This window comes from Falco punctatus, assembly GCF_963210335.1.
Source record: "Falco punctatus genome assembly, chromosome: 7".
Lineage (NCBI taxonomy): Eukaryota > Metazoa > Chordata > Aves > Falconiformes > Falconidae > Falco > Falco punctatus.
Window position 1 is genome coordinate 38,387,763 of NC_137587.1, and position 144,179 is coordinate 38,531,941.

General features: G+C 44.5%; 1 protein-coding gene across 3 annotated transcripts; it reads right to left on the reverse strand.

Annotated features, from left to right (window-relative positions):
• Positions 1–9,393: 9,393 nt before the first annotated feature.
• Positions 9,394–79,294, reverse strand: DDHD1 (DDHD domain containing 1). Of its 3 annotated transcripts, XM_080394383.1 has the most exons (13): positions 76,110–79,294; positions 61,112–61,285; positions 52,797–52,898; positions 46,044–46,172; positions 44,099–44,246; positions 34,135–34,241; positions 33,848–33,954; positions 23,012–23,274; positions 20,792–20,867; positions 15,036–15,185; positions 13,461–13,713; positions 12,006–12,188; positions 9,394–9,943 (listed from the first exon to the last, which is right to left on the reverse strand). In XM_080394383.1, exons 1-13 carry the CDS (start codon positions 76,882–76,884, stop codon positions 9,795–9,797), a joined length of 2,616 nt encoding a protein of 871 aa, XP_080250509.1. In that variant the 5' UTR covers positions 76,885–79,294; the 3' UTR covers positions 9,394–9,794. The 3 variants fall into 3 exon arrangements, with proteins under 3 accessions (XP_080250509.1, XP_080250510.1, XP_080250511.1); XM_080394384.1 differs by lacking the exon at positions 52,797–52,898 and having other exon boundaries at positions 76,110–79,293; XM_080394385.1 differs by lacking the exons at positions 52,797–52,898; positions 61,112–61,285 and having other exon boundaries at positions 76,110–79,293.
• Between the last annotated feature and the right edge of the window lie 64,885 nt (positions 79,295–144,179).

A 144,179-nucleotide genomic window follows, 5' to 3' on the forward strand; every position in this document is an offset into this window, starting at 1 on the left:
AGAAAGATATGGGCTCATTTCCAAGCGCTCTGGCTTTGGGCCAGTCGCTTAACTCTCAGCATCTCAGTTCCTTTAGCTGAAAAAGAGGTGAGCTGTTCTTCTTGGCCTCTCTGGCATCTCCTGGACTGTTAAGACTTTGGGAGGTGAGGATGGGGTGTACTCCTACAGCCCTACCACAGCAAGGGTCACTAGGAGGGTGCAACCGACACTGGTTTTCAGGAACCCAGTCCCATGCTCGCAGGTGCAAGCCTGTTCAAGGTCAGGTTCAGGAAGCATCATGTGAATGATTCACATTCTGGTTTTTGGAGGAACTGTTCCCTTCTGCTGGCCAAGTGCTGGAAGCTACTCACTGCTAAAGACAGGATGCTGGGAGCACTGGTTTGACTTTGACAAAAGCCCTGTGCTCTCAACTCACCCTCTGCAAGGAAATCTGGCATCAGCAGTGAAGGTCACTGCACTGAGATGCTCTGGGAGTCAGCAAAAGGAGGCCTCAATGCAATGCCTTAAGAGAATTCAGGAAGGGAAATGTCTGTCTGTCCCTCTAAGCTATTTTGCGGCCAGCACCTCCCTTTCTTAACTTACAGAGATTCTGAAAGTCTCAAGTTGAGAACAGCTAAAATGCCACGTTCACCTAAACCAGAGGGAGATCTCTTTGAAACGCCCTCGGGCATTTCCTAAACTGCCCAGGCACAACAACCCACATTCAGGATGCAAAGGGCACCGGCAGGCATCTGAGCAGGACTGCCCGGCTTCTGGAAAACGATTCCTGGGGCAGAAGAGGTATCAAGCACACAAAGTCCCCAGGAACCAGGTCAGCATCTTGCTGCTCCATGTGTTCTTCAGGACACCCATCCGCTCCTCCCAGGAGCTGGGATGTTTTAGCGCTCGCAGAGGTGATTCACAAAGCCAACTGCAAACTAGAAAACCTTATGTCAGGAAGAAATCACAAGGCATCCTAACCAGAAACATATTTGGGGAATGAGTCAGTGAAGGGGGAAGCAAGAAGAAAGTTGCACCCTTTTACTTGATGAAAAAAGCATATGGCAACAGCCAATATTGTGAACAACATTCCCCACTCCAGCAACAGAGCCAAAAAGAAAATTCATGACTCAACCATTGCATTTCATCCAAATCTGAAGAAAAAACCTCGTTCAGGAGGAGTATCTTCAAGGAGAGTCAGCAAGAACTGATTTAGCTGGTTAATTAACTAAATTGTTTGGAGAGTGTAAAATTATTTTGCAGAAGCTTTTAGGCTCGTTTGAAAGCCCTGATTTAAACACAGCTTAGACTGGAGAAGCAAGTGCACTCTGCAGACATAGATAATGCACAAAATATATTCATCCGTGCTCGCAGACACACACAGTTCCTCCTGATACCACTGAACACACTCGGGAGGACCTTAATGCTTACCCAGAAACAGCTTGCATCCAGAGCTCCCGCTTCCCCCAGCGGGCTGTGAATATGTCACCATAAATCATAAATCCAAGGAGGCCAGGAATGCCATCGCGATTATGAAATAGAACTAAGAAATTGGCAAAACATTTACTGCAAAATCCATACAACTCTGATTTTCTTTGGTAGCTGGAATAAAAGAGTAGGATGCACTGCAGAATGCAGGACTGACACGGGCTGCAGATATTTCAGGCACTGTTACTTGCTAAGGCTACTCAGAATCCAAATTTGCTGCGGAGAGAGGCAGTCTGAAGCAGCGAGTCCTCGAGATTTTTTTCCCAAGACTTTGTGGTTGCAGATGTCAAAGCTGTAACCCTCGGTCAGCCCTGTGACTTGGGAAAGAAAATTAATAATCCCTAGAAAGCTGCTTGGCAATAATGGGTGGGAACCTATTGCCTGCAGGAGGTCGGGCAAGACGCATCAGTCCCTCCTCACTTAAGCCACCCATCAGATGCGAAGGCTCGTGCTGCCCTGGCATGGAACTGCAGCTCAGCTGCTCTGTAGAGGCTGCCCACGAAAAATGGGCTGGAGAGTATGCACCAGATGATCCCCAGGACCAGGACAGGCTCAGAAAATTGTTTCAGTTCCCTGGAGACACATGTGTACGCCATGGGCTCGGCTCCTGGGAGGTGCCACCCCAGCAGGCAGGACACAGGGTGCCTTGCAGGACTGTCCCCAGGCTGAGCGTGGTCACTGGGGCTGTTCAACACCACCAGGACAAGCCTTGCGATAGCAGCGCTTTGGGTGAGCAGCAGCACCTAAGCTCACGTGTGCTCATGGTGAGTATACGGCGATCATTCATCAGAATAAGAGGATGCTGAGGGCAGGCACAGGACAGAGCTCCTGGTGGGAGGAAGGATCCGTAGTTCTCGTCCCACTCACTGCCATCCGCCTTGCGCCCACGTCTCCTGGTGGGAGCATCAAGCTACAACATGTGTTGAACATGTGCTGGCTGATATGCATCAGGCTGTTCCACAGGCTGCCAAGCTTTGCCTTGATTTCATCACTGCTTCTCCTGCCTGGTTTTTTCTTCCCCCTCCTTCCCGCCCCCCCCAGATGCAGATGTGGTCTCTCCAACATGAAGGAGATCGCAGGTTTCTTTCGTGACAGCAGGGCATGCATCGCTGGAAGGAACGTTTCTATCCTCTTCCCTTTTCTGCAACCACCACAAAGCAGCCTCACCTCCCTCCCTTTCCCCTGCTGGTTTTTAATACTCTAGCTTTACAGGAAAATTGAAAAAAACCCTACACTCAATTGCATGCAAGGGGCAGTCTGGTAAGCATAAAGGAGAAACGCTGAGGAGTGTGCCAAGAGACACAACTGTCCCATCTAGCATCGTGCTTTGTAAACACAGATTATTCAGCTGTCATTTCAGTGGAAGCCTCTCCTGCAAAGCACACAAAGCTGAAGACCAGTGCCACGGCCCAGCTGTTTAAAGATTCCCTTTCCAAGTATCTTACCGTACACAAAGCGCGGAGATTAATAGAGGGCCCTTCACAGTCCAGTAGCTGTAAAACTGATGGGGGAAATATTGGTGAGATGTAGCGGTGGCATCGGGGGGTGCACGTGGGTAAGCCACCAGCTGGGAGATAAATGGTGTTTGTTTTGGAAGTGGTCTGTCCTCCTTTGCAAATAAGTCTAACCATTTCCTTACTGAAAGTGCACCTAGCAATGCTGAAAGTACATGAAGTTATTTTTAAAGTATTGGTGACTTCAAAGGAATCATGAATGTGAAAATTTCTGACAATTCCTGCGGTATTAAACATGATGGAAAGTTACCAGAGTGGGACATTGATGTTTTTAGACTGAAAAAATGCATGCTCCTCATTTGGCCCTTCAGCTCAACAGCATGGGAGCGGGGTGAACAGGTGGGAAGATAAAACATCTCTGCACATTCTGCAGGGCTCTTCTCATTTTGCAGAGCTTTTTGCCATTTTGCATTTTCACGCTGACTTACAAGGAGAAGCACCTACCCGGCAGCTGGCGGCGCAGCCTGCTCCTGCCCAGCGGGACTCGCAGTGCCAAACCCCGCGGAGGGGGAAGCCCGCTCCCCCCTCACCCGCTGCCTTGCCCAGCACCGGTCAGCCTGGCACCCAGGTTTCCCAAGCACCACCGCCCTGAGACCATAGCCACTTATATCAGCTCAGCTCATCTGCCTTTTGCTCTTTTCTTTTTCTTTTTTCTGCTCATCAACCATTCACCATTGCCTTTTCCACTGTTGAGGATCATGGAAATTCTCTTCATGCCCAGCCTGCTGGGTCCTTATCCTACAAAACCTGAATATTTGGAGCCCAAAACCCCCAGTGCATGTTAGTGACTCAGTTCTGAAAACACAAGCTGTGAAAATATGCCATGTGGTCCATCAACCTCTCTCTGGTAGCAGCACAAACTCATTTTCAGTTTTGGGTAGGTGTGAGAGACAGCAGTAGGTGGAAAGATACCACAATTTCAAAACCAGCAGAGCTGCTCTCCTTTCCCCCTTCCTGTGGCTTCAGCTTCCAACTGCTCTGGGCTTTGCAGGCAGAGGAATATGAACAGAAAACCAGAATTCAACCCTCTGCTTGCTGAGAGGCTGTTGGGCATCATCTGGAGCACAGGGCAGCACACGGAGGCCAACACGGATCACAGCGTGATCTCTCTGCTTGAGAGATCCAAGGGTTCAGTGCTGGCCATCTCAGTGCCAAATCCTTTTATTCCCCCACCTAACCCATGCTGTTCACTTAATCCATGTTATAGATATTCACCTAAGAAAAGGCAGGAAGAGCAACAAGCACTAAAGGCACTCAGAACATGATCCAGCACCATCAAAGTCAAGGGAAGACCTCTGTTTCACCCAGGGTGTGATGTGGCTGTCAGGGAAGTAGCATAGGCAGGACCACACAGGTAGCTGGAGGTGGTTCGCCACGTTACCAGGGGTATCATACCAGTGAGAAAAAAATCTGGATTCATAAGGCACTGGATAATGTTAATTTCTAATTGAAACAGCTGTGAGTTCAAAACCCCGGCTAAAGGAATCTTCTTATAAACTGAACAAAGTAGTGAAACCCAAAAGCCTGAAATACTTCAGCACAAACATGCTTGAAAATCCTGTTTTAAAAAGGAAATCAAGGATCTCCTGTATCGAGGGGTATGATGAAATGGTGAGACCCTTTAACTAGCTGCTCTTTAAGTACAAAGTATGGGACCACTCCGAGATAGGATGCTGGCATTCAAGAAGATATTGAAAGAGCCATAAAACCAGCAAGAACAACAAATTGGATGGGAGGTCCTTGGAGCTTGAGCATCTGGTCAGGGCTGAGGTCTGTAGAGGAGTTTGCGCTTCCCCTCTCCCATGTCCATGCTTACAGTCAACGAAGCACCAGGGAATGGGCAGAGTAGCTGGAAGAAATGGTATTTTATTTAAGAAACAAAGAGAGAATTTAATCCATGGCAGCTGCCCACAGAATCGTCAAATGAAAACCCTCTCTTTGGATAAAGCATTGAGGATTTCAAAACCACAAGAAATCGCTCCTGGGACATCTCATGTTTGCGGGGAACTCACTGACTTTTCACTCTCAAAGGGACAGGGTTGGCCAAGGTCTGTTAGTCCAGGGCTGCTGCAACTGCAGCTGGGGAGACTGGGCATCTTCAGGGAAAAGGCTGATGTTGGAATTTGCTTTCCAACGGGACCAGAGAGCACTGACCTCCAGGGTGTCCTGAAACTTTGATAGGCAGGCGTTTCCCTCCATGGATTAGGGCTTCTCCTCATTCCTTGGATGTCAACACACCGTGAGCTGTGCGTGCAGTTTTAAGTGCTTCTGCGACGACATGCAGAGAAACACAAAACATTGTGTTTCTATAGCAAAGCCTGGCTCAAACAGGCCTCCAGGGATGCAGGAGAAACCCAAAGAGCAAGGAGCCGGCCTTGGGAGATGCCAGCTCGCCAACATGCCAAAATTCATTGACAATGACAGAAAATGCTTTGTCAGTCCCAGAGTTAAGCTGACTGATGGCAGCAACCACAGAAGACACTAACGCAGTGAGACAGAACGTGCAAACCCATCCTGAAAGCTAAACACATCCAGTTGGGCTTTGCTAACACTAAGCTTTGCTGAGAAGTCTTGGGGATCACAATGGTAATAGGTGTCTCCTGGGTCTCAAAGTTTCCCTTAAAGTCTCGAGGATGCACAGGCACGAAGCAAGCTTCAGTTCCAGTGAACAGAAAACAAAGCAGGAATGAAAACCTAACACCTCAGAAGGGGCTTGAGTACAAGGGGCAAGAGACAAGCTGCACTAAGAAGTACCTACGGAAGAGGGAGGGAAAAACTAAACAAAGAAAAAGGTTTTTTTTGGTGGAAAATCATTACTATATGCAGATCAAACATGGAATGCAAGAAAAAGGTTAGGCTGAAGTCCATCCAATAAACCAGAAAATGGGATTGTCACATGGGTGACATTTAAAAAAAAAAGAAAAAAAAAAAGAAAAAGGATTTTAAAGCTTTTCACAAGATAGGCAAAGACAATAGGCACAGACTCTGGGGAAGCAATGAAAAGGGGTCACTACAATTGCAGATGGAGCGCAGCCAGGACGATAATGCTTGGAAAACTGAAAATAACAGTACATGTGGCAGTCTGTTACTGGGTCTTGGTGCATAAAAGCTTACTGATGGTCACTGAAGACGTACAGCAGAGACTGGGAAGATGACCCTGTAGAACACCATAGGTCAATCGCCTGCAGTCTGAATTCCATAGCAAAATGATGTGCGGAGGCAGAAACCTAATCTCCAAGCTAGTAACAGAAAAATGGGGAACAATGAATTTCAAATACACTTGCTGGGCAGAGGGCACACAAATATACATTAACTATCTAACTGCAAACAGTTGACACAGTGATTCATGAACTCACCTTGAAAAAAAATCAATCCCTACCAGTTTAGCTACAGGCAGAGGCAGCTCGACTGACAAGCGGCACGGGAAACAAGCACCAGGACTGCAGAAAACCATAAAGGAAGATGTGGCAACCAGGCGTAATGCATGTATGAGAACGTGAAACACGTTCCAGTTCAGCCTAACAATACTAATTAGGAAAGGAGATAAGATAATTGAAGTTGGCCAGCTAGACTACCACGGTGAAATAAAGCAAAGGGCCTCTGACTCCAGAAACACTGGCAATAAAAGCAGAGAGAGCACACGTACAGGAGAAAGGGAGGCTGCATTAGAACCGTGACATTATAATTAGGAGCAAAGGGATGGAATTTGGGGGGGAGGAGAAATAAAAAAAATAATGAAGCTGATTATCTGCAAAAATGGCCTCATAGCAAAAAACCTGTAAGTGTCAAATTTTGACTAAAGTACTCAAGGACAAGTTTCAGAAAACAGCTCACAGCTCAGTATCAGTCAGAAGACTGACAGCAGCGCAGTGCATTTCCCTTATCTTGGTTTCTGAAGAAAAAACACCAGCCAACACAGCTTATAAAACTAAACATCGTTCTTGAAGAAGAAAACAAGTCAGTAATTGGAAGCCAGGACATTCCAGCTCTATTTTATGCCACAGACCATCTGACCAGAAAGTTTTAAGCATGAAATTTCAACTCTAGCATGCAGAGACGTGACCCTACTTGAATCTGCGTTATCCTGCAGAATAAAAATGCGGCAACTCTTTTTCTAACTTGAAAAATTAACTTTCAAATAGTATTTCATCTTTTTGGGAGGATAAGAGCTCTTCTTTTGAGGATTAAAAAGATGAAAGTCTGCCCACAGCATGCTTACCATCTCTGCGTACACTTCAGAATAAATCTCCACTTATTCTTTTGAGGTGTTTTATGTTCGCAATTAAGCTTGGAGATTAGTAGATGCTCCATGAAGTGACAAATTAGAACATCATCATAAACAAACACGTCTGTTAACTCAGGGGAAAATGCAATGCAATGAACAGACATCAGTCCTTATTATCCCTTCTCCTACCAGCAATACGGTTGACGTCTCAGCTCTACCCTCTCCTCGATTTACCAAGGGGCACGTACAGAAAAGTAGGATCTCACCCCTTATATGGAGAGCAGTCAGCAAGTACCAGCATGTTCTGATGCAAGGGGAACAGCTATTCCATCAATCTGCAACATGTTCTGGACAACAGAAGTTTACACAGACCACAAGAATTACAGGAATTAACTCCATTTTGTTTACAGTAAAAAGAGATCTAGTGGAGATCCAGTAGTGTAAGGGGGTAACGCAGCAGGGACACGATCCAACTCAATGGACTGATATGCAAACCATGCACATTTGGAAATGTTTTGCACGTTCTAAATATAAAAGGAGATTCTCCTTTTATGTTTGAGTTCTTCTAATTAGGAAGAGCTGATTAAACAACTTATCTGAAAAGGCACTAATGTAAACAAAAGCCTGTTTTCTGGAGCAGAGGTGTCAAGCTTCCTTCTCTTAGAGGGTTATTTTAATTTTTTATGCTTGTTCATCAACTAAGGTAAACATGTCAGGCAGGCGAGTTCCAATTCACTGAAGCCAGATGGATTTTTTCAGATCCACACTAAAGCAATGTCCTTTACACATCTCAACATCTGTGCTGGGTACGGGCTCACTGCATTTACAGGAGGGCTGCTTCTGTCATCTTCTTCCCTTCCCATTCCCCTCCACTCCTCCATTACCTTTTTCTTTGCCTCCCCCCCCCCCCCCCCTTCACTATTATTCCTAAATCCATAACCCATAACCCCAACATACAAACATACAGGCCTAGCTCCCAATTCCTTCCGCACTGCACCACGGACCAGGGAAATGAGCAACAGCCCAACCAATATTATTCCAGGGAGGAGCCACTCTCTTCCCCCAGAATTTCAGAAAAGGACACCTGGGTGGTTTCCACATCTCCGAGCCACGGGCTGAGGCTCTCTGCTGGCGTGGGCTGATGTTGCCACATCTGTTTACACTGAGAACACCGCTATCCACCAACACCGCAGCCCAGTATCTTTTTTTTTTTTTAAACAAAAGTTTAGATTCTACAGCTTCTGCATACGTCACACAGATCATAAATACCTCAGCCAGAGGCAGCTCAGAGGCCATATATCTGACACTGTTACTCCAGAGCCTTCCACATTGTTTTATAATCTCAGCAATGACCTTTTAGTGTTTCATTTGGAGATTATTTCCTTTCATCACAACACTTCTCCCTTGACTTCTCCTGAAATACTTTCAGATACAAACCTATTCTAAGCTGTCAGGCCTCATCAAGTTTACTTTACACTGCTCTCTCTCCTCTTGATAAGATCCCTGTGCATAAATACACATATACACATGTTTTCATACAAACATGCACGCACACATCTACACATTTAATAATGGTATGCAAAAGACAGCTGGATTCTCTGCAAACCAAGTCTAACGTGAGGTCAAAACTTTCATGTGCCTGAGAAACACTTGGGACTTAGAAAGCAAAGGCAGTTACTTATCTTTGAGAAGAATGTGACTGATGTCATTTGTGTGAAACCACAAATATTTATTTTTAATGAAAAAATACTTAAAGTGTGCCACAGTGTCATATATTCATTTGAATAGTAGTACAAAGATATGTATTTCTGAGAAAAAGTCTTAACACTGTAGAAAATAAATGTGGTTCTTAAATTATGTCAAAAGAAACCAGTAAAAAAACTAATGTTTTAAACACTGGAATAAAACGAAACAATTAAGAGATAACAATAAATTATAATTACAGTATTTCAAATATTTGCTTCATGCTTTTTTCAGCATTAGTTTCTAAATGTGTCACATACAATACGCCCTCAGAAGCCAACAGTCAGAATGGTCTTTCAATGGTACTGCGGATAATAGGATGTGGAGCTGAATAAACTCCTAGAAAAATGACACCACCGTTTGTTATTTACTGATACATAAATCATCAGAACATGGCAGTTTTAGGTTTGTACCTAACATATATTTTTGTTAATGAAAATTTAGTTGTTTTTTTTTAATCAACTAACCTTTTATACTTCAATGAACTAAACAGCAATTATGGTCATTAACAAGTATGTCACCCAAGCACACCGCACAATCGTGCTTACGGGATGCTACACGTTGTATTGGCTTTTTATACAGTCAAAGTTAACAAGAATTTGGAATAATTTCAAGTCTAATTAAGCACTGCAAAATGTTTAAAACCGTAAATGTTTTTAAATACAAACCATTTTTGCTTTTTAGAAATAGGAAAAAATCCAAACATGCATTTAAACCTGAAACCTCCATGCCACATATACTGTAGATGAACAGTAAAACATCAGTTTTGTGCCATTTATTTTAAAATTTCTTTTCCTGTTCCCAGTCAAAATTCAAATAGCATCTAAATTTGATTTGTCTGTATTTTATTGGTCATCTTTGTACATGAAGGTTAGAAGGAAAAGAGCAATATCCAGAGATGACCAATAAGCAGTGTGCGATGTGACTGCAGACCAGTATCTGCTCTCCACGAGACCTTCCCTGAGCTCGAAATCGATCCTGTGCTCCAGTTCCACTAGAAATTGAACAAGAAACAAAAATGGTGTTAGAACTGTCTGTCAGCAGAAGGGAAACACTGGTAAGTTTTTCCATCAACTTTGGGTTCTAATTCCACTTGTATACAAAATGCACATAATATTTCCATCTTTAACAGTGCACTCATCTAAATCAACTGCCATTTTTAATAATAACATACAAACATTTTGATGCACATGCATTTAGCACAAACCTGACCTAAGAATGGTTCTTAGTTCAGGAAAAATCCCCAAACAACTAAACCTAAAGCTTGGGAAAAGCCATCATTTTTTAAAGCAGCTGTTTTCTTTAGAGTAACTAAATAAATACATTTATTTATACTCCTAATGATGACTATACAGAAGTATCCAGCAAATGTTGAGGCCTCATTAGGAAACACTGATGTTCAGAAGGTGGATACTCAGAACCTTCTGAAATAAATGGACTGCTCGCATTTTCAGTGGCTATACAAGGGGACTACACCCAGTATTACAAGGGTTTTCGTCCCTACACAGCACTAGCCCTTTTAATTTCCAGATTATTCCAAATATATTTCAGCAGTTATCCTTTCATTTCAATGGCTGCTTTGATTAATACCACATTCAAAGCAATTTTCACTGCATGTTTAACTGGGCCAATGGCTAACCTACTGTTAAGGCACTTTAGCGGTTAGAAAAATCTCTACAAGGAGCAATAGAATGAAAAGGACAAAACTAAAAGCCTGCTTAGCTCCAAAAGCCAAAACCCCGTATTGAGTAAAAAATGCAGTCATTTATCAAAGCCAATTGCAAGGAATTTTAATTCTTGGCCCAAAGAGCACATAAAGGGAGCATCGCACCAGCGCTGCTGCAGCAGTCGTGACACAGCGGCGCGCAGGGAGTGACATGCCCTTGTCTTTTCACTGCAGCATCACACCGCTTTGGGAATGCAGCGAGGAGAGGGAGTCAGAGACTTCAGATACCAGGAGACAACTGCAGCCATTTCCACTAAGACGCCTATATTAAAAAAAAACAGTCACTCCGCAGGAAGGACGCCCTGAATGACTCTGTCTCCCTCTGACAAGAGGCCGTTACAGGAGCCTGGGAGGCAGCCAAACCCCACCACAAGCCGAGCGGCCGCCCTCTCAGAAGCAAATACTTTGGCCATGGATTGCATCATTCAGTTTGCAGCCTCGCTGGCCTCTGCTCCACGTTCTCCTTCTACGGATCAGGGATGGGCTTTCAGGAAAGAGGGACACAGGAACTGTGCAGAAGGCCCTTGACATGCCAGCCCCTCTCAAAAGGACCTCATCGGCAGCTCCCAAACATTCACTGTCATGCCACTCTCATTCTCCTCCAGTTTAAAACAGAGTCTCTGTCCTCAAATACTGACTCAGACAGGTTATCTGTTGAAATTAGCAGTGATGAATGGACAGCAGTCTATCATGTGAACGCTATCACAAGATACTTGTGACTCCTTAGATTGCAAAAACCCTGCCTTGCAACAGTGCCGATGAGATGTTTAGAAAGAAAGTCAAGTATGAATTTCTGTAAAGGAAGTACCTACGCTTTCTCAAAAAAACAGCTGCTAAAATTGCACTTTCTGTTCTGGGCGGTTCAGATCAGGACAAGGCAGCTCCTGTTTCTAGTTATGTGTGCCTTTAAATCCAGGTTGCTTCAGAACTGCCAGTGTACGGGGAAATTTAAATAAAACCTTTTATGATAAATGGTGAGTGGGATTCTTTGCAGCAATTATATTGCTTTTCCTAGTGGGAGTCTAGAAACTACTGATATGCAAATTTCACTAGCCAAAACTCATACATGAATATATATATGGTGTACATGTATGTACAAACACATATACAGATAAAAAAAAGATTAAAGGGAGAACTAAGAGTTGGTCCTTGGACGGTCTTAAGAGATTCAAAAAGCAGGAACAGATTCAATATTTATCATTTTAGAGCAAAAGAACAGAACTAAATAGCGGCATATGTTGGTATGGTATTTCCAGCCTCCTACAACATACAGATGCAGCCCACTAAAGGTCCTGTTTCCACGGGTTTGTAAGGTGGACTCATCACTAACCTATGGGTTCGAGAAAGCCCGAGCTGCTGTGCGGGAAAGGTGGTGCCCCAACAGTTGTGGTCTTCTTGTCGTCCCCCTCAGTTCCTTCTTTTCCTGTCTCGAGTGTCTGTGTGGTGGCTGTACCAGATCGACCAAGTCTTGAGAAAAGCATCCCACCGAGGCCCTTCCCGATACTTGCTGCTCCTGCATTCAGTACAGAGGAAAAAAAACCACAAACCCAAGCACAAGGGCAGCTAAATTAAACTGCAAATTAAAGTCACTATAGCACCCATAAATTAGAGTTGAGTGACAGACAGAAGAAAAGACGATTCATGTTTTTCAAGGGTAGGAACAGCTTATCTGACTTAAGTGTATGCTGTTTATCTTCAGATTAATCTAGTGTACAAGCAAAAACTGTAATTTGGAAACTAGTTAGGAGAAAAAAAAATACAGAATGCTTCTGCAGCAAGAAAACTGGTACTTTTAAGGATATGTTGTAATTCTTCTTTCATAAAAGAATCTAAGACTAAGACAAAACCACTTTATAACAACATTAGTATCTCCTGAACATACGAATCCCATCAGAAGACGCAAGGCATTCCTCTCATTAAGGGTCCTTATATTGACATCACCCTTACAGACATTTAGAAATGCTGTATCGTCCTTTAAAAGGACTCTTTTGGTTGCTCAGGAGGAGGGCAAAAGTTAAGAACAGATATGTGATGTTTTCTCCTGACTTTGCTGCCACCTTATGGACGAGACATTAAAGTTACCATAGTAACAGCAAAAAGCAACCCTGCTTTGAAATACCACATGCTTCTACTTAAGGACTAAACTGGTTTTATATACTTTACTTGTTTGATTGGGAAGATTCCTGGCACTAGCCTTCTTCCAAATCCCACATAGAGAGCTAAAGAAAAGCCTTGAGTCAACAAAAACTGCAAGCGCATGCTCAAATATAAGCTCTAGTGAAAGTGAATTTAAGCTCACTTAAACCAGGGCTTATTTTGAATCAGAAAGCCAGAAGAGGACAGACTTCGTATTAAAACAGCCTGAATTTCCTATTGTAAAATCATGAGTTAAATGTAACTAATCACTTAAAAGTGATTTTTCTATTTGCCAATACCAGAAAATGTAGTCACAAAACAAGCTTTAATTTTTTTCCCCCATGAAGCAGAGTGGAAACTATTAAACCACCAGGATGTTACTTCAGTAAGGCAGACAACAACAAGGCAGCAACAGCATCCACTCCCTGACTGCATCCCCTCCCCACAAGCCTGGACTCCAGTGTCCGTAAACTGTCTTTTCTTCAAAGTAAAGGTCAGTTCGGATTAATACAAGCCACGCAACTATACAGCACAACCTGAAACAGCCAGGAATAGCTTGCTTATGGTTACACCTCCAACACCACACCATGGAGCAGTGAAGCTCTACAAGAAGGTCCTATATAAAAGAAAGGACATAAAGAACAATTACCTAATATACTTGCTTTGCCTAGGCTTGTTATAGACTCCCCGTAGTGGGGTCGAGCCATGACTGGTGAAGCACTTGGGCTTGGTACAGTTGAAACACTTTCGCCATCAGTAACTGAGGTAGGTTCTTTTGTTGGGTTGAGAAAACATGGCTTCATATGCTCATAAGGTAGAGGGTTTGCAGTGTTGTACCAGTGGATCTGGACAGGTGAAATGTTGCTGTAGTGTTTCAGAATCAAAGGTTCTAACCTATAGGCCTGCAAGAGAAAAAAAAATAATCCTGTGTTGAGACCAAAAAATGATATTGCCTTCGCATAGAGAGTCCTCTCCAACCTCAAATCCAAAATATCTGTAATGAGTGAACCCTAAAAAGTGACAGAATGGTGGTGTTATGATCTTGTTCACTTTTATTTTCACAGCCTGGAAGATCTATTAACTGCCCGGTTGCGTGTGCATTCACTTTTGCACAGTTCTCGGGAACACTTCTACTACATGTTGTTATGAACACACAAGTTACTGTTAACAGATGTTTATTATGCATTGACAGAGCAAGTTTTATATACAGTTAAGCCGATTCAACACAACAGAGGGAGGAACTGGCTACGTAAACATTGTTTAATTACTCTTCTTTGATCCCTGTGCAAATAGCAAACTGGTGTATTTATTTTAAAAAAATAATTTTCTATTAATTATTTATTTTTGTTTTCTTTGATGTGGAAAAGTATCTGCACTTCTTTATCTTAAAACTAAGTAAAGTTACTATTTGTGGGGTTGGACCACAGATGGTAGTCTGAGCAATCGTCCTAGACACTGCAGGAAAATTCTGGTTTTGGAGTAGCTGGACCTGAACAAGATCTCGAGATGAGTAGAACCAGTGTGTTTGGACTGAAGTCTGAATAATGCTTGGATTCAGGCAGAGTTTAAACACAAAAGTATCCCCAAATTACTGTTCTACATAAGCATGAAATTCCAAATCAAGCTTGCCATCAAAGAAGTTGCCAATGTGAGGCAGATCAAAGTCCCAACACCCTGCCTCTGATCACAGTGAACACTGGCTGCCTATGGAAGCGTGCAAGGACAGGGTGAAGCCGTACCAACATTGCCCTCCAAAGCATTACCCCCCACCCTCTAACAACCTGTGGCCCAGGACCCGTTAAGAAAAAAAACATTGCTTTTCTACAGTATCCTGTAAACTGCTTCTAAAGCCTTTTTTAACAGCAGTAGGATCTTTGGACAGATGACGTTTAATGGAATTCACTAAGTTAAACACAAGCTGGAGCTTGACTGAGAAGGACTTTTTCTTATGTCTTTGCAAAAAATGAAAAAGCAGAGTCATCTCAAATCTTATGCTTACTAATATGAAAAGAGAATCAAAGTATATGGTATTTAAGGCAATTATTTATGGGAACTATTATTCTACAGTTACAAACCCCAAGACATTTTATGATAATCATTAACAAATAGTCCTGTGCTGGAACATACTTGTGTTGATTCACACACTTTGAAGATCACACATTATCACACAGCTGACGCTTAAAAACAGTCAAGGTAAAAGCTTGCAACTGCAATTAAAACTCACCACTGGATCTGTTGGATGAAAAATATTCAGTAAGCGGTTACAAATTGTTCTGGGCAGAATATGGTCTTGACTACCACTGTTTCCTGGACGGATGCCACGCAATGCCAAAAACACTGCTAATGGAGATCCCATACAGAAGAAATTCTCAACCTAAGGAGAGATTTCATCCACATTAATAAGGATGGAAATAATGCTTTCTAACATGGCTGGATTTAACTTCTTTCAACTGATTTCCCACTTTCAACTGACAGCCTTGTACAGTATTAGTATGTCAAAAAGCGGAAGACCACTATAACAGACGTACTGTAATATGAAGGTTAAGTTTCCCCTTTCCCTTTGCTGTGACATGAGAGTTGCATGTTGCGGTGCTACATAGTTGTAGAACTGAAAACCAAGTAAGAAATTTGAAGTGAACGAGGTCTACCATCACTGGAAAGGCTGGAGCAAGAAGAATTTGGAAGATACTAATGAAATGTGATGAGTTTCGCAAGACTGAAGTCTGATTTCTCATGGAACTTCCCAAAGCTTACCACACCTCCTTAATCTTACCCTCAACAAGCAGTCCATGATTTGTTTTGCTATACACACCCATCGAGAAAGCAGAAATGCAAGCTATACTTGGTATTTAAAGTCTTATCTGATCTTAAAGGTCTTTTCCAGCCTCAGCGATTCTAGGATTCTGTTAGAGACATGATTTAGTGGTGGGCTCGGCAGTGCTGGGTTAATGGTTGGACTCGACGAGCCTAAAGGTCTTTTCCAACCTAAATGATCCTATGAGTCTATGACTAAAGACAACCTAGAGAATGCTTACAGCAGTCACACACACATACAAGCCGGTGTTACATACAAACTCTTGAAAACACCTAGTGTTAAATGAACAGAATGGTGCTTGTCAGAGGTGCCACCACTCACACGCTAGGAACCACTACCCAGGAACAGCACACTGAGAGGCTCTGCAGGCTGGTCTTACATTACCCAAAGCTACCACGACTTTGGTCTAAAAGGACTGCCTCTAACAGCGACAGGCGACTGAGTACACCTGAACTGCAACCGCTAACCCATCCGACAAAGGTTACAGAACATGTATCGGTGGTAACAACTTTTGGTCACTGTCAACCTGGGGACAGGATTCAACACTGACCTAGAGGTGAATGGCTTCATATCACAGAATCACAGTATGGTCAGGGCTGGAAGGGACCTCTGGAGCTCACCCAGCCCAACCCCCTGCTCAAGCAGGGTCTCCTAGAGCGGGCTGCACAGCCCAGGCGGGTTTGGATGTCTCCAGAGAAGGAGACCCCACCGCCTCTCTGGGCGGCCCGGCCCAGCGCTCCGGCACCCTCACGGTAAAGACGTTTTTCCTCACATTCAGGTGGAACTCCCCGTGTTGCAGCGTGTGCCCGTTGCCCCTTGTCCTGGCGCTGGGCAGGGCTGGAAAGAGCCTGGCTCGCCACATCCTCTTGGTGCTCGCCCCTAAGATATCTGTAGGCATCGATGAGATCCCCTCTCAGTCTTCTCTCCAGGCTCAACAGCCCCAGCTCTCGCCTGTCCTCACCAGGGAGATGCTCCCGTCCCCTCATCATCTTTGTAGCCTCCGCTGGCCCCTCTCCAGCAGTTCTCTGTCTCTCTAGAATTGGTTTTCCATTACCCATCCTCAGACATTATCTCCTAGAAACATCAAACGTAAAACTCTGTAGTCAAAAATATTTTCATGTCAGAATTAATTTTTAACCTATGAAAAATTAACTTTACCATTATCAGACCTTCACTGCAACTTTCCCCATAGCAGTGCCCACTTTGCAGGGCGCTACAACTGAGCAACTCCTAGGCTGCTGCTACTTAACCAGCAAGAGAAATTGCTGCATTCTTGCTAAGTGCGTGTGGAGGACACTTGGGATTCCCATGTGCCTTCCCTATAGGTCAGCGCATGGAGCGAGGGTGTAGAAATAATGGTCCGTTTCATCTATCAGATTCCAGCACTGCACAAAACATTCCTCCTCCTCTGACTTGGCACTGGTACCCCACCTCTTCCTTCCAAAAGAATGCATAAGTCCCAATTTAGTGGAAAAAAAAATAATCTAGGTCTTCAGCAAAAGCTATTCAATGTCTTATGCTGCAAAGCACTGCTCTGTCATGTAGACTGTCACTCTAGCGCAAAGCTGCTTTGTTATCATCAAGCTCTGCACAGAGCCTTACATTTTTGCAGGCTGGACAAAAAGCTTTCTCTTCTTCAAATACAATAGAAACAGATATGCACAATGCAATCCTTTACACTGAGTAAGTGACCTCTAACCCAGTCCACCTGATACTCCTGTACCGAGCATGTGAAATACAATTACAGTTTTTCTGCTTCAGAAAGAAACCAGAAAGCGACTGCCAGCTTACGCTTGCTACCAGATGCTTAAAGGATGTTTTCAAGAATTCATCTTAGGCAAGCACAGACTAAAAAGGCAGGCAAAAATCTCAAAAGGCAAACCGTTTCTGTGGTTACATGGTGCATGACTTTTGCTCCAGCATTTCTACTGAGGAACACTAGATTAAGTGTCCACAGACAGATGCTTTCTTTTTGGAGGACACTGTAAGCATTTGAAGAGCTGGAAGACCATGTTGAAAGACTTGAAAATACATAGTAAAGAACAAAGTACTGACTGGTGGGTACCTTAACGGGTGGCACCAGACCAATACCAAAGCAGTGAACACTAAGAACTCAAAATTAAGTCTTCCAAATTCAAGTCCTTCACATTGCAGCCATTATACTCTCTGCGCTGTTGCAAAGTGTCAGAAGACTGCTGTCTGACGAAACCTGCTGGGAATAGAGGACTAAAATCCTTCTAGAAAACATTTATTAATTTTGGTGGTTTTCCTTGAAGCAGGAGTGGGGCACTTCACATATACACCTGCAAACGTTTAACAACAAAGACGACATGTTTCAGAACATGACCTTTCAGGATAGCATTATTTTTCCTAGTTATGATTCAGAAATAGAAGACTTATGAATTTACTTGTATTTTAAGCAGAAAGAGTCAACCATTCAACTTAAGACTGCAGTATTTTCAGAATTAAAAATAAATAAATAAAGCTGAATGAGACAACAGAAGTGAGGCAGCACAGCTCTTCTGTGCATAGGTTAAGTGTGTGGGACAAACGAACAAGGTTTAGTGGTGATGTCGAAATAGAAAACACAGAAGGTGATTACAATTTATATTTCCGTGCTGCCTTTCAGCCTGGAAGATCCCAAATATTCTCTCAGAGCAAGGAAATACAGACCTCTGCAGCAGCTTCTACCTGCCCCAGCACTCGGGAATGCTCTGCAGCCTGAGCAGACAAAGGGAACAGAGACTTACACCAGTATTACACGGGGACTTTAACTGGACAGTTGTGTGTTGAACTACTACGGCACATTTCTGCATTCAGTTTAACGGCTTCCTCCTCTCAGGTAAGGCTGCATGTCAGCATCCCATTAAGCTCTCATAATTCTTGTACATGTGGTAAATCACTAGCGTCTTATAAATAATTTGTGATAGTTGTTATCAACATTGACATCACTGTCAGCTGATGCTACATAGAAACCACAAGGTTGTTTCTGTAACCCTGGGTGAATGAGAAGGGCTAAGAAATCCTGAAGCACTTTGGGCCAGCACCTTGCCAAGTCCAGATTTAAATGAATCTCCATCTCAGTACTAGGGAGCAACTGAAGTATGTCCTGCTCTCCTCCTCCCTACTGGGATTGAAAGGCATCCTACAACACTCTTATTTTCATGCACCACAGAGTCCTAAAGAGGCAGGTATCATGCCATTCCCCATGTTCTCATGTTGTTCAGCCCCTTTATCCTTTAACTCCGATCCCTCTTACACAACTGGTAGGAAGAAGGCTGTGCTTGTAAGCTTTACAATTACAATGGGGTGTAGGCTTTGCTTTTAACCCATGCAGCCCCTATTGATTCAGCAGTTTATTCAATCATGCTGTCTGAGGAGCAGTAGAGGACGAGAGACAAAAGGTACCTCAGTCCTCAAGTTCCCATTCTGGTGGCTTGTCCAATATATTATCAAACTACAAGACACACCGTATCTTCAGGTTTGGATATTTTTTTTCCTCCCAGAAGGGTCAGTCTATCACACAGATCACTTCCTCCAATATTAAATACCAGCCAAGTTCGCTGCTGTATTTATTCTTCCACTTGTCTTGCCAAAAGCTGCCTTTGTGCTCGCTCAACATCAAGCCAGCTTAACTCTGCTTAATGTAGGACTACTGACTCTGTCTCATCCTGGGAAGCTGAATTTGTTTCAGTCCATAAAAGAGGCAACACATCGACAGTGGGTAGCCTTTTTCATTACAGCTGTACATGCCCGGTTTGCTGTGTAATACAGCCTAAGGAGATCAGTGACCAAAAACTCCAGTCTCCTGCACGGCACAGACCAAAGAAATTTGTGGATCAAGCATTTATGGTAAATAAAAACTCAGGATCAAACCAGAGCTCTGGTCTGCCACGAAGAGCCAAGGTAACCCTAGTTGGTACCTATAAAAGCAGTTCTCCTTCAACAAGCTAGTCACAGTAAGCTGGACTGGCTTGCTGATGAGCAATTGTCCTTCAGCAATCCTCTTGAAATCCTCCCTTGGCAGAAGCACTTTGCCGTCATGTTCATGGAAAGACTCTCTCTTCCTGGAGCTCTGCCTCAGGCATGGTACTCAAGCAATGGGAGTCCCTAGTGTGAAGTTTCACAGAAACAAAACATCTTCCTTTCAGTAAGGGTAAGGAAAAGGATGTACTGCAATGGGAAATCACCTAGCAGTAATTTACATACAGTCCTCTCCTCTTCCCTTTCTTTCCCCCTTCTTTCCTGCTCCCTCTAAAAAGCAACTGTTAAAAAAAATCTTCAGTTTAAACACAAATGAGTGAAGAATAATCTTTCACAGAGCTGGAGGAGTATCAGTCTGACTCCAACTTCCTTGATGGCAGAGATAATAGCGTGATACAGGCTTTTAAGCTGTGATGAAAGGAGAAGGCAGTGACAAATTGAATTATAGTTAGTTTCCTCTTTTTTACGGCTCAAGATTGACCTTGGCTTCTGGGAGTCCTTCTGAACTTAGAAGGAAAGAAAAATGGCAACTTAAGAAACAATAATCTATTTTGTTCTCATCTATCATGTCACATTTATATGGTTTAATAATTCAGGATACAGTTGAGCAACTAGAAAGTGTTGCACATCCCATGAAGAAGCTAGAAAATGCCTTTTCCCAACGATAAGAAATTCTAGCAATTTATACAGAAATTCTAGCAATTTGTCCAGCTGATTAGCAAGTGATCTGTTTCATGAGACTAAAAGTAACTTGTGCTTGGAAGGAAAATCCCCTGCTGGAGAAAATTCAATCAGATTTTCTCAGAGATGAGACATATTAGAAGTAGTCCCCAAGGAAAATGGATTAATCAACAATGTAGAAGTGAAATTGTTTAAAGTAAGTGTAAATGTAATTTGCCAAACGGCTTTTATCTTCCCACAGTTGTACATGTTCGTGTATATTAACAACCTATACAGGTTTATATATTTACATATAAACATATGTTTGTAATAAATAGTAACATATGAATCCAGTAACACGTTTACACACATGTACACACACTTGAAGCAATACATTAACACTATTCTACCAATATCATGTCTAGGGACACGGAAAAAAGCCCTGAGCACAATAACTCATATTGTGGGTGGATTTTTAAAGCAAGTAGAACATTCAGTAAAAACCTCTCCGACATACATACCTTAAATTTTAAGACAGGTGGTTTTGATTTGGTGGATGCCTTTAACTCACGTAACCTCTCTTCTATCTCTCTCTTCCTAGAAAACAGAGATCTTTCTGAGATTCAATAAAAAACGTAGCCTTAACCTCTCCGACTCAAACGGCCATTCCTGTGGGGTCCAACAGTTTTGTCTGCTGGAAAGAGAAACTGATGGCATCAGTATTTCTTGGAGGCAGTCCACTGGATTTAGAAACAATGTGTGTGAAATCCCGTTTCTCTGACCACATAAGGAATCAGTCAAGACATGCCAGTTTCCTTGTTCACCCCCCCAAGCATCTGCCCACCCTCCTGACTCAGGAGTGACTCACCTCCTGTTTCCTTGGTGTTTCTGCAGCCAAATCACCTGTTTTGTGGGCTTTTTTTAAAAAAAACAAGCTACAAGAATCTCCACGGCCCAAGCATTATTAAGTTTTTCTATATTGTGTTGGACTGGAGGACAGTGTCCCACCCTTGCAACTATCATTAAAAAAGGTTGTTCACCTGTTCTTCTAGTCAGCCTGAATTAAAGAAGCATCTACAATATAAAGCACTCGTATGGATTGGTAAAACTGCCCTCATTCCCAGCAGCAGGACATTATGCCCTCTTCAGAGCAGGAAACCACCACCTCCTCAAGTTCCACAGAAGTATTATGTAAACAGATATGTTAAGCTTAACCTCTGCCATCCTGATTAGAAAGAAGCAAGCCTGAACCTGAAACTTCTCAAAGACTGTTTTTTCCAAAATGTTTGTTTGCTTTAATGAATGTGATTCAGTCTTAAAAAAGGAGGCGTGCAGAATTCTTGACCCTTGTGAACTGCTGTGGAAGGTTTCCAATATACAACCTCACATGCTGTGTGTATGTTATTTTACAATGTAGAGTATTTATACATGCCACAACACACCCCACTCAGGCATAAGCATTTCCAGAAATCCACTGTGTGTTTACCAACCTTACAACACTAGAAATCCAGAAGTTACAAGATGTCAGCAGTACATTTCATATCATCTCAGACTGAATTACACTAAGATGGCTCACAAAATGGAGAGCCACTCTTTCTATACAGAAGTGCCAGTGTCAAATGGTATTTGGATTACTATGGATACAACCCGAAGCAACTTCAGACGATGCCTAAAGAGCTGGAGCATGAGTGTGAAAACAGCAATTTTTCCCTGATCATATGCTAGTGATATGCCTGAAAGGTCATCTTACCACTGGACAACTTCATTACATTTCTTACTTGCCTTCTTTCAGGAAGACTGCACTTTATCCAGACATGCCACTGACAGAGATGTCCTGTACCAATCCCTAATCACACACATGCTGATTTCAAGCACAGCAGATCTGATACTACATTAATGCTTCCCAAATACCCCCCAATATTAAGATACATTTCAAGAAGGAACCAAAAAAACCTGGTATCATGATTTATCCTCACCTCCCACTTGAAAGATTAAGCTACTGTTATTAGATTATCTACAGGTGTCTCACAGCACCTCAAAACCCAGGTTAGGACAGGAAAATCACCTTAGCACTGTGGAGCCATCACGATGATCTGCAAGGTCCCCTAATAAGAATCCCTACCAAGACTTACAGGTTGCTGAAACCGAGATCCTGTTTGTCACAGCAGGCAGTGCTGCCTCGCACTCCAAACACCACAAGTGTTTCTAGACGGCAGGAGGAAGAAGCTAGTAAATGCTCCTCAGCACAGTAGCAATCCCATAAGCCCAATCACAGCAACTGCAACATCTGTGTCCAGCTGGCGGAACACAATTTCCAAGCTGAGCCTAGGAGAAAACCTCTTAGTCTCCTCTAGAAACTTCGGAATTTCACTGCTCAGGTTCTGCTCGGTATTACAGCTCACTGCCCACCTGCAAGCTCTGTTGTGTTTCCCCTCAAGTATCTGGAGGGCTAATGGTCTGCCCTTCTCCTTTCTTCCTGGCTATCACCTGCCTCCAGTGAGCAGGAGCTAGTTGCTTGGTTCTGGTACAGCCCTTAGGATGTGGATTCAGAGCTCCTATTAGCAGTACCAGCTCCCTGTGCCTGCTCAGTCCTGTATTTAGCATATATCACTGCTGTTCAGCACCAGCAGCAGAACATCAGCCACAGAAAGAGAACAGCTATGGTAGGTTCTGGAAACACTCAAAGGGCATCATCTAGGGATGCAGCTTTCTCCTTTTATAATCAGAAGTGGATGCATTACCGTTGTTTAGTTATGCGAAGTTCTTCAAGTAAATGTTGCTCCTCATAGCTCATCCAACGGTCTTCAAGCTCCTCCTCTTCTTTCGGCAGCAGCTGTTCATAAAGGCTGACCGGATTCCAGCCAGTCATGATGTCGTAGGTGATGACGCAGCCGAGCGAGTGGGATACAATTGAGACTTTCCCTCCTTTCTCCTCAAACTCTGGATTCCGGGAGCAGAAGAGCGTGTATAGCCGGTTCAGCTCCTGCTGCAGCCCTTTCACCAGCTATTTCAAGAGGGTAAGGAAAGAAAGTTTAATAGCAACATCTCATTACTCCTGTTCATGTATGTTCACATACTACACTGACCAGCTTCTCGAGCATGCATCTAAGGACGAGCATGATGATCATCCTTCAGTTAGGATGGTTCACTTAGGCTGGGAAGATAAGCGCTTGGTTGAGTGTCACTGACTCAGTGGTTCATCTCTCCCCTCCAGACCCAGCAGCAACCATCACACAGCACACATGGTGACCCTAGAACTGCCACACTACAGCCCAAGGCATTGCACTGAAATCAACCCTCAAAGAAATGACAGCTGTGCTGAAGGTACTTAATAGCATCCTCTGAGGGGAGCAATTGCAAGGTACTTGGTTTTCATCAGCATTCAGTTAGCACAACAGTGACTATTAATAGAGCTGTATTTCCCTTCTCACTTGTTTCTCCCCCAGTTCCTCTGCCCTTTCACAGCACTGAATGATTTTCCTGTGTCAGAGGTTCAGCTTGTTTTTTTAACCTAAGGAGGCTGGAGGCAGCCTGAGCCACACATGATCTGAAATCAACTCACACCTCTGCCAGGAGCTCGGCACATCACCCTAGACAAGTCATACTCTCTCTTCTCCATTTATCAAAATGGGCAACAGCATTCCTACCTCATTGCAGGGGACTGGGAAGATAAATCCACTAAAATGGATATGCTCAGATACTGCAGTGATGGCCTAAATGAGTTCTGGGAAAATATCATCAAATTGCTTTTGGATCTTTGCAAAGCATATTTGAACTCATCAAGTCTTTCATTATTCTGCCTGCTGCGTGGCTCCAAGGAGATGCAGCTTTCTGTCCTACTTCCCCTCCTACCGTACCACACCTATTGTAATTTCTTCCAATGGAATCAGAACAAAATGATGCTGTTAAAGAATAACAAAACCTCACCTCAGGCAAAAGGAAGATATGGTAGGAGAAAAAGCACGAATGAGACAGGCAGAGCCATTTGAACATTTGATATAAACAATGCTAAGAAAAACAGTTTTCTGGTTACAGGTTTCTAGGAGGCTTTTGGGGAAAAGCAGTAATGTAACGCGGATCTCAAATATCAATCCTATAGTACTACTGCAATAAATACATATTGGTCCTATGTTAACTGAGTCTTCGAGAAGCTTATCTCCTTCAACTCCTACACATGCATAATAATGTTCAGATTCACAGCATTTTTTAGAGGGAAACATTGAAAGATGTGAGATTTAGGAACTAGACAATACAAAAAAGGCAGCTTTGCTTGGGAAACTCAGCATGGTAACTGAGCAATGTTTCCAGACTACGGCGGCATAGAGGAGGACAAACAAGAAACTGTAAATCACTCCCTTGTTAGCAACAGGAAATTAAAGCTATAGAACATGTAATTTGAACATGATTTTTCAAGAGCCTGAGTCATTACTCAATATAAGTATGAATGGCACTACAACTGTCAGTGTTTGATACACATTTTACTGAGCGAGTATCCACACATCAAACCCCATGCCTGAAGTGCTATGAAATTATTAACAAAGCCTTGCAACAGCTTGAAGAAATAAGTATGATAATACCCATTTTCAAGTATTTTTGACTGTGACACTGCCTATTGTGTTTGGCTCTATACAGACTTTGGCACTACTTTCCCACACGAACAAACAAGCAGAGGTTTTAGCAAGACTTATTGCTGAAAACAGAAACCAGGACTAGCTTTGGCTGGCTGGCATTTTCTCCATTTAAAAAGGTTTTCATTTAAACCCTGAACAAAATAGCATAGATCTGTTGAAATCAAAAGTGTTTTGGGATTCCTGCCAGGAGCTCAGTGAAATGAGGGAACACTGGTATCCAGCAGTTTGCATGGCTGGCTGCCGTGGTACCCTCCAAAGGAGCCAATATACACCGTCCCGCCGTCGGGGACCTCAGCAGGGAGCCAGGGACCCCCACCCATACAGTAGACAGTCTGGATGGAGCACTGGTTTCAGAGTCAGTGGTGTTAAAAATACCAAGCAAACTAATGCTGGACTTATCACGGCTTCCAGCATCCCTGTCAGTACATCAGGGAGATGAGCAACGCCATCTTGTTTTAATAAAATCCTAAACAAGCTGTGTTAATACATCTCAGCATCCCCAGATTTCTTCTCTGGTGGGAAAAGCAAGATGCACAACAACTCATGTACTTCCCTTGGTTTCTTGCTGCATAAAAGCTATTGCTGGCAATGGCCTGCCCAACTTGCCCAACAGCCCTGTACCCTACTCTCTTTGTCGCCTATTCCTACACAGCTTATTTCCCTGGAAAAGCAGGTATTTTCCAGGAAGAATGATATTATGTCCATCTCCCCCCCAGCCTGTGGCATTTCATTACAAAGGTCTTGTTCTCTTGCTATCTGGGGACATAAGACAGAATATTCTTGGTGAGCCCTGGTTGGACACTGAGTCCAACCCTGTTTTTAACTGTCCTGCTCCTTAAAAACACACTGTTACTGAGACCTTAGGCAAAAACGTGGACAGCAACAAAGAAACTGGGCATGGATTTCCACACAGATGCAGATTTGGAAGTTTTCAGGCCAGAGTCTAAGCATTTAATTCAACTAAATCATCTGACTGAGATTGTTTCTAAACTCCAAATCACTGGTTACCTAACTTAATTGTAGAGTAGAAGGTCTGCTGTAGTAAAGCCTCCAGATTTTCAGGCACTATGAACAGTCTGGTTTGCTGCTATGACAAACCCAGAAGCCCTCCACCTGCCATAAGCGCTTATGGATATCTGTATCTTGCCAACAGCTCTGTATCAGTACTAAGATTAGAAACTCAACCTTTTGGTATATAGTAAGGAAAAAAAAAGAAAAAAGCATATTCATTTTAAGTCCTAGCTAAAAAATTAATTCGTTAAGCAGTATAGGAAGTTAAGGTAGTATTTAACCCTGATTTACTTTCTTAAGTCTTAAAAAACATACAATATTCTAACTTGTAAAAGTAGAGCTTGGTTTGGAAAGGGCTTTAGTCCAGCAAGTGTAACATGAAGTGCTTTCATATTGCTTTTGTAGTTACAGCTTGATATATATCCTAACACTCCATATAAAAATACCTTCTGTAAACATCAATTGGCTTTATATTTGTTAAAATCAGTGACTTTTTTCATTGAAACTAAACATGAAAAATACAACTACCTATCAAATTTTCTTGCCTAGATGGCATCACAGTAACGTTTTAAAAGCAGCTTTTTTTTTAATCCACAGCTTGTCTTTCTGCTCCCTCTAAAGGGTCCATGACAGTCTGTTTAATTAAAAAAGAAAATCCAACAAAATAACTCGCTCCTCGGCCTCCCAAAACCACAACACCCGAACGGCTGCTCCACATCTATATCTCTGTGTCAGGCTGCAAGTAAAGGGTGCCTCATCCTGAGCTTGCTGACAGCTCCTCCTGCTCTTCTCCATCTACATCAAATGATTTCCTGACTAAGGGAGCCCCTTTTCCACTGGTTTTCCCAGTGCTTCTGCCAGCCCCAAGCCTCACTGACTGCCAGTCCATGGGATCTATTACGTGCTTAGGAAGCACCTGCTGTTTCTGCCTGAAAACAGGAAAGCAGAAATCATCCAGGAAAAAAAAAAAAAAAAAAAAGAAGGGGGAAAAAAGGGGGGGGGGGGGGGGAAAGGGAAGGAAAAAAAAAAGTGGAATGCAACATGGCCTCCCCCCCTCTCTCTTTCCATCTCCCCTCTTGCCTCCTCCCTCCCAGTTTCCCAGTTCCCACCTTATTTTGGGGACCAGTGGCACTGAATGTTCAAAGATCTGTTCCTCCAGCCCCCACAGCAGTGATGCTCTCCAACAGCTCCCTCAGCAGGGCTTTCACTAGGCTTTCCCCACAAAAAGGCTAGAATTTGAGTTTCTGTCCAACCCATATTACTATCTCCTAAGGCTTCTCCCACAGACTAAATAAGCTCAAATATCTCACAGAAGAATAAATGCAGCAGCAGTGAAGTGAGTTCATTTTTTTCCCCCTGTGCAGCTGCTCCCACAAACGCCACTCAGTGCTCTGACTGCTAATCTGCTAGCTGCTCTGCTCTGCTTCCTTACCCTCAGCTCTTCCAGAAGGACCAGTGAAAGGCAGCATGCTTCTATGTCCGTTACCAACGGATCAAACCACCGTAACAAAGGGAACACTTCCTATTTCTTTAAAAAGTAGCCGTATCAAATCCCTTCCTCCCAGCTGACCTTTCCACCACAGTGTTAGTTTAGCGTCAGCCTGAGGACACTGCAATATTTCAGAGAAAGGTACAGAAAATCTTTCAGTGTCCCTATTTTCTTCCTTAGAAAAGTCCTCTCTCCCTGTTCTGATTTTTAGGGAAAAATTTCCTAAGCACCTTCTGCAGACCAGTTGTTTCAGTAGATAAGTTTAGTGCAGGGTTAAAATGCTACAAGCCTTGTAGCTGTACCACTGCAAATACTTATAGATACCCAGAGAAAATTAAATACAAATAAAGCAGGACTTTGCAATGCCAGAAGCCTTTAATGCAATCCAATTTCCAAGACTGATTCTATGGCGGGTCATAATCAGGCACATGAGGCACCCTGCAATTCTCAGGCTGGGGAGAAAGCCCTTACACACTATTCAATTTTTAGACCTGCTCAAAAGTGGCAGAAGCACAGACACAGCCTTTGATACAGTCTGCTAGAGCAGCATCCAAGAAACCGATGTGTTCCCTACATGTTCTAGTCTGGTCCCAAAGGGCAAAGGAGAGACTTGATTTCCAGCAGTCAAAGATCTCGGCAAAACAAGAGTGAATGGAGAAAAAATGCCACCAGACAACTCAACAGATGTGGTACGATGCTGTTCCTCTCTGAAGCTCTTCTGGGAATGTGTTTCATTTTTGCTTCATGAAAAGGAGATTGATTACTAGTTGCCTGAAGCTCCCTTTATCAGCTGAAGTTTTGCCAATAAATCTTCCATGCAGGAAACTCAAGCCTGCAGGATCAAATTACTCTGAATTCATCAGCTTATACTCTGACAAACTGAGGTTAAATACTCTATGCCCTCCACAAAACCAAATTAAAGGCAGAGCAAGGAATGGCCTTTCTGCACATCCACGGAGAGCTAGCGTGACAGCCATGCAATTCAAGGAGAAGCCAAAAACCTGACTGTTGCTGACTAAGGCACAGCTTGCCGGACTTGATCAGGCCAAAAATCCCCTCTGCTTTCCAGCTACATGCCTGCTTGGCAGATGGCTTCCAAGAAGTCAAAAAAATAACAGCCCGTTCCACCCATTCAGGAATGCTGGTGACAAGGGCATGTGTTTTATAAAGACAAGACGGGAGTCTAAGTCATATGAGACACGCCACTGTCATCTCAGGCAGAAGAAGGAGCTGTGGCAAGCCCGGTAAGGGCAGAAGGATCATGTCTCTAACCACCTCTTGGGTACTGGTAAGCCTGAACTGCTGGATCATGATGGGGAGCAAGTAACCATGTAAGCAGTGAAACATCCAGAGCTGCTGTCTGCCGAAGCCCTTTTACGCAGAAAATTAACAGCGTCCTGTGCTGAGCTGGAAAAAACCAAACCTCTAAATCCCCAGCACCAGCATCCAAAACAGCTGCTCATTCCTCCTCTGATGCAAAAGCAGCCTTGTGAGACACCAATGTAAATAAGCACGCCTGTTCTATGCAGAGCAGAAGGAAGACGGCTGCGTGCATGGTAGACAAACGCCTTCTGGACCCACACCAAGGACAGCCAGGCAGGAACAACTTCATCTCCTACCCATTCTAATGGGCAGATCACTGTGGTTGAAGCGGCTTTTCAGTGTATGCCAAAAGTACCAGGGTAGAAAATGACATTTCCTCCTCAATAACCAGGAAATGAGTTTTTTTTCCAAGAAAACCAGGAGTACAAAACCCCTGCTGGCACCCTGAGCACAGAAGCAACGAAGAACTTGTGCTGCCCTTGCTCAAATCCTCAATGATCTGCCTACTGCCAAAACTTGGATACAGCACACAGTCAGAGTCAGTCCCAATCTCTTTGGTCGGTCAAAGCCAAAAAAACCACTTACTCTCCCACTGGGCTATGCTAACTGTCCTCTTCTGAGATTGCTCTCAGCTCTGACCACCCCCTTGCTGTAACCTTCAGAGGTTCTTTCTCTCTGCAATCTCCACAGGACCCTCACCCACTGAACAATCTTCTCACATGAACAGCTTGAAACCCAAGGGGAAAAAAAAACCACCAACAGCTACATATGAAAAGGGAGTGCAGGAAACCTGACCTCTGCAACCCCTCCAGCTTGAATAGCATGACTGTTTTTGTAGGCTTCGTGGGAAAGGAATTTTAAGGAGATCTGAGGAACAGTGAGTTTTGCAAGCAGCTCCCTCCAAATGTCAAGAGAACTTCAGGAGAAAGTGCACACTTGTTTGAAATTCCGCAAGCAGGCAATAAGAAGATAAATGAGCCAACTGGAGGTAGAAGAAGGTCCTTAGAAGCCAATAAAAGAGCTGCAGCTCAAGGACGGATTGTGAAGGACCACAAAAGCAAAGATAAGGAGTGTTTGCTTCAGGTGAACCAGGAGAACATGCCAGTATGCAACGCAGAGATGGCGAGACTGTTGACCCTCCAGAATACAACAGCTGTCATGCTCCCTGATGGCATCACTGACGGATGCCAGAAGAGTGTCACAACAACAGATGAGAGACCAGAATGAGACTTAGCTGTGTGAACAGATAGCAACGGCTGCGTGTCTCAGTGATGTTACAGAAAAAGGATTGGCGGACCTGCCCAGACCTGAGTCTCTTCTCTCAGTACCTCTCTTGCTGTTGAAAAGTTGAATCTAACCCGGTTCTAACCAAGTTACTCTGTTCAAGACTAAGTTTAGGTTCAGGCAGACCCAGTAACCTATCACTTTATAAAATTGAGAATACATTTAAGGACAATCAAATGAATTAAGCAAGCCATGAAAGTGCCGCCAAGCAGCTCCTTGACTATTAGATTCAACAGAATAAGCAAAACCAGTGTTCAAATAGCCTCAGTTAAAAATTTCCTGCTACACATCTCTCTTGTTTTCAAACACACATAAAACAATTGCCTTTTATTGCTGAAAGCAGCGTGTGAGAGGACATTTCCATTGCAAAAGCTCGTATCAGAGGGGTGAAAGCTCCAGTAAAAGTTTATACTTAACCCCAATTTCAAGAGTATAGTTGTCAATTCTCCTTTTCAATACGTGTATAAATAGCAAACCATCAAGCCGTTTTAAGGTGGACAGTGAAGTCTGCCCAAGGGAGCAATGCTAGGCTGGCTGCATTACGCTGCATTCCCCCCGGCCTCCCAAAGCCTGTAAGGTACCTCCAGCACCAAGCTCACAGCGCTCATGTCCCCAGACCTCAGCTTCTTCATTTCCTCTCCTCAGCTGGTGAGAAACGTTCAATGCCCACCACGTTTCCCTGCTCTTCAGCTGTGGCAGAAGTAATCCATAAACATTTCCTACTAATCTTCTGAGGCTACTGCAATATTTGCACTAAATCTTTAGCAATCTTGGGATGACAGATGTAAATAATATTTATATCCTGTACTAAAGGCATTTTCTGCCAAGACATAGATCAATAATTTACAGAATTACAATTAGCCTGCAAGTAAGTACAGTGAGGATCATTAAAATAAGCACTTAACATTATAATGAAGGTGAGAACACTAAATTTACTATGCATCAATTAGTCTCTTTAATCTCTGTTACAGCCATTTATTATTTAAGAAATATGAAGCTACAGTGACACAGATGTGAAATGAAGTCACCCACTGAAGACACTAAACTCCAAGATTATGTCACCATAGATGGCACCAGCAAGGTCAGAATTAAGATGTGAAACGACTGTTCATTTAGGAATAGGCATGTGTGCATCAAAATATCAATTTACTGCTTTTCCTTATTATCTGTGCAGTGTTAAAAAGGGATTATCTTTTACTCATCATGGACCACTATATAGATAAGGACCTGTGTAGCACAATTCGCTTGCGGCCACCCACAAACGCCACAGCTGAATCTGTTGGCTGCAGACACCCTCCAGAGTGAACTCTGAGACCAGACTGAGATGTTCATACGGCTGTACTGAATTATTAATACCTGTCTGGAATCACATTACATGTCAGAAGTCAGAGACACCTTTTGGGTATTCTCTTACCACACCATAGAAGAAACAATACTTGAAATCAGAGAGGGGGTCACATCCACCACGCTCCTGTAACGCTTAGCAGCGCAATCCGGCTGCATCTGAAACAGCTCCCTGCTATCTAATGTAAAAGCTGATACCGCAAGGTTTCTTCCCCCTGAAAGAAGATAGTGGCTACCCACTTGCAAATCCCTCAATGAGTTGTTAAAGAGTGGTTAAAAGCTTTAAAGTAGCCGTTCCGTTACTTCTAGAAGTGGGGGGAAATCCTTGGAAGTAGAAAGAATTTCACATCAAAGCACTGCTGAGTGCTGTCAGGTGAACGGCGACTTTACCCTTCCCGAGGCTGAACTCACTGCACTGCTCAATTTATTTCACAGAGGCACAGCAAAGTTTAATGTGATCCTTTTCAGATACTTTCAGAATTTAATGGAAAGCATTAGAAGTGCCTACAGTATACAAAAGAATCATGTTGGTGTGACGAAGTGCAAGCAGGAACACTACATCTGAGCAACGCGTGACCATGTGGATACTTGAAGACAAGGCTCATTTCTGAGCTGGAATGAGCACTCAAAGTGCCCTAAAATGGCTCCACACTGAACCTGGTAAAACCCCCCGACCTCTTCCAGAAGAACGTTCAACTTGATACTATTGTGTTTGAACTCTGTAAAGTTAGGTCACAGAAAATAAAATGGGATGAGTAACAAAAAAAAAACCCAACCCCAAACCAAAACAAGTCTCCTTTCTGCACGTAAAGGCAAAATAAAAGGTAAAAAAATACACAAAAACTATTTAATGACCGTGAGCTTTACAGAACTCCTAACCAAACGAGTAAAGTCAAAGTAGTCACATCCCTGACAACTCAAAGGCAGAACACGAACTCTGTAGCTGAATGAACACAAGAAAACCTGCATCCCAAACCTTTTGACTGCAACACTGAAGATGCATTTCAGAAACCTGTTCTTCAAGGTTTTAATGTTTCATTTGTAACAGCACTTTCTTTTTTTTTGGACAAATACCTGCAATTCAAATTGTACACCTTTGCTTTGAGAAAGTTGTAAGATTATCAATGCAGTCTGAATATGGCAAGGCATGATCAACTTGTGCATATTGTTGCAAACATTCCAAGAAAATTCACTTGATTAGGTGAAAAAAACAACTTACGTCTTCTGTAATCAGATCTAAGCACAGCCACAGCACACTCATTTTATTTGTCAATTCTCAAACCTGAGAGATGGTGATATACCTGAAAAACTACAGTTCTCCTGAGCAATGAATTAAATTTCTCATGCATTGTTGGCCAGCATACCTGAACTTCACTAATCCACTTCCCATAAAATGCCCACAGACATGCCAAGCCCCTAATGCAGTTTTTTTTTTTTTAAATAATCTATTTTAAAGTTGCCAGAGAAGTTTTCATCACTTGACACAAAAGTTCATGCTGGTCTCAGCTCCACAACAGACAGAGAAATCTGACACACAGCAGCGCACCCAGGAACCTTGAACAATGAACTCTGCGTCACTGAGCAACAGGAGAGCTACTGCTTTTGGTACACCTATTGCCAGTGTTGGAAGCTTAAAAGGCTCATAGCAATCTCACCACCACTGCTGCTACCACGACAAGAGGTATTATTAGGTAGCTTAGGTTTAAAAATTATGTTGCCAGTTTAAAGGACTTAAACACACCTAATTTTAATGAAAAGGAGCATCAAATCCCCACGTAAGCTTTGGAAGTGTCTCTAGCTTTCCACCTCACCCCAGTGCACCAAGGCTGCAAAAAGATTACCATTACTTCATACATAAAGTAGTCAACACAGAAAAAACCCTACAATTCCTATAGAAACTAATTCTAAAACATCCCCACAGGGTTTTCCCATAAGCGTGATACACAAAGGATGCTGCTGGGGTGATGTATTACACATATATTGTGGGCTTTTTATCATTTATTCAAGGCTTTTCCTCTCGGGTTAATGGGGTCACCTATAGCTACAGAGCCTAAAGCAATACACGTGTGCCTACACAGAAATGGCAAGGTAAAATGGGAGCGTCCAGTACAGGAACAGTCCCCTAACAAACATGTCCACGGATTTTGCAAGAGGTAAGAAGAAACTCAGCTCTATGGACTCCCACTGCTCTGAATATGCAGACGCATGAAAATGCTGTAAAAAAACATTCCCATTTCTAAGCTGCTGATACAGATCCATTTTAGACATTTCTGCTCTGAACAAATTACATCGATTGTACTTTTCCTGTTTTGCTACTCCTCTCACTCCTACATCTCTGTGTTTTGATGGCTACGGATGTCCATTACATACTTGCAAAGTGTTAGTTTCTTTATAGCAGGGTCTCCCAGAAGGAAACTTTGCTTACATTCCTAAGCCCAGTTGTTTCAGCCTCTATGTCCCTTGCTCTAGTAACACTTACATAAAATCACACTTACTTCATCTCTGTAAAGAGGACTTGTATAATACATGATATCCATTGCGCTGCTGTTCAGCATATCCCTTAAACCTCGTACTTTATCTGGAGTAATGGAGTCCACCGTGTCTGAGGGGGTGGCGGGGGGAGGTGCGGGGGTGGGTGGAGAAAAAAGAAAAAAGGCTTGAGTTACACGTCTGAGAATGATAAAATCCCAACAAGGCACGTGCAGAGAACACGGCATGGAACTTCTGGGGACAATTTTGCAGACTGCAGCTACTGGAACAGCAAAAGAACTAAGTAATGTACCTCCATCAAGGGTAAGTTTTGATCTCCATTCAACCGGAAGAAATTCGACATGCGTTGCAAGATTGGAAAAATACTTTTCTTCTATTTTTCTTGCAGTATCTCGCATGCTATAACAAAGAAAAAAAAAAAAAGAACATGTTCCTGTAAAGACTACTGTTGGTGGTCTTATCAAATAAAGCTAATGCATCCAGCAACAACACATTTATTGCATTACTACTATTCAAGTATGCAATACCTGCTTACTAACATAGGTAATTACCTCAACCTCCTGTTTCTGTTACAAAGTACTTAAACTGTCATATAATGAAAAATTCTGTGTATTACATGCTCTAAACAGTTTAAAAACCTTTAAATATATTGCACTATGGGCTTAACATAAACCACTTAAATTCAGTTGAAAGGTATCTGTTAAGTCTGGGGGGTTTGGGGTAGGATGTCACTGAAAATTAAGAATTTTACCACTGCCTTGAAATCCTGAATCCACTGAAATCAACCATTTGGACTATGTAAGGAAGACAATCCAGTGCTTTTAAACAGAAATAAAATATCAAAGATGTTGCTTGAAAGGTCAGAATTTTATTTTAATTTCACATAGCAACTGAGAAGGCTTGAGAGCTCTGAAGTGAGAAACAGGATCACTTACTGGTGTTTCAACTTGGAGAGGCTAACAGTCCTTTTAAAAGACTTCATATTTTTAAAGCATATCTGAACATGAACATTGATGCACCTCTCTCAAGGGATGTGAAAAAAACCCAAAGTACATCTGACCTTCTCTGTTGCTGGAGGGCAAGGGGAATAACAGTATGTTAACACTCTTTTAAAAATGCTGTTTTACTTGTGTTGTATAAAAGACCCATCCGTAAAAAATGAAACCCAGCATGAAATGATACAAGATAGTATAATACCCATTCATTCTATCAAAATCAGCAACCACACTGAGAAAGCATTATATTTTCCTTTCGTTCCTTTACATTAATCTTGGCTCCCAATAGTATTAGCATTTTTAAAGATGAGCACGACAAACTAACTCCAGCCAAGGGTCAGCACTGCTGGGTTTCCAGCAGCTGGTTCCCAGTTGCAAGCATCAGAGGGTTTTTTATTTCTGAGGCAAACCCCAGAGTTCCAACTTTTTTTTTTTTCTTCTATTTTCAAAGCAAATCCCTTTTAATGATTGCTACAACCAAAGGCATGATGACATTAATCCCCCATCTGCACTTCTACCAGTCCATATATGGTTTTGTAAGTTTAACCCCCTAGCTGAGCCACTTTCCTTGAATATATTAATGCTCCTCTGTTCTCCTTCAATAGAAATGAGACAGTTTAGCCTAAATCACTGCTAGCACCTGAGACAGTAATCGCTTAAGCTGCTCCATTTGATGAGCAGTGTCTGCACCAACACAGCATTAGCACTACACATAGACAACTCTGCCAAACTCCTGTCTTAGTTTCAGCCCCCTTTAAAACGAAGCCAGCAGCACACAGCAGGCAGCTGCAAGATGAAGCCAAGAGCTGCCCAAAGCTCCTCCGTGATGTTTGCTCTCTTGTTCTCCTGCACAAAATTTGCTCTTAATCTCTCCGTGTAGCTGTTGCCCCATTCAGCCGCAGCTCGCTAGCGGGATTTAGGCTGTGCAGGAGAGCTGGAGGCCAATGTGTCTGGTGGAACAAACACAGAGATGAATTTCAGGCACCACCAGCAGCTCCTGAGGGCTGCAGAGATATGTCATGGTGGCTTTGGGCAAAATGCCTTCCATCTTTTTACTTCAGCCTTACCGGCTGCACAGCAAGAGAAAAACACACTTCTGTGAAGAAGGGGTACAAAAGCCAACACCTTGCAAAAACATTATGTTTTTTTCTCCAGGGAAATGAAAAGCCCATTTTGCTACTCAAAAAGCAGATCAAGGATGTACCAAATTTCAGAAGCAGGCGGTCAAAACACTTCTCTATAACTGACACCTGCTTTCTGGGGAAGAGGAAGCCTCCTTTACACCCTTTCTTCCAAAGCAGTTACCGATGGCCTGACCAAACAGCCAAGAAATGCAACAAATCAGCACCTCTGCTTTTAAAGCCTGGTTTGATTGCACTCCTGATCTCCTAGTCTCTAGTCCAACAAGATGTCAAAGGTTTAAGTAAAGCAGAAATCAGCAAGAGGATCTGTTGAAATCAGGGTTGATGTACGGCCTGATCTGACCCAGCTTTGCAAAGCACAGAACAACCCTCCCCATCACGACCCTGCACAAACATGCCTCTAGGGACACTTATCTGAGAGCCCAACTTCAGCCACATGGAATTTCTAGATTCTCAAGAAGATAAAAATTCAGTAAGGGACTTCAGGAATGTTGGTGTCTTAAGTAATCAAAACAAAAGAGGAACGCACCTGTCTGAACAAATCAGAGGGTTACTAGTACAAGGAAATGCAGGGACCTAAAATGTAAATGAATATTCTTTGGAAATGCTAACAATTCCTTGGTATTGCCAAATGAGCTTAACCTTCTCTGCATGAAGGATGGTGGCCAACTAAGATGATTCAGAAACAAGTTTAGCAGGAGACCAGCCAAGCAGCAATCTAAAGCTGCTAAGCTTAAAAGCATAGAAATGCTAGATGAATAAAGCACAAAATTCTACAAGGCAACAACTACTTTAAGTGAAGGAACCGGTAAATAACCTGGTCCTAACAGTTCAGGGAAAACTACCCAAACTATTTACACATCAGTAGCAGCTGTAAACATTATGAAGAGAGCTACTGACATCCTCATCTTCAAACATGACAGCTACAGGGCTTCTTCCTGTTCAGAAGGGTCCAGGTCTTACTTAAGCTACTTACAGGCAAACTGACACAGAGGACTTTTTTTTAACTGCAAGTCTCCTTTCTGAAGCTAGATATCTGAGTCGGGAAAAAACAGTGTAGTCTAGCAATTCTGCCAAAGCTTTTGGCAAAAGCTTCCAGTCTCCCCTCCTCAAAGCTGTGCCAGCTTTGTGTCCTTATCCAAATTTTGTGAAAGGCAAAACCTGATTTTACTCTGATCTGGAGGGTTCCCCCTGACGTCAGCTGAGGTTGTCCAGACATGGCCCTGCCTCTGGCAGAACAGTCCCAAGCTTCTGCTAGAATGATTATGGATAAACATTCAAAAGCACTCAGTTACATTAGAAAACCAAAACCCAACTCTGCATGCACCTTCCTTACGCCTTGCAAAATACATTCTGGTAGAAGCGCACAAAAGCTCTGTTTCAATGAATTTTAATTACAACCTCACTGATATAAAATCAAATACGCTGCAGTTGCATTTCTTGGTGTTTCGGGTGTGCCCCTCCACTACGACTCACTGCACTGCGCACTGACCTTATGAAGCTGGTTAATAACTGCTGACTGAAGTTTTGCAGATTACAAGCCATGTAGTTACCAAAACATTTAATTTTTATGCCTTCCACTAAACTTTTGGAGGCAATCCAGTTCAGTGTTACTAGCCAAATACTGTCAGAGGTGCTATTTTTTCCTCTTTCATTATTTTACAGCAGCAATGTCACACCACTTTCCTGATCACAAGAATCATGGAGGCACTGAAAACACACCAGCAGAACAACTCCCAGTGCAACACATCTCATTTACAGCGAATGGCACCATACAACATCTCCTACTGATTCTGAGCAACAGTTTGACACTATAAATTCTAAATACAATTGTGGTATAATTGCCAAGCAATGTGGCTACGCTCACACGCAAAACCTCAGCATATATACCTGCTATACACACACTTACCTGTTCTGCTATAAAGGTGCTTTCTTCTTTTCCTTCTTCTGGCTTTTTAAAAATAAGTATTTTGAGCTATTTTATTAGATAGCAAGTCTCTCTACTCACTTGCTAAAATAAGACCAACTGAAGTAATAAATTCCCATCTAAACAGGCAGAGAATTCTTCTCCTTTCCAATACAAATGGATGGTAAAATACTGACCCCAGAGCAACAATTACTTCAATCTATATATTTAAAGACATGGTAACAACTACAATTCATGATTTTCCTAAGGGGAAAAAAAAAATCATCTAGGTGCAGATGCAGCACATCTCTTAGAAAGCATTTTGACATATTGCTATTTTCCATGCAAGTAGTAATGGCCTGAAAATAGGTACTTTGAGACTCACCATAAATAAAATGTGCTTGGCTGCCTTTCTCTGATTAAACCAATAAATAATAAACTTGTATTTTCACAGGTATACATCCTTGCTTAAGCACGTATATTCCAGAAATACGTTAACATATTTAGGATTATTGCTGTAGTTTTTTTAATCTTAGGCTACTAATTTTACTCTTGTGTAGTAGTCACAAACACTACCTTAAAAACTGGTGAGCTGCAAACCAAGTTAGCTTCAGCTAGTTCACAAATTTTATAAAATGTCCTTGAGAGCTAGTAACAGAGCAAAATGCCTGAAGGCTTGAAGATGTTACTCATTTTATTCCCAAGTCATCTTTGCAGACTCTCTTCTGCTAGATGATCCATAGCCAAGAAAAAGGGAATGGTCTTTAATTTGAAAACCATTACACTAGCCAACTTCTTACTCTGAACTCTTGATTTAAGAGCCAGGGCAATGGGATGTCCCCACAAAAACCCCCTACACTCTTGTTTACTGCCTGCAAAGCTGTGTGGATCCATTCCTGGATTTTGGTCACACAACTGGTCAATTATGCTCTAAAGCATTCCTCAACTGCTTTCACCACCCTGAGTGCCCTCAAACGGAGGGCAGCACTCACTGACTCTTTGAGGAAATAATACCATGAGATACTGAGGAAACTCAGGGCTGGCTAGAGCTAAATTTGGTAAGTTGAAGCGAGAGTAGCAGGCACGAGTGATAAAAACTGAGATCTGTTCAAGCCAGAGGAAATGAAAAGGAGGCTGTTTTCAATAGCTTAGCTGCACCGCAGAAACAGCAACTCAAGTCTTGCTCAAGGAGGATTTCAAAGAGCAACTGCAAGACACAAGTATCTTCTGCCACTGTTCTTCAGGGATTTATCTGCTCTCAGACCAGACACATTAAGACTGCTGCTCTGTAACATATGCAGACTCAATTTTACTTCAGAAGAAAGATGGACATTCTAGGATGCAAAGTAAGCATGATCATGATTCACACTCCATCCTTCTGGAGAATAATGGGATGCTGCATGATCAAAGGAACTCAAGCTTCTGGTTAGTTGGTTACAGGATCCCCGAGACAAGCCTGTGGAGATCCAAGTGCTTCAAGTGTGAGTGCCTCCCTCTCCAATACTGCTTCCCAAATGGCAGGCAAGCTTGCCCTTCACAGTAAGATGTTGCCTTTGGCATAAAGCAGATCAGGCATTCCCCATTCCCGTTGACATCCCCCTGCCTCCTTGCCACTCACTCCTATCTTCCAGACAGGGTTCCAGTTTTTCAGATCAGCTGTAGTGATCCAGTTTACAATGGGACCATACAGATAGTCCTGCTGGTGCGGGCAAGGAAAGGGCAGAAATGAGGGCTGGGGGGAGGATGGGAGTGAGAACAGATCCAGAGATACATCTAAGTGCTAAACAAGTTGTTACAGCTCCTGTCCAATATGCAGTCATGTGTTAGATAATTATAAACGTACGCAAAACAAGCTCTTATGAAAGTATTTAATGTCCTAACTATCACCTTTTACCTCTTGGGCTGAACTTCTCATTAAGCTTGCAAGACAAACTCAAGTTGAAACCTGTAAGACAATTTTTACCATTTGGATACTTAATTTCAGAATTATTACCAGCACTGAAGAATGAAAAACAAGCATGTAGTATGTACTTAATGCAATGCAAGCGTTTACATGGAAAATAAGCAAAACTACCACATATCTGAAACCCTAAAAACTATAGGAAAAATTTTACAGGAAATCTTGATTTAGGATTGCAGCAGCACATATTTAATACACTGAAAGGTCTCTGAGAGGCTCTGCACTCTGTAAGGGCTTGCATACATACCACTGGAAATTTACCAAAACGGCTATTCTGAAGTAGTTGTTATAATGATAATCCGCAATTAAAATGCTTTCTAATGGGACTTGCAATAAAAATGTAATTGGTGATTATGGAACACCAAGATGCTGCTGCTTGTGCAGACAGCAATTTTTTGACTATGAGCAGCAGCACAGACAAATACAATTTTCGAATCAAAACAGAAGATTCAGACAGAGGCAGGCAGATACCACCTTTAGGGCAACAGCAGCCAAGAAGCGTCACAACATTACAGCTATTATGGAAATACAGAGAACAGTTACTTCATTCAATTTTCAAGCACAGGAGCTGATGAAATTTAGGTGGTCAGCCTAAAGGTCTGACCCTTTACCCAAGTTAGGTAAAACAATAGGATTTTTTTGTAGAGTATGTTGGAAACATGGACAGTAACATTCCTAAATTCTATTTCATATGTATAAGGACACCCCTCCCCACCCCCAATCTAGATGCACAAATTCAACAAAATCAGAGGTTAGGCTCCAGTGAAAAAATGTTCCAAATAATGATAGAAAAGTGTGCACAGTAAAATAAAAGGATATCCCCAAATGATATTTTTTTAGGTTAACATTGTGCCTTATCAGAAACCTAGTAATGCCAGAATACTGCACCTGATGGCAAATAAAAACCCCCTCCAATGAAGTACAGTATACCACAATATCTTAAGTTTCTATTACACCAAAATACTGAATATACCATCTTCTTCCTTAAATATTCATCCCTGTGCTACCAAAGTGGCTCACAGTACATTATTCTATTCACGTTAGGTCAGCTGAATCACTGTTCCAGCCTGGAGGAGGTACTGTCTCTTCCCAGATGAGTTCTGCAGTTAATATCAGCACTGACAGGAGCAGCTTGTTGTACCAGCTGCCGTGCTACATTTAGCTAATAAATGTGTTTAACTACACCGTGAAGAAATAAAATTATGTCACATCTACCAAAGACCTGTTCATTCAAGCATCGATAAAAGCACCTTTTCCATCCACCTACTTACAGGACATCCTGTGACCATAGCATCCAACGACATTAATGATTAGATTGAACTCCATTCCTTAATGAAATTAGCTCATATAATTTTAAATTACCCTGGAAGAAGAGTTCTGTTTTCACCTCTGTAACCAACAGGATCTACCTAATGATGCTGATACATCACATGAGCTGCACCAATTTCCTCTCAAGGCAGTAACGTGAGGACAGAGCATGTCGGATGAGCTCTGGTAGGGTCTCTCACTGGCCTGGGTTACAGACAGAGTATTCCATATCTGGGTTATAAGCTGTATTTCTGCACTTTTTCTTTCTTTCAGGACCACTTGTTCAAATGAGGCTACATTTTTGTGCTATGAACTGAAGCGTTGCACTCACACAGGATGAAATAAATACAAGCATTATCCCAGGGCAGAATGAACCCCAAAAGAAGCAACAATAAATATATGTGGCAAAGAAAAAAAATGCACAAGAGGGTTTTTTTTTGTGGATGGCAGAAAAGGAAGGCACTTGAACAACTGTTCTCTTCTGCAGATTCCGGAGTCCCCTCCAAGTACCATACAAAAAATGCAAGGAGTTTGGCTTACCCAACCTGCCTCATCTCTGTTCTCTCCCCATCGGTGTCCCACAGTCCACAGAGAGGACTGGTGGCACTGGAGGAACATACCCTGAACACACAGATGTCCCGTGGCCTAAACCAAAGGCAACTTTCTATTTCTAAGGAACGCCTACCCCAAGGTTCCCACTCCAGCATATGTATATCACAAGTGACATCCAAGTCCTTCAAAGCTACATGCACCCCAAGACAACTCTGAGGGCCAATGGTGACTTCTACATCTGCTGGTGGTACTAGATATGAGGAGGAAAGAAAAGAGTGGTGACACAGATGGGGCAGACCTATGGCTTAAGTTACAGATTGAGCATGACTGCAACTACACGTTTCCTATGAGGAATGTGCATTTAAAAGCAAGAAAACACTGAAGTCTTTCTCCTTAGCGTCTACTTTAGAATGGGAATGGTCAGAAAACATTTATCCTAATCCATCTTACCATCTTTAAAAAGGCAACATTTCAACATTTGACTCTCTGTGTTCCTAATGCAAAAGAATGTAAAAAAACCCAACACCCCCACCCCCCCAATATCATGGATGAAGGTGCTAACAGAAAGTGCTAGGATGACTTATGAGAGCTGCCATTATGCTGGTCTGGCAGACATTTCTTCTAAAATCTCCTCCTAGAACATATGGGATGTTCCTCACTGATAAGTTTTTTAAGCTATTTAAAAAGAAAAAAAAGAAAAAGAAGAGACACACACTTCAATCTAAAATGATGCTTTCATTTGCAGATCCTGTACAGAATACATCATGATGCCAATAGTTAGCATCTTAAAAGGCTAGCAATATTGCCTGCTATTCCTTGAGGATATGAGCAAGACTTACTGAAGCACAAAAAGCCTTGCTTCCCATTTAGATAAAAGTTTTCACGTAACAGGTTGCCAATTAAAGCAGGACTTTTTACAGAACGAACACCTATGCACTGTGTCCTCAGTCAAAGTTAATCCACCCATACCCCTGTATGCATGTTCAAGGGAAAATGGGGCAGGGAAAAAGAAAAAGCAGAAAATTCCAAGGTCGAAGTTTGTATTTCTTGCTGCTGTTTAAACAGAAACTATATTTAGAGTATTTGCATTCCCAATGTAATTGCATCCTACACAAATTTAAGTTTTTACATTTATTTTGGTGACTACAGCTTTTTTTATCAAGGGCTGTGACTCCTTTCCTCCGGTTTTGAATGCCTGCTCTTAAACAATACCAATAACAGAGCAGTGTAGTGCCAGAACAAGGGGAGGAGTAGCAGGTTGCTGCTTGGAGATGCAAATGCCACAACAATGAAATCAAGAGGTCTAACTCTACCATGCCTGAGGACACTGAAGTGGAACAATGAGCTGAACACAAGAGCCTGCTGACATGATGGTACACACCAGAGCACCAGCATGTCAGCACCGACCTGCACTGCTATTCGGGATTTATAGGGACGTTCACAAAGCTCTTACCACAAAATCCGCAATCCCAGCTCCCCGCATACTTTCACAGGAGCCACTGGGTATGCCACTATTTCTGTCAACTTTGATGGAACGTGGAACTATTTGGGACACATATACTAAACCATCTGTGCAATACAGACCTGCAATTCACACTTTTTTAGGCTCTTCTTTTAGCTAATGAAGCATTCCTCTACACCACCTCGTCCCTCACAATACTGTCACCACAACTTTACAATTTCTTTTAATATTAAAAAAAAATCTTTTCAGGTACAGCATTCTCAATAGCTCAGGAGTTTCTCTTCCTGTTCACCAGCACCCTAACTGGCCTTCTGAGTTAGCTCAGGTGTCAAATCAAAAGCCATTTGCAAACCAGTCTTCACAAAAGACTCAAGGAAAAGATCCAGTAAGCTTTCACTCATGTTTTACTTTTCAACTGGCATCTATGCAGAGAACTCTATGAGCAGTCTCACAGCAATAGCTTCCAACTGCATGAAGTAACCTTGTCCTGTTAGGAAAGCCAACATTCCCACTAGCTCCCCATTTCCCCTCTCTTACCAGTATGCACTTCACTTGCCCACTATTCTCACAACCACCAGGAACAATGGAGATTCCCCTCAATTTTGACCAAATGAAAAATCTCTTCCCGCTCAGCAAAGTCATCGACCACAGGTACTAGAAATTCAGAGGCCAGTCCCCTGAAAGTCGCAAGTGCTGGTCACGACAACAGAACATATCTTGACTCTTCTGCTTGCAGCAGCTCTCACTAAGTCCATACGTCCAATTTAACATAGAAAGCAGTGTACCCACAATATAAAGACTAATGACTTGGGAAGAGGAGGAGAAGGGAACAGGAAAAGACACAGCTTAAAGCAAAGGGTCTGCTGTCATTTATAACGTCAGCCTTATATTCAGGCCAGACTTTGTACTGCAAACATTACAAAGCACTCACATAGCTGTATTTTTGATGATCCTTCCTTGGTCCATTTTCTGCCCAATACCATGCACAACAAACACAATGTGACTAGTTTGTGGTGGCTTGTCTTCTAATGTAGCTTCTTCTACATAGCCTCTGTGTAGCCTTGTCCCACTACTTGAAGCTGTAGAAAAAACATTATCCTAGATCAGTTACATTCTGTAAAGTGCAACAGCCTTACGTGTTGACAGAAGTTTGACATTTCTCAGACCAATACATTAAAGTATTTCAAAAATAAGGTTATACATAAAGGAATAGCACTTATTTTTTAATACCTGCAATTTTAAACTCCTGAGAGATTTGAGCAACTAGGTGACAGTAATTTTATCAGTCAACATATTACTAGGCTATTTCCACTGTAAAGATAACTAATTTCAGAAATGTCTTGAAAAATAACTTTTTAGAAAACAGTTGTATAATTGCCCATCCACTTTTACAACACAATACCCTTCTTCCGTGTGTCTCAATCATTAAGCTTCCTTATATCTCCATCTTATTCCCACAGCATGAAAGCATCACGGAGATGATCTTGCCACAAAACTGGTAAGCACTGTCACTCTCTGACCCAATTAAGAGAGCTGGTTGAAAAGCTTTACAGTTTTTCATTTTGACAAGCAAAGCTTGTGTTTTGTTTCAAGCTGATCCAATCTCAAATATTGCCACTCATTCTCCAGTTCAGTGGCCAAACCAAAATCAATTACCCAGGGCAAATATGGGTATTCTCCCGCTGCAGTGCCGATGGCTTGAGAAACCCACTGGCACAGTGTGTCTCCATCCCCCTCTAGTGACAGACCCACAGAGAGGACCACAGCCTTGCATGAGCACTAGCTCTTTGTCAGCCCAGCAACCCCTTCAGATGGGCAAGCAGGCGAAGGCAGCAATATTCCCCACCACAAAACCCGGAACAAACTGCTCGTTTTAAAGGAGGGGGAAAACACTCCAAAACCACTAAGGGCTGTAAAACACAGGGCAGGCTTTATTTTCCAAGTGTGTTTCTATTTGATATTTCTTCCACCAAATTGTTTGGGACAGTTCTTACTATTTATTACATACTATCCAAAACATGTTCTGGATACAGAATAATTCATTTCTTCTGGAACTGAAGCACTGAATTATACTAGATTTTGGCAAACATTAAATAAGTATCCACCCAAGAGCCCTGTGGGGCAAGAGGGCATTAATTACAGGACAGAGGCATGGAGATTAAAGCCAAACCTATTAGCTGATCTTGTCTCTTTAGAGACTAAGGAACAAAATAGATGCGTATGTTCTTGTGTTTGTAGTTGTCCAGCAGAGCATAGGAGCACCATGACAGGGAGGACAAGTTCCAGTTTTCTAGGTTGGCAATAACCTGCCTTTTGCTTGAGAGAGACCAACCTCTCTTCCAACTATCTCAGCCTTGCTGGCTTTATGACTGGTTGTTTTAAGATTAAATAAGCCTGGATTCCTACTGCAAACAATTTCTGTCTAAACGCTTCATCCCTCCTCTCAGTTCATACGTCTGTTTAATGCATGGAAAAACAGGCAAGAGGTGGGGAGAGGGGAAGGTACGATCATGTACTTCAGGAATGCATCACGGTCTGCAGGTATGCAGTGGTAAAGGTTGCAAAGGGAACTGTAATTCTTATATTGTAGCTGCTGGACTCAGCCACTATAGTATTTTCATACACTTATTACATAATGGTAACTGCTACATCAAAAAAAAAAAAAGTCATAGAAGTCAGTCATAGCCTATGTACATCTAGTTACAATTATGTGCAACGATCTAAGGACCCTCATATACTGTTCCATAAAAACTGCAATGGCCGAAGTGGCCTAGTTACATTAAAACTTCAAACTTGAAATATCCCTCTAGCATTAAAGTAACAAACTTAAAATACCAGTATTTACAATATTCTTTACAAACTCTGAGAAATATTACCTTTGGAAAACCCCAACTTTTGTGTAACAGTTCTTGCAATTTTAGATGTTGTTGCATCACTGTAAAGATACACTTCATCCACACTGTGCCAGTCCACATGCTTGCGACTCAACTTTAGACTATGAAAAGCTGCAGCAAAAAGGAACAACATTTAATTTAGATGGGTAAGAGGGGAAAAAAAAAAAGCCTCTTCAAACAGAGAGAGAGAGAGAAAGGGAGAGAGAAAGAAGGGTAATTTACATACAGGTTAAAATCTAGAGCTCCATTATACCTCAATCTGTATTACTTCTTACCTTAAAGAAGTTTTTACATTTAGGATTAATCTGACCAGGACAAGCAGCAGTTGGCAGACCGCCTCTAAGGACATTTCACATCATTCTCCTCCCACTCTCATTTTGGGATGGTAGGTTTCTAAAACATTGCCTTAGCTGAAAACAAAAAAACAGGGGAGCAGGGCAATGCATCCTAAAATATTGCAGGTTGGTGTGATGACCAGGTAGCTGCCCCACGCAGTGTCATCACTAGAAAAAGAGCAATTTCACTGCTATCTTCTCTCTCCTGTGTCTGTACAGCCAGATCCCTGGCTTTGACTGTCCTCTGCAGCGGCACAGAGGCTTTCAAGGCTCCATTACTACAAGGCTCCATTGCATTTCTTTCAGAAATATTTAAGAGCTGGAAATGCAGTTTAATGAGAAAGCCTCTGAATGGGTAATTTCTGGAACAGAACAGAATCTAGCTCTTTCAAAAACCACTAAGAGCTCTAGTGATTTTTGCGCAGTTATTGTGTTTTCCAGATTTGGAACTGATTGAACTCTGGGACCAACCTCATGACACACTGCCTGATTGTCGGGACCAAGGACAGCAGGCATGTTATAATGCAAATCAGAATCTCTCATCTAATGTTTGGAGCTTGCATGAGCAAAGCAGTACCACAGCTGTATTACTAGGAATTCGGATTTCACCTAAGTTTGGAAATCTGCTGCTTAGGTCTGGTCTAAGGTGGGATATGCAACATTTGGAGAGCTGACAACAGCAAATGCCCTGTAACAAAAAAAGTGTTACTTAACTGTCACTGGTCTTGCTAAAAAAGTTCAAATTCATGGAAAACACCCAGAGGGGTTGTTCTGGGTTTGGGGTTTTTCCCCTTAAAAGTGGAGTTCTAACCTGTACTCTATTTCAAGCCACTCAACTGAATTTTTTATACTCTTCTAAAAACGTTCTGAGAAAGCCTGAGCCATCATGATTTCATCTTTTAACTCTGCAACAGTATGAACCAGCCATGTTAAACTAGATGTTGTGACCTGTACTATTTTTTGCTTCTTTGCTAACGCAGAGAGACCTGATGTAGTCCGATGAAAAACTAAATGAAGTCTGTAAGAAACAAGGGGATTAGAAAAGGATTACCTCATAATAAACAACTGATTCCCAAAAAATAACTAGAACTGTATGACTGTTTTATACTGACAGACCAAGAACAGGAAAGGAAGTAAGCCTGACTTTGAAGAGCAGACATGTCAGCTTAGAGTAATGACTGGCCAGAGCAAGAAGCAACCTAGTAAGAACTCAATGAACATGTTTTCATGAGCAGCCCTGCAGGTGCAGAGATGAGTCCACATCCAGTAACCTCAATTTAGAACTGGAAAAGGAAATTTCCAGCAAAACTTCCTCTTTCATGCTTGGAGACAACGCAAGAGAGACTGTGGTGTCCTGAGACTGGCATTGTAGTCTAGTGGCAAAGGCAAGGGACCTCCTTGCAGATGTCTCTCCAATCTCCTCCATCCTCAATTCCATGACTGATGTAGACTTTCTATGCCTTCCATTGTCTAGCAGGTCTTTAAGAGCTGTTCCACCTGCATTCTGTAAAATCCCTCTCAGAGTATGTTCCTGGGGAAGCTGACAGAGGAGGGCTGGAAGTTTGATGCCTTTGGAAAGCACTGTGCTAAAGGTCCAGAGCATGCAGAGGAAGAGATGGAGAGGCCTGTGGCCGAGTCACTTATTACCACTGGGATAATAGGCAGCTGATGGAGAAGCAATCCTCAAACTTTTTCTGGAATCAAGTCCAGCCTCTCTGTTGGAAAGAATATACAGAAAGAAGCAGGTTTTCCCCACCCTGCATGAATTATTCTCACTCGGGAAGAACAAATTCCTAACTTTTACTCTTATGGTGTTCTTCAAAAACACCTAAGCTGAAGGACACATTGAAATCAATTACAAGGCATGCAAGCATTGAGGAACTGCAAATGAAACATCCAACACTACTTCTCTGCATATTTAGTAATGCCTTCAAAAGGTAACCTGAAAAATTTGGTCTACTGTTAACACAGGCACCACATGAAACTACCAGTAGCCTTCAGTAGGACCAAACTTCCTTGTCTCTTGACAACAGAGTAACTTGCCTCTCTGACATGTGTTGTCAACGTAACACACCGCATTCAAGGCCAGATATATTTTTTACAGCACTTAGACTATACACCCTTCCTTTCTACACAGCACCCATTAAACAAAAAAACCCCAACCAACAAACAAAATACAAAGCGTTTTTTTGTCCTTGCTTCTCAGTGTTCCTTCAACCACAAAGTATCAGGAATTTTAGGGAAGTGGCACAATCCAGAACATGCGTATAGACAATTCTTTTTAGAAAATCTACCCATTTGCCAGTAAGATGATAAATTTTGCCATTTTAATTGACATGTTTACATTTTATTTTGCATGTCTTAGTAAGTTTTGTTTACCATCACCTTCACTGCTTTGCTTTTGAGTGCTTGTCTATGTGCACACTCCAGAACAAAGTCCAAACCAGCGGTAGACTCAATCACTGACAAACAGTGGCTGCAGGACATTTCAAAGGCACCAGCAGTCCAGTTCAGTATTTTGCACAAGTCTGGATAGCACTTCCAGGGTGTCTATCTCACCAACCAGGAGCCGACACATTCCTTTAAAAGTTAACAAGAATCACCTGGGTCAAGACAAACTAAGCTGGGTGCTCCACCTTGGCACTCTTTTTTAAATCCCATGGGATGCTGTACTTAAAAAGTCTGCCTGAGGATCAATGCACCCATTCCACAGACCAGAGCACCCGCTTACTGAGGTGGGTTGAGATTTTGTTTCCATTTTTTTAATTTATATAAAGATTGGGATGTCTGTTCATCCTCAGACCCTAGATGGGATGTCCACCAGCACAACAGAAATCCCCTAATAAGGGAAAATCTACTACCCTGAGCTCCAGGCGTGCAAGAATATCCCTTCAAAAACAGGAGTGACACCCCAGCTTGTGGCTACTGTTGTGCTTCCTCTATCCTTACATAAGGATCTGTCCCAGTGACGACAGTGTCTGAGGAGAGAAAAATGGCACACCCTTGCAGATTTGCACAGCAGAAACCCAGCTGAGAGAAGAGCTGCCTAGCTGAGATCAGTCACAGGGCTAAATGATCCACAAGCCATGTCTGCATGCATAGCTAGGCACAGACAGACAGTGCTTCTCTGTCATTATGCACAGGGGATACTCTTTAGGTAAAAAAAACTGCCCTACAATAAGGTACATCTTAATGAGGGTCAACACTGTGCCGATGACTGTGAAGAGATTCTTGGCTCTCAAAGAGCCCAAGGAGCTGCTGTGGTTCACAGTCCCAGGGTGTGTTAATAGTGAGGCAGGGAACAAAAAAGTGTCTTTGGAGAGGATTTGACAGCAGTCTGAAAATTAGCATCCAAAAAAAAAAATAATAATCAAAATATGCAAACTGTGCTTTCCAGGTATGGGATAACAAGGGCTGCCACTGCTGTTTTGAAACTGAGCATGAGGAAGAGAAAGTTATGTTTTCCTGAAGATGATGAGATGATAACACGATTTACATTTTCTCTGCAGAACAAATGGTAACTGTCCATATACTCTTGCATGCTGTAGAGGTGGTCAAACTGACAACTCAGGAGCTCTGCATACCAAGCGATGTCACAGTGTGTCAGGAAGTCACCAAGGCATGTCTGAGGCGTGACTGAGGAAGCCAAGTTGCAGAATTCAGATTAGGCAGTGAGTATGGCACAGGGGATTGCTCTTCGTGTTCATTCCTCTGCCTTCTGGGTCCTTCAGAAGCACACTTTCTGCATTTGCAGATTCTTTCCAGGGCACCAGGCTAGAATGTTGCTGAGCTTCACCAAGATAACTGTGCCTATGGCATCACTGAACATCAGGCACAGATGATGAAAGGTCTCCTGTAAAACCACGGGACAGGCATCTCCCTCTGGACTAGACTTCTTGCAGCTTTGTTTTCACATGAACTACTTCTCTGACACTGGTAACACGCCCAGCTTTCTTAGCAGGTGTCTCCATAGGTGCATCTTCCCCAGTTGCAGAAAACCCTAGGTGTTCTGCACACCGCTTAGCTTTCTAGTTTGGGACTGAAGGCCAAGCCCATGAAAATGAGACCAATTTTGGTTTCCTTTGCAGCTGGGAACTAGAAATACAACATTTTTCAGGAATACCAACCAAGACAGACACTCAGAGTACAAGTATGTGGAAGGCACAACCCCACTGAAGATGGAAGACAGCCTGATGCTAGACAGCAGTGAGCAAGCCATGCAAGAACAAGGAGAGAAGCGAGAGGGATCAAGAAAGGCGTTCTTTCACCTGAAGAAAGCAATGGTTACTATCACACAAACCTCCAGTTTCACTGAGATAGAGGAACACAGAGGGAAAATTCCCTCTAAAAAGCTTAAATATGAAAAATGAAGAAGTAAACAAAAATACAGAATACATATTCCCAAAACCTTGAGACCAGGTTCTTCAATTAGACTGCAGAAACTCACCTTGAGTCAAAATAACTGGAGAGTAACTGAGGAGCAGAAATTCTGCACTACTTTTTATGCTTGTAGCACAAAATGCATGGAGAAGCTGGGGATGTGCAGACTGCACATGCACTGCCAGTGCACACATCCTCCCAGCTCAAGTGCTTGAGGAGCTGAACACCAACCTGCAGCATCAAGTGCAGACAGACAGGCACTTGAACATGGCATTTCACAGGGCCAACAGTTTAAAATTAAATACCTTTTAAGGTAAACACTGGTGGTTTTTCACTTGATACTTTCATCCACCTGCCCAAACCAAAGCATAGGGTGACTCTCTTCTACCAGAGTCTGACGATGCTCAAGTCAAAATCAGACTAGAGGAAAGCGTCTCTCAAGTGCTACGGGCTGATATTGCCTCCATCTCTGCCACAAAGGCACTGTCATTCCAGTCAGGCTAAAGACCAGAGAAAGGATACATACTGTCCAAAAAACTTTTCTGCCCTCTTTTCTTTCAAGGATTTTTAAATTAGTCTCTCCTGCAATCATTAAGCAGTAGTTTCTGCACAAAAGCCTGCTACATCATACAGGTAGCTGAGAACATAATTTGGCTGCTGTTGTCCTTTCTTAAACAACTCCGAAGTTATGCTATATAAACCGGATGTACAGCTGTGGATTTTAAAACCCTTTCTTATTTACTTAAAAGACAAATGCAAAACCATTAAAAAGGCTATTGCTCTTAATTAAAAAGAGCTGTTTCACATTGCTGTCATTTTTATATTGCACTTCACCACCTCTTAATTCATTGATGTCACTATTTTGTTGCATAAGCATCTCTTTTTAATTTTTTAATGCAAGCACATTCATCACCACAACTGAACATGATTTGGAGAAAAAGAGAAAAAAAACAAAATAATTTCAAAGTTGCAACCACAAAATAGAATGCAGAAGTCCTTTCTTACTGCTCAAGGCAGTAGTTGCACTTATTTACCTTTAACAGAATTCAGTTCCATGTGCAAGAAGAGGCAGAAAAAGGTTTACTATTAAACATTTTGATTTCAGGCATTTTTGTTTGGACATCATTATAGAAAAATATAATTAAAGGAAGTCAAAAGGCAAACATTTGTAATATTCCCAGGAGCTACAAGAATGTACGGTATGGCAAGAATAACTCTAAAACTACTATGTGCATTTAAATTTTAAATTGAGGCTGCAGTTTTCAGAAGTCTGGTTCCCCAGTCACTGAAGTCAGTAAAAGTTTAATCACTACTGGCTTTAGCAGTGGCAGAGAAAGATCAGTGACAAATACTTTTGAGCCTTCTGCAATCATTCATGGCTCCTGGAAGATCTACTTCCACTTTCTGAAACAAAAGTGCACATCAGCTGCTGCAAAGTTCAAAGTTGTTTCTTGCAACACAGCAGCCTTTATCATGTGCTCTATAGAGCTTCCCCTTTTCTATATCGTATGTCCAAAGTCTCATTTCATTCCAGTACTCATACAAAAATTGCAGTAAAAATAATTTATAACATAAAATTAACGATGCATGTGTTAACCAAAAAAAGTGACAAGCAAAATATTATCTAGTATAAACCCTCCACTCCTTCTCTGACATAATTTATCTTGTACTAGGTCTGCTGTGATACTAAAAAAGTAGGTTTTAGTTTATCAAAAAAGCCAAACTACATATAAAGAGTGTAAGAAACAAATGTGTACTGTTTTCATCACAGTCACAAATAATTATAATAAGGATTACTGCATGATACTGTTAGCATCTACTTTTCTCTAAGATTCGCAATGCTTCTACTTTTCTTCTAAGATTATGATGCTTTTTCCTTCCCTTTTGAAGGAAATGGCATGAATACAGCTCAAGAATTTGAAGCATGTAAATCTAACACATTTAACTGATATAAGCAAACTAGAATCTAAAGTTTCCTAAGTCAGGAGTACTACAAAAAAGAAATCTACAATTACTGTACCTTGGGAATGCTTTCGCTTAAGACATGCAGCATCTGAATTCTCCTTATGTCCTCTCCACTTGAACAAAGAAGGGAGGGAGAAGGGAAGGAGGTACTGGAGAACTAAAAGTAAAAACACTGAGCTTCAAAGTAAAATTTTTAAAAGGGATGTAATTTTTAAATTAGTATTACCATTTTTAGAAAAAAAGTCACATTTCCTGAAAAAGTATATATCTCTGTATCTATGTACACTTAAAAACCTGGCTTTGTAGCCAAAGTGTTAGGTCACATTAGCCAAATTCAGTTTCTTTACTCTTCATACACAGTTATGACACCACAACACAGCTATAGGTGTTAGTAAAAGACAGCTGGGGCACAGCGTCATCAGATTCACCGAGTGCCTTTGCATTTACGTGTACAAAAGCACAATCACTCTACTTGGTATCGTGTAGAACACAGTAACCCTTCTTACATATATAATAAACATTTGAAAAAACAACTCAATTTTAAGCACAGCTCCGTTATTTTCCCCAAAGAGTCTAAGAACATTATTATGTTAGACTAGACAAAATGTCCTACTGTTACCCTGTTAAGTCCTCAAGAAGCTGCCTTCACAGCGATGCAACAGCACACACACTTTGCTGCTGAGCTTCCCCTTGATGGTAAGGCAAGCCTGTAACTTCCATTACTTTCAATTGTCTTATTTCACTCCTCGTGAGAATACTGAAATATTGCACAGCAATCCAAAAGATTATTTTTCAGGGTTTTAAATACTGGCGCTGTGTGATTACAGAAGAAATACTTTAAGGTAAGTGAAAGCTGCTGCTAAGTAGCAGGTAAAGTTACGTGAGCAGGAAGAAGCTGCTTTTGCCACTTATATGTAAGAGGGGACTTGTACTGACTCTTGATGACGATGATGAACACCTTTTATGCTTCTTTGGGGGTTCCTGAGCAACACTGAAAGCGAGGTCCTACAAATCTACATCTTCTGTGTTACTGCTCTGTGGGCCCTCACTCATACGAATAGTCTTTTAATTTCAAAACGTTGTAGCCTCAAAAACCTGATAGAGCCAAGAGAGTGTGTTTAAATCCAGTGGGAAATCAAGAGGCTCCAGCCTGGCTTCTAAATCCACAAAATAATTTAGCTGAAATTACCTGAAATCATTTAGCTTGCTGGAGAGTGGGGAGAAATGCAACTGAATGACATCTTCCCTTATGAACACCAGGAGTAGTTAATACTCCATGATCCAGTAACTTAGGCCAGTACAAATGAATGATACTCCATGCTTGTGTCAACGGCTTTGACTGCCCAGTAACACTGGTCCAGGATCATGCCACTTCACACCCTCAGCTAACAGCTCTGTCAGCAGGTGCCTTAATACAGATGCAAGTGAGGTATATTACTATTGCACATGAGTTTTCTAAGGGAGAGGAAATTTAGGCTCGTAGCTACTGTACTTGGGACTTGATGGAATAATTTAGTCTGTAAAGTATCTTACTAGCTGTGGCAATACAACACTCAGGAAGAATATACACAGGAAATTCAAGAGAAGTATAAGAAAAAATGTTTTGCACTGTGAGGATGGTAAAACACTGGAACAGACTGCCCAGAGAGGTTGTGGAGTCTCCACTGTAGGAAATATTCAAAATCCCACTGGAAATACCCTGAGCAACCCACTCTCACCAACACCGCAGCTTTGAGCGGGGAGACTGGACCAGACCGTCTCCAGAGATCCCTCCTGATCTGCATGACTCTCTGATGCTATGACTATGACTCTCCCATCCACAGGTTAATTCAGCCAGCTGGGACAAAAATCTATATAAACTTTTCATGAGAGAGAAAACATTATGTGAAATCTAAACCAAAACAACATAATGCAACTTTTCTAGTTTCTCTGGCATCTAAGATGACCATGCTGAAATTCTGAAAAGAAAAACTAATAAACTTCTGTCATTTCAAAATCAATGCATTCAAAAAAAATAATTCTGACTCAACGAGATTTTTTCTACATTTCCTATCATCTATCACAGAATCATAGACTTGATCACATGTAGAGGAGTGAAGGCAGTGGGTTGATTTGCAGTGATGATATGCAGCTGTGGCCGTGCCTCAGCGGCAGTGGGCTGATTGACATGGATGATGTGCAGCTGTAGCTCGTTCCTGCTAAGTGGTTAAATAGCCCTGAGGAGTGTGGGAGAGGGGACTGGATGGAGGAGGAGTAGTGTGCTCTGACCTCTGGAGGAAGGAGATACAGCACGTTGGTAGAATCTGACCAACGGTAAAGCCTTGTTGCAGCCTACTAGCTTGTTTGTGCTGCAACAATCACAGAGTAATTTGTGTCAAAGGGACTGCTGGGATTCATCTGCTCCAACTCTCTACACTGGGCAGGGTCAACTTTTAAGTTGGATCCAATTTCAAGTTTGAATCAGGTTGCTCAGGCAATTTCCAGCTGAATTTTGAGCATCTATCTCTCTGTGCAAATACAATGAACTATGTCTCTTCCTATCTTACTATCACATACACTGAGCTTTCAGCTTCACTTCACCCCAGTTAAATGAATATACCTGAAAAAGATGATGGAGCAACAGATGATAGGTACTCAACTGTATTTATGATAGCAACAGTTAACTAAGTGTTCCTAAGGTAGAGATAGCAAACATTAAAGCTGTTAGAGGATATTATTTATACCAGGGACCACTTAATGATGTACCCTTTGAACCACTGCTCAGTGGTCTTGAATGGAAGAATTGGAACTAGCTCTCAGGCTAGCCTAGAGCAGTGGGAAGTATCACCTCCTGCTACCTCCCAGGAGCATGCCCAGCACTTGCTGTTCCTGCTCTGCTGTTTGGTACCATCACCACTAGACAGAAGGCAATTTTACCATGTCCCAGGCAGCTGTGGGTCTCACAAATTAAACCTCTAGCTGAAAGTTGGAGTGTGACAAAAGCTGCTCCTCCATCCTTGACCGTCTCCCTGCACTTGAAGCGGTGGGCATCTGCCCACTAACAGCTCTTCTGTGCTTGAGGAACTCACTGCAAGGCATATAAGGGCTCTGGCCACAAAGCAAGAGAGAAAAGTCAACACTGAAGCAGAGACTTTGACCCTCCATCAAGAAGCTCTTGGTCGGAACATCACTGCCGTTATTATGGTTAAATACTGTTAGCAGAATATCTAGATTGAGAACCCTTAAGCATCTTCTGTGATCTGAGTTCACAGTCTTGTTTTATCTTACAATGGCACTTGATATTAATGAAATCTCTTGAGAATGCTGCTCCTTTAACGGACTACTTTTGGTAGATCCTGAACTCACTGCCTGCCTCAGTACACATAAAAAGCAGTTTCTAAATCTTACGTTATTCTGTAAGTTTTAAGCTTATCAACTGCTAAAAAGGTATTACGGTATTCCCTTCAAATTGGTTTCAGCTGAAATACTGTTTTACAGAACACATGCTGTAACCTAGGTTCTTCTCAGAAATATTTATAGAATTATTTTACAGCAGTAAAATGGTAGAGTGTAATCACTGGGTGAATACAATACAAGAAAGGCCAGTATTTCTGCCAAAGACACAAGGGTATAACCCATTCGCAGTGTGATCAAATAAACACCCCTGATATTTCCACATTTAAAGGGCTGAAGTTTGATTCAAGTATTCAAAATTTTGAACCTAGGAATTTACATGAAAATGTCACCTGGCATCTTGTGTTGATACTAATTTATGTATGATAAGTTTGAAGAACAAATTGTTCTTACGAAGGACAAGCAAAGCCAATATATTAAAAAGCCTAGTGTTACCTGGATGAAAAAAACCAAGTACCAGAAAAATTAATTTGAGGGCCTCAAACCCTCCAACTACCAACACCGCGGCAGAACAACAAATCAGACCTGGAAGCCCAAATATACTGTTACAGCAGTGCAGCATCTCATTTAGGGGTTTTAAGGTATCGTCAGTCAACTGTTTTTAGCGTAGACTCGAGCAGCAGACGCCAAGCTCTACTCCTCAATACACCTATAAAATGACAATGTGCTGACTCTACCTGCTCAGAAAAATTAATAAAATTACTTTATGTAATGACAAGCCAGAAGATGCCTTCCTGAAATCTGCCCATATGCAGATTTGCATTTGTGAAAATTTGTGATTTGCATTAATTCAAACACAGGCTGCTGACATTCAGTTTCACAACAGTGCAGTCCAAACGCAGCCAAACCAATAATTCCTCACCCTTAACGTGGTTTCATCCTGTAGCTGTATCAGTTACTCTGACTTAGAAGACAGAATAGTAACGCCCTTTCCTGTATTTATCAACAATAAAGTGAACTATTTAAACTGAAAAAAACATACATGGAATTTCGCCAGGATCAAAGTAGACTCTGGTGTGATGAGGTGTGAAATAGAGCGTGGTCAAGCTATGGAGGAGATGGGTGATGCCCTTGCAATATTTGTTTGCACCAGGACTTCAGCAGCATTCCTCTGGCCTGGTTTTGGGCACCTCGGGAGGCAGACCTTCAGGCAGAGTCAGTGAAAGGAGAGGCTCATGCCCGCAGCATCCCTTCCTGACACATCCTGGTCCATGGTGGTCTGGGGTGTCAGCTGTCGCATGCCAACACCTCCTGTCCATGCTGCACTTCAGAGTTCACTGGTCAGCGTAGATGGAGGTGTTCAGAGATGGCAACACATTCAGAACAAAGTATCTCTCCAGAAATCTCAGAAATTTTGACTTTCTGTAAGCAGCAGATAGAGCTATGGTACCTGGGAACCATGTCTCTGAATTCCTATGGGACATAACCTTCTTGGAGACAAATCCAGGTCAACTAGATATGGAAAATCTAAAGGTTGCATTAACCTGCTTGGACAGCCCTAAGAAATAAAGCGCCCCATCCCTGTGTTGTGCCATAACAAATAATATCCCTGAGAAAGTCATGCCACTGCTGAGACCAACAGCTCAGCAGACCACTGAAAATGATCAGGCATCAACAGGAGTCAGCAACATCAGGAACCATAAATGCAGCCCATTTTGCAAGGCATGAAATTAAATACTTTTTAAGGATGAAAACTAAAATACCATCCCTCTGCTCTAAAATGAGCAGAGGGATCTCCTGCTGAAGCAGTGGTGTCCAGGCTGCCCCATGGAAAACAGGACTTGAGAACATCATTCGCCTAAAGACTGTCATGTGCTTTCTGTTATCGTCAGCATCTACAGCTTCACATGCTCCCAAATGACACTGGAAGTAGCGTGGGCATTGTATTACTTACAGGCCACAGGTTGGAGACCCCTATTCTGAAATATTTTGCGCTTTCAGAGGCAGGTTTGCTTGGATTAAGAGTTTAATAATGGGGCATTTATTCACAGACGTCTTATCATCAACAAAAGCTCTGGATGAAGCTTAGTTATTTCCCTGTTAACATGCTGCAACCCAAAAGCAGAATTAATAAATCAAATCACTGGAGTGGGAAATCCTTTTTCTAGATGCAAGTGTACTCTCCTAACGTGGACCTCAAAACTAGAGACATGAGGAAAGAAGACAGGCACTGCTTGCTGAGCAGTTACCCTTCACAGGTAATGCACACAGTGCTCACTATCGGTTTTTGCAAAGACGGACTCATCTGTACAGATGACTCCACACACAGACGGGAAGCAGCATCACCTGCCCTGTGGTTGAAGAGGGTGATTCCATCGCCAGCAATGCACTGGGCAGGCTGCTCAAAAGCTGAAGGGGCTGAACACCTGGAAAAGTCGCTAGCAATTCCATTTCCTTCACAAAAAGATTTCAGAGGACAATAAAGAAAGAAGTATGATTAAACTGTATGTATATTGTCAACTGAGTCTTGGATACTAAGTTCCAGCATATCATACGTTACCCCGAGATAGCAGTCCATAAAAGAAAATTATCCAGAACACGAGCAAAGTGGAAGCTGCTCCTAACTTCTCAGCCTCCTGCCACCATTTAGAGCATGGCTGGGGTCACATCAAGAGCTGACAGGTTTGTCTACTGCGTATCAACAAGATGCTTGTTGACAAGCTGGTTTTTTGCTATTCATGATGGCAAATGGCACATTCATGTAAGAAAGTAATTATTAAAGTATAAAAAAATAGGAAAGAGACTATGACAGCAGATTGTGTTGATTTTGCTGAGGAATTAGAGGAGATGGCTATTTTTTGTTCATTTACGGTGCTTTATCATAGCATCGTGAAGAGTCACTTAGCTTCCCAATGATATTTACAGATCTATTCACTTTCGCTAGTCTTAACAGCTACCTGTAAACGTCAATGGGACCAAAACATGTTTCATACAGGATACGATTTCAACAATTTGTAGCATTTAAGACATCTATAAACTGAATTCAGCACTTCCCCAACTAATTGTGTTTACTTCATCAGCAATAATGCAAATTGTAAAGCAACTCCCAGTGCCATGTGCAGATGGCAATCACGGATGCCAGCTGATCAGGGATGTATTGAGAGGCATATTATAATGAGAAAACCACTTTTCACACTTACTGTTAGCCATAATTTTCCTGCAACTCTATTACTACACAAAAAAACCCCCAAACCAACCCCTATTGAAAGTTACTGGTGTCTTGACACATAGTCCATTTTGAAGTGACTCCATACATAGCTTGGGGTTTTGGTTGTTTTGTGGTTTGGTTTTTTTGCTTTGCCTTTTTTTTTTTTAACTTCAGTTTTAGAAAAGGCACTGGTGCCTGAATTTGGAATTCCTTTTTCTGATCTTTTATGTTTTCGTAAGTATCAGGGATTATATCCTTCTCAGCCTCTCCCCAATCTCACTAACCTCAAATCTGAAAAGTTTTGCTCCACAGACCAGACTATTTCTAAAAATCCCTGACCTCTCTTCCTTACTCGCTAAGGAGAACCCAAGTATAAATGAAGCCATCTTTCCTTCCATCAGAAGTTAAGCTACCAAAGGCTGGAAGCACCCAGCAGTCATAAAGATGTGCTTTTCCTATAAAAGCATACGAGCCTACCACAAACAGCACTGCACTCACAGCAGAGCTGCAGCTGTAGTAACAAAGCTGAGCTTTGTACCAGTACACTGGAACAATAAATAACTACAAACACACAGAAATACAGGTATAAGTGCCTTTCAAAAGGGCAGTTGTGCTGGCACAGTGCTGTGGCTCAAGAGGTCACACCATTTTATGCATCTACTTGACAAAGCTGTTAAAGCAGAAGACTGTAGAAGTACTGCAGACTGGGCCAGAGGAAAAGGTCTTTTTTAAATAGAAAAAAAAAATATTCACAGAATCCTCACTAGCTTTGAGGGGAATTAGAAACTTCACTACTCTCTGTACTGTTGAAAAAGCTCCTTAAGTCAAGAAATGATATTCTGGTTTTCCTTACAGTAATTATAGAAGTACCCTGAATACTGCCTTGCTTCCAATTTATTAACAAGCTTTTAGTTGCGTGTTCAGGCAGTTCACACAAAAGAACTCCTCCATGCTCATGGCCAAAACACAACCATTCCTACGCTGTGTAACTGCTTTGTACAATGTTGTAGTTTAACTAGTTTAAGATAAAGTTGCTTTATGAAAAATAACACAGCCAAAACCCTACTATAAAATATATTGTGAAGCCTCTGTACTTGCAGCTCTTGCTTTGTAGATTATTCACCAAGGGACAACCAACAAACAGAAGTGAAGTGCCAAAGCCAAGAATACTGATCTTTCACTGTGCTATACTTACCCTGAGCAACCAATTCAACTGTGTACATTAAATAACAGATCAGTAACTTCAGAGGGCTGTTCTTAAAAATGTGAAGTGCATGTGACAGACTCCCAGGAACACTAACTGAATGTCCTCAGCCTGGTCATTAAAATATAAGGACTTCCATAACAGAATGAATGCCCAAGATTTACTATAGCTGAAAACTACTTCAATGAATTCACAGACTGAACAAGAATGGAAGAAGAAATGTGATCTGTAAAACTGGTACTCCCTTTAGGGCAGAACTAGGAACGCTGGCCAGAGAGCTAATAACCAGTTTGCATTTGGGCACTGACTCTTCTTGTCACACCAAGAGATTTCAGTTTTGCAAGTGCGATTGCAAACACAATTAAAAGATATGAAACGTGAAGCAAAATGGGAACAAGGACTTTATCCACGAATATAATTTTTGCAGCATTCATCAAATGCACTGCAGCAGGAAATCCTGCAACATCAAGATGCGCTGAAAAACAGGAGAGCAAACTGATGCCTGTAACAATGTTCCTCACTATGTAGGGTGCAGAACCAGTACAGATCACATTATTTCTTAAGAAAACCAGACCCCAACTGTCCAGAAAACATACTGTAAGAATAGTGATCTAAACAATCTTACCGCCCTTCCCGTCAACAGGTTTTGATACTTTCATATCAAAGCTCTCTTGCACCTGCTGGCCTTTAAAGCGGTTGAGATGCTCCTGTTCTATTAAGTTACTTTCTTCTTCTTCCAGAGGTTGCCATGTACCATCAATAAACCACTGTCCACGCATTACAGGGATCTTTTCCGTTTCTGAAATCAAACAACAGATTTTTTATGCACAAATCACAAACTGACAGTAGATAAGAAGGAAAGGGAATTCTGTTTGGTGTTCTGATGAAAAAGTTACACACTCCCACTGCTGCGGATGCTAACAAGGTAACCACAAATACCTCAAGTAACACCACCAGCTCTTCCCATGGGGCTGAAATGCATGGTGAAGGTAGTACTAATCTGCAAACACGTGAGCTAACACGGCCAAATCTTCAGTGTCAGGATGTGAGAGACGGACAGAAAGATGAAAATTCTGCAAAATTTGTTAAGGGTTAAGTTCTAACAACAGTCCAGCTTTATTGGGATGTACTGCTCTCTACCCAGTTACCTTGAATTTTCAAAATATTAGGAACATTGTGAGACTCATGCTCCTCTATAAAGTTTGACTGATAACAACCACTGGTTTCAAAGTTATCGAAAGGATGCAGAATGAGGAGATACAAAACCACTCACCATTACCCTGCCTGCAGAGTCTTCTTTCCTTTGGGAACTGCACTTACAAAATCCAAGTTACAGATCAATTAGTAGAAAGGATGATTTTAAAGAAATCGTTAAGAGACATTAAAGGGCTTTTTTTATTAAAATGAGTCTTTCACCAAGGGCTGTTCTCTGTCACTGCCATTCTAGTTTCAGTTTTGGCACTTCAATCGAGGAAGCTGGGTGCTGTCCACGTGACAGAAGTCTCTGTGAAAAATGTATCCTGGTGCTTAATTCTTCATCAAACTGTGCTTGATACCCACAGTAACTACTGGACTGTAGGGAGCAAGAATTCTCTTTCTTATTCCCATTCTTGCAAGCAAGCTGAGACAGTAGTAGCTAGTGTAGCTCAGCTCAGAATTTCTCCTCCTCCGCCTGGAAAATCAAGGAGAAATACTACGTGTGCCTGTGCTCCACAAGCCTGTAAGACCCCAACCTCTGGCCTCATGGGGCCAGCAAAGATACAGGTCTGCTGAGACCCCAGAGCAGTTGGACCATGTATAGAGAGGACCAGCCAGATGCAAACGTCTCGTGTGTGTACATATTAATGGCACAAGCTCTCCGAAGCAGGTAAGAACTCAGCCACAAAAGAAGAGGCTTAAAAAAGGAGATGGGGCAAAAAATAGGCTCTACGAGTCAAAGATCTGCTTCTACCTGGAAGGTGGAAAAAAAGCTGGTAAGGACAGCTTGGAAAAGAAACAATAGATGCAAAGAGACAGCAAATGAAAATCAGGTAAAAAACAAACAAGAAATAATAGAAAGCATGGAGATTTCAGAATTACTGAGCAAAGGAAGGGATTTATCTGATCTACCACCAGCCCAGTACAAGCGCAGCTGGGCAAGGGGACCTAGCCAAGGGCAGTGGTTTTTAGCCCAGTCACACTGCCCTGGTAGCACAGCTACTAGCTCAGGTCATGAAAGCATCTGCTTCACAGAGCACTGCACCACAACTGGGCACGTCCTGCTAAGCTTGATCGCGGTTCAAAAGTCTCTGCACTGCCCTTCGTGACAGACATGCCACTAGTGTTCGCTGTGCCCGTGGGCGCTAGTATATACCAGAAGTATTTTTTATATTAACTGCTTACAGATGAGAACTGCAAGCACCTGCATAATTTACTTGGAACCTCTACACTATTTTGAATTCGTCACCTCTCAGATCACTGCACCTACAAGCTATGAATGTAAAAGGAAAATCCCCTTGCAATAAACTCCCCACAGGGCAAGTAACATTCAAAATGTTCCAAAGCCGATTCTGAATCCTTTCTGATAAAAGATTTACAGGAACACACTATTTCCACAGTGCTAGAAATGATGATAAGCTCTTAAAACAACACCTTTGTAACAGGAGGGCACACTTGGGGGTGATGGCATCCTTCAGTTGGTCCTGCAGCAATCAGCAAGGAAAGATGAATATCAGGAAAGTTCACAGCAGGGAGGGAAGCAGATGCTGGAAGCAGATGATCTGGAGCAAGGAGCACAGATGACTACTGAACTCTCACAAGTGCTCACACTGGGACACACGCTCTCCCAGTTACCAAAGCATTCTCCTGACTGGGAATCCTGCAAGCAACCCCTCTATACACACGTGGCACAATACAGACTGAATTTTCCAGAACAATGGCTCCCAGCACTGCCAGTCTCTCTCATCCCAACTTCCCATAGATCCCAGGTTTCTCCAGCAGGCATCAGGCATGCTAGTCCACCCCTCCCAAGTCCCCCAGAGCACCATTCAAACTCTTTGACCCCTCCTGCATCCTCAGCTCTGCCTATATATAACACAGACAACTCGGGTCTTGTTGGCCTAATCAAAATGCAGACAGAAGTAGTGCAAGACCCAGTTCTGCCATTCAACTTCTGTTTGCACTGCTAAAATAGCTATTCCGGAGAGAAGCCAATTGTTATGCACTGAATTTCTAACATTCTGGATGTTGATGATCCATCAGATGAATAAAGAGGTTGGAGTGTTCAAAAGGCATGGTTAATGAATGAAAACCAATCCCAAATATTGGAAGAACAAAAGGTCTGAGTGGCTTTAAACTGCAGAAGTTAATAGTCACTACAAATTACATACAAAATTCAATTGTTTATGAAAATCTAAACTAACTTTGGAGTCCACACCCCATCAATGAGTATTTAGCTTTCATGGAACTAAAGTTAACCACGGCAGCATTAGTTGTCACTGTATACAGCACCTTCTCATCATGCACTTGTCTTAACTTTTTACATTTTACGCCTGTCAGGTATCTGCATTTTTCGGTAAAGCTAATACACACAGATCCAGTTAGGCTGCCCTTACAAACAAAGCACTGTCTGTAGGGAGAACCAAAATGCACATAATACATAAGCGCAGATAAAGGATCCCATTGTTGCTGAAGCAATGACACGACTATGTCAGATGTTAATCCTTGCTGGGAAAATCTGTAAGCAACTCCTTAATTCTTGACTAAGCATTCTGATGAGGCTCCATTCATTGAATACATTAAAAGATATTTTAAAAAAAATATCATATGAACACTATTTTGTACTCCAAACTAAATGAATACAAGACACCTCTTTTTCAGTTCTGAAGGGCTTGAAGTTTTTCACATGGGAATTTCCACCTACAGATTTCTAAAATTCTAAGCATAAAGCACTAAAATAAACATTTTCAGGCTCTTTTTGCCTGAGGGAAACTTTCTCGTAGTGGTTCTTTACAAGAGTAGACTGTAACACTCAAGAGCAGCTCCCAAACATAAGATGGGCAGTGCCTTTTCCAGAAAGGCTCAGCCAGGAAAAACTGGCATGTTTGAAACAAGAAAAAAATTATTGTAAAATCTTTACAGGACAGTTTAGTTTGGGATAATCTAATATACCTGGCTCAGGGTCTGCATAGGATGTTTCTATGGAAATACAAATCACTTTCACATCCAAAGACAGATTATTACGGAGCTTTGTTTTCAGACTAAGGTTTTAAAACCTGAGTGAGGCAATTCTGTTTTCCACAGCTCAGTGGGGACCCAGGAGTTGCTTGGGTTTTTTTTTCATCCTCTCCTTTAAACTGCTGCATGCTATGTGTGCAGCCACAGCACCCTGAACTGCAAGCTTGTCTTATTTCACATTGCCAGCTGGATGGCAGGTTTGATCACGGTGCTACTGGGAAACCTCCAGAGAAAACCACCTAGTTGAGGAAGCAAGTAAGTAACATTTCCTTCCATCAGAAGCAGTTTAGTTTTAAGAAAAGCGAACACTGTCTTTCAGAACCAAAACAATCAAATTTGTGATCACAGCTCACAAAGAACCATTTCACCTTCTCATCAGAGAGGAGGCTCGGTAAAGTGGGGAAGTACAACTTCCCATTAACATTTGTGTTTTTAAAACTGAACAACAATGGCTATAATATTAGAAGCATGTTAATGCTGGATTTCAGTCCAGGTCAAAGTCTAAGTCCAATCATAACAATGACGAGAACCTATTGGTGCTAAAAGTCACCAGCTTCAAAAGCAAGTGGCATTTCAGTTACCAAGAAAGAGAGGTATATTAATGGTAATTACACTGAATCTGCATTGGGTGGGGAAATGGTGTGACTGTAACACAAGAGGAGATTTTTCAGTATAATTTGTTGACTGTGGGAAAGAGTAAAGGCACACATTCATGAACACAATCCCTGTGTTTAATCTTGGATACGTGCTATTGCTTAAAGGTATCTCTGTGATTCACCTACAGAACTTGATGGAAGCTATTACAGTAATCACCATTAAAAAGTGATGAACCCGCCATTTTAACACCCAATTTCACTCACTCCTGTCCATCTTCAACAAATTCATTCATATCTTGGATATTAAGACAGTTTTAGAAAACTTAAACTACATTCTTTCAGTTATTTTTGTTTTATGGGAGAATCAAATACACTGATATCTACATCATGTTGTAATGTAGCTTTTTTTTTTTTTTACCAGTATAGAATCCAGCTCTGTAATATGAAGTGCTATTTAACTTTGTCCCTACAATCCTGATCCCTAGAAAAGGATTTGCCTTCATTTCTTTACTGCCTTAAGTCTTATGCCATATAATCTGCAGTTGGCAGTGTTTCAGACTGAAAGATACCGATATATTTGACTGGTTATACACTTGCATGTTTTATTTGGACAAGAATTTCTAAATAAATTTGAATGGAACGGCAGGGATTATGAGCTGATGAAAGGCACTTCATTTTAATTAGTCGTACATATTTTACCGCTTTTAGAGGAAATTAGTTTAAGAGATCTAGACTGCAACAAAGGATTTATTTATTTTTACACAAAAAGGTCTTTTTTTCCTGAAAATCCAAAGAATAAAATACAAGTGCTGTAATTAATGGTGTGATGTGAGAACATGAACAATTTGCATTACGATAATCACCTAAATCCTATGAATAATAAAAATTAAGTTAAAATAAAAAAATATATGCAACATGTAGTATACATGCAGTAATTTATATATGTATACCTCAGCTACTCTTTTTTTGTGTAGATCTTTAAACTGTGTGATCACATCCAATATAAACTGCATGCAAAGGTTAACTAATCCATAGAACACAGTATGAAAAGTAGTGAGCAGAACCTGCCTTCATTTTCCTTCTTTTACTACTACATCAATGCTATCACTTGTTTCTTTCCACCACACTGCCTGAAACAGTGTACACCTGAATTTAAATATTGTACAGCTCAAACTGTGGCTCACATAACCCTCTTTCACCTTACTTGAATCAGAACCAAAACGCTGAAAACCTAAAATGATACAGAGATGGTAAGTAAAGGTTATTAAACAAGCAGTCAAAAGGAGGACTGTTTCGGAAAAACCAACACCGGCTAGCATGCAACCTGGAAGATAAACAAGATAGAATAAAATTATAAAAGAGCAAGATTTCAGTGAACTTCTGTTTCATTGCTTCAAAGCTGAGGTCCTGTTGAGATAGCAAGGTTAAGGTGCTTCTGGCACTACTCACTCATAATCTGAAGACACCTTTAATAATTTACCCACAAATCAGATCTAAAAAGTTAATATAATATTCAAAGGCTCAGCAATTTAAATTAAAGGTAGTGTTTTGCTGAAGCTGACAATCCCAATTTCCCAGCTCCCCAAGCCCAAAGCCAAAAGGTTGAACAAGAAATACAAGCTCATAAAATGCAGCCAACTCTAGTTGCTTTTCAGTGTAGTAACTTGCCTTCCTTAAATTTGACTTATTACTACAGTTGCAAACAATTTGCAGTGCATGAGGATTACATCTGCACAAGTTGAACGTACTTGTGAGGCCACCATATGTGACATCTCAATCTGAAAGCTATTTAAATAATAAAGAAGTGCCCACACATTTACCAAGGATTTACCAAGGAAAAAAAGAGTTTGGTGGTGTGGTGTTTTTTTTTTTTCTTTTTTCTTTTTTTATTATTCCTCCCAAGGCCTGCTAGAAGTGCTGAAAAGTGCTGAACATCATCCTGGAGCACAGCACTCCTAGCAATTGTAATACACACAAGAACTTGGATCATTGACATGAGCCACTGAAGTAAATGTATTCCAGAATAACATGCAGGGTACTGTTGGAGACTTTGTAAGATTTTCTATCTGTTCCTATTTTAACTGGGCGAAAATCATACTTTGGGTATATTAACTACTGCTCTGCCTGTAAGACTTTTCACTAGTGCAAACACTGTTAATTATAAGGATGGTTATTACTCAACTATCAGCATGCCTCCTACCTACGCTGCAGCCATGGCCGCTGCTGCCTCTACAGCCATAACGATTTGCAGATTCTACTTTTGTCAGTGCAAATGCACAGAGTGCAGTTTGCAGGACAAGAACTGTTCCTCTTACTTAAGTTCCTTGTGGTTAGGTTTGTAGAGTCTCGCAAAGGAAAAAAAAAAAACCAAAAAACTCATGAGGACAGAAGACTTATTATGAGAACAAGTGGTTATAGAAACTCATCGTGAGACTGAAGATTCCTATGTTTTACAGTCAGGGACTTGATCATGCAGGCTGGGTGAACAAGCAGATCTTATAATAAAATAGCCCCAAACTACAATTTCATTATTTCATGTTTGCTAGGTAACATAACTGACTTTTAGAGTTTCTTTTTTCCCCAATAACTTAATGCTCTACAGCTTTCTAGCTATTCCCCAACGTATTATTTCAGAATAGAGTAGCTTTTGTGACATTCAAGTAAATGGAGCCACTCATTTAATCGCAGCCCGGGTGACCTTCCTTCATTTAACTACAAACACATGCAATCTGTTCTGCTCTTTCAAAAGGAACAACATAACCTGAAGAGGAGTTCAAGGGTGAAATCCCGGTCTCAGAAAACTAAAGAGAGCTACATGAATTTACCGATCCAGGCTTTTATTTTTTATTCAGTATCTGAGATGAAAAGAGATTTCATTCACTGAGCAGTAAAGATTATTATTTTGCTGGTCCATCAAATTGCTTTATTAAACCAATTTCAAAATTACAGGTGGAAGTTACTTTTGACTTTCACAGCCACTAAGCACATTAAGAGCAATCTGATTGGCATAGATGCGATTTTCTTCCCAGGCTCTGATCTACAGAGCAGCTACACATGCGAGCCGCCGTGTTTGCTTCAACATTAGATGCAGCAAGGAACACGTGCTTTGCTCCACTGCAAGTGTGAATTGCCCCTGTTTTACCAAGACCACTTGAAGTATTCAAGCAACAACTTCTGTTTTTCTCCTATATAATCAGTATACATTATGAGCTGAGCAATCCCAAACAACAACAAAAGGCTGACCTTCAGGGCTGGTTCAAATGTCAAATGCAGAAGGAACCCCTCAAAAAGAGATTAATGCCCTCAAAGTCATCTCTCATCTCAATTGCTATGTATCACCCGAAAACATAGGGTGTATCATGTTTTTCAAGAAGGGTTTTTCTGGTTTAATAGTTTAATTAACATTTCTACAAGCGCTCTTTACACAGACCTGAACCCAATGGGCCAAGTCAAAATCCTAAAGCTTGCCTCACTAGCCACATCAACGATGAGCAGGCAACGCTCATCAAAAAAAACTTGGGAGTGTTCAACCATGAAACAGGGCTACAGTTTTAAGTTTAGAGCTTTATTTTTTATTAGATTCTTATCAATTAAAATAGCTTGCCAAATTTCACTGCTAGTACTCTGAGGTGAAGCACTTCTACCGGCAGTATTTGTGGCTGGAGTCAACAAGCTGTAGGAGCTAGTCCCTTATCAGCTCTTTTCTCCCCAGAAAAACTTGCATTTTTTGAAACCGCATGAGATGAAAGCTAAACCGACCCACAAAAGAGCAACTGTGCCACATGACAAACATGTGAGTACCTCCTAAAAGGTAAGCACATGCTCAAATCCCATTGGAAGTCACGAGACTTTTGCACAATCACACTCTCTGCTCAGTGTGTGTGCTCTCCCGACAGGCGCTCGTCAATCAGTCTTTGTTAGCAAGCTCTCGCCAGCACCGAGCAGCAGCGATCACCTACATACACTTTGAGCCAGTAGGTTCCTATACAGGAATATCTTAAAAAAAAAAAAAAACGCAGCAAGATTTTTCCTGTGCATACCTCAGACCTACCACTAATGAACAAGATGGAGATACTCAAGGGCACAATAACCTTTGCACAAAATCCCTTCTCCTTTGCAGGGATTTTTTTTCTCCACTCTCCTAACCTTGCTTCCTTTTTCTGTCTACTCCACCCCAACTCCAGATTCCCCTATACTTTCATCCCCAGATTTCACTTATTCCTTGAAATTTTTTTACCCTGTCCCCCAGAAAACCACCATGATTTTAGTTTCTTTCACCTTAAATATCACTGCCTGGGATCCCACTTGCACCTTGTATTCCCTTCACCCCAGCACTTGCTAACCATGCTATTTATAACACTTACAAACTCCTGAAGCTTCTGCTTTTCAGCTCCACACCAGGCACACTCTAGTGTGGCTTCAGCTGCTTGCAACCTGTTTGAGAACAGAACATACCACAAATAGGTCACAAAAGTGACCCGGCCAACACTCAAAACCACTACTTCTTATCTTCACTTTTCCAAGCCTTGCAGATATACCAGCAAAAGAACTGCTCATGCTTCTTATTTTAATTTCTTGCTTTTTTGCAAATTTTTTTCTTCCATCCAGTCCTTCTATTTACTAACCTACACAGTGTCAGCTCTTACAGATTGTCATGCTCCTCTTGGGGCAAAAAGGAACTGTGCCCAAGGTCTCTCTCTGCCTTCAGTACTTTTTTTTCCCCTAGACAGCATCTCCCCCTGCCACATGTATGCACAGAAATCCACCTGTCATCTATCCTCAACTTAGTTCCATCACCTCCAAAATAAATCCCATTCAATGTCTTTGATATTGCCACAGTCAAATTATTCAAGATGGAATTACATCAGAACAGAACTCCTGATCCTTCTCATCCCACAAACATTTTCTGCTTTCTCTGTTACAGTAGGTAACACCCTGTCCCCCAGAACTTGTAACCCAAGTATTCCCTGCATCTCTGCCTTACCTCCTGTTGGCCACATCTAGCAGCAACAAATGCTGGACCATACCAAAGGGCAAGCACATCTCTCTTTCTAAGCTGAGTCCATCTTAGCTACTCTGCTGTAGCTGACACCAGAGAGCAATTCTGTGATTCTGGTATAATTTACATAAGTAAGACTACAGATTAGTTTTGCTTAAATAATACTTGTAAGTCACAAACAAAAGCTGAGGACACAGAAGAAACTTGCCCTCAAAGACACATCTGAGTGAAGCGCTGACATTTGCCACCTGTTCTCGTGAATGCATCCTAAATGCCACAAGCTCTCTCTCTACTGAAAGGAGGAAAAGTACCAGGGACCATAAATATAAACAGAACATACAACAACAACAACAACAACAAAAAGTGATATGTGATTTAATACGCAGAGCACTGCAAACCTACACATTGTTTCATCTATGTGTGTTAAGCCTTCTAGTCAGGAAGGAGCTGGCCAAAACTAAGCTACCAGATATGTCTGGAAGGATAGTATGTTAAGAACAGAAGCAGAAAAGTAAAACCCAGGGCAGACTTGGAGTAGTAAAAGCAATGCCTTACCTTGCCATGTAATCTATCAGTATTTTATTTGAAAAAAAAACCAACAACATACCTTGAGAGAAAAGCAAAGACGACAGTATTCAGGAATTCAGTCTTTGATCGAAAGGTCCTTCACACAAAGGAAATTGTACCAAGTTCAAAGACTGCCCAGCATACCAAAAGCAATGTTCTAAGCATGCTGTAAAGCAACTATGTTCTGCTGCTAAGTGCAGTCTAAAACAAATGCGAGCCACAAACATACTGATAAACTCCTGATTCTAAGCCCCCAATTTTCATCTTGCCTCCTGAATCTGTTTTAACTATTTCTGTTTCAGAATACAAAACAAAACCCATAAACTAAGCACACAGACTCAGAAGAAATACCAGACATTGATTAAAGCAGCCAGGCAAGTCTAGTGGGGTTTCAAGATGGATTTAGGGTTCCCAGTCTGTAGTGTCAGCATTCAAATTTATCCTGCCAGCTCTAGGAAAGGTGCAAGCACCCAAGCCTCTTGCACAAAGCAGATGGCAGAGAAGCACCTTATGACTCTGAAATGCAGTTTTAGTCTTGACAGTGCAGAAAGAACCACCAGCAGCTGAGGTACAAGTGGTTTCATATCTTACCGCTAACATCTACCTCCTACATCAAAACAAGCACATGATTTTAAAAAAAATCCACTAAGAAAACAGCCTTTTGTAATCATTTGGTGCCAAGTATCAATTATAGTCCAAGAATTCTCAGTAATCTTCCTGACTAAGTACAGAGGGCAAATGACAATGCCCTGATTTCATGTCTCATTTCACAAAAGCTCAACCTGCAGTGGCTTTTCACAGGGTGGTAGTGACTGCCTCTTCTTCCTGTTTACAAAGCAGCTCACAGGGAGCTTACAAAAGAAAACAGACAGTCTTGGATGTCTCTTCCAGTCCAAGTTTAAAGGCAGCTGAAACAGTTTTCAATAGCTGCCCAATTCCAGCCTGAGTGTACAAATTTTAAAATTAAGACCCAGTGATCCACTCTCTATTCACAGGTATTTTTCAGATTAAGGTCAGTAAAATATCTGCTACAGCAGATCTTATATCTTTTCAGGGGCGGTAATAGCAAACAATTTTTTTTTTTAATACTACAAGAGGTATTCTACTTAATAGACTTCTGCAACTATTAGGTACAAAACCCATACATGTTGAAAAACAAACAAAACCCCAACCCTTACCAAATCCGTGTCTGAGAGCGGAGTATTTCATCCTTCCCTAAAAGACAATGCTCCACAGACTCCCCAAATGGCTGCAGAAACACATATTTTTTTTCTTGCTTCTCTCCACATACAACCAGATTTTACAGAAGTCCTACTTCAATTTTAAGAACCACTGCTGCACGACAGATGCCAGCCAAGATGATAGGCATCCCAACACACAGTCAAAATTCAAACTGGAGAACATGCTGGGATGAAGATGACTACCTGGAGAGTGAAAGTGGATTGATTTGTAAGAAAACACAGGGAAATTGACAATGTAACTATCTAAAAGCAAGGGGAAAGCAAATACCAGACAGGGCAACAGCTGCCCAGGACAAACTCACAAGCCAAGGAACACAATAGAACCACCCAGAAGCCCACAGGCTGCAGATTTAACAGACTCATCCAGGACTTTGAAAACTAAACTGTGTAATCCTATAGAAAAATGATTGTGAAGCAGCCCTCTTCAACCAGGAGGGCAGAAAAGGTCTGGATAACTCAAGAAGATTCAAACAGAGGAACCTTGTATAAAATATCCCTCATTATGTCCACTGAAGCCAAGAAGTAGCCTAACTCCAAGTTACTCACTTATCCAGGAGCCTATGCTAATAATTTTAGTCCTCTTGCGCCATCTTTGCTAGTTTTACAATATTCATTAAATAAATCCCAGAGGTCACAAGGTAAGGATAAAGTTCTCAGTAATTACTCTGCTCAAATTGTAACTTAGTCTGATATTCCTGAAGTTACAAATGAACCTTGTGATGAGCTTAAGATGTCTAAAGATGCAAAGTGAAAAAATATTTCCGCACATGCCAAGCTACCATCAACATTTCCCTGTCATTAAGATGCCACAATAGCTGAAGAACTGTCAGCCCATTCAGTATTGGAGCTGTGATAGACAGCAGCCTTCTGGGAAGTACAGCACATACATGAAAAAGAACAACAAAAAAAGCAGTAACACCAAACATAAAAGCTTTTGACCTTCACTCTGAACTGAAAATGTGAATCAGCAAAACTGGATAGCAGTTTCTGTACTCTTTAACATGCACTTCAGCATATTTTAAGTCAGTTGTACTCCATTACACTTCATGCTTGTGTGATCAGAGAGCAAGATTCTCCTCCCTTACTTACTTGCTCTGCTAGTGCGAGATCTGGTTTGCTGCCACCGGCTCCCTCCCACACTACAGCAGACCAAGGTAGTAGCTACCCTTTGGATCCAAAATTACATGCACACTATCAAGTGGGAATAACTTGGTAATAACAGCTACACCAAGGCCTTCAAAAGCACAGATGTGACTGAATCCTTAGGATCTGACCTTGCTGTTTCCTCAGGTCTGGTCACAGCAGCTGGGAGCAGCTGGGAGAAAGGCAAGAGGGCCCATGTCCACAGGGAACAGAGGCAAGGAAATGTACAAGTGAAAGAAGAATTAAACCAGAAGACACTGACAAGCCTTTGAAACACCAAAAGTTTATCTTCAGTCTTGCGAAGGAGTGGACTTGCTAATAAGAAAAGACTTGAGCATTCTCCTTAATCAGCTTTCTGAGGACTAGAAAACATCCCCGTCACTAAGTCTTCTCAGTGAGTTTATTTCTCCCCTGCCTAGCACTGCTTCTGGTGCTAACCTCTGGGAATCTCTCCTTCCGAGCATCAGAAATCATCTCTGCACAGCATAGGTTGCCGTTTGAAACATCTGCTCCTCAGGCTTAATGAGACTGAGTCAGCTTCCAAAACGGACAAGGCACAGGGTCAAGAAATTAAACCTTTAAGCTGCTGACGAGTACAGCCTCTTGCTTCCATTATCAGGAGCAATCCTGCCTCACCTGACAGCTCCGCTCACTTGTTCCTCTCTCTCCCTGGGGCACAGTTACAAGAGGGATGGCAGCAGTTTCCTCATCCCTTGGATGACCTGCATCATCTCTTTCCAGTAACCACGTGTTACTGAGTACCAACCACAGGGGCTTCAGGGTGGTGACAGGGAGAACCACCTCTGCTTTCGGCTCAAGGAGCTGTGCCCAGCCTCCCCTAATTGAAAACACATGTGGACAGAGAAGTCTTCTTGTCCCTCGAGCTCACTGTCTGTCTGCTGGGGCAGGGATCTGAAAGACAAATTGACACACTGCAAGTGAATTGTACCATGTGGTATTGTCGTTTATGGATCTCCCTTCTGGAAAGACTGTTATAAAGAAGAGGGAAAACAACAAAAAGCCCTAGTTTTCCTATCTGAGTCAGTTCTGCTGTTCCTCTGTGACTCCCACCTGAGTCTCACAAATATGCAGAGGAGACAAGAGAAACCTACCTGCCTGCCCCTCTCCCAAGTCTGTGTGTCTACTCCCTGACTACTCTGCATCTCTCACTCTGCTCATAACACTTTCCAACTGCATTCCTTCAAGGACAAGGGAAATAAGTCCTCAGGGCCAGAGGGTAAGCAGTGGCACAGCTTGTCTGCTCTACAAGAGCAGATGCTCTCTTGTCCAGCAAGACCCTGGGAGACATGCCCTGCAAATGAAGGGGCAGAAGAGCTGAGGTGTCATGCTCTTCTTTCATTACCCCAAGGTCTTCTCTCCTCCAGCAAAGGACACGTGAATGGAAGGGGAAGGGTGGCAGATGGGTTACATCACCACCTTGTTTTGAAGTTGAGGGGGTAAAACAAATTCCCTTCTTTTGGAAGCCTAAGAAAGCCCATGCACGTATCTGAGATGCCTGTTGCATCCCCTCAACAAGAAAGGGGGAGAAGTCCTATTTCAGGCCCCTTCCCAGTGGACAGGTGATGGGAAAGGGAAGATGAACTACAGTATCATTTTCCAAGGGCAGAGGACAAGGGTAGCAGAGGGGAAACCTGGCATCTGCTCTCTCTTCCATCGTTCCTTACTAAAGAAGGGGGATCAGAAGTGAGTGTGGCAGGGAGGCAGAGGACAAATAATTGCTGTTTCTACCCTGCTCCTTCTGAAGGACAGGTATATACTAAGGAAGGGCAAAAGTGCTGAAAGCAAACAGCCACCCTCAGTCACACTTTGTTTTGGAAAAGGGAAGCATAACCAAGAAGGTTCTTAGTCCCATACCCTCCCACTTTCTCCTGCACATATCAAGAAATGAGAAGACATCCAGACCAACTATTCCCGTGTCTCTGGACACCAGGGTTGAATGCCCAGATCCCCATCTCTTGCAGGTGCATGCACACAGGGCAGTGAGGGAGGGAAAGATGTCCAGTTCCCTTTGCAGCTGGAAGCCACCAAAGAGGTGCCCAGTGCACCCTTTGCCATGAGCCTGCATGGGGGGTGAGGGGTACCCTGTGCCTCATCCTCTGGGGGTGTGTGGGGGCGGTCCAGTGCCCCCTCCCTCACATGCATGCCGAAGGACAGCCAGGCTCAGGCTGCTTCCCTTATGATTGTGCATAGGAGGGAGGAGGGGATGCCCAGTGCTGCATTTCACACTACTTGGAAGGGAAATTCCCAGTCCCTCCTGGCTCAGGTGTGTGTTGGAGATGTGCACCCAGGCTCCCCTCTCCCTGGAAGGCATTTTGCCCTGTACCCCTTACCCCGAGGTGTACACGGGCAGCAAGAGGTCAGTCCCCTCGGCCAGGTTTGCATGACAGGGAGCGTTCAGACCCCCGTTCACCCACCATGGTGCGCCGGGGGGCGTTAGGATGGGCTGCCCAGTGTCCCCACGGAGAGGAAAACCCAGCGCAGGGTCTCTGCACGCAGGGGATACCCAGAGTCCCTTGCCAAGAGAGCGGGAGCCATCCCAGCCTCCCCCCCCCGGTGGCCCCCTCCCCCGGTCTCAGTGCGAAGACACCGGGAGTCCCCGGCCACCCCCCCGGAGCAGGTGCACCGGCCACCCCCGACCAGCCCCCCCCTCCCTCCCGGGGCAGGGGCACCGGCCGGCACCGGCCACCCCCCGCCACCCCCACCCCCGGGGCAGGGGCACCGGCCACCCTCCGCCACTACCCCACTCCCCGGGGCAGGTGCACCGGCCACCCTCAGCCACCCCCACCCCCCTCCCGGGGCAGGGGCACCGGCCGACTCCCCGTCAGGGCCGGCAGCACTCACGGTTCCAGTAGACGGGGTAGCTCTCCGCGTTGGCCACGTCCACCTCGTAGAGCCCGCTCCGCACGCACACCGGCTCCACGGCCTCGCTGTCCCGCCGCTCGGCCGGGCCGCCGGCTCTGAGGGCGCGGTAGGCCAGCTCGATCCGCAGCGAGTCGTAGCCGATGAAGGGCTTCCAGGTTTTCCGGTCCTCCTGGTAGAACCACCGCACCTCCTCGGCGCCCAGCTCCCGCACCCCCTCATAGCGGGGCCGGCCACCGCCCGGCCGCCTCGTCTCGGGCAGCGCGGCGGCCGCCAGGGAGAAGCCGCTGCCGCCGCTCTCGCTGCTCGCCAGCCCCGCTCCCTCGCCCTCGCTGCCTTCGCCGTCCGTGTCCGTGGAGTAGCGCGGCGAGGCGCAGGACTCGGCCGAGGGGAAATCGCCGCCCGTGCCCGTGGAGTAGCGCAGCGAGGTGCCGGACTTGGCTGAGTGGAATTCGCCGCCCGCGCCCGTGGAGTAGCGCAGCGAGGTGCCGGACTCGGCCGAGTGGAAATCACCGTCGTCGCCGGCCTCGTCGCTCAGGCTGGGCTCCCGCCGCAGGGCGGCCGCCGCCTCCCGCTCCCCCTCAGAGGAGGAGGAGCGCTTCGGGGGGCGGCGGGGCGGGCCGGTGCGGGGGTGCTGCACGCCACGGCTCGCCGTCTCCGTCGCTTCCTCCTCGCCGCGGGTCGCCCGCTCGTAACCGCTGGCTTCGCCGGGCAGGTCCCAGGTGCCCGGCGGCGAGCGGGGCTCCGGGTAATCCATGCCGCTGAGGCGCCCGGCCCGCGGTGCCGCCTCAGCGCAACCGTCGCGCCTCCCGCCGCCCCTAACCGCCGCCGGCTCCGTCTGGGCGGGGGCGGCGCCACATCGTCACGCGCGACGCGACGCGGCCGGGGGCGGGGCGGCAGCACGCAGCCTGCGGGCCCGCGCGGGGAAGCGCAGGGCGCGGCCGCGGGCCGCGGCGGGGCGTGAGGCGCGGGGCGGCGTGAGGCGGCCTCGGCCAGCGCCCGCGGCCCCAGTTCTGCGGGTGAGGCGCCTCACAGTGCCGAAAGGCCTGTCCGTGTCGGAGGCACCCTCGGACGCTGCCTGCAGCCCCATCCGTGTGCGAGGCACCCTCAGACATGGCCTGCAGCCTCCTGTGCCGTGTGAGGCACCCTCAGACACCACCTGTGGCCCTGTCACTGTGGGAGACACCCTCAACATTGTGAACAGCCCCAGTTCAGTGTGAGGCACGCTCAGACACAGCCAACATCCTCCTGTGCAGTGTGAGACACCCTCAGACACCACCTGTGGCCCTGTTTGCGTGTGAGACACCCTTAGCACTGTGAACAGCCCCAGTTCTGTGCTTGAGGCACCCTCGAACACTGCCAACAGCCACAGTTCTGAGTGTGAGACACCCGCAAACACAGTCTACAGCCCCATCTTGTGCAAGACACCCTCAAACACAGCCTGAGCTCCACTTGGGACAGACACCTCAAACTACAACCTGCATTGGTGACACACCCTAAGCCCCAGCCTGCTGCCTCATGGACATAAGCGATGCCTGCCAACGCAGCATGAGGCACCCTGACATGCAGACTGGCACCCTGAAGACAGCTGGAGGCCCAGCATGTGTGAGACACCCTAAAGCACAACCTGCAGCCTCACAGGCAGACAAGACACCCTGCAGCCTGGTGTGTGAGTGATGGGCACCCCCAGAAAACAATCCATGGCTTGGTGTGGTTGCGGCAGGCACTCTTAAAACAACCCTCTGTGCGGGTGGCCAACACCTCAGGATGCTCACTGATGTCCCATGTGGGTGACAGATGCTTTTAAAGCACATCTTGCACCCTTGTGTATGTGCATGTGACAGAACACACGTCCTGCAGCCCTGCAGGGGACTAGTGTCTGTGTGTGAGACACCCCCCAGTGCTCATCCTGCTGCCTCGTGGAGGGCACCTGACACCCCCAGTGCTCATCCTGCTGCCTTAGTGGGAGTGTTGGTGTTGGTTTGTGTGCATGTGTGCTGCTCCCTGCAGCCTGCTGGGGGGAAACTGAGGTTTGGCCTGTGAATGTGGGTGTCGGGTGCAACACACACCTGGTAACTTAAAAGGTTGAGTGGGGTACACACATACGCAAAAAAGACAACCCCAGCCAACACCCTGCAGCGTGCAAGGAAGTACTGGGGTTCGGGGGGCGGGGGGAAGAGGACCCTTCATCACAACTCCAACACCTAACAGGGAGCAGCCTGTTCACCTTCATGTGCACTGGGGGTTGTCACACCCTGCAACAACCAGAGTGCAACAGGAATCCCTCCTGTGTGTGTCCAACCCTACCCTCCACACCAAGGAAACCCTGCAGCCTAATGGTAGACAATCTTGCACAGGGTGACACTGTGCGTGAGATGTCCTCCCCCAGCTCAGCACCCTGACAGCTTGGTGGGGAGAAGCAGTCAGGTTTGACCTCTGCTTGTTGGTGTGGCATCGCTTTTCCCTTCAGCCAGGGATTTCTCAGTTGTGTAGGGGGAGCGTGTGAGACAAGCATACCCCAGATACACACCCTGCAAACTAATGATGTCAACAACCAGAAATCACCCTTGTGCAAAAGAGACCCCACTCCTCCAAAGGCTAGCTGTGCCCTCCAAATTCAGAGGGGCTGGAGTTCACCTGTGTTTGTGTGTGTGAATGACAAACAACCGCCTCCATCCCCACTACACATGTAATCAACAGGAGGGCGTGCTGAGATGCATAGCTGTGCGATAAAACGCTTGGCAGCCTGTAGCAGGAAGAAGGATGAGGGAGGGTGCCTGGGGTTTACACCTGTGTGAGACAGCTCTTCCCAACACACACCCTTCAGCTGAGTGAGGGGCAGTGATGGATCACCTCAGCAGTGCCAGTTTCACCCCACCATCCTTTCTCATGGGTTTAGGGTTGTTGTGTGTGTGGGAAAGAGAGACTCCCAGAAACACGCCCCGGCTTACTGGCATGGGATCACCTGTTTATGAGACACCCCCCCACCTTTTCGCAACATGCCCAGGAGGAAGGAGGCGGTGAGAGGGTGAGTGATACTCCTATCTCAGTTACACCTGGAAGGGTGAGAGAGCTGATACCTGTGCATTTGCCACATCTGTGTGTACAACATCCTTTCTGCCCGATTCATACACACATCACAGCTGGCAGGCCAGGGTGCTGGACTGCAGCCTCTGGTGGGATGTGGCTGTGTGATGTGGGATGGGCTGTACCCCCAACCCAACCTTTATACACACACACTTGCACACTTTTTCCTAAGGTAAGAACAGAGGAGGTGTGACGCCTGGATGTCACCTCTGAATGTGACCTACCCAATATACCCAACTGCCTGTGCTGGCCTGTGGTGGATGGCTGGATTTTACGCCACTAATAGAGGCAGCTAGCATGTGTGTGTGTGTGCGTGCATACAGCTGGAATACAGGAAGGTGAGTGTCATAAACGTTTGTGTGCCCCCACCCCTAAATGTCTGTATGTGTCATTTTCCTTGATTCACAGCAAAACCCCTCACACAGCCCTGCTCTCAGCTGTGGGGGGAAAAAATAAACACAGGGTACAGTGCATGTTTTCCCTGATTCTCCCATCTCCTACGCAGTTCTGCTTGTCTCCATCCTACAGCCTCCAGCAACAAGAGGACTTCTGTGTACTGCATGGCATTGTATGTCCAGAAATAGGTTTGTGCCCTACCTCCTACGTCCACCTTCAGCCAGGGAATTCCATTCATGTTAAAACACAGAGAGAGGACAGATTAAGTTCAGGCTGGAAGGGTGCGTGAAGCTTTTAAAATGTTCACTGCTGGGGTGTTGTTCCCCTAAATCATTAAAATCATGCTGAAAGACAGCACAGGGATCCTTGAATGCATCAGCAACACTTTTCCATCCTAAAAGCTCCCAGAACTTTGTTAGTCCCCCACTGCAGGAGCTTTGTGTGTGCTTGTTCTACCTTTTCAAATGGAGAAACAGACGGGGGGGAAAAGGAAATAAACAAGGTACAATCAAGAAGTCAGGGGAGGAGGGTGTCCTGAGGTGTTTGACCACATCACTCTAGCTACAGGAACATGATCTGTTTGTTTAACGTATCTTTTGCATTTCTAATGAACTCCACAAGGTAATCTCCCCATGAAGCCTGTCCCAGATTTTTCTCCACACTTATTTACCTTGTAGATTGCTTTGAAGATACAGATTGTAAAATTCTCAATTTTCATTCTCATTTCCATTGAAGCCAGGGGGATTTCACCATCTTTTCTCACTCAACAAGTGTTTCACTCTTCTTCATGTCACCCTACTCAAATTCTCTCTCTTTTTGCTCCTTGTCTGAGATCAAGGAAAGATTGTCCAAATGAACAAGGGGCACTTTAAATTTTCTTTACCTTTTTTATACATTCTTTCAGATGATTTGATTTATTTCTTGATGTACACTTCTAGGTGTATATGTCTGTTCTCCATATGCAGAGGCTATATTCTTGTGCACAGTCTCTCTGTAGACAACAGGCAGAAAGACTGGGTGCTAGTGGTTCATCATCAAGCTGATCCACAGCACAGAGAGTTGCAATGTGACTGTTCTTCATTACAGCTGTCCTGGAGACCTATGGAGACACATGGCCTGAAAACCAGCTTATTAAAGGGAGCTCTAAAGCCTGGATCCCCTCCCGACAGAGTCCCAATGGCTTTCACTTTGATTTTGTGAGGAAGGTCTTTGCTGAGGTGGGCTGGTATGAATGACGTTGAGAGCCCAGACCTCTTATTTGAGCTCAAAAAAGGAGTATTTTCCCTTCTTTTACTGTTAGCAGCTCTGAGCTCACATGTGTGGAGTAGTTTGAAAGTTTCTGGCATGACACAGGACTCAAGTTCCATCACCATAGAATTACATGAAATGAAAAGTAAGACCAAATGTATAAACTTCATTTACCATAAAAGGAGGAAAGTTTTGTTACAGTGGAATAAATGTGGAACAATGTAAGTGTCTATGTGGAAGTTTTAAAGCAAAGTTACCTTTATTTTGCAATGCCCTTTATATAGCATTATGAATTTCCATGGAGACTAGAAACAGTGAATACTGTGAACCTTCTATCATGAGATCTACACAGAGAACTTTCATAGCCATATATGTATACATGTCTCCCTTCTGCAGACTTGGTACAGTTGGGAATTTCCTGGAAAAGAGGTAGGGAGGTACCATGAAGAGCTCATAAGGGCCTTCCTTTGCCCAAGAGAAAAAGACGTACCATGAAGGTAGGGAGTATGTGTAATGGAAAGTATAATGCACTGCAAATAATCTCTGAATATCCTCCAATTTTTAGCATTACTTAAAAAACCAAAAAATGCACACAAGAAACGGACTTTGAATTCCTGCAGCAACTTCACTGAAAATGAAACCTGTAGAGGAATTATAGAGGAATGAAGGCAGGTTAATTAACATTGATAATATACAGCTGTGGGCTTTCTTCAGGGGCAGTGGGTTGGCTGAGGTGGATGATGTGCAGCTGTGGCTGGTTCCTGCTGAGTAGTTAAATAACTCTAAGAGGTATAGGGAGAGAGCCAGAAAAACAGAGGGAAGAGAGAGAGAGTGTGTCCTGGATGAAGGAGAGGCCCTAGGAGAAGAAGGGGCTTCCATATGAGGAGAGGCTGGCTGGAAGAGGAACCCGGTAAAGGAAAAATCTGGACACAGCAGAGACAAGAAGTAGGATGGACTGGCCTGAAGAGCATGAAGAATCAGTACAGACATTAGTTGAACTTTTGAAACATTGTGGGGTTGGTGGCTGTACTGGGGTAAGGTGTGGGAACTACTTATTGAAGTTAACCTGGTATGGGATGTTAAAAGCCTTCTTGTAGCCAGCTGGTTTTGATAGCACTGCAACAGAAACCCAGCAATGACTCCTGTTTATCCTGTTCATTTGTCCAAGGTTGCTGTTGGCTCCAGTGGTTACAGCATCGTGCAGGAGTTGGCTCACTACAGATGTCCCTGAAGTACAATTTTCTGTGTTACATGTTGCTGCTTTCCAGGGTATGGGCTAACCAAAAGGCACCTCTGCACTTAAAGGTTATGTCTATGTGACCCTGCACTGTGCTGGATATTTGTTCCTAAGGGCAGGACTCTTCACTCGCCTGTCCTAAGCCTTCCTTTAACTAAGCTCACTTTACCAGGTTCTCCTAATTATCCTCATCCCATCAGTCTTTGTTTGCAAGACAAGCTACTGCCATTAGTGCAATTTTAAATACTCTAGTCAGTTTTGAAACTGTCTCACAGTTCACAAATTATGCAATCATCATCTATTTTCTTGCAGATCCTGAATAAAATACGAGTAGCACAAGTGTAAGGGCTTGCAAGAGTCCATTAGAAACAGTCTTTATTCATTGATGAATCCTTTATAACAAAGCCATTTTAGATCTTTCCATTAGCTATTTTTAAACCACTTATTATGCACTCATATTGATTTTTTGTGTTTTTGTTCTCAGATCTGGATACTGTGCAGCACCAAATCAACGCAGTTATTTCTATCAACTATACCCAAGATTTTATTGAAGAACAAGATGAAATTTGTTCTTTGACAGGAGCTGCTTCACATGAAAACTGCTGACTGCTGTTTCGTTACATCCCCGCTTTCCACCTTATCAATTGGTACAAACCACTTCATTATACCTAGGTCAGGAGCAATGTTGGACTAGCCAGCCTGAAATTACTTGGGTTTACTTTAGTTTTCTCACTTCTCAAATATTGACACAACACTCTTTTTCTTCTTAGAAATGGTCTTCTAAACTCTTGTGTCCCCACCTTCTGTGAGAACAGTCATCTGAAGAACCAGCTCTTAAAATGCCAACATGCAAGTCCTCTAGACCTGCTCCTTTTAAAATGTTAGTTGTGCTGCTGGATGTTCTTTTTTTAAGGTGCTTGAATAGGAAGCGTTTCATCATCATTATATAATGTAGAAATGGCATTCAACCTTGTCCCAAATACAGGCAGGAAATATTTATCAAACACTTCTGCTTTTTCAGTTTCACAGCTATCCAAATACATTTGGATACACTGAGAGTTTTAGTAATTGGACTCTGCTAAAACATTGTTCATCAAATTAAGCAGGGTTCCAAAAAAATCTTAGCTTACAAAATCATATTTTCTGCACAGGGAACACTAACTCTCTGGCTCTTTCAGAAGGTATGTTGGTCACCTGGGTTAAAAATCTGCCTTGTGAGTGTTTTACCCGACTGACATGGGAGGCTTGTCTATGTTTTCCTTTTCCTTGAACACAAGATATCTTGGTACAGTTCTTATGCCAAGGTCAAAAGAGCCTTTAGAATCATAGTCATTGAGGTTGGGAAAGAATTCTAAGATCATCAAGTCCAACTGTTAAGCCAGTACCGCCAAGCCCACCACTAAACCCTGTCCCTAAGCGCTACATTTGAAGTGTTCTTCCAGATCCACAGCTCCATATTCCTTTACCCCTGCTGCAAGCAGCAGAAGAATACTCCTCTAGTTGTAAAGGCAAGAACTGGGGAGCGAGGAGAGGGTCATTTCTGTGATATCAGATACTGTGTCTCCCAATGCAGCATTGTTAAATTGTACAGGTGGTTTCTACTTTTTTTTTTTCTTCCCTCCCAAGCAAACGAAGGAAGAAAGCAAAGTAATGATTCCCTTACAGAAACATTTACCCTTTCAGGCTTTGATCTGGCAAAGTCCTAGTGTTAAGTTTTTCATCTGTGTGTTGGTGAGATTTGTGGAAAGCCATGTACAGGCCAGGTGCTGGCAGCACTTGCAGAGAAAAGGCTGAACTGGAGCCATGCTGCTGGTGTGGGCTCAGCCACCACATCTCCTCCTGGCTCCTTTTATCTCTGGATCTCCAGGGGTACAGATTTTGCCATTCTTGCCAGGCTGAATGAGAACGGGTTAACTTGTTCAACAAGACAAAGTGGGGTTGATGGGACTAAGGAAAGAGTTTCTGATGGTGAGTCTATTACCATGCAAACTAATATTGTCGTGGAGATGTTGGATATGAATTATTGCTTGATTGTTCTCTAAAAAAAAAATATCCTGGCCCTGCACTTGTCCCCCTGGTAAAGAAGGGGGCAAAGATGTGAAAGATATAGAAGTATCAAATGGAGGGGCCACACTCAGTCTTCTAGCCAAGACCCCTTCAACATTCTTCTGAGGAGTGTTAAAAAAAGTTAGTGACAAGGTAGGCTCAATTACTAAAATAATGTCCTCTGTGCTCATGGAGGTGGATAAAAGGCCTCTCCCATAGATGTGGTTGCAATCCAGATGCATTTCCTCTGCCAGAGATAGTCCTTCAAACCCAGGTACTTTTTAGAGCATTGGTATAGCCCATCTCCAGGGATGTCAACAGCTGCTCTGTGTACATACTGTCCTGTAAATGATGCCATCTCATTTCCAAGAGAGTTTTGTCACATGGCTCTTGGCTCTGGAATTGGGGCAGTTCCCAGTATTAGAGGGGTTGTTATCATTGATTATTTTTTTCCTTTGCTAGAGTTGGTGAGCAGATGAATGAAAATAATGTAGAAAATTTATTTCTCCTGGTGTTTTCAACCAGTTGTAACAGGATGCAGAAAGTGCCTGAAACTCCACTTTCCCAGGTCTTTCATTTAGCTGAACCCATTGAAATATAATCTGAGAGTAAACATATTTCTTCCCATGCTTCCCTCCCCTTTCCTGATGAGGTGCTGAAAGAGTAGGCACACAGGGGGCAAATGAGTTTTGTAGATCCGAGAATGATAAAGTGGACACAGATAATTTTTAGGGGGGAAGAGGGGCAGGGAGAGGGGTGTTGTGTAACATTCCAGTGTGTTGATTGTGGACTTGACCAGATCAAGGCTGAAAACAAGGGGTCTGTATTCTTACTGTGCCATGGTTGGTCTAAGACAAGAGACAAAGCACAAAGACCCTCCAGAGGAAACCATCGCAGATCTTGGGGAAAATGGGAAGCAGGTTCCTTCCTGTGGACACTGAAGCAAAGAGTAGGAGGCCACTGTCTCTTGCACGCACCTTGCAGTTGGCTGGCTGTGAGGGTATGACACACACGGAACAAGCTGGAAGTGCCACAGGGAAAAGAAAACAAACTCCTTTATCCTGCACAAACCCCCCTGTCTGGTGAGTGCTGGAAAAGCCAAGAACAAGAGGTGGTTTACAAGTTGCCAGAAACTCCTGCACATAGGGATCATAGGGGAACAAACCAAAAACGTGCTCTTGTTTTGGGAGAGGGTTGGTGTACACAGGGACAGGGTAAGGAGGGTTTGTAGGGGTGTGGGGCTGTGCTAGAGTTCACAGCTAAGGATCTTGAGAGCAGGGTCAGATGGGGAACGAGGAAATATTAAAGCCCTCTGTACCAGAGTCACAAGACCTGGAGGCTTACGCACAAATGTTTCGTCTCATAGTAACACCCAAAAGCACTGCTGGAGTTGCAGGACCTTGGGAACAATTGGCAATAAAAGTGACTTTGAGGTCACTGTGAGGGTGATCGTGTGTGAAATCCTGGCTTTACTGGGACTGATGGGAGTGTTGCCATTGATTTCATCAGGGTTCAAAATTCACTCGCTCTCTGTGGTTCATCCTTCTCCCTCCCAAGTGTTTATTATCGCCAATTGATCACAATCCACTGGATGTATTTCTGGCTCAAACTGGAGATAACTGTTATGCATGATGGATTGTAAGAGACACAAAATATATTACCTAGTCCCTGCAGTACATGCTGTCCTAGGAAATCATAGTAGCAATGCTTGTCATTGCATCCTTGATGGAAGTACTAAAGGACATATTTGACTTCAAGTGTGAAAGCAGTAGCAGAAATACTCATGTAAAGTCAGGTACTGTCTGACTTTAAGACTAAATATAGTAATACCTTGCTAAAACAGGGTCTGACTGAGAAGACCTTTAAGCCTGCACGTATCTGTAAGGATGCAAATACTACGTCTTGGTAAGGTGACACCTGATAGTAGGTGAGTGACCTTGGATCATCTGATGACGGAACATCCTTATGACTTGTGTTTTTGTAGGTAAAATGGGATCTTTGCTGCCTGTGTACCATGTGTGAAAATGTGTGGGAGGGTTGTGGAAAGCTGCTATGGTAGCATACCATCAAAGACACCGTGCTGTCATCTGGCTGGAGCTGTCTGTCGGTCAGGTGACAGCTAGGACCAGATTCCAGCTATAAATATACCACACTTTATTCATTATGTGGAAGTGGTTTCATCAAAAGCCTTCAATTCCTATGAGCCTCAGGACACTGTGGTTTTGCTCTTTGCTGAATACTCTAGCTACTTTGTTCTGCCTCTGTTGCCAGGTTTATTCACTTCTCTAATGCACCATTAAAAGGTCTCCTCTTTTATGTCATGTCTGGCAGATGAATTGAACTGTAGTTTTGCAAGCCTGAGAGGGACTGAAGGCCAACTGTTCCTACAGCCCAGGCCAGTGGTGCAGGCAGGAGATCTCCTTTCTATTTGTGGTGGAAGTACTGTTACAGCAAGTGGTAAAGGGCCTGGCGAGGAAAGTCAGGAGAGGGGCCTCAGAGAGTGAGCTCTTTCCAGTTAAACTTATTTAGCCTTCACATTATCCAAGATTGCTGCTGTTTTATGGGCTGAAATGAGACAGTCTGTACTCATATACTACAGGGGGATCAGAAAAAAAGAAAAAAAAGGGGGAAAAAAAAAAAAGAAAGAACAAGCATCTGATGTGGAAAATCTTCCTGTGGTAGAAAATCTGACTCTGGTAGGAAATCTGACGGTGGTGGAAATCTTCCAAGGACACAGATTATTGAAAAGGTCACACAAAGAAATTTCCTCCCTGTTTCTTTGCAGAGGTAGGCAACCACCCAGCTGTGAAAAACACCTTTTGCTTCCCAATGATTTGCCTTCTTTTACATCGATGTACCATCCCAGAATTTCCCATTTATAAAATGCATAGTGACATATCAGAGTATTTCCATCACCTCTTGCCTGAGCAGCGTGGATGGGGACTGTGTGTGGCTGCTCTGGGGCCTGGATTCCTCCTGCTTCTGAGCTGTGGATCTGTCCCTGGGCTGGCATAAATGCGGTAACTGAAACCTTTCAGAATATCTTCCCTTCTTCAGTAGGTTGAATCCCACCCCTTTCCAGAGTCTTCTGGCTTTCCAAAGCCTTCCTAGGGAAATACTTATTGGCTATTTCACTCACAGGTCAGTGTAGCCCTCTCACTACAGGTGAACTATGTGAGTCAGCTTACAGTCATGTACAACTTGTTTGCAAAGCACGCTGTAGTGGGTGGATCTGCAAAATAGCGGTGTCTTCAATGATCCTTGCCCTGTTCCCCAAACAGGTACTTGCACTGGAAAACAGGTGCCTGCCCTCTCAAATTGGCTCAGTACAAGTATGGCATTTTAGGTGGGTGAGGGATGAGGAAATGTTTTGTGTCACTCTTACCGCATCTGGTCTCACACCCTGATCTGAGGGATTGTTTTCCCTACAGGACTTTATCACTTGGATATTACATGGGATTTGTATTTCATAAGGGAGGTTCTGGTAATAGAGTCACATATCCAAAGCTGGCATCAGCACTGTAATAGGCTTGTGGGGCAGCACGAGTAATGACAGGTTTAATGATGTGGACATCCGTATTCAGTCAGTAATGTCCCGTGCCTCATTCTCTTTTTACAGTGATTTTAAGTCAGCAGTTCCTGAGGGGAGGGGGAGTAAAATCAGAGTCACATTCTGTATTCTTATCCCTCCTAGCCTGAGTGCGTGGCCGGCATTGCAGACCATGACTTGGGAAGGTAAAGAACAGTCAGCCAAAGTGGATATGCTGCAATTAGACCGCTCTGGGCAGATAAAACTCTTGAACAGAAGGTCTGTTTGTCCATCACTCTGTTCAGGTTCTTATGAAAACGGAGAGACAAACATTTCTGGGAGGGGGTTATCTGGATGAAGGTGAGTAGGCTTTTTCATCATGGCTTCCACATCCATGAAGTCTTGAACCCCTAGCAAGTATCAAGGTGCCAGTACTGGACATTTCATTGCCTTGTAGCTGAGATAGACCTCAGTAAAAACAGCTCAGCAAAAGTGATTGTCCTTTCTGCTGCCTCTTACTATTACCTGAACATTGCTCAAAATGAGAGGCACAATTTCCACTCTCGCTACTATTCTTGTGAGATTTTTTTCCTTCTCCATCAATTGCATATGCTTTCCCTCTTTCCTTTCCTAAAGCCTAGCAGAGCCAGCCAAGAATCCACATTTTGCAACTGTTGTAAATGTTGTAACTGTTTCTGATGCTGGAAAAGCAATATCCATATATATATATATATATATATATATGTCCATATATATATATCCAAAGATAGCAGAAATGTGTCAGGTTTCAGGTCCGCTGATAAGATGGGGAAAGTGTCTGCTCCCCCAGCAGTTAAATCACAAATGACAGTTGAAGTCAAGCAGTGATTTCTATTTTTATTCTTCTTTTCTCCCTACTTTACCTTGCGTTCATCATATCTTTCTGTAAAAAAGAAAGCAAGAACCTATTGCTTGTACTGTTTGGGGAAAGCCATGGATCTGGGCTTCTTTTGCCATTTGTAGGATCAAGAACAGAAGCAAGGACATCAGCCTCCCTGGTGGATTACATGGCAGACTAAATACCTACAACATGGGCTAACTCTGACAATCTCATTTTTATAGGATTTTGTGAAGTCTCACATGACCGCTTCGCCTGGGTCAAAATACTAAATTGCTTTTTTTCCCCTTGTGGCTCTGATCATTAAACACCATTGGTAAGAGTCTGAACATCTTCACCATGTGCTTTTAGGCCAAGGACTGCAAAACCCCCTGAGCCATGTTGTCCTAGCAGTGGGCTCGGGGCCACGGTTTTGGGTACAGCTACACAAGCAAACACAGGTACTGCAAACCTGCTATCCCCCCTCCTTTATCAGTCACTTCATGGCGGTCTCTGATGCAAAAGGCCTTCACCAAGTAGTTTTTCCTCATTTTTGTGGTTTGCCAAAGCCTGGTTATTCAATCTAAATTAACAGCAATACCATGCTTAGGAAAAACAACCCTCTGCCTTGTGACTTTCTCTTAGGGCTGGCACTGCCTCCCTTTCTCTCTCGCATCCAGCCTTTTGTCTTTATGTGGCTTGTGGATGCTTCGGCTCATGGACATGCCAGTGAACAATACTCATCTCTGTGTGTTTGTGCTCAGCATGAACAAAACGCCTCCCCCTCCAGCTCAGCTCCCACTGGTATAGGCTGCTGCTCATGTTTTTGGTGGTACCCTCTTCTTCTGACAAGAAGCTCGCTCCTTCTGACAAGAAGCTCGCTCCTTCTGACAAGAAGCACTCCGTCAGGTCAGCTTGAAAACTCTTAACTCCGGGCAGTCAGGAGAAGCTCCTTGTTTTCACGTCCAGATGCTGGTGCTTGTTATACATCAGTCAATAGTGCTTGAGTGAAAGGTTTCTTGACCTGATGTGAATTCATTAGTGAGCTTCTTTAAGGGTTTGATTCAGTCAAAACAGCAGGAGTCTTTCTAGGAGCTTCTCTGTGCTTCAGGACCAGCCCCTCTTGGTTTGTTTATCAACTGTTGGTACCTGAGGCACCTCTAGCAGCTGCCCTTTCCACCCTGAAGATGACACAGTGTCTTTTCTCCCTTCTTCACCTGACCTGGCTGCAGAAGTCAGAGCAAGCCCTTTACAGCCATCCCCTATCCAGCACCCTGAAGGCATGAAACTGGTGGTGGAAGGATTGCCCCACACCAAGCACCCAGCCTTCTCACTGCATCCACCCCTGCGAGGTGAGATGAGGGAGCCCAGGAGGAGGAAGGGCTCCCCTGGGAGCTGGCAGGCACCAGGCTGGTCCTTAAAGCCATGGGGCTGCAGGGCAGGGCAATGCAAAGAGCAAATACAGCCACCATGAAAACAAACCTCTTCATGCCACAGAGCAACACAGATCATGAAGGGCATCTCCATAGAATCTACTCCTTCCTGAACCACACAGCAACCAATCAGCAACTACCTTGGTGTATATAGAAAGATGACTCTAGGCAGTAAATTTTGGGAATTTAAGCTTCCTTCCGGGTTGATTTCAGCCTGGTAGGTGAAGCACTGCTTGGTTACTTGTTCTTTAAATCTGAAATGGCTTTTGTATCATAGTGTGATTCACACATGATGATGGTCATTTATTTCAGATTATGCTTTCTCCCCTTTTAGCAACAACATAGCTGGCAATCCAGAGATGCCTGGCCAAGTTGGAACGTATCTAGAATGTCCAGGAGGTGACAGAGCATCACTGTGTGAGGTGTGGTGCCAGAGAGGTGCAACCATGTTTGCTCCCCAAAATGTGTGAGCTCTAAGGAGAAACGGAAAAATCAAGAAAAAGGAAGTGTTTAAACATGTTGGCAGAGAGTAAAGTGAGGCACTGAATGATTGCATGGTTTGTGGGAGGGCACACAGGGCTGTTGTGGAGTCTAGATGTGAATCCAGATCAGAAGGTATCTAGCTGCTCTCCAAGCTCTCTGGCAGAACTTGGCACAAGTAACAGCTGTTGCCTCTCTCACATCTGTCTTTATGGCCCCTTTTAAAGAAGGAGTGGGGAAAAATCACCATGATGAACACAACGCTACAAGAAAGGGCTGAGGGAAAGGGCTCATGTCTCCTGCAGCCCTGCTTCTGGGTCACTTCTCCCCTCTTGGAAGGAGGAGAACATTAATGCTGGGGAGAGAGGAATGCAACATTAGTGCACAGACTTTTCAGCCAGCTCAGGGAAGGCAAAACTGTGTCCATGCTCTGCAAAAGGCAAGTTCAGACGTGTGAAAGTACAGCTAAGCTGGCTGCATTTCTGTGTTAGATAAATACTGATTGATAAAAACCTGCCAAGTGTTTAAATAACTGTCTTAGGAGTCTATTTTTTCTCTTTTCTGGAGTTCGCTAGTTTTTCTGCAGCAAGACCAACTCAAGCAGTTGGAATCCATCTGCAACAACTGTGCATCCAACGTTGTCCAAGAGGACGTGATGGAGGGATCAGAGATTCAAACTTTCTGTCCCCTGTGGCTCCTTACAAGCATCATTAAAAGCAATCTTTTCACACATATCCTGCAATGAGCAGATGCTGCTTTTTTCTCCATCCCATCTCTGTATTTTCATTTCCAGATTTGCCCACCGGCAGAGAGGCCTGCTTATGGGATGACAGCCCTTCATTGCTATTGGTAAAATGCTGATTTTTTTACATGTAGCTTCTGTGAAGCACCACCAGGAAATAATATAGTGAGTGCCTTTAGAAATCCATATAGAAATTTTTATTAAGAAGTCTAATTACAACAAACTGGCACTTACCTGAGTATCACACACAAAATCTGTGCTTTTCAGGTGTACCTTTGTTCTCTGCAAGAATCTGACTGGTTAAATGAAAGAAAAGAAATATATAAGCAATTAGAACCTTTCTTTTTGTGGGATGTTTTCTCCCCAAGACACTCAATGTCCTAAAGACATCATCTGCAGCATATAATGAGAAATGCATAGTCCTGAGGAATTGGAACTGCGCCTGAATCCTTGCTCTGCAAAGAGCTTATAGCTTATTTTCAGTGCAAAAATTGTATCATATGGAATTTTTTAAAGGTCAAATGACCGTAGATAGAAATTTTCTTATTTGGCAATGTTAATCTGATTGAGGCTGATCTAATCAAAGATGTGAGGAGTCGGCTTCGGCTTCGCTTGGCAGCATGAAGCCTGCTAATCCAAGTGCCACAGATGCTGAGACATTCCTTCATATGGTATGAGCCAAGTCCTGCACGCTGCCAAGTGCTTCCTCTGAAATTCATGGGAACTGGGAGTGTGTGGCACCTGGCAAGACCAAGCTTGCTGTAAAAACCCTTTGGAAAGGACAGGGTTTGCATACCAGAACCTGGTGTAGTAAACTGACTGTGGCCCTAGTCTTGCCGTTTGCCAGCACGAGCCAACATCAGGATCATGGTGTAGGAAAGCTTGTAAACCAGGGTGGGGAGTCTGCAGCCTGAATATTTAGAGACTGGAATTTCATTCATAAAGCCCTAATCACATGGCTCATTCTCCCATGGTTTTACAATAAAATCTTGGCTAATGTGTTAGTAAAGCCTATTTTGCCCTGAGAAAGGAAGAGGATCCCCACCATTGTTGCTGAAAAACATCAGATCCATTGCACAACTCTGCTGGCAAACGTGCAGAGGCACTCAGCAGCTACTTAGCCAGCTTATGCCTAGACTTGGCATTGACTTTGAAAGTACAAGAGGGCTGAACTTGATTAAACCTTCACACCAAATCCAGACACAGAATGGGAAGAGGCAGATTTTTCCCTCTTCCACCTGAGTGCCAACTTTTTAAGCTCCAAAGTCAAGATGCACAAAGCCGAACACGTGCTGGTGAGATGTGCACCCACATCTTAGCAGGAGGTCCTCACAGCTCACCAGCACCTCAGCTTTGCAGAAGGGTAGCTCAGATGTTGCTGGAGTTGTGGTAGCGGCCAGGAATCACCAGGACAGGATGAGATCTCATGGCCAAGACCAATGGCAGAGCAAAAGAACTGAAGGGCAGCACTGCCTTGCCAAATCTTTTTGTTGATGTTTTGTGTTTTGAAGCTCATCCCTTTAGGTATTTTCCTGAAGCCAAATTCACTGGTGTTGTCATAGGGCATTTTTAAATCATTCCTGCAGCGTAATACTGCTATAAACCTTGCTCATATCCTTTCTTACTGGTCATTCTTATCTCCGAGTTGAGCAAAGTACATGAAATATGCTTTCATTTGATCTGGAAGCAGGTTGAGCTAAGAAGGAACTGGTTGGCCAGTGTGAGATGCAAAGGAGATTACAGGAACCTTGCACCAGTCCTGCACGAACAGTGAGCTGGCTGATTGGGCCTACAAGAAGCAACGATCAGAGATCACCTCAAAATGTTTCGTGTACCTGGTTTGCTTGGGATGTGACTAAGCCTCTGGCACAGAGGTGTTTATGAGCTTTGGCACAGATCCCCGGCTATCCTTCCTCTAGCACCCACCGGGGCCCTGGCGTGTGCAGCTGTGCTCATACAGTGCTCAGCCCGGGATTGCCTGCTCTGGGCGCTCGTCTGAAGGGACCCTGCTCCTGCAGCTGACGGCAGATATTTTTGGGTGGTTACTCATGGAGTCAATCTGGATTCACACGATGGGCCCTATATTACTTGAATTTTTCCATTGTCTCGCCTACTGCAGCCCCCATGAGATGGACAATGAGGTTTGACCTAATGCCGAAGACAGGTAACCACAGCCTAGCTCTCTGGGGCATTAGGAGCCAATTTAAGTGACCTCTTCTCTCCTTACACATTTACAGCACTATTTCAGCCTGGAAGTCCCATTAATTTTGGTCTTCGCAGATCCCAGTTTTTCAGGGGAAAACTTTTGGATATTATTGTTATCATATGATGTGAAGGTTTGATCCAAAACCTACTCCAAATGAGAAAAGTGTATAAAAAGAAAGCAGTCTTTTCTGATATGAGGACCTTACACAACACAGCCATGAACATTTTGTAGCAATGGCTGGTCCAAGGGTCCTGCGGGGACGTGATCCTTGCTTTGCTTTTCACTCAAAATAAAAGTGCTCTTCTGAGGACTTTTTGTTGGACTGGGTTGACTGCCAGGCGATGCAGGTCTAGAACTTAAATTTGGTGCCAGCCCTTAGGCCCCGGCATCAGAGATCAGTCTTGGCCCAGGAATTAAATGACACTTAGTCAGGTGTTGCATATTAATTGTATGTAATGAATCAATGGTTGAAAGTGACAAATGCTTGATGGACATTGCCTGACAGCTGGAGATGCAGTGAGGCACATCAGGTATAGAGTATACCTGTGGCCAAGCTCTTCCTCATTGGCCTTACCTCTCTAAGATGGTACACAGACACTCATCGTGGGTTATTGCTCAAGTTATTAGTGTGCTGCATTTGCATCAGTGTAGTCATCTAAGGCAAGCCCTTGTCTAGACATCCATAAAGTAGTATTGCAAGCAGGCTTTCTTTCCTCTGCACTGAAGAAAGTTAATAGAGATAACGTGTAGATTTTGTATTCAAAAATAAATATTTTGACGGTACCCAAGCTTCTTGCTGAACTTCAGATTTTGTCAGTGCTGGGGAAGAACCTACTGCTCAAGTTCAATTTCTCTGTAGAAAATCCAGCACATCTGGTAGCTCTCAATCAAGTTGGTAAGTTCTGTAGCACACAATGCTGCATCAAAGAAGACATAAATTAGAGTAGCCTGCTGCCTCTAGGGCGACTCATATACCTGGCACTGGACATCAGCTTTGCTACCAGGCTGCTACAGGTCTATAGCTGACAGGCCACAGACAGCCCAGAGATGACAGTGGGAAGCAGGATACACGAACTGTTGTAGGAGTGATGGACCATGCACAGGTCTTGTCTTCCCTTTGCAGCTGACTCCAGAAAGTACCAGCTAAAGGAAGTGTCTTGGTGGGCCATCAGCTATTTTTCAGATTGAAGATTTCTGGTTAACTCATGTTTGCAAAACATGGGCCAGAAAATCTCGTTCTGGAGCTGCCAGAGCCTGGCTCCTAGCTTGTGGTGCAGTGCAAGTGTCTCTTACAAAGCACCATCCAGCCTTGGCCTAAAGCCTTCAGAAGCAAAGAAGTTTGGTTTTAAAGCCTGCAACATTTTTTTGTAGCTACCTTTAACTGTGATGCCATTGATGACTGTCTCTGAAGAGGTACCAGCCACATCTCATGTCAATGCCTACATACCATTTATTTACTGAGTGTGTGCATATCAACGCACAGTGCATGAAGAATTCAGAGCTTTACAGTGGTGACCACACAGATGTCATTAAGTAAGAGCAGATTGAATTGAACAGGCCTTGTAGTCAGATGTTTGCTGGCTGTGATGACGCGCAGCAGGATAAGAGTGCAGGGTATGAGGTGGTGGTTGTACATGTCAGGTAATACTTAGACCAGAACAGCTTTGGGAATGTATGTTACTTTATGCATGGAGTGTAGCCCCATGAGCATCTGCAAGTCCCACTGACACTCTGAATCACATTGAAACTGGTCTGGAAAAGAGAGCAAGGACAAAAGCTTTGTCCTGCTGAAAAAAAAAGCCAAACTCCCTTCAGCTTCACTGCAGCCAGGACATTACCCTAGGACTCTCTGTACTGCAAGCTGCTCTGTGCAGATGGACCTCTGATTTTGTTCAAAGCTTTGCTAGTTTTCCTGGGGCTGCAGATGGCTCCGAGATTTGCTGCACAAAGCAGGGCTGGAGCAAGTGCTTAGAGAGGAAGGAGCCAACAAACTGTGTCTCCAACTTGGAGGGGCTGCAGCATGCTGCAGCTCGGCTTTGCAGACCCTACAGCCTTCTGAAGCCTCCCTGCTTGATGTGGTGGGCCAGAGGGTATTAACCAGGAGTCAGGGGAAGACAGCAGTGAAGTTCAAACCTAAGTGTATTGCTGAACATTGCTTGAAATTCCCTGGAGCTTTCAAGGATGACAAGCAATGTTAAACACACCCCCTCCCTTAGAGTCCACCTTTTTCAAATGTCACTTGGTGGAAAATAAAGCATCCTCTCTAATGCGTAGTGAAAAGGTCAAAACCATTGCAATCTGGGAATAAGATGTTTCTAACCACTGCTTTCCTGGGGAAAACATTTCCCAGAAATTGTTGATGTTACTAGTCCTGGAAAAGTACTGCTTGAGCCATGAGTGGTGATAGACCAGAAGGAAAAAAATAAGATGTCTAATACAACCACGAGATGGCAGCTGGAGTCTGGGAAGTTTTTTGCAGACACGGTAGCTCTTATGGAAAACTGAGTCATTTGCCAACCTAGTTTTAAACCGCACAAGAGTCACCATTCGGGAATACACACCTGCGCTGCTTTGGCTTTGAACATTTCACATGTGCACTCAGGAGCGGGCGAGCTCTGGAATATCTAATTACCTCTTTCATTTCCCAGCTCCTCTGGGCTTTCCTCGATTAGTGAGTATCAAATAAATGGTTTAACCAATGTCATACCTGTTGATAGGAAAACAGCAGTGCATCTGGTGTAACACTGCTGTTATGATCTAGTCTGCTCCAACACATAATTCAACAGAGAACTGTAGTCAGACCCTCTGCCACCCCCCCACTCCCCCACCCCCACCCCCCATCCCATGCCCGACCATTTTTGTCTGCAATTTCTCCTGGAGCTGTGTCTTTCACTTGCCTCTTTCAATGGCTGATGTGTGCATTGTTCATGGATGATTGTGTTTCATTCCAGAAGAGACCGCATTTCAGCAGCAGTTTAAGCTAAGCCCTAGGATGCCCTTCATCTCAATGCAGTTCAGTGGGGCTGGGGCTCTGCAAAGGTCTGTCATGTGGAGCTGCCCTCACCGAGGGTTGAGAGGTGGTTCACAAGCAGAGTGAAACTCCCCTCGATGCAGGCAGCATGAGGCCTGAGATTTCTCAGCCTTGTTAAGATCCTCATGGAGGCCAGAGAAACGTGAACTGGGAAGCGGAGCTTTAGGGCAGAAAGGAATGAGCATTTTCACAGGCAGATTTTAAGACCGTAGAAGAGGTACATGCGGTGGTTGAGGTAGTAATTTGGAAGTCCTGCTGTAAAGCCATTTGGTCTAGAGCCAGTGTACATGAAAAGTGTCAATGCATTTGGCTGCTTTCCCCAGAAGTGACAGCATGGTATGCTCAATCCCCACCTTTCACAGCTGCTCCCCATATGCCAACACTGCATGGGAATCCTATCCTTTGCATAATGGAAAATATGCTAATATTTCCATATTTCTGCCTGTGGGAAATCTTCACATGATGTGCAGCTATCACTGCCCATCTTCGTTCTGTTCCAGCTCTGTATTTCCCTGTTGAGCCATTGCTTTCCCAGTCGGAGCAGTGATAATTGTGACACAGACTGCTGCAGTGCTGAACAATTTCTCAGCTGAGCCAGGTAACAACACCTGCTGCTTCAGAACCACCTTAAAAAACAAAATAAAAAGGTATTCAGTTTATGATCTGTGTTATTGTGGCACTCTGAGATGCTGGTTGACACAGCTGGAGCTAAAGGAATGTGGAATGATTTACCCACACCTCAAGCCAGGACAGACCTGCCCCCCCCGCCACCTCCCCCAAGCCTGGTACCCCTACAAGCCAGCCATGTTGCCCATGATATCTCCTGCCAGAAGAAAACATACCTGCTTCTCCTCCCTGTACCATCTTGCTTTACATGCCATAAGCAGATAGTTCCTAGGAGCTGTCACGCTTCTTGCAGCAGCGGGAGGGATTTCTTGGCAACTGGGAGGCGGTGGGAAGCAGTCGCAGTGGGAACGCTGGACAGAACAAGGGGGAAATTGTTATCGGCCGTGGAAAAAGGTGAAGAATCATCGCAGCGATTTCTGTGCTTCTTGAATAGTTTGGTTTGCGGAATGGAAACTACCACTGCTCTGGGTGAATTTGTTTAGTGAGCTTTCCTCTTTCTTAAGAGCGTAAGCTTATTTTATAGGACAGGGGAACACAGCCAGATATGAGCTGTTAGCTCCTTTTCCCCCTGACCTATCATGAGTTATTTACAAAGGTTTAGGCCGAGTTAAAGCAAAGATGAATTTCTGAGCCTGCTGGTTAATATCTTGCAGCTGCTCTTCTGAGGCCTGATCCAAAGACCAGTAAAGTTACCAAGCACCTTCTCCCTGACATCAGGGGGCATCAGGATGGGATTTATGCATTTGGCAGAGGTTTTCTAATAATTTATGTAAACACCAGAGAGAGCAGCAGTGATTCAACTCAGGTTGAGGATTCAAGATTAGATCTCTCTTGAGTGCCAAGTCTTGTGGGCTCGCATATTGTTTGTAATTGGGGCACTAACCTTGTGAATTATATGGCCCTCATGAGAAAGGGACAATTCCTGCCCCATTCTCCTCTCATCTTCAAAGCTGTTGTATCCTGATGGACACTTCTCTGTCCCTGGGGCTCTGTGGGCTCTCAGGAGCTAGGTAGTAGAGTTGCTACGCTGACGGACTCACACTGCTCCTGTCCCACTGCTTTCTGAGCGTTATCTATAACCAGCAAGCTAACTGTCCATGGATGCAGGCAAACATCAGCTTCTCAACATGTTTCAGCTGTGCAATCTGATGCATTGAACCTGTGTGTCTTGATATGAAACTGGTTCTGCAACCAGGAGCTAGGATACCAGCTGATGTAGCATGCAGAAGAAAGAGGGGATTAAGAGAACAGGAAAGCAATCTTGTAGATCACTTACAGATGGTGAACTGCAAAGCTTGAAAGCCAGGAGGTGGTTAAGGAAGATACAGAAGCAAAAGATTCAACAGACAAGAGGTAAGGGAGATTTTGGTAATGTGAAGATGAAAGGCCACATTAAGAAATGTTAACCGACACCATCTCTTGGTCATTGTAGAGGGCAGTATCTCCCTGCAGCACCACTGCTTGCAGGCTGCACCGATGTCCCTGGGAATGCAGCTCTACCACTTGCCAGGCAGCGCCTGCCGTAAGATGGGACACTGGAGGAGGAGTGGTCCTTTGCTCTGCTAAAACACACAGATCTTCTGAGGCTTTTGGGTCTTCCTCAGCACCCTCTGAGCCCCCATCCCCTGCCGCTCAGTACGAGGCAGACACGCATGATGACTCGTGTGTGTATTCGATTATAGCAATGCACGTAGGTGTGAACTCACAGATGCAGAGGGAGCTCTGAGCACAACAAAACTGGCCCAGCTGTGCTCCCACAGTGCAGAGGCAGCGAGCAGATCAGTGGGAAGAGGCATTGGCTGTAATGTCCCAATTACACCTGCTTGTAGAGAGGATCCAGTGCAAGGCTGCTGGAGTTCTTTTGCCTTCCTGTCCTGGTAGGACTTGAGCTGAGAGTCCCTGAACCTGGGGCATAACTAGCTGTATCCTTCACAGAGACAGCAAATGAACCCTTTCCTCCCATGCAAAACTGCAACAAGTCTGCATGACTCTATGAGTTGAGCATGGATTTGGCAAATCAGTGGCTGAAAGGCTTGGAAGACCTCTTGGTCTTAAGATCCTTATCCTTGAGCATGCAAAGAGCAGCTCCTTCATGCAAGGTGCTCTCAGGAAGCTGTTGGGGCAACTGCGTGCTTTTGTTGAGATGTTGCTTCTGCAGCCTGGCTAAGGGAAGCACTTGCACAACTGCCAGCCCATCCCTTGGCCTGGCACACAGAAGCTGAGCTGCTATGGGTCCTGCCTAACCAGAGGTGGGCTCGCAGCCGTGCCCCAGTTGTGTGGAGGCTTCAGGATCATCAACAGAGCTGAAAACTGGGACATCCCTGAGGGTTTGTTTCCACAGTCATCCTAATGACATTTCTAAACAACAGCCTCCAGCTTTCTTTCTGGTGGATGTCTGGGTCCTTTTCTCACGGCACTCTTTCACTTTCTCAGTGCCTGTTCACAAATCCCTGTGCACAGCACAGGGTAAGAGTGTAGACCCAGGGTATGCAGTGAGCAGGGTTATGTCACCCAAAGCAAGAGGCTGCTGAAAGCAATAGGAGCAAGTGGATCCATTCCCAGCCTCTCTGGGAAACAGCTATCAGTTGATTTCTTCTCTGAAGATGTGCTCTTTGGTGCCGCTTCCTCATCTTTTTTTCAGCAGCAATACACAGAAAGACAAATCAGTGTTTTCTCAGCAGTGCCCACAGCCAGAGCGAGGTTCCAGTGTGGAGATGGCAGCAGTGTCTCGATCCCTTTGGCCATCGGAGGAGAGTGCGCTCCTGCCATCTCATGGACGTCTTGCGGAACAAGGAGGAATTTCTCAACAGGAAAAGGGGATTATGATGAGTTTTTCTTCAAATCTATTTCAACAGTTGAGAATTTAGCTAAGTATTAAATAGATTAATTTTTTTTTTGCCTTTATGCAGGCTTTTGATTATGCAGTTTTCGGAATGAACTCAATGTGGTTGTTTCCGATTTGGCCCTGTTAGCATCTGGCAGGGAGCCTCCGTCTGAATGCGAGTCTTGCTGCATCCAGATTTGATTCCTTTTCCTTGGCACAGCTTTCCCTCCTGCTGATGGAAGCTTTAAAGAAAAAAAAATACCATGACATCTGAAACACTGCCAAAAAACATCAACATGCTTTCTGGCTGCCATCTATTGTGCAATGCAAACCTCTTAAGATTTAATATTTCTAAAACTGTGGTGCACCTGCTTGCAAGAAAAACTACCTTGTCACATGATTACGTGTTTTGTTAAATCACTTTTTTAATTATTTATTAGCTTCAGAATGTGGGTTTCCTCCCTTTCTCCCCTTTTTTTCCTCCTCCACCCCAAGATTTCTCCATGAAAAAATGCTTCCTCCTAGAACTGCAATCTGTCATTATATGATGCATTTCCTCTGGTTTTGACAGAATCTTGTCTTCTATCTATGGTGAGAGCTTTGATGACTGGGTGCACTTGGTTGTGTCCTGAAGGTCCTGCTGCCTGCTATACCCAAGCACCAGATAAACCCCGGCTTGGCTCAACTGGGAGATCGCCAGTGTCTGCGAGGTCACATTGGTTCAACCAGCTTTTCACTACCCGCCGCTGGACTGAAGAGGGCTCTGCTGTCTGGCCAAAGCAAGCTCTCCTGCCTGCCACAAAAGGAATTTTCTTCTGTTTGATTTTTTTTTCAGTTGTTTTTCAAGGTGGATTTCAGCTCCACAGGTGCTTTGCTGGGGTGGGAATCTGAGATGGAGCTGGATGTCACAGGTGGGCTCAGGTGGGCCAGGAGAGCCCGGAGTGGAGAAGTCTCTTGAGAAACATGTGGGATCCATTCATTTTGCTCCCACCTGGTAGATCAAAGTATTGCTCAGTGATAACGTCTAGCAAGTCGCCTTCCAGGTGTCACAGAGATAAGGTGCTTTGCTCAGGTTACACTTCCCGGTTGCTAGAGCTTGCTGTCACTACAGCAAGCACAAACAACGTGTGCTGGCTTTGGGGATCATTCTTGAAAGACTTTTTCTTCATTTTCAGAGGGATGGCAGCATGGTCTCACCTCCATCTCCCTTTGTCTAATTGGTTTTTGCGCCCCTTCATGCTGCTTCTGCCCTCAGAAGGTGACACAGAGGCTGGAGTTCCCCATCAATAACCAAAAAGCCATCTTGTTTTGCTTCACCCAATATCTGGCAACCTGGGCCGCATGAAAGTTGGGACTGTGTAGTCTGTTGAGCTACAGCACCTGGGGACCCCCATTACCTTTATGGTCCTTGTTTTTTCCATTGCATTTGCCTGTTGCACAACGGCAATGAGCAGAAATCCCCTGCGGGGCAAACACAGCCTCTTCTCTTGCGTGGTTGGGCCCTTTCTGGGATGTTTAAACAGTCTGCTAAGGCCACGGTGAGAGACTGTCAGGGGAGTGCAGGAGCTCTGGGCATCTGGCTTCTGGTCACTGAGCTCTCCTGGCTTACTGAGCTCACCTGTCAGCTTCTTCCTCACACAACCCACAGACTGCTTTTGATTCTCCACAACTAGAAAGGCAAAAGCACTTGTTCAAGTTTCTTCCCCTCTCTGGCTCCCTGGCCTTTGGGAGAATCCTTTTGGGTTGGATGACTGTAGCTGCTCCACCTGAAGAAAAAAAAATGGTTCCTTGTTTCTCTGAGGTGCTCCAGAGAGAGGATCTCAGCACCTGAACATGGTGACTGTGGGTTTATTTGGAAAGGTCAGAAACAGCAGTTTTTCCTGCAGTCATTGTATAGGTGAGAAGCTGAGACACAGAAGGCCAAGGAGATCTCCCCGAAGTCCTGCAAGAACCCAGCAGCAAAATTCAGTGCTCCAGTGCCTTCTGGGTAGGTGTTAGCAGCTTCCAGAGTCTGATCTCTAGCAGCAAACAGAGGCAAGAAGGAGTTCACACTGCTGCTCTGAGCCTTGTGTCTGTGTTACCAGCCCCTGTGGTATTTAATTAGAAGAGGAGAACACAGGCAACCTCTTCCTTGCTCTTGGCTGTGAGCTGTCGTAAGGGTGGGTGGCAGCTTGTGGTGACAGAGATGCACCAGGCTACAAACCACCTGGCACTTCCAGCAGCTGCTGAATAAATGGAGAACCTTGCAAAGTTTGTCAATATTTATCCTTGCTGCATATAGCAGATGAGTGTTAGCTAATTACAGGCTGTACCACCACAGACAGGCAGGCTTTGGTTGCACAGAGCCGGGCTTGCCAAGTGTCTTCATTGATGTCGCCTTCCTCAGCTGTGCTTGTAGTAAATCAGCCACTTCAGCTCACTGTTTGCCTCTGTGGAGGGGCTGGGAATTATCTCAAATCACTGCAGACTTTCTCATGCAATCCAGAACAGTGTGGCAATACAGAGATCACTGTAGGAGGATGTAACTTACCCTGCGGTGGTCTGAAAAAGACACTGAAGAAATGCAGCCTGCCCTTATTCACGAGGCCATTTAGGTTGGCCAAAGTCTCTTCCACAGGCTGAAGCTGACCATTCGTGCCCCAAGCCAGCCCCTCCTGTTCTCTCCTCCCTAAAAGTGGGAAGGCTCTGCCTAGATCTATGCTTAAAGCATGGCTGCTTGGTGTGTGTAAGGGGTCTGGCAATAATGTATGCCCAGATGTGACTAAAGCACCCACTCTCCCCAGGACCAGCTATGGTCCTCCCCAAACACCTCCCAGCTTCTCCCTTCCCTGCTTGTGGAGAGCAAGTTCTGCTGCTGCTGGTGGTGTTGGGACAGGTTGGTGGATGCTCTGTCTTGCCATCCCATGAGCATAAGCCTGACTCCTCTCGTTGGCCCTGAATCACTGCCTTCAAATGGCGGTGGAAGATCTCCCCTCCTGCCTTTTCCATCCTGCACTTGAGCAGACACAACATTTCTCTTCGTTTGCCACAGAACAGCACAGGTCCCAGTTCCCATATTGTGAAGCCCTCTGTCATAAATCAGGCTGATAGGTTTATTCTCTACGTAATGGGAAATTATGACAAATGCAGCTGTATAATCTAGTTAGTAACTCACCATAATGACTACTTCTAGGGTGATTTATGGGTTTTGTCATATGTGAGCTTTCAGAACATTAGAGATTACATTTTTCACACTTTTTGTTGGAATCTCAGTTTATTAGACTTCACTGCAGCATTAATCACTTGCAGTACAACTCCGGACTTCACAAATGTATCAGATCAGCATGGAAAAGGCAGAGAAAACAAGAACTGTTGTGAATTAATGAGCCGGGTAACACATGTCTCACAACCAGTGATGAAACAACCTGTGTTCTTCTTCAAGCAGCAACAGAAAGCCCTAAAGTCTGTGAGTTTTTCACATAAAGCAAGCAGCAGCAAAGAACAGAAACACCGCAGCCAGGCTTGAAACCTGAAAGATCTGCGAGGCTGAGTCTGGCCTAATTAATGGTAAAATGATGTGTGAATCTGTCCTAAATGTTCAAATAAAGAAGATTGATTCCCAGTTATAATACAGCTTATAAGCAAAACACTAGGATTATATAAGAGAAATGCATGTGTCATGAAACAACCGATAAATTAGAGAGACAGTTCCAAGGTCTACTGTGAAGGTCTGGGAAATGTTCAGAATTGCCATCTATGGACTTTGGTGTAGGATAAACCAGGCCAAAAGGCCATCGTTACCCAAACTGCTTTGGTTTATGCTGTTGTGTGGTGTTTTTTTTTTATTTTGCAAGAGGCCCATTCAGGTAACACTTTATAATACTCCAGGAAATAAAGGTCACCATGATCCGTCAGAAGCAAGCAGAGGGGAAGGCTGGGGGTGATGCAACATGTTCTCTGAGCTGGGAGGGTGGGAGAGGGAAAGCCTGTTTTGGGGTAAATCAGCATGGTTTAGGGAGTCGGCTCACAGCCCAGCTCAAACCTTGGCTGGCAAAAGCCTTGGCATGTGCTGATGGGCAGTGGCACGCACCTGACTCTGGTTTTCGGTAAGTGGGTAAGACGATCTGCAGGTGGTGAGGAGCAGCTCCATTCCCCGAGCACCTGGAGAGCTGCAGACACTGATAACTGATAACAGCACCGGCCAGGGAGGTGACCTGGGTTGGTGAACTAGTCCTGGTATCTCCTTTCTACTGCTGCTTTCTGCTAAATATAACAGCCTGTTACCAAGCTCTTCTTGCTGAGGCAGTAAATGACTGGTGAGATTCAGTGCTGCATGTCCCTGGTTTTGCTTGTGTTATTTCTGTGCTCAGCACCAGGAAGGATTGGGCTGGAATGGAGGGATTCGGGGTCTCAAAGCTGGAGCTGAGGTAGAGAGCCAGGCAGAGCAGCTGGAGGTGTCACAAACCCCCTGCCAAAGTACAGCCCCGCTCTGTTAATGCGAGAAGGGCGTACTGAGCTGCACTGTGAATGTACACCTGGCCACAGGATGCCACCATGCTCAGGGCAGTGTATCTTCAGAGGAGGCGTCCTGCCTTGGGCTGAGCTTCTTTGGATACTCAGGGAGCAACTCGGGCACAAGCCTTTGCACCTTCTGTGAGCCAGAGCTTTCTTAAATCCTTTCTCTTTTACTACAGGAGTACCACAGACATGGGGCCACACAGTCCTTCATCCCTCCATGAGACTGCTAATCCCATCATAGGTCATGGTGACCATGGATGTTGGGCCCATGGGTGCTGTGATGTTGGGTCTTTGCTGGGGGAAAAGAAGGTGTAAAATGAAGCTACTGTGACTGGTAGGTGTCCTGGAAGCTGGCTAGGGTCCACCTAACCACAGTGCTTGTTTGGCCAGCTGAGCTGATGACAACTTATTGGGCTGTGCATGGACATCTGTCTGTGGAAATGTGGGTATGTGAATAGAGTATGATGGGCATGAAATGTGGCTTCATAGCAGAAACAGCTGGGCTGAATGTTCTTTCAAACAGGCCCAACTATGCGTCTTTGCTGTCAGGAGCAACAGACTCTACCCTTCATTAAAAAATAACCTTTTTTTTTTACTTATTATTATTTTGAGGAACACAATGGACCATTCTTTTTTGTTTTATTAGCATTTTTAATTCATCTTGTTTGGGTAGTGCATTCTCTATTGCATGAGGAGCATGAGACAGCAGATATTGCCAGAGTGTGGCATTTGCAATTAGATGTAAACGTTGTTGAATTTCTTTTTGTAGATGTGGGAGTCAAAGGCTCAGACCCTTCAGTGACAAGCAGCAGATGGGAGACCAGCACCGCACAGCCACAGAAGGTGATGTATACTGCGGGCAGATCTTTCCCGTTAGGTAAAAGCAACTTTTCTTGTACAACGTTCCAATTTTAAAAACATTGAAGGAGACAAGAATGTGCTCCTGTGTTTTTATCTTCAGCTTGATACAGGCTGGGAAAGGCTTTTTCCACAAATCTGATGTACCCATTCCAGGCTTCAGGCACCAGTGCTGGTCCTGGGCAGATATAACTCTGCCTCGCAGAAGGCCTCGCCAGCTCAGGTGCAATTTGGTGCTGCCTGTGCAGAAGTGTATGGTTTTGAGTTGCCTGCAGAGGGGCTGAGCAGAGGCAGCTGTGGGGGGCAGATCGGTAGCCAAGGGCATGTAGGCAGGGCTGGGGGCATCGCTTGTGTCCTGCTGGGAAAACGTGGTGGGCAAGAGGGTGAAGGCAAGTAAGGAAACAAATCCAGTTTTTGGCAGCTCTTCAGCTATCCAGAGTGATGTCAATGTCGCGAGTATGAAAAAGTACAGACTTCAGTGGATGAACCCCAGCAAGTACCATTCTCTGCAGGTCTAGGATGATGTTAGTGTTGTCTCCGTGGAAACCCAGGGATGAGGCAAGCAAGAAGAGTGTCCCAGTGACTACGAAGTTGCAAGTGCTCACTCCACTATCACCTTGAGCCCAGGGGACCAGACTGCCCCACCGAAGCTCCTTGCTGGTGCCAGCCCCTCTGCACAGTACTCAGCACAGCCAGAGGCAGGGGCCGGGCAAAGTCTTGCACCAGCTCAGCCCTCCTCTGTCCGTGCCAGCTGTACCAGGCAAAAATATGGTTAAATCCCAGTATCAGTCTATGTGATGTGGGACAGATCTTAGGCTTGATCGTCACAAGCACATGATGGCCAGTTACTTGTCCTCAGCGAGGTTGCAGGCTTTGCATCCAGAAGTGACCTATGGATTGGCATCGACACAGGAGAATGCACCAAAAAGCACCTCGCAACATCAGACCTTTAGGTCTAAGCAGTGTGGCGAGGGACAAATCCAGCTCAGACCTGCTCAGTCTGTGCCCGCTGGTCCTCAGGAGGAGAGTCAGGGCAAGGACGGGGAGCAGGAGAAGATCTCAGTGTGCTGCTGATGCAGGCAGCTGTGCATGCACCTCCCCTGCTTGCCCTTGGTGGCAGGATCCCACTGGTCTTGCAGTGCTCTGGCACAGGCAGGGAAGCCAAGGCTGCTTTGGGCAGCTGCCTGATTTGCCTGTGCCTCAAGCTGGCCTGGTTGGATGCTCTCAGCTCCGATGTGGTCCAGAGGAGAGAAAACAAGAGGCATTCTTGCCGTGTGAGGGGGAGCGCAGGGAGCAGAGCCGTCACACAGTGCTGTACGTCATCTCCCGCTGACAGATACTGGCTGCAGCAAAGAGGCTATAAACCAAAAATAGCCCCTTCCCACACACATGAAATAAATAGATGGGAAGGCGTACGTGCGTCCAAATCTCCATGTCCTGTGCTGTGCGGTGCCCCAGCAAAGAAGCTCGGCAGCAGGAAGCGGGGTGCACCCATGCTCCCCAGGAGCCGGGTGGATGTGGCATGGCTGGTGCAAAGGTGCCAGCCTGGCCTGATCCTACATCTCCAATGCCATCTGTCCCAGCTTGGTGTAGGCCAGCTCTTGGTCTGCAGTAGCATGTGCAGCCCCCACCTTCCACCATCTCCGGGGCCTGTCCCCACCATCTCAGACAGCTTCTCCTCCTGGAAGGTGTTGCTAGTAAGTCCCATGTGATGCTTCACCCCTATTTTCTATGCAACAGAGAGCAAACCCTCCCCATTAGGCTTGCTGGCATCTTGCTGTTGTTCTACTGAAAGCCAGTTTCTCCCCTGCTTCTTCCCTTCAGCTTTCTTGGGGGAAAACTTCCTTTTTATTTCCAGCTAGGGAAAATGGAGACTACTCCTCAACCCCAGCCCTGAATTCCGGGGAGTAAAGCATAGCTGGTGGCCTAATGCCATTAAGATTGCTTTCTCCCCATGCCTGTGGCTCCACGTCTCCATCTGCTCCCAGTCCGGGGGTGCTGGGTTACCTCCTGGGGAGCAGCGCACAAAGAGTGGAAAACTGAAGGGGCTGTGTCGGAGCTCGAGTTGACGGATCTGCTCTGAGGTCAAGGAAGCAGCAGCTTTTGCCAGCAGAAAGAGCCCAGATGTTTTTCAGTTTACCCAGGCAAGCTTGCCGAATGCAGGTTAGCGCTATCAAACTGCACGTTTGCAATGGCAAGGACCCCCTCTTTGCAAAGTCCCCAGCATAAAACACATGCTGTGAAACGGGAGGTTGGAGTGCTGAAGTGATTTAAGAGCCTTTGCTCCGACTCAAGGATTTTGAAGGGGTCTTCGTGTTTGTTGTGTTTCTGGGTTCTAATATCAATGAGAGAATTAAATCATTATATTAAAACATCAAAACACTAATGCTTTGTTTTCATTGGCATGAACCAAAATGATCTAACTCAAAAGCCATGAAATATCAGACTTTTTTTTTTTTTTTTTTTTTTTGCTGATGAATAATAAGATCTCTGGCTGCCTGTGATAGTAAATTTAATAATGTCAGTGATTTGAAAGGTTTGAGTCCTAAACGTGAAGAAATGTGTTTTACTCCCTCCACCGTCTGCCTTTTCCTCCCCCCACCCCTACTGTCAGGAAGTTCTGTGGTAAATAAGCCAAAATGCATAGATTTGAGCCCATCGGTCTCATATACCAGGTGAGTGCCAAACTCTACATACCCGGTGCAAACCTCCATCTCCCAGGTGGTCTGAATTTGCTTATAGCTAGGTCCTGTAAGCAGATTTAATATTTCATAAGCACTGCTCCATCTCATGCCTATATTATTGACACCACATGGAAGTCAGGAAATTGGTTCTTTCTGGGAACAGTTTGCAGAAATATGCAGCCTGTCAGCTCCTTTCTCATGGGGTGCATTAACAGAGGGGCTCACAATTACAAGTAATGAACCTTCTCCAGATGTCTGCAGTGACTCAGCTCCAACTTTATCTTCGACGTACGAGATGGACTTGACAAGATGGATTATTTGTGGATATAATATAACAACTTTGCAAAAAGTGGAATTCCCAATTATTGCAAGGCAGGCGAAGTATTCGGTAGGAGAGGGAATGCCAAAGTTTATCCACTGGATAAACAACAACAACCAAAAAGGAAATAAGCTGTGCCATTTCCCCCTTTTGAAACTACAAATGTTCCCACACTGTTTTAATTCTTCCTCTTTACGATGCCGTTTATGTTACACACATTAAAGTTAAGTCATGTCTTTAATAAGATGGAAACTGGAAGTGAGATTTTGAAGGAAAAGGAGCTCGGCGTCCTAAATTTACTCTGTACTTGGAGAGCACAGAAAAACAACAGAAAGGATGGGATACACCAAAGAAAGCAATTTTAATTGTCATCTTCCACGGAAAATTGAATCCAGTCATTCCCCACTGCTGTGAGTGCCAACGTACTGTGCTATATATGGCTGGGTGCTTATTTTAGCAGGTCAGCTGTACAGAAAAAGTGTAACCGAAATGAAATTTCTTGGGTAAAGTTCTGGCTGCAAATGTTACATAGGGTTTCTTGGGTTATAAATTTTAAAACGGGTATTTCAAGGCCTGCATCGAATAATTGGGACAAATCTGGTTTACTTTTGGTTTGATTAAGAGCGATAATTTCATGCTAATGCCCTTTGAAGGCATACTTGTCAGGCGTGAATAAAGAGATGCTGAATTATCTTTCTTTTAAATCACAGGTCTCCTGGTACCCAAGTTGTAAGACTGGGGTCTCCTTGGGGAAGTATTTGTATATCTTCTTGGTCTGAGCTGCAGGTTTGTTTGATGTGGATCTTCAAGATAAAATTACTGCACTCCAGATGTTACAGTTTAAATGTTTGTACATAGGGATTTCCTTGGTTGTTGAAGAGAGGAGACTCAAAACAGACTCGATCATTCATGCATCTATTTCTAGCACATGTTTTGCTATGTTTGAGGAGGCGAATGTCAAGAGGAGCTTTTATAAACAGGCCTTTCTTTCTCAGAGCACAGTTTGTTTACTGGGTAACGTGCAGAGCAGGCTTCTTCAGCGCTAACAGCAAACTGTTGATTTAAACTATCACGCCTCTCCCACCAGCTCCAAAAATCTTTGTTTCTGGTCAGGATGAGAAAATAAAGGAGGGAATTCTACTCCCTACCTGTTGCCTGCCAAGGGTGAGATGTGCTCTGCCTGCATCCCTGCTGGCTGCCATTGCAGCTTCTGAAGTGGCTTTATCCAGGCATAGCAAAGCTGAGCCCTGGGGGTGCTGGATCCTGCCCAGCCCTGGGTTGTGTTGATTGGAGAAACCCCGCTCCCATCCCTGCTGAAATCAGGCTCTTTGCTCCCCTCGGGGTCTCCCTGTGCTCCCCCTGTGCCTTGCCACTTTGTCAGCCCCATGCCGTGTGCTGCGTGTCACCAGGGTGGTGCGGGGACCTGGGTGGGAGCATGCGCAGCTGCGTGTGCGTTCGCAGGCTGCGTCCTCTGCGTTGCATCAGTCTTAGTGTTGCCAAGCAGAGCACAGTCGGGACATCAAATTTAGGACCATAAAACGCCATGCCATCAGCCAGCTGATAGGAGGGAAGGACAGATGCGAAGAGTTTCTCTACAAGAAGTGCTCACTCAATATCATACCTGCAGGAGACAAGCGCTGTTGGCACTTGTTGGGGAAACTGATACCTGTTTGAGGAGGAGCAGAGACCTCCCCCATGCGGTTCTGTGCCAGGGAGGAGGCAGCGGGGCCATGTGATTCTTTATGGGTGTCCTCAGCATTTTGGGACAAAAACACATCTCAAAGCAGCAGCAAGCATGTGCGGAGACACAAATGACTTCAAAGGGAACAAAGGCACATCAGCGTGGTTGATAATTATCAAAAGGAAAAGCCAGCCCTTTGTAAAGAAGAACAAAAAAAAAGCCCACTGCAGGATGGGGTCTATCCTGACGCCAGTTTGGGTGACATCGCATGCAGCAGTGGGGGAGCAGGGCTGGGTCCCCTCTCTTGGATGTCTGTAGAAGGCAACACAGAGGGTTGTGCCGCTTACGTGGGGACCGAGGGAGCTGAGGGCTAGCTCAGCAGCTGTTACTCTCATCTAGTCATCTGGGGTGGCCTTGATGTCCCAAGTGATGGCTTTGTCAGCATAGAGGAGCAAAGAAGTTGTTTAATTCTTCTCTTCCATGTATTTACAAACCCTGCTTTTGACAATAATTCAGAAATTTTGGGAAGAATAGGCAACCCTATTAATGGGACAGAGAAAAGGCAGCGACGGGGGAATGAGGAACAAGGTGGCAGAAAGGAGACCTGCCTTGAAGTCAGTCCCAATTGTCTGTGCCCCATAGTAAGGGGGGAAAGGGTCTGTAAAGCCCCATTTGAGGTGCAAGCACAAAGCAATTGCACTTCTCCCCATCTTCTGAGGAAAGAGGGGAAGGCATCCAGGTGTGAGCACTACATGGAGCTGCAAAACACATCCCCGCAGCAACACGCTCCCTTCTCCCTCCTTTTCCATGCATGCAGCCGAGCAGATCCGAGCCAGCACCAGCAGGCACAGGCGAGGTGAGCCTGCGGCGTGCAGCCACCTGCACCTGGCACATGCCGTGATTTCCAGCCAGAGCATCTGGAGCTCAGGCTGCCTCTTTCCGGGCACCTCATCCCTCTCCATCTATGGTGGTGGTCTCGGACGAGCCTGTGGCTCTGTGGCGCAGCATCTGCCTGCGAGCAGGACCCATGCTGCTGGCCCCAGGGTGCGAGCGGGCGGCCTCGTCGGATGTTTCCCAAGCAGCTCAAGGCGTTTGTAGTGAGAAAGGAATGTTCTTCCTGTCCCGCCCCATCCCCTTTCAAAGCCCTGCATTTCCCAGCCAGCCATATGACTCGCTTCCCAATATATTCTTCCCTTCAGCTGTATTTTACTTTTTTAGGGGTTTTGCTAGCCCATAGTGATATAGGCAGCCTTTATGCGGTGCTCAGGAGAAACATTTCCCTGCAAAACCCCACAGAGGAGAGCTCGCCTCCTGCCACCTTGCCCAGGCAAGGGGTTGACCTGCAAAGCTCATGCGGACACCTCCATGACCTTCTCTGATACAGCCCTTGGTTTGTCCCCATTCAGGCAGGTCCAGGTGGGCATCTGAAACTTGGGCTTCCATACTGCCATTTCCCACTGGAGTGGCAAGAAATCTGGTCTTTTAAATGGCACCGCAAACTAGACCCAGCAGTCTTCATCCTGAGGAGGGAGGAAAGTGGAGACTTTTTGGTTGTGTTGTCACTGCTGCAAGAGTTTGCACCCTCCTTTATTGCAGCCAGAAGACACATGTTACCCAATCAAGGAGACAACGTGGGGGGAAAGGAGAGCAGTTGTGTGCTAGTGACTGTCCTCTGCAAGGTGGCCTGGTGCGCATCATGACAACCATGCTCCTGTCCTAGCAAGCCAGTACCTGGAGAGCTGGTCTGGCCGTTACTCTGAGCTCCTGGAGTTTGGTCCAAGGTTTGTTGCTGTACTATGGGTGTCAAATTCTGGCTGGCCAGAGGATGTCTTGATAAACTGAAGGCCTGAGGGGAGTAATAGGGCAACAAAGAAGAAGTAAGCACAAGGAGGGCCATAGCCCAGAGATGTGAGCTTTCTGAAGCTGGGTGAGGAAAGCTTATTGATGCTTAGACTTACCTGTGGATGACAACAAGGTGCATTTTTGTTCGGTCTAATTCTGCCTTTTGCTTTCAGCTTGTGATGGTTTTTAAAGCAAAAATATGCAAGAAACTGAGCTGCACTTTTGCTATTCTGCACAGGCTTCCCCCATATCCTCTATAGGACATCACCCTGCAGTTACCAGTAGTGCAGTTTTGAGCCCAGAAACGTTTGGTGTGTGTGGTTGCCAACACAGACAGTCACAGCCTAGACTCCAAAAACTGGGAAGGTTTCTTTTATGGTGGTTATGGTGACCTTACATATGTGAGAGAGGCGGTTTAAACCCTTTCACAATATCTGCTCTAACGTGGCTGCAGTTCCCCAAAGAGCAAGATCTTCCCTAAGAGACTCCCACAGGGTGAAATAACGCTCACACTGCAGCCAAGGACGGGGTTGTATTTAAACAGGAGGGTAAGGAGCAAAGTCACTCAGCCATCCTGGGCACATGAAAAGCAGCTTTGCTGCAAACCTCCTTGACTGATTTTTCAGCAGCTGCATATGGCCATGCAGTTGCTGAGCTTGGTTTTCTGACCACCCCCCCACCCAGAGCACTCATCTCACTCAAATGATCCTCTCGAGGCAATTTGCACGAGGGCTGCGAGCCCTTTGCTCACTGGCAGGAAGACTGAGCGATCAAGTCATCTGAGGGATGTTCAGGGTGAGCATGGAGAGTGAAGCCCTTGGGCACACACACAAAAGTAGTACCTGCCAGCGAAAACCTTGCAGTTTTTTGGGGAAGAGCTGTCTCAGGAATGCCTCATTCCCACAGCCTGAGAACACTGCTCCCACATCAGACCTAGCATACATCAGAGCAACGCAGGTGAGTATTTTGAAGAGAATGGACTTTGCAGGATTCTTGACACCTCCCAAAGCACATATAAAGAGCTGCCCCAGGTATACAGCCCTTCTGGCTCCATCCATAGCAACTGCTCAGTCACTCCAGGTATTGCCACGCCTTACCTGGGCCAAGAATGGCTGTCTGCAGCTTGTAGGTCCCAAAGAGGACAGTTCTAGACTCCATAGCTGGGTTTTGCCCACTGAGTGGGTTATTTGGTTCATTCCTGAGGTGAAAACTGGCATACGTGCAAAATGGGCAGCCAGGAGGCAAAACTGGTTTTGGGGTAAAATCAGCCAGGGAATGATGGGGTGAAAAAAATGGGGAAAATAGAGGGGATAGCAGCCTGACAGTATAAATGTAATTCTTGGGGTTACAACCAGCGTGCACAAACAGGTACAACTTTTTCTGGGATAAAAGAAGCTGTGCCACTTCAAATAGGGTACAAAAATTGCCTGCGGTTCTGCAGGCGCTGGGCCACTATCCCTTTAAGCCATTGGCATGGGAGACCAACACCACAGTGCAGCATGGAGGATGGTCCCAGGTGACAGTGTGGTTTGTGTTTCTGTCCTTGGCCAGCCAGCGGGTCCCTTTGTTCCCCCGGCGTGTGGCACTGGAGGAGCAGACCTCAGCATGGCCGTGCAGCCGGAGCAGCAGGACTCCCACCGTCCCATCCCAGAACACTTTGTCCTTGGATGCTGCTTGCGGTGCGGCTGCGAGGACAAAGACCTACGAGCCAACATAAATCATCGTTTGAAGTCTGCAATGACAACATGGAGAAACATTAATGGGATCGTTTAATAAAATCCACATTGTTTCCATCGGGAAGCTGTATAAACAGCGCTATCAGGGGCTGCCTAAGCCAGCCCTTGAAGGCCGTGAGTGCGTGCTGTTCAGCTCATGCTCGTTGCATGCGGAGGGAGGCAGAGAGCTGGATCGAACGATTGATTAATCAAACGGTAGTTTGGCTCTGGGTCAGTGCACATGGGAGCTGGGATGCTGCACTAACACACCCTTCCCTTCAGCAGCAAGCTGGCCACCTCCTCTCTGAGCCCAGCTGTAGGTGAGGGATGCACAGAAGAATGCGTGACGCCTCTTGCTTGTGTTTACCCTCTCATCCAGCCAGCACCCATGGGTCCCCCCTGCCGCTGGTTCTGGCTGAGAGATCCCCCTCGCTGCTCTTTCTGGGAAAATCAGCTCAGTTAATCAATGCCAGCTTCATCTCTTCCTACTCGCTGTCATTTAGAGACTGCGAACCCCCTGTCCCAACATGTCATGCTTGGAGTAAGGCTGGGTGTGGATATATTCATGCATTTTGGCCTCAAGCCAGCACCTAAATCCATTTCAGCTTAATTACTGTGATCGTGAGATGTGTAACGATCCAGGGTGCTCAAGGACTTCTCAAAGCCTACCTATGGCAGACGTCACCCAGGACAATGGACTCACTTCTCTGCCAAAATTCCCTTCAGGACCATTTTCTCAGCACAAGATGCACAAGCTGGCACAGGGTCTTCGCTGGAGGTTTTACTGATGCTGATGGGCCAACTGCTGCCTTAGCAGAGAGTGTTTTCCCACAGAGGAACAGGAGAGTGTAAGCTGGAGGAGGAATGGGCTGTCTTGTCTGTATTTTGCAGAGGGATGAAGCATTTTCCTCCACTGGCTCATGGCATTTGAGGAGTGCTTTGATTTTCCTGGTGTTTTTAGGAACTGCAGATTTGAACTTGATTGCTCCAAGCAAAGCCTAAAGATGGGCAGAGCTGCCAACTCACAGAATGTTATTGCAAGCTCTGTGGTATTTCTTAAGTCCCAGTTCTCGGAGTCATGTGACTAAGTGAGAATTTCAGTATTTGTTTAAAAATTTTCCTCAAATCAGGTGTGAAACCCGAGATCACCTTCAAGACTCAGAAAATATAATGAATAGAAAATGGGCTATTAAAAAATATTGGGGTTTAAAAGACTGTCACAGTTTCAGGGAGCCAGAGTGGATTTTAAATATGGTAGATTATGCTGAGAAAGTGTAATTTTAGTAGCAAGGTAACATCTGTAGGGAGAGGGCAATACAGGCGATGGTGGAGCAAGAACAATAAAAGCTTATCCCTAGGAAGACAGACCCTTCTGGGTCTTTCCTGCCCTGAGCTTGTCTTCTACCACTTGACATGGGTCCCTCTCACCTGCAGCAGCAGAAGAGCCCTGGAAAGACAATATGGGCCACCCCTGAACCCATGGCACTGCACCAAGCCTGGGTGCCCTCTGCAGCACGCTTCTCCTCTGCTCCTGGAGATGGACCAGTATCCATGAAGGTCTGGCTGCATCTCATCAGACTTTAGATTCCCAGATGATCCAGTCCTCTCAGGCTCCCTATGGAGCTGACGGGCAGAAATAGGTGCTCCCAGGGCCCCATCCACCCATCTGCTGCTGCAAAAGAGGAAAAGGGCACCTTCAGTTTGCCCATTTGTCTCTGATAGTTATAGAGGGAGCTTGTGAGAACCACCACAGATGTAGGTCAGACATACCTGTGCCAGGTCAGAGGGATGGGAAAGGTGGCCATCCTGGCTTGACAGAGGTGACAGCGTGGTCCCCCCTGGCTGGCAGGACACGGCTTACAGGTGACAGGGTACCCTGTAAGGCAGGTGACTACAGAGCTATGTCAAAAGTGTGTCTAGCAGAAGATAAAAAGACAGCCAGGTCGTTACATATCTGCAAGAGGTACAAGTCTGAAAAGTGGGACAGAGCTCAGCCCTGTATCCATCTAAGAAGAATCCTCAGACATTATCAGCCCAAATTTCCAGACCCCCATAGCTACGCCTGCTGCCACAAAACCTGGGGAGTCCACAGCCCCATCAGTGTCATCCCTCCGCTTCTTTTGAGGACATCTTCCCTCCTTTCTCCTACTTTCCCATCTTAAAGCAGTAGCTGAGGGAGCTGGAGGCAGTCCTGCTGTTACCATCACTCCTGGAATTTCCTTGGCAAGGCTGGTTGCTCTCTCCTTTCTGCTCCCTGCTGTCTGCATCTTTTCAGCCCCTTTCCCACCTCTGGAGGTCTTGGTGGACTCCATTACCCAAAACCTCACCTGGCCTTTCAGCAAATCTAACATTTCTGCCTGTGAGTCCTCAGGTGAAACCCTGTGGCCATTGCACCTTTCAGCGAGACCAAGAAGCTCAATTTATGTAGCTTCAAAGTGTTCCTGCCTTCTGTAACTAGTTTATCTTTCGTTGATGACCACCATCCATGCTGGATTACAGATCTAGCGTGTATAGCTAGTTCTATAATGTATAAAGCAACCCACCAGTTCCTGCTGGGCTTCCTGACTTTTGTTAGCATTTGGCTTTGGGCTCCATGCCGGTGCAGTCTGCAATCAGTTTCGTGGCTTTGCTGGAGTCTGTCATGGGTATGGACACCTCAGAGTAGATCCCTCCTCTGCTCTCTGGTCTTATCTAGTTTCCTGGCCATCTCCAAGAAAATTGCTCTGCATTAATCTTTTTTTCATCAGTCGCTTTTTATTTGTGTGGCAGCAACTTCCTGGGTTTTCCTCTAAAGCTGTGCATTGCAGTCCCAGATGTCTTTGATCAGCCAAGGCAAAACACTTAGGTGTTTTTATTTTCTTCTGAACTTTGCTTTTCTTTTGAATACAGAGTGCATCCACGCTTGCTTAAGAGGTTCTCTTGTGAGAGTACGGCTCTCCTTTGTATCTTATGGACAATGTTTTGTCTGTTAATCTCTACTGGGGTGAAACCTCAATCTGGCAGAGTCAGGTGATTTCTGCATTTGGATCCAGTGGGACCAGGATTTCCAGCCCTATACTCCTTGGGCTCTAGTAGAAAAAAATGGATCATAATATCACATAGCAGTGTGTTCCTGAAAAAAAAAAAAAACAAACCCAAAACCCAAGCGATCCACAAGCTCTCCTTCACTGTCATAGCAGCAGTTTTCCTAGGTCCATCATTAAGCCCAGATACAGCCTTGGGGGACTGGACCAATGCCAGCAGCAAGCTGAAGGCTGCTTCTGCCCCTGCTACGCCTCCCCGGTGCACTGGGAACAACACATGGCAGAATAAGATGATCTTTCTGAGAATTTTCTGGTTAGTTTGTTAACTGTTTGGCAGCCTTCACCCACCCCAAATGACACCGTAACTTTAAAGAGCATGAAGGAAAACAGAAGAGAGAAAGAAAAATCTTTGCTGAATCTAATTAGTTGAATCTAATCAAGGGCTACAAACATAACCATGCTTGAATTATAACTGCGTCATTATTTCTTGACTGTAGGGCAGAGTTAAAGAAAGAATATCCTGAATGAACACACCCTGGACTGGTTTGGATTTCTTTCCCATTTCAATTTAATTCTGATTTCTCTGACCCTAGCTCCTGGGGCTTGGGATGAGTCCAACATCTCTGTAATGGTGTTACTCCACCTGCAGCCTCCACTTCAGCCTGGATGTCTGTTTGACACTGCATATTTTTGAAATTGCAGTGTTATCTGAAGGCCCCCTCCAGGACAGCACCCCACTGTGCAAGAAAATGCACCACCCCCTACCAACAAGGTGGCTTCAGCCCAAAAGGCATGCGGCTGCATTTGAGGGGGCAGCCCCCTGCGCCAGCTGCCCTCTGTGTGCTCTCTTTGCTTCATCCCCCTGCCAACACAGTGACTTGGATCCTACTGCATAACGGGCATCCCCATCTGTCACTTAATGCCACTTTATGACTATGCTCTGGATAAAAGGGGCAGCAGAAGGGTGAGTAAAGCTGTAACTAAGGTCTTAGGATTGCTTCAGGTCTGTGTCTAGGTTTTAAGATTGGGACAAATGCATGCAGAGAATATACTGAGTGTGATCTGTGTGTATAATCTCTGGATATATAGAAAAACCTTTTTCATGGTGAGGATAGTCAAGCACTGGAGCAGGTGACCCAAAAAGGCTGTGCAGTCTCCATCCCTGGAAGTTTTTGAGGCTGACTGAATAAAGCTCTGAGCAACCTGGGCTGAACTCAGATGTTGTTGGATCAGGGCTTCTTCCAGCCTGAGTTACGCTCTGATCCTATAACGCTTGTTTTTATTGGATCATTTTCTAGACCATGTGGTCACCCACAGGTGATGCACCCTTCAGTTCAGTGCCTAGATGCGGTGCAGTCTGGCACAGCAGTGCATGAACCTTATTTTGTCCCCTGGTCCCAGCCCAGCCATGCTCTGGGAGCTTTCTTGGGCATCTGGCCCTGGAGATCAGGGTGCCAGCCCACCGGTGCCCACCCCATCACCTCCTCTTTCTCTGTTCTTCTACTGTTTGCTGCCGTCTAAGGCAAGAACAAGCCTGCAAGGAAGAACAAGTCAGGATCCAAGACATCTTCCCATCCCAAGGCAGTAGGTAGCTCTTAAGATTTGTTGGTGTGACATGGAACACTTAGGCTGGATGAACATGACCTCAAAAGTCAAGTCAGCATAGCATCTGTAGCATCTCTCTGGGATTAGGGTACAGCTGCATCAGGGAAGGCAACAAGCTCTGTGAGAGAAGCAACAACTAGCTTGTTGTCCCTTCTTGGGACAAAACCATGCAGGGTCTGAAATAAAGTGAGGGCATGAGTGTGAATTCATGACAATATGTTTAAAGAGCTATAAGCCGTCTTCCTTTCCTCAGTGGGAACATGGCCCTGGGGCACTCAAACCTCAAGGGATTGCTTCTACATTGCTCAAATTGCCAAAACTCAGCATGAGCAGTAAAAAAAAGCTGTAAAGCAAAGCCAAATAACCTTCAGTTAGAGGACCCTGCTGATAAGAAGAGACCCTGTCTGGTTCTCTGACGCTTTTCGGGAGGGCATAGCGTATCACAGGCTGAAGAGGAGTCAACAGCGCTCTGCCTTTTGTGAGCAAAATAGACATCAGACTTGCAGCTCTATGCAGAAGATATGCAAAGTTATCCATCTGCTCCTCACAGCCCCAGGAAGACCTCGGCTGGATATTGAATCCAGCTTTTGGCACTACACTTGAGAAAAGATGTGGACTCCTTGGAGAGGGTCCAGAGGAGAACAAAGAGGAATGGAGCTCTAGAAAACATGACCTGCAAGGGGACACTGAAAATATTGGGGTTGTTTAGTCTAGAGAGGAGAAAGCTGAGGGAAAACATGATAACAGCCTTAGAGCATTTAGAATTTCCCCACTGGATATGAAATAGAAAGCAGTCCTCCATATCTGCTGGGGCTAGCACATAAAGTAATTAGGCTAAGGGCAAGGGTGACTGAGGTCAGATCTTAGGAAACATTTTCCAAGGGCGAGAACTGGGATTCCTTTGTGTGGGAGGTGGTGGAAACTCCATCACCAGAGGCTTTCAAGATTAGCTATTTGTCTGTAGAGACCAGGTGGACAAGAAGACCCGCAGGGATCAGAAGACCACTTGAGGGCTCTTTGGCTGCCCGCGTCCTGTGTGAATTCACAAGCTGAGCTACTCTAGCTTTGTCCATGTGGACTTTTAAAAGTGCTGGGGAGTCATCCTGTCTGCTGGAAATCATGTCCACTGCTTCTTCCGCTTTTCACACAAGCGCTACCCCAGCAGCTCTGAAGAAGGAGCAAGGACAAGAGCTTCCCAAAGCACCGGTCCCTGGGCTGCCTGCAGTCGGTGTCTCCGCACAGGAATGCCGAGGCATGCAGAGAAGCTGGACGTTGCTGCTGCAGAGCTGGGTGTTGGAGGAAAACAGTCATGTTGGGGGTGGGAGGTACTGTGGGTGGTTTCATTGTAGTTGTTTTTGTAATTTATGGCTGGTGAGCCTGGAGTCTGGGAGGAGTGTTCCTTTTTATGCTCTTTTGTATAAATCCAAATAAATAAATTCAGGGAGAATCTCTTAGGCAACCAGGGCCCGGCCAGCATATAGCTGTTAAGATTAGTATCTGCCTCTTGAACTGCGCCAGAAGACCAGAGAGGGAGCTGGCAGGGATCTCAAAGCACTTTGTAGAGTGTGTTGGAAAGTCTGGCGAGTTACATGGTGCTCTAGTGGGAGCTGAGTCGTTGGGCAAAACCTATCCCAGCAGAGGGTGAAATACGGGATGTTCCAGCCCAAAGTGTTTACCTTGAGCAAAAGCTATGAGCATTTCTAAAAGGAGGGGACATCCCAGCTCTGGAAACCATGCTGCTTTGCTCAGCTCTGAAAATATCACCAGTATGTGGGGTGGGGGGCTGTCACCCCCCTCTGTCTGCTCAGATGTGCTAGGAAGGGGAGTGAGGAATGAGCCAGGCAGCCCCAAGACCATGACATCCCCACCATGGTTTTGGCAGTCGGAGGAGGACACCAAGGGAGCGGTGCGTTAGTTTGTTAGCAGAATAGCCAGAAGGCCAACCTCTTTCGGAGGGGAACAGGGTGCCGCCAGTAAAATGTCACCGCCCAGTTGAAGCAGAGGCAGAATAATGGATAGGGGTGAGCCCCGAGGAAATTTTGGATCCTGAACACTCTGAAATGCTGTGTTCAATAATTTTATGACACGGGTGTTCAGGGGAGTTTCTCCCGGAAACATTTGTTTTATAAATGGCTCATTTTCTAATTACATTCTGCAGAGCTGAGCAGCAACAAGAAAACGGAAGGGAAAAAAAGAAAAAAAAAAGGGAGGGCCATGAGACTTGCCAAAACTGACTTGACACACACTTGCCGCAGCTTCCACTTTGACGCGAATCAGAAATATCCACCGAATGCAAGTGATAGCCCTTGCGGGAGATCTCCCATACGGCGAACCCCGCACCTGTGGGACCAGGCACAGTGGGGTGGCCGAGATGACTTTAACAGGGAGTAGCCAGGGTAGGAGGTCCTCTGCTGCGGGCGGTCGTGGCTGTTCTCTGCAGGCTTCCCACCGAGCCCCGTTTCCCTCCCACGCAAGCCATCTCTGTGGTCTGCTTGCTCTTGATTGAAGAGTGCGTTTGCAAATGAATCCCATCATGGGGCGGTGAAGGAAGAGTTAACCACTTCCTTCCAAAAAAATAAAGAGAAAGGCCACCGTTTCCTGACACTGGGCAAGATGAGCTGAGCAGCAGGGGCTTGTGGGGTGACCCTCGCCTATCCCCTTCAAAGAGGGGCAGGGAGAGGTTAGAGCATTGCTGGCTGGAGTGAGGGCCCCAGCCATCTCCTTTCGGCATGTGCCCTTATTTACAGGACTTCTCTGGCAAGGCCAGGCATCCTGCGAAGCTGGGCAGGAGTGACTTTAAAGCATTGCCCATAACAGGGGGAAGAGAGGAATTAAAGGATGCAGCCCGTCTTCATGCTGGAAGGGAATCTGGTGGCCACATGTATCTACATCCTCTGACTTGATGATGATGATGAAAGATGTCATGCTAGGAAACTCTGGAGATCAGAGACACGCGGACCACATACCGGCATTTCAACACGAGAACACAGCTTCCAGCGTCTGCCGAACCTCGGAATTTGCACCTTGTAACACTAGAAATGGACATCTGTAGACGAAAGAAAAACCCTTGTGTACACATGAGTTTTATGAAGCAAGGAGCGGGGGAGGCTCTTTCATCCCTCCAACACTGCAAGGGCAGCCCTGCTGCCAACTTTTCCCTTTTGGATGTGAAATGCAAGTTTACCAGCACTCATGTGTGTGTGTGTGCATGTCTACGTGCATGGGTGCACGCGTGTGTTATTCTGGGATTAGAAATCTTTTCCAGGCTCAACAACAAAGGGTGGCACATGGCAGCTATTGTCCCCGCTCAGCCAGGGTGAAGCTGGGGGAGGTCACAGATGTCCTGACCATATTTAGCTCTCAGAACAGGACTAATTTAGTTTAGCTTACATTTTTTTCTTATTTTCTCCTCCCATTCTGCTCCCCCCACCCCCCTCCCCCCTTTTTTTTTTTCTTTAAGGAAGAAATTTCTGGCTGGCTGGCAGGAATGCAAGTCACAAGTTTCAGGATCAGTGAAGTTGGTTCTTGTCCTGGAGAAAAACTCAGGAAAAGGCTATTTTTCAGGGGAAGGGCAAGATCCTGGTGCCCTCTGGAGCCAGGATCCTGGCAGTCTAGCCCGCCCGTCACCTTTGATAATCAGGGAGCTGTTTCATACAAAATCAGGAATTTTGGCTGGAACCTTTTTGAGCAGCATGGCTATCTCCTCCTGACTCTCTCCCCTGCAGCCATTAATGTGGGGGGGGACAACATTCCCCCGAGCAATTTCTTCCACCAGCTGTTTGCAAGTCTGCCCCCTTAATGAAAATAAGAGGGAGGAAAAAAAGCCCCAACCCAGTGACCCTCCTTCTTCTTGCCAGATGAGCTGTTCCTCAAAAACACCTGTCTGCTAAATTAGAGTGGGAATTGTAAACGCCAAGCACAGCATATTTTCCTTCGCCACTAATATATTGAAGTTGCATATGGTGCCCTAGGGGGAAGGCGATTGTTTCAAGTCAGATTTTCAAATCGTGAGCAAATCCTAGGGAGAGAGATTCGCTGATTTACAGTGGATCTTGAGAACATATCACCATCCCATGCCTCAGGTAAGGAAAACACAGAGCAGCAGCCTGGGGTTATTTACCAGGACCAGCACCACCTTTTTGGCCAGGTTGATGCAGAGGAGGATGGTATTGTACGCACAGGGGCTGGAAGCAGAACCCAGGTCATTTCCAACTAGAATGCAGACGTGAATTTTAACCATTATAAATTACAAACCAGGAGGGGTCCCCTCTGCATTCAGATGTTCAAGTTAAAGCTGGGGAAACGCTTTAGCCACACACAGATTGCCAGCTCTGGTGCAAAGGAAAGAGAAGTAGGAGAGAGAAGCTCATGGGCACACAGGGTGGTTTTATGTCCCCTTTTTCATGTCCCCATAAGCCATGAGTCTGGTTAACCCCACCACCCCAGCAGTGGGAATTCCCACGCAGGAGCTGTACACTAACTCTTAGCAGATATATGCATAAAGCCAAAGTGCCCAAGGCTTTCAGATCATTTCTGAATAAATGTTAATGCAAATAAAAAGCATTTAGGTAAGTGTTTTGTCGTTTGGTCCCTTCATAGCTGGAATAAATGATTGTTTTAGATTTATGCGCTACGTGTTGTTTTTCTTGGCAGTTTGCGGAGTGCCGTGGTCTCCAAAGGCTTGCAATTTTAGGGATACTTTCTGATATTTAAAGAGAATGTTTTGGCGGAAGTCCACAAACTGCCTATAGTCACAGATATTAAAACTTCTTTCCAGTGACTGCCACTAATCATGCAACACTTTCGTACTTAACATCTTGCCCTTCAGTTGACCCGGGGACTAACGGATCCCCATTCCTGTGTGCTGAGGTTGCGGCTTCCCCCAAAAACGGTGTGTGGGTAAGTCCAGCGAGGCTGGGGCAGCCTGAAAAGCTGCTGCCTCTAACAGGTACTGTTGCAGGCATTCAACTGGAAAATAATAATAATAATAAAATATATATATATAGCTGTAGGTGGTTCAGTGAAAAAAAGGAGGAAAAAAAATGCTGGTTCTTCCTGGCACTGTGCAAATGTTGACACACAGCAGATGCACAAGCTAGTAAAAAGCCATGATGAGAAAAAGAGGTTTTTTTCTGAGCATGGGGCATTGGTGGGGTTCAGCTAGTAGCAGAAGGGAATATATGAAAGGCAACATGGAAATAATAACAATGAAGGTAGAAGGTAATTGAAGGAAGGACAGGTGTTTTTCAGTGTTATTACCAAAAATGGTCCAACAGATTATTTTTTAAAGTTTAGTTTCTTAAAAAAAGGACTTAGACTTTGTATGTTGAGCTCAGGCACTTACATCCCAGTTGCACCCACCAAAGAGAAGGAGAAAACATGGATGCTGCTCCCACCTGTCCCCTGCTCCAGGGAAGTGGGGCCACGCCATGCTGCTTCATATGCTTATTACCAATCCTGTTAATTTTATTTCTGATTATTTATGTTTTTTCATGAGCAGCCATTAAATGTTCATTTGTTAAAGGCTTAACACATTCCATTACACCACAAAATTTATATTTGTAACAAAACGATGTCTCAGAGTGATTCAGAATTAAATTAATGTGACACGGACTATTTATCAATATGGCAGCTTGGCTGCTTAGGAACAAGGGATGATTTAGTGGCGTGTATGTGTGCAAACCTATGGGCTCTGCCCTGGTATTTCTCTTGTACTGCAGAGGAACTGATAAAATAATCCTCCAAAGTACCTCAACATATGGTTTAGATCATCAAAGAGAAAAATACTTGTAAAAGCACAAAGAAGGAAACCAATAAACATGTACATCTTACCAGTTAACTCCCTCTGTAGGAAATGTAAACCATGAAGGATGGTGGGTATTGAGTCAAATTCTGTCATTTGTGTATTTTTTTAATTACAGTAACATGCTGGCTTAAATTACAGCGTGTCCATTCAAACAATGGCAGTGCAGGAAGGAGGCAGAAGCTGGTGCAGATCAGCAGTGCTATGCTGGTTCACACTAGCAAAAGACACAGCCTGTTTTGGTTGCTGCCTCTCTGAACCTGCGTGGGTTTGTCGCTATTCCAGGCCTCACTGGGTTGTTTTTACTAAAAGAAGAAATTTGTGATATACTGCTAAGTGTTGCAGCCTTTTTTATTTTTAAGTAAGCATGTCTTCCTTGTATATAAGATTCAATATTTCTTTTTAGAGAGGTGCAAGGCTAAAATCTATCAACACTTACCACAAATGTTATCAGTTTCATATTTTTTAAGGAAATCTTCATTGAAAACATTCATATATTTGGGATTTGCTCTACCATATAGCAGAGTTTAGGCGTGTTGAGATTGTTTTTTTAAAAAACACATTCACTTTGGCTACACGACACTTAGCAACCTATTTTCAAACATGCAATTAAGTAAAAGTTAAAGCCTCCTTGCATTTGCTTGCATATACGAGCACTAAAATAAAGCAGAAACTGTCTGAAGTGAAGCACATCCTGATATCCGAGGCACTACTATTAGCACACCTGAGTTAATATTTCCTGATTTTCCAAAATAAATATGATGATTGTCGAACATTTACCAAATTTGAGGTGTCAGATAATGATCACAACAGATGAGTTCAGGAAAGGATGACTCTTTCATTTGGTGGAGTTGTCTTTATTTTCCCATGTATTTTTAGCCACGTGGAAATTAATCTCACTTTTTGAATTTCCAGCCATGTATTGGAAGATCTGCTCCAACACTATGTGCTTCAAATACTTTCAAGATCTACTCTTTGGAAAGAATATCTAGCGTTCTTTACAGGCAAATCATCCATTTCCCAACAAATTTCTCTGGATTCTTTTCTGTTTTGTCATATCAAACTGTGGTTATAGCAGTGCAGGGGTTATTTATAGCTTCCTTGAACATCCTCCATTTCCTAGAAGACATTGTCTGTCACCTGCAGTAACTTCAGGGAAATTTATGAAGGGCATCGATAGCTCCATTTGTGATGATGTCACTCTTTAAAGGGAATGACTCCTCCACTTATTGTCAATATTTCAAATTGAAAGTACCAAACTTAACCTTAAATGGATTCCACTTGGATTTCTTTCCCATCGATCACATAGACAAGCTTCATCATTTTGTTATCCCACAGTCTCAGTCTTCAAATATAATGCAATCAGCTTCCCTCCAGGTCTGTTTTGCACGGCTCACCCTGAATTCAGCCAAGAAACCCCTCCTGCATGCCCCCCAAAGCCCAGCACTGATCCAGGATGGGAGCCCAGTCTTCGCATATACCCCCACAACACATCTTGTCTGCTCGTTTTGCAACAGGTTTCGTTGCACCTGGTACCTAAACACACTGGTTTTAGATCACCTTCATCTTTGGTTTTTAATATGAAGCCTGCCGGTCTCTGAAGGAGATGGGAAATTCTTGGGCAATGCAAGGAAATATAGCTGAAAAAGCTTTTTAGCAGGGATTTACACATTTGCCATCAAACAGAAAACCACACAGCTGTCCTAGGGAAGCTTGTTTTTAACCCAGAATAACATTTATCAAAAGATCCCAGGCTGAGACATAAAGCTCTCAGAGTTTAGAAGCCCAGTTTCTACGTTCAATGATTTCACACCAAAATGAGGAAAATACATTAGCAGCTGGAAATCCTCCTGACCTGGGAGTTTCACCTACAATTAGAGAAAACTGACAACTGTGTTAACCATCTGCTATTTCTTTTCTGAAGATGATCAAACACTTGAGAAAAATGCTCCTTTGTAAAGTGTTGTCGGGGGAACAAGTGCATGACGTGGGTCCATATTTATCTAGAAAAGCAAATAAACCACTTGTCTTGCAAAGGGAATTAAATGGAAACTCCCGAGGACACAGATCATGTGTGAAGTCAGCCGCAAGACCTGTTTTGGGATATTCATGGCCTCAGTGTGTTTCTGTTGTGTTTTTCTTCACTGCACACCTGATGTAACTAACGTGATTCAAACGCTCAGCAGCTGCTTGCTCTCCAGCCAGGCCACCACGTCTATATGTGCACCTTGAAGTTTTTAAATCCTCAGTCCCTATTCACGTTTTAACTTTTGCTTTGTGCAATAATCTTGTGACAACTTCTTTTTGTAGCCCATCTTTCTGAAAAAAAAATCACTCTGGTGCCATTCAGTGACTGCCAGCACTCAACATGCACTCGATCAGCTGAAGACCATGGCACTTAAGAAAACTGATGGACACTTACTGGAAGAAAAAGGGTAACATATATTTTTGCACCCAAACACCAGATTTTTCATAAAGTCTTTTTTTTTTTTTTTTTTTTTTTTGATCGAAAGTATTTATTTATTCTTTGGAGGCTGGCTCCCCCAGGGCCATGCCCAGTGCTTTACTCTCTTCTCCCAGCTGCCCTCTCCTGCCTGATGCTCCAGACAACCCCAGTGCCAAACAATGCCCTTGGGCAGCCTTTGCATTTTCAATCTGCTTTGGAGGAAGCCCATGTGGTGGTGTCTGAGGTCATTCTGGCTCATTCTTTCCATGAGATGAGGGCTTTTGGCTAGGGTTTCTATTCTTTCAACTCCCTTTTTCTGCTGAGGAGCTGAGCACCTTCCCTGAGGGCAAGGATGAAGGGGTGGTTCCTCTGTCCTCAGGTTTGGAAAGGCAGTTGCTTTCCTGCAAACATGAGCTCTTAATGATTTGCCTGGAAGCCCTGCAGGTATCACATACTTGCATACCCAGCCACAAGCCAGGAGGTCTTGCCATGCAGGCTGGTAATTTGCAGCTACACTGTAGGCAGCAAGGGCGAGGGATCATCTCCCCAGCCATCCATAAATGCTTGAGCAGTGGGTATCTCTCGGTCTACCAGCTGCTCAAACTCAGGCTGCCTTCATGGAGCATCGCATCTCCACAAAGAATGGCCCTACAACCCAAGCATGTCCCACCTTGGCTGTGTGGGTAAACACGAGAGCAGCTGAGGTGTAGCGGGGTGCTGAAGTGGGGGATGCCATGGGCAGGTGGCCAAGGGGCGCTCCATGGTACCCCAGCTGCATCCACACCACGTGGAGGTGAGTCTGGGCCTGTGTCTGGCCAAGCCAGAGGAGTGCAGATGAAACCTCTTTCCAATACATAATAAAAGGAGAGTGAAGCCAGCTGGAATATCCTGTACATTAAGTGTGATGACTAACTATAGCAGATGTTGGTGCATTTGTTAAAGTTTCCACCAGAGAAGGAGGGACTGGAATATGAGCATTTGAAAATCAAAGGTAGCCCATGAGTTAGGGAGGAGAAACGGGAGATGAAAGGGAATGGAGCGGTGGCAAGGGAAGGCAGCTGCTGGATTGGCAAGAGAAATGATGGGGGAAATTGTGGTCTGGGGTAAGGGGCCAGGGGAAGTTTGCAAGGTCCAGGGAGTGGGTGTGCGCAGGGCTCCTTCATCGGGAGGGAAGGGCTGTGAAGCCTTCTGCAGCAAAAGGATAAATGGCTCCGTTCCCAAGGGTGAAAGGGATGGAAAACCTCACGCATGACTTTGGGCAGACATGGAAACCAGTGTTCAGGAGCTGTGCATGCATCTCCCACCCGTGCCACCACCAGAGGAAATTCTGAGGTCCCTTATCACAGCTCAGCCCCAGCCGTGCTTCACCGGGACACTAGAAACCAAGAACCTCCCTGGCAAAACATCTCTGTTTTATTAGGAAGGCCTAATAAAAAAATATTAGGCCTTCCTCCTTAACAGGTATATTCATGTTGGTGTAGTTACACCATACACGAGCATGAGCCCTGTACTCACATCTTATGTACAAAAGAAAGGATAAATGCATTTAATTAATGTTATCGATATATAAAGGTACTTTCTTATCAGTACTGTTTTCCGAGGAGTGTCTATCCAGGAAGCTGAGCCAATTTCTCAGAAATATGACGTGACCTTTCCTGACTGACCTCACTTTCTAACAAAAAAAAAAAAAAAAAAAAAAAAAAAAGAAAAAATGAGTGGATTGTAGAGTTGCTCAAAAAAAGTAAAATATATTTTTAAAAAGGGCTAAACCCCAATTTTTGTGGCTTAAAAGAAACCTACATTGTGCTGTTTTATCTGTTTTTTTTTTTTTCTCTGACACCGTCAAGATTAGATTGGAATATTTTGTTAGCAGAAAAAATTATATATTAGAGAAAACATAGCTTCCAGTGAGCAAAAGTAGCCCTACAAATAAAATCACAGTTTTACTGAGAGGTTAGCAAGCTCTTTATTTCTTCAAATTTTGTAAGAAATTTGGTATGTTTTTAAAAATGCAAGCTAAAGAGCATAACCGTCACTTGGCTTTTACCTTCTTTTTCACTGGTCAAATATTTTGCAAGCATAGGTCTGTGAGCAAATATTTCAGCAAAATTCAAAGAGAAATCTTATCCCCTGAGAAAAAGCTAATGCGAATGGAATAGGAAGCACCCAAAAATAATTTATTAATATGGCTGCACACCTATTCAAACTGATTTTTCTCCCTTTAATGTTAAAATAATTATAACATGATGTATGAAGCAATTTCCCTCAATATTTAGTAATTGCCTGCTGCGGGTCTGATTTAACAGTTTCTCAGATTTATTCAGCCAAGCATTCCTCTCTGCACAGGGCAACACAACTCAAAGTTTAAATTCATTATACACAAAATTATAAATGGTAATGACTAGAGAATACATGTAACTGATCTAAGTGTTCCTGGAAAAAATACCTTCTAGTTATTCCACACAAAATAGTAATTTGTCTGTGTTACGTGACAGTGCTGGTGCTTATATGTGAGTAGTTTCAGCAATACCCAAACCCCCAAATGTCTGCATTTAAATTTTATTTTATTTTTTTTTTTATTTTTAGAAAGTAGACAGTACCAGCAGTTTAAGTTAGTGATTTAGGTTTCTTTCCTTGTCACTGTTATCAAAGTTAAAAGGCAAGGCAAATGGTCAACCCTGGTTAAGACAACTTCTTCTTTTCACCCAGTGGGCTACACTAATAACATAATTTTCACTTTGGGTATAATGCAATATTGCCTTAACCTTTCCTTAGCAAATGAGACAAACATCAGGGGAAAAAAAAAAAGGGGGGGGGGGGGGGGGCACCAAGATTCAGCCTGGAAAAATGGAAGTTCTGGAAGAAAGATTAAAATAAATGAAATATCACTGGCTTGGCTAGCAGCAACTGGGGTAGAATGAAGCAAATATTGCAATGACATAAATCCTGAGGAATTACAGTTATAAGGAAAGGCTGAAAGTGAAGAAGGTAAAATTTTGGCTGCCTAGCCACAAAAGTTTCCTGGTGCAGATATCCATTAGCGAAGTGGTCTTACGAGGAAATGGTGAAGGATATATAATGTATGACATTTATAACTACACAAAACAAAAACTACATAGTCCTTCCTTTGCAGACAAGTGCCCCAAAAATCCACCTTCACATCCCATGCAGTCCCATGCACCGCGTGAGCAGCCATGTCCCACATGAGCCACAACTCCCTGGAGCAGTGACATTTTTTCTCAAACCGCATCCCAGCCAAACCTGGGCTGTGAATGATACTGAACTCTGACTGGCTTGAGCTAGAGCTTCAGTCACACCAGCCCTGAAGCAAAATATTCAACTCCCTGATACCAAGTCCTGCTTTGACAAGAGGTAAAAACATGCTGATAATGAAGCAAGGGTGATTCCACCTTTCTTGGTGGACCTGCATCAATGATCTGTTGAGGTTATCTTGGGTTTGGGCCATGCTGAAAAATCCTGAAAATCTTGGGATGTTTTAATAGCTTGGTCTTTCACAACAGCAAACATGACTTCAAGCCTGCCTCTACATCTTTGTGCTTAACCACCTGCTTCCTCTCTTTTGATAAGTTTTAGGTTTTGCTTGGTTCGGAGTTTCATTAGACCCCACCACTACCAGATCTGAGCATGCTCACTGGTTCCGTATCTCTCATATGACTTTCCTTTCTCCACTTCCTTGTGGGGTGAGTAGGTCCGTTCACTGGTGTGACACCATTTGCTCTGTGAAGGTGAAGATGGGACCTCTCCCCTGCAGCAGAATGTTAGAAGTTTCCTTAGTTCAGACTCATCCTTGTTTTTCCCAGTGTTCAAGACCAGGAGAAGGATTATCCAATGTGATCAATAGAACTGTGATGTCCTCCTGACTGAACACTGTAGGTGGTGTAACAGTGAGATCAGCTGGAAGAGGTTTCTGCAAAGATAAGTCCAGCTCTCAGTCCTGTACCCCAGATGCTGGTGGTCTTTTCCCACAGGCCTGCTCCCATGTGAGACTATCTGAATGCCGGGACAGTTTCATCACCCCAGCCATTGTGCAAGATCAATGACCAAGACCGAAACAATGACACTTCATTGGTCAGCTGCAGCTTCGTTTACTTCCAGCTTTGTCAATGAGTTTTCCATGACAGAGAGAGAAACTATGTCACTGTGATAACCAAAACAGATAGCACGCATATCTCCATTAACCCCGCAGTACAGCGAGCTGGCCTTCATGAGTTGTTGTTGTTCGTGGCTAAAGTGAGGTTTCAGCTTCCAAAATCATCCTTGGACACAAAGCAGAGGAGAAATCAGCCCTCTGTGACACTGCCAGTTCAGTGTGCAGCAAGAAAAGCTTCACATATCTACCATGCATGTCTCCTGAAAGCAAGGAGAGAAAATGAGGCCCGTCTATTGTCTTGCAGTTGTTCAGGATATTTTTTTTCCATCCAGAAAAGAATTACATTTTGTATGTTGACTCCTCTGTGTCCCAAGGGGCAGCAGTGGGAGAAATGTTCTCATTCCTTGAATACTATTATACTGAGGTTCCCTCCATAGCATGTACTTATAAGCTGGTGGGACATCTCTCCATGACGCTGGCAATGACACCTCATTCAATAATGGATGGGAAAGGAACTGTGCTACTCATCTCTACAGGAGTACTGTTAAATAAGAGTTAAATACAGACCCAGGCTTATTGGCATCTGGAGGAAACTCTGATGATAGCTTTCAGACATCAGATGCATTTCACATTGTCTCTGTGTGATGGAGTCCTCAAACAACATTTCTCAAAACTGATGGGAATAGCTAAGTGGTGTTACTTGGTTAAATCCAGTTTCCACACTCAGAAAAGTTCCTCATGAACTGACTATTAAAATCCAGTAAGTGTTCATGTAGAGAAAAACTGTATTAAGCTAGTAGATGTCTCAAGTAAAATGCCAGTGGAAGTTCTCCTGCTTTCCTTAGCCAGCTGTGCAGGCTGGAACTGGTGAGTTTGTCTTGCCTCTTGTTGCTGCTCTAACGTGTCCTTTGGGTTCTCTTGCCATCACTTTAGCAGTGGCCACCAGTACTGGGGATGGCAGTATAAAACATAACCCCCCAGCTGGGCTGCTAGCCACCTCTCCCAAAAGCCAGTCTACTGGAAACCCCAACTGTGGTCACTGAGCCCCATTCCTTCCAGGATGGAGAGTCCTGGGAAGAAAACCATATGCCCCTGTGGACACTGCCCACGAGAGATTTAATCTGGGGCCATGGTGTTCTCATAAACATGAAAAACAGATAATCCTAAAATTGATGGCTTTCTGATAATTTGAGTCGGCCTCTCTGAGCCCTGTGGCCACCAGCCTAAAAGTAAATATTGGGATAGGAGTTAATGCCTGTCCCAGTCAGAAGCCTCTGCTGTCAGGGTGCCGGGTGACCTGTTTAATGGGTAATCATTTTATTTCTTAAAGCTTTCCTTCAGCATGACAAAGAATTGCAAAGAACTAATGCCAGTGTTTGTCATAAACATGTCAAAGTAAATTATTATCATCTCTGTTACCACTGTTGTTAGGGTTAGTATTATGGCATGATCCCAAAGGCTGTCCTGCTCATCTGGGGAGTCCAGGGCAGAATGGGTCCTACTAGTACAATCCTCCAAATCCACCTTCTTAACACCAGGTCTCACACATATCTGTGAATTAGCCTGTGGCTGGTGCCACTATTGCTCTCCACCGTAGGGAGAGGGCAGTGTCCTGTGCAGTGCCACTGCTGGCGTGCAGAGGAACAGGGCATTTAGTCGTTAGCATGGTTAGAGTGACAAGCCCTTCCCTGGTTTCATTAAGTGTCCAAATTGCTGACATTCCTGACAAATGCTAAGTGGGGACCTTTTCAAGAGTGCAGTTGGGTCAAGATGTGCAGGCTTAATGAGTTAATGCAATTTGGTCCTTGGCAAGGACATTACTTTTCAGCGGGGAGGTCTCTGATAATGAGGAATGCTTCGGGCTGTTCCTTCAGCAAGGTGGGGGTAGATCCAAGTGTGCGGGGCAAGCACAGGAAGAGTGCGAGAGAAATGAAATGCAATCTCCTATGGCCATAGTGTCCCACCTTCCCAATAGGAAATGTCTGGGCATGGGGGAAAAACCCCCAAGGACCCTTTGGTGGCAAACAGCAGGATCTATCTGGTCTATACGCAGTGGATGGAGGGAGTTTGCTGAAGAATGAAAGGATTAGAAACAAGTTTATAGGCAGTTCTTAGATGGACTTCTGCAGGTGGAGCTAAAAAGCAGAGTCATGGCTTGGACCTCTGTGTTACAGCAGGGTGGCTCTGGGGCATGGTGATGCCACATAGATGGCACACAGGCCAGGTGTGCTCCTGAAGATTTTCATCACTGTTTCAACAGCCAGAGCATCTGCTTTTTTTTTGCTGGCTTGACAATATAAATACCTCCTAAAAGCAGAGCACTGTTTCCACCCCCTGCTTACCTCTCTCTTCATAGGAAGAGATTCAGCAAGGGCTGGAGAGGCAGAGGGGAGCAGCTCCCAGCTGACTGTCAGGGCTGCAAAAGGTGGCAGCAACTCAGCTGTTGGTGGCAGAGAGGTCTTAGAAGTGGCACTGGGTGTACTGGCAGGCAGACAACATAAAATCATTGCACTGAGTAGGTGAACAGCTGTAGCATGAATAGAAAAGAAGGAAGAACATACTGTATCCCTTCGTCATAGTTGCTTTTCTTCAGGAAATACAGGAGAATAGCTCTCATGTCTCCTCAGCTAACTGCCATGTCAGGTGAGAGATGGGGTAAGGGTGAGAGGGTTTGGGGTTTTTTCCACCATCCTCTGGACTGGGACCTGGAAGGATAGAGCTTAACAGGAGAGTTTTAAAAGGCTCTAAACCCCAGGATTTATGCTGCAATAGCAATAAAACCCACTGGGGTATACATTATAGAGGCAGCTAATACACACCTCGGGTGGCGAGATGCATTAAGGCCATTGCTGTGTGGATTAATGTCCCCATAAAACACATCCTGTTGCGCGACATTGTTGTGAGGAGAATGAAGCAATAACTCTGGGATGCGCCGGGCGAGTGCCCGCCCCAGCTCCGTGTTTGCAGATGGATCCCCAGCTCGGGGCTGGAGGCTTTCAGGGCTAATACAAAACATTTGTTATAAAGCTGCCCCTCTCCTCCCTTCCAATGCCAAACAGCCCAGCCCAGGGCCCCTTCCCTGCCGGCTCCTCCTCCTTCCATGCCTGCCTCACCACCGGCATCGCCAGCTCCCCGGTCCCCATCTGGGGCTGCGTGCGTGGCCAGCTCGAGGCAATCCTTCAGCAGCCGGGTATGTCTGGGGGCAAGTCCAGGCGATGGCATACAACAGGTTTGGCAGGGCTAAGGGTGTAAATAAAAGAGCCTGAGTCAGCCAGGGCTGCTGAGTGGACGCCACAGAAAGCCTTGAAAACTGGAAAGTATTATATCATTTATTAATAGGCATTTATGTTACACTCCCCACCAGAGTGTGCGTGTCCCTGATGACAGAAGTGCTTACTAGTGCTAATGAGGCAGAACGGAGAGGAAAAAATGGCCCTGTGGGTCGGGGACTGGCTGGGGAGCTGGGAGATGTGAGCTCAGCTCCTGGCTCTGCCGCCGCCTCCGCCGACGACCTTCAGTGGGCTGCCTGAGCCTGGGCTGGTGCCTCGTGTCCCTCCCTGCCAGCTGCAGCGGCTGGGGATGCTCTGCCTTCACCTGTGGCTTTCAGGCAGGTAACGACTCCATAATTATCGAGGAGGAACGATTACCAGGGAATTGCCTGCATGCTATTTTCTTCCCCTTTGCTTCTCCTGCAAGCATTTCCAGGACCAATGTCCTCTCCATCTCCCTCCTTGAGCTTTGCACTGTCATAGAAAGGGTTTTTCTATAAAGATGCAAACACAAAATGCAAAATGCAAAGGGGAGACCCATGAACGGAGGTTGCCACTAAGCATACACCATCCCTTGGCCATCCAGGGCTGAAGACACCCTCTCAGCGCTTCCAGCTAACACATTTCAATGGCTCACCCCAGGGAAGGGTGTACCCCAGGGTTTTGCTTTGCCTTCTGGGTATAGTTTGGCAGACAAGACACTGAGATGTGCCCTAGAAATAGCCACCACCGGTTCAGGGTTACAGACCCGAACTGTGTCTAAGATGTGCCTGAAGCATGCCAGGGAGCAGTGACCCATGCACCTGGAAAGCCAGGAGAGAAGGTTTATTTTTTGGGTGGGATCACAGATGCTTAGAGGGTGTTTGTGGGTGCTAGTTTCAGGCCTAATCCCAAAGCAACTTTAGAGTCAACAGAGAGCCCATTAGCAGGCAGGGGTGAGATATGGCACGTTTGGAAGAGCAGTGGGAGATGCTCCAGGGCACACACTTTGGTCCACCCCAGCGCTCTGAAGGCTTTTTCCTCTCTCTCCCTCTGCACCAAAGCTCCTCAGTGGTGCGTGCCCTGTGTTTGGGGGTGGGACAGAGGACATGGTGTGAGGTGGTACTTTCTCTCCACAGACAAAACTTATGTGCAGCGCCCTGCGAAAGTTGCAAGCGATGCGTGAAGGCTCCTAAGGGACCACAACATGGCTGCTCTGCGTTGCCCCACCTTGGCCTGAGCAGCAGAACCACACAACAAGGTGTGAAGGCTTATGCTACAACACCTAGAGATATCCAGAAGCCAGGCTGGCACAGGCATGCATGAAATTCGTGTACTACATGCTGGGCAAGGCAAATAATGAGCAGACTGCAGTGAATTTCTACATCTTTCATTTTCTCCCCTTCCTCAGAGTGGCAATGTCTGCTCAGCACATCTTGTGAGCAAAAAGCAGCTGAAGTAAAGCAAAAATAAACTGGATAGCTGAAACAGGAGAAGAGAGCACAGCTACAGCACAGCTTTGTGTAAAACCTCATTCCTTACTGGTAGTAAATAAAAATAGTTTTGTTTTGTTTTGTTTTGTTTTTTTGTCTCAGTGACTCACGGCACAGACATTGCATGGAAAGGGCACTAGAATCAACAGCCAGGGGAAAAAAAAATACAGAAATGGAAAAATGATCATCACAGTGCATTTTCCCCATTCCCCTTTCATCTCTTACACCTGTGTTTGACTTCAGCCAACCTTACATAAATCCTTTAAACATCTGCCTAAGTCACTTATGAAATAAGCTGAAATGGTCTCAGCCAGGCTAACAGTTCATTCTGCTGGATATCTGTATGTTTAAACCCAAACAGGTTTGCAGAGTTTGCCAAGCCAGGCAGGCAGCGGGCTTCCCATCAAACCCTGCTCATTCAAAATGTTAAAAACTGTTTGTGCCAGAACTTCTTCTGCAGGCGCCACCTTATGAAAGACCCTATTTATAGCTGTGAACTTAAGTTTACTTGAGTGTAGTGGCTGACTCTTATAAACTCACACTCTGCAGAGGATAGCTTTGCAGTCTGAATGTGCCTAGCAGGGGATGAGTGCAATGGGGTAGGAAAACAGTTGTTTGGGATAGTCTTGGAAAGATGCAATCCTGCCTAAGGGGTAAAGCATTAGTGTCAGTGGCCACATCCTCCGAATGGCAGAGGGTGGGATGGATGTGGCCCTTGCCTACGTAAGGTCAGGGCACGTGGTTGTGATCATGGTTATGACTTTGTGCTAATACAAGGCAGGGTTGTAATGTTGCTCTTCTCCTTCTGTATTTTGTTGGTGATTATATCTGAGAACCTCTTTACAGCCATGAGCTCTGCTGCCTGTAGAAATTCATTAAATCTGCAAAGATGATTCCCTTCCATTCCACTTCCCTGCATTCCACTGAGTGAGTCTCCAAGGAAGACAAAAGTAACAGGGTGGTTTGGGTTTGGGTTTTGTGTCTTGACTCATCTTGGCTCCTTGAATTGAGAGAACTTCTGTTCTGGCATGGAGCTAGCTCTGCAACTGCTCTAGCCCTTGGCAGCTCCGTGCCACAATCTGAGGATGTCACAGCCTATCATGGGACTGATTTTATATAAAAACACTTTGATATCTGCTGCTGAGCAAGGTTAGCCCTTGGCTTATGCGTGTTGCTGCTGTGCTGCTGGAGGACCACAGGCAGCTGTGGCAGTGGGATGAATGCAGTGCCATGATGCATGAGCATCCTGCGTGGGAAGAGAGGCTCCTGGGCATGCCACCCACTTTGGGACCTCGGTAAGTACCAGCGTGCCTCCTAAACGTGCCTTTACATTGTATGGCCCATGTTCAGCACTGCTCCTGCTGCTTTGCACAAGCACAGGTCCCCCAAAATCTTAGACCTTCTTTCAGCTTAGCAAAGGGAATGAAGGCTAGTGGCTGCCAAGATGAGATCTCTGGCTTCTCTTCATTTACTGGTGAAATTAGAAGAAAATGTAAGATTTTTCTTTCAGGGGCAAAATACATTTTTCCCTTGACACAAGTCAGAAATAGCAATAGGAATTTGTTTAAACACATCTGATAAAAGTCTTTCTTCAGTTGTGATCAAGGTAGATCAACTTCTGCACTGGGTTTATCTTGTCTCATTAATTCAGGCTGTCTGCTTGCCTATGCATTGGTTTCTGCTTCTGCAAAAGTTACCTGCTGTTCACCAGCACATTTTGGATGTTTGTCATGTGGGTTTTGTTGACCTCTTTACTTTGTTGGGTGCATTCACAGAAATGATTCTTCAATATCTGCAGATGTTTCTCTTCCCCTGAGTCAAGATTCTTTCTTGACTCACAGTGTTAACATGTGAGTGTCTCACACACATTAACCATTTCATTACAGCTTCATAACATGCTAGGATTCTAGAAATCAGAAATCAGGAAGAATCTTAATTGTTTGCTGGCTGCCAAAAGAAAAGCTGCCAGCCAGACACTGAAGGTCAATGTATTGCTATCCAAAAGATCTTCTGCAAACAAGAGCTGCAACAAGAGCCACTGGTGGAAGGAGATACTCCTCAGCACATGTTGAAGGGGTAAGCCCTAGCTTTTCCCACCATGACTGACTGGCAGATATCCTGCTTTTCTGGGCACCATTGTGTGAGATTGCACCTCTGAGAAAACAGAACTGATAGCAATAGCTACTGTGTTTGAAATTAATGTCTCATTGCTTTAGCCTACTTGGTATTTCATGAAGTTCAAACAAAAAGTATTTTTTTGCGTGTGGAATGAGAGTGCTTCCTAGGGAACCTGCAGTGTGAGGTACATCTGTAAATAATACATATATTTCCATTTCTTTTGTAAGTGGGACATACCCCATCTTCTCTCTTGGCTGGTTTGAGCACATAATAACTGCCACAATTATTGGGGGTGATATACGCACTCTTTTTGTGTTGGACTTCTGCAGTGTCGTTCCTTTCATGTCCCCAGGCAGTCATACAGTATCTGTTCTTGTTTCAAACGTTACTAGCCTTTGGCATACTCTGCGGTAATATGGTTATCACCTCCTGAAGGTCTGAGTATTCTTATGTGTCTTTTTCAGGACTAGGTTTTCCTAAACTTTGCATGTGAAATACCCCAGAAGAAGGTGAGTTAGAGATCAGAGTCTGCAGGCAGTGGGTTTGATTATTGATAAGGTCAACCTGAGCTCCTGAGCTTGGGCTTTGCTAATATACCGAATAAATCTTTTGTACTCCCTTCTTAAGTCAACAGCATCTGTTCTCTGTCTCCTTGTACGGTAGATGATTTAGCATTGCATGCTTTCTCTTGAGGGTGAAGGCTTCACTCAGGTCTTCTGTGCCTCCAGACAAGTGGGAGGGCTGGGGTGCACTATCAATGGAGTCCTCTCCCAGACTTTTACTGGCAGGACGTTCCACTTGGTATGTAAAACACACCTTCCCTGGGTGGGCAGAGATACTAGGAATCTGACCATTATAAAACACAGAAAAGTCTCAGTGTCCTTATTCCTTGCACACAGAGAGGAAAACAAAAGCACTGTAGCCCAAAGGTACCCAAAATCACTTGAACTGAGGTTCCTACATTACCTGAATTAAGCTCTGCCTCTGAAAAATGCAAGCGAGAGTGCTTTCTCCAGGGGCGATTCAGATCCTCGCTTCTGGCAGGTTCTAGCAGCTCTGCTTTGGTGAACGTGGCTGCTCCAGGGAACTCAGCTATTGCTTGAGATCCCAGTTCAGTGCCCACATGGAGGGAACCAACTCTCCATGACTATGGCCAGGGTCTATGGGCATGTAAAGAAATAGAAATCAACCACAGTTTTATATTTTTTTTCTATGACAGTCAGAGAAGCCAGTAACTACTTTTCAGTACTGTGTGTCTGAATGCCTACACTCACTGTGACAGTCACCTGTGATGCAGTGTTACTTAGTAGGGTTCACAGAAGGATCAAAAATTTATCTAAGTAAGTCAAATATTAACTGATCATACATACTACATAGATGACAAGAAGGCAAGAAGCATCTATGATATTGCATTCAGGCACCTACACCACACTAAATGGGAGTTGGAATGGCAAAAATACCAGACAGACTGGTCATTCCTCAAGTGTTTTACATATTTTCCTTAGGAGCACTATGATTGCAAGTCACGACTAGAGGTGTGGCACTGCAGATGAAGGACTAGATCACAGTCCCATGGGGCTGCTCCTGCAGGAGCACATGGAGATGCTGGATGATCAGAAAAAGCATAGAGCTGAAAATCTGCAGTGTTGGATAAGAAACTACAGGACCAGCATAAAAAAGACTTACTTTTTGTTTGTTTGTTTTGAGAAATCTGTAAATAGACTAAAGGGGAGAAAAAAGTTACTGTGAAACACTGGCTGTTCCAGTTTTGCTGAGCGCTCCCTGGTGTCCTTGTTCTCCCAAGCAGCGTGTTCCCAGTGGGTTATCCACATTATGCTTCTAAGAAGGATGTTGCATTCCTGGGAGATGAGATCATTCCAAGACTGGTACAAGGGAAAGGGCTTTGTAGACAAAGGATGCAGAACTCAGAGATGTTTTCTTTCAAGCTCTGGAGGAACCCCTGGTAAGTTACCACATTGTTCTGGACCTTACTCTTTTTGGTAGAGCAAAGATAGCTTTTGTGTGGTTTCTCTAAGGCTGTATATTTTTGTTGCATTTTGCACAACGGAGAGTTTGATTATGGCTGGAAGCACAGTAAATAAAAGAGTGAAACAAGGAGTTCATAGGGGAAAGAAAGGGAAATTTAACAAGTATGACTTTGGGCACTTACAGTTAACACACCGGACTAAAGATTTTCGAACTAGCAACACTATCAAAAGCAGTAACAGTAGCAAAGCTCATATTTGTAATGAATTCTTCTGTTCTTGAATTAGCTGGGACTGCTGGAATGTGCCATAAAATTAGACAGGATAGAAACCTGCAGTGACACCAAGTGTAAACTATAATTTACACTGCATCTAACGCATCAGTTTAACATGTCTGTGCTGGTTGGGTGTGTGAAAAAAATTGAGTCTTTAGCCAGCAGATAATGGGCAAAACCCCTGGTGTAGAACCACTTTCACTGTCAAAACATCCCATCCCTACAAGGCGACACCATGGGTAAGGCAGCTACCAACTCTGTGCCACCTTCTCCTGGGATGCAGGAGAGGGCTGGGGGGTTGTGACAGCCACGTAAGCCTTGCAGGGAACGTGCACATCAGGACAGGGAGACAGACCCATAAGCCTCATGTGGTTCGCTGGGCCCCAGACAAGACAACCCTCTGGAAAAACTCCGTGAATGACTATGCTATACATTCATTTAAAAATATGTTTCTCTTCTCAGCCCATCTATATCACAAAGTGATTTTTCAGCCCATCTGTTTAGTGATGAGGCATTGCTGCTGATACAAAGGGCCCTGCCAAAAACACGAAACGAGTACCGTGGTGCGGACAGACCTTTTCTGTATTCCCCCAAAATTTCCTTCTGTCCTGATGCTCTCTTGATTGAAATACTTGGTGGTTTCAGTCCTGCCACTCACAAAGCTGCAGACTGCATTGCAGCATCACCAGGCACCAGCCCTCACAGTGTGGTACAGCTGGGCAGGCTCTGGGGAGACCAAACCCATTCACCTCCGCGTGTTCTCAGGTGCTTGCCCACGATCTCGCCAAAGCTGGTGGGAGAATGATCTCCCGCAGACATCACCCAGGTACCAGGTTGCCTTAGCTGTACAGGCAAAGGTACCAGGCACCGGGTGGCCTGCTGTACAGGCAAATGGACCATACTGCTTTCTTGTCCTTGGTGGCATGCTGGTTTTCAGGGAGGAAAGGGAATGGAGCATCTCCTGAGGGAGGACCAGCAGATTGCCCACAGCTGCTCCCTAAATGGGTTCAGCTGACAACTCAACATGCTCTACTCAGCATAGCCTCTCCACATAGCAAAAGTTTTTCCTGTGTTGTGAGGGTACTTGTTTAGGTGCAAACAGTTAATAACAAAGTGGCAGTAGCTTACATCCACAGATCCTGGGTTTTGTAGCATGAAGAGCACTTCATTCCCTTTAAGCTGATCCTTTCCATCTGCTCTTTACTGCCTGCAAGGTATTCCCATGTGAAAAGTAGCTTGAGCCTGCTGTTTCCAAGCCTCATCCAAAAATTATGTTGAGCATGAACATTTTATCATTAAGGGCACTAATACTTTGCACATACACAAAAATTGTCTTCTGATTATCCCCAGTTTGTATTACAGTGAATTTTGTAGTCACTTAGCCAAACATTTTACCTTATAGTCAGATATACGACCTGCTGTTTTGGAGAGATTGGAGGCTGGTCTGAAGCCTATTAGATCAAGGGGAGCCTTTATGCTGGTTTAGCAGAATTTGGATTGGTCCTTAAAGGCATTACAGATGATCTGAATTATTAGAAGTGATCCTAGGCTGTTGCAAGTAGGTAGAGATCCTTTTACAACTGCCAAGGTATCTGAAGAAGTTGGATCAGATTATTTCAAATCATCTGATGACAATTAGCTCAACTTAAATCACAAGGCAGTTGGAAATTCAATCTAGACTAGATGGAATATGTTTACTGACTAGAGGGAAAGCTAAATGTACTAGAAGAAAAAAACCAAGCAAACAAACAAAACAGACAATCCATTAGCTGGAAAATGCAGCTAAAAAATTCTGACCAGGAACTAGGTGTGCATTTTTTCCATTTGTCTAAAGAGAAATACTTTCAGTTATGAGGAGTCTTCAAATGATACAGAATGTCTTTTCAAAGGGGATGCTTTACACCTCCATGCTGACCTTACTGGCTTCCCAACCTCTGCTTTGCAAAATCTTTAACTGATCATAGTGATTCCTTCTTAGCCAAAAATGATGGACTTACAGAAGTCTGAAGACAGTGACTCCAACTGTATAGATAGGTAAAGCTCCTATTTCTAATAGACCCAAGTTTTCCTGGTAGCGACCAAGTGCCTACAGAACGTACCTTGGCATGGCACATGAAATGAGCCAGTTACTTTGTCAGGTGAACGCATTGATGGGTGTCACTTCAGCTACAGCTTGTAAGAGCCCTCATCCAAATATTAATACATTTCTATTAGCAAATTAGCCCAGCTAAAGAGCAGGTGGTGTGCTAGATGAGTTCATCATATCCAAATGATCCTAACTTGGTACAACTTTCTTCCAAAAAACTGGGATTACTCCATGTCTTTCCATATGCAAGTCAGTATGCACCCTGCCTGCTCCAAATTTTCTCTTTGTGTCACCAGATAGCTGTTGGAAAAGGGTGACTTGCCATGTATTCCTGCCCCTTTTATATGGAATCTGAAACCTAAGCAGCATTACAGCAAGGTCATCTCTACCCTGAAGCAATAGTTTAACGATATCAGGTTATAATTCCTTCATCTTCCCACCTTCCTCAACCCTGAAAGTTAGACCCAAATTTCCTGTGTAATTTGTGGCCCATTGATTTATACTGCCCAACCACATCTCTGTTATACCAGTTAAAACACCTCGCCTCTTGCCAAGTTAAATACTATAGCTTTCCCATGTTTGGTAGTAAACTCCTGCAATTAGCACAGAGGCATATGGCATTTGACTGCTGGTAGATCCTTTGCTTGTTGTCCCACTCTGGTGAAGCCCTACATATACTTGGAGGTGCCTCTTGCTTATTATTTTTTATCGTTCTGGCCACTGGAAATTCAATACTTTCCCACAAATCCTTCTCATCTGCATCCTCCCAAACCTTAGAGCCACCTACAGTGTTTGTGGTCTGAAATAAATACTCAGAAGTTTTCCCAGGCAACCAGTGGTTTCTTCTCTTAATTTCAGCTGCATTCCCTCAAAATGGGGGCTGAGATGACCAAGGCAGCACAAATGACAGGGAGCAGGACTGCAAGAGCAATCCAGTGGGTCAGACCATAGGTTTCACTTGTCCAATATCCAGTCTCTGGAAGTGACCAAAACCTCAACAGGCCTGGGGAAGAGTATGAGATTTATGCAACCTCCCCTAAGAACCTACTCAGCTCCCAAATGTTTGTAGGTCAGGGACTTTCTGCACTAGATGTGACTGCCTGCAGTTCCCCTTGGTGGCTTTCTGCTCCATCAACATGTCTGTGTGAATCCCCAGTACCCCCTTTGCAATCCACCTTCTGGTCTTGAGACATGAGTCTCACTCTCCACATTGGTCATGGTTAGAGGTGAAAAAGCTCTTTACCATTGCATTCTTCCTTTACACATTGGCTGAAATGCATGCCCTTCTCCATCAATCCTCCTTTCTACAGCAAACTCCCAATTGCCTAATAAAGTTAAATTGCACCTGTTCTTCACCACCAGGCATTGACACGCGTTGGCATCCCCCCTGCATTTCGGAAGAAGCTGCCATAAATGGACTTCTTCCTCGTCCTCTCTCTTCCCTCCTCCAGCTCTTCCCATCACTTGCACTAATGAGCCCTACAGCCATCACCACATATTTACCCCACCTCTGCAGACTGTTTGCAGGAAATCTGAGCCCCCCCCCCCCCTTTTTACGCAACCACTAAGGGACTTACCTCTCCCCTTGCCTTTTGATCATCTGTCTGCATCCAGCAGCAGAAGTGCCACGCACTCACTCGCTCTCCCACCAACTCAACCTAAGCCCCTACCATCTGGAGATGATCTGTTTGTCTATTTAGACTCCAAGCTCTCCAGGGCAGGAACTGTCTCTAATTGCATGTTTGTACCGTACCTACAGCTGTGTTGGACTGAATACACCCACTGTCATCTTCTCTTGGAAACTAAGTTCCTCCTGGGAGTGTCCAGCACTGAAAAGTAAGACCACTTGCAAATCCATGTTGCTGGAGGCAAATGCCAGAGCTCCTTGGTTGCACTTATATTAGACCACAGAAAATTCTTCCAGTGACTGCAATAATCATCCAGCCCAGTTTTTACTGCCAAGCTGACAAGAGGGACTTAAAAGCAGTGAAACCATTGCCTAGCGTGGTGAAGCTCACATCTGGCTGAGGCTCCAAATGTGCCCAAATACTGCATCTCACTGGGGAAATGCCTGAGGACCCCAGATCTGCAAGTTCCTTGTTCAGTGACCTCTAGCCAGTGCCACCAGGGAGCCAGGTGGAAAGGTCAGGAGTCTCCAAGCCAGGTTTTGCAGGCTGAATGTCATCCTCAGTCCAGCACAGCAGGAAAACCTCACATGTATGTGCCTACAGTTCACAGACAGCATGTAAACTGCCTCCCTATTTCAGGATGATGAAGACCTTAGGTGCTCTTGTTCAGAAAAAGTGCAAAAATTAATTGCTCCCCCCCTGCTATTTAACAGTTGTAATTAAAAGCCTGCTGTTAGTGTATTAAGGCCTCTTCTCCTAGCTATAGTCTTTTTATACAACTCCCTACTTATAACATATTTTTCAAGCTTTCTATTTTCAGTGAAACCTTACAGCTGGTAGAAAATGGAGGTGTTACCACAAAATTAATTTTAAAACAAAGGAAAGGCTTAATG

Bases quoted from the DNA above. Each gene is read 5' to 3' on its own strand.
- DDHD1 (XM_080394383.1), bottom strand. From the start codon at position 76,884: ATGGATTACCCGGAGCCCCGCTCGCCGCCGGGCACCTGGGACCTGCCC. The intron at 44,247-46,043 runs GTAATATTTCTC...TTTTTTCTACAG, and splicing joins AAAGTTGGGGTTTTCCAAAG to CTTCAAGTAGTGGGACAAGG. The intron at 9,944-12,005 runs GTTAGTGATGAG...TTCAATTTCTAG, and splicing joins GGGCTTTCTCGAACCCATAG to TGGAACTGGAGCACAGGATC.